At 41.0% G+C, this 144,179-nt stretch overlaps 1 protein-coding gene and 1 long non-coding RNA gene across 2 annotated transcripts in view; both read right to left on the reverse strand.

Annotated features, from left to right (window-relative positions):
• Positions 1 to 44,067: 44,067 nt before the first annotated feature.
• On the reverse strand, positions 44,068 to 118,060 carry LOC125920310 (uncharacterized). The gene is made up of 3 exons (XR_007457014.1): positions 117,962 to 118,060; positions 52,459 to 52,540; positions 44,068 to 45,888 (listed from the first exon to the last, which is right to left on the reverse strand). It is a non-coding gene; the product is annotated as an uncharacterized LOC125920310 (long non-coding RNA).
• A 24,274-nt stretch (positions 118,061 to 142,334) lies between these two features.
• PHLDA1 (pleckstrin homology like domain family A member 1) overlaps positions 142,335 to 144,179 on the reverse strand; it is a 2,221-nt gene continuing 376 nt past the window's right edge. Inside the window, exons 1-2 of the mRNA XM_049627450.1 lie at positions 143,339 to 144,179; positions 142,335 to 142,862 (exon numbers count right to left, since the gene is read on the reverse strand). The exon at positions 143,339 to 144,179 is cut by the window's right edge and continues 376 nt beyond it. Coding sequence (XP_049483407.1) covers positions 143,365 to 144,179 — 815 coding nt within the window. The 3' untranslated portion in view covers positions 142,335 to 142,862; positions 143,339 to 143,364. The remainder of the gene's footprint in view (positions 142,863 to 143,338) is intronic.

Here is a 144,179-nt window from a genome sequence, read left to right on the forward strand (position 1 = left end):
ATCATTTTTTAAGTATATATTATCTAGCAGGTACTATTCCATAGTTGTTATGAGCTGAATTATTTCCCACTAAAATTTATATGTTGAAGTCCTAACCCCCAGCACCTCAGAATGTGACTATATTTGGAGATGGGCTCTTTATTTTTATTTTTTTAATATAATTTATTGTCAAATTGGTTAACATACAGTGTGTACAGTGTGCTCTTAGTTTTGGAGGTAGATTCCCGTGGTTCATCGCTTACATACAACACCCAGTGCTCATCCCAACAAGTGGGAGATGGGCTCTTTGAAGATGTAATCAAGACTCAATGAGGTCATTAGGATTGGCTCTAATCTGATATGACTGGTGTCCTTATATGAAAGGGAGATTAGGACATAGACATGTACAGAGGGAAGACGATGTGAAGATGGCCATCTACAAACCAAACCTATTTGGCTTCAGAAGAAACCTACACTACTGACACCTTGATCTTGGACTTCTGACCTCCAGACCACAAGAAAATAAAATTTCTGTGTTTACACTACGAGACTGTGGTAATTTGTTATAGCAGCCTTAGCAACTAAAAGCTATTATCTCCCACCCTTCAGAAATAATCCACCACCTAAAACACGTATACAATTTAAAACAATAGATTTTATTCACTGGTTTTAAGCACAAACAGAAGAAATGACTTGATGGGTTTTTACTTTTCTTCTTACTCCAATCAACCAATTTCCTCATTTTTTCTCTTCCATAAGAAAATACCTTTTAAAATCATGAGTGATAAATTTATCATTTCTTGCTTGTATCAGTCAGGAAAGGCTAGGTTATGCTGCAAAAACAAATAATCCTGAAATTATAGAGGTTTTTAATTAGGTTTTATTTCTTATGCTAAATGAATATGGATTCTGTTCCATGTTTCCTCACTAGTCTTAGCAAGTTTACCAACCAAGGTTTAACAGACGCTGTGGCCAGTGGAGGAAAACACAGTGAATGTCTCATTGGCTCTTACATTCCTCTACCTAAAAGTGACACAAGTCATTTTCACTCATACTCCATTGCTCAAAATAAGTCACACGGCCAAAGCTATCTTCAAAGAAGGAGGCAGCACAAATCTATATGGCAGGAGAAGAACCAGAATATCAGTGAATAGGACTATTTGCTGCCACAGTGCTTCTTAGTAAAGATAACAAAATTCTTATCACAACTGAAGCAGCAGTAATAGAGAAGTCCTATGGATTTAGAGGGACAAGAGTTCTACCTACAGGTGACATACTTTCACTTGACTTTCCATGCATGAAACTAAAGACAGTACATGAACTTTGGAGTCAAATTAATCTCTTCCACTGAAGTTAATAGCCTTAGGCTTCTCAGAATCTCTGCTTATTCATCTGCAACTTTTCTTGTAATATTTCTTTGGTGACTAAGTAAAATTGTGTTTGTGAAGTACCCTCCACAGGGTCTAAAACATAGTAGATGCCTTTCCCCTATGTCTATTGCCTCTTTGAACCATATCCAGAGTGACTTTTTCATCCAATTTCTTGTGTTAATCAATGACACTCAGCTGTTCCCCCTCATTCTACATAAGGCTCAGCCTTGCCTAAACCACCAGGTACCTACCCTCCAGAGTCTTCTTACTTACTCTAAGACACCTTACATGCCTGAACACGTATGCTTCTTAGCATACTATATTCTCTATTATTATTATTCTGTCTTCTTTCTTCTCTCTCTCTCTCTCTCTCTCTCTCAAGTCCTATGCTGACATCAGAACTCTAAGCCATAGGCTAGAAAATGAAGCCAAACAAGTTTAATGCATGAGATGCTGATGACAGTTTGTCTTCTTCAGTATTCATGACATTGAAGTGGTCTCCTCCATGAACAGAGAAAGCCAGCCCGGAAGAAATCAAATGCCTGTAATTGATGACTCATGCTTCCTTCTGCTCTCTCCCTCCAATTTCCCTGGATTGGAGGAGGACGAGGAAGAGGAAGATTAGCAGCAGCAGATCTCCCACCTACTCACCTCTCCCTCCCACTGCAAAGTGAATCAGAGGCTCAGGGCAAACATCTGGGTAATTTGAGTAATTAACCTCTTTTAAATTGAGGCAACAGGCAAGGACTGGCCAGGACAGGCACCTAACCAACATCTCCTCTGGGTAAAACTGGTGCCATCCCTGGTCTCATTTTTAGCTTTTCACTATTAGCACTTGGCCCCAGGGCACTAATGGGGCAAACTGGCCCACAATCTTACCCACTGAAGATGCCACACCCACTTTTCCCCAGCTTAGGTCTGAGACTATTCAGTGTATTTGATGGGTGTCATAGACTTCTCTGTATGCAAAGCAAGTTCAAGAGCTCTCTTGCCTTATCAACATTTAAATGAGTGTCCTGGGGCCATTGAGCAAAGCTGAATTAAAGCAAAGAAATATCTTTAAACCTGGGGCAACTGTGTGGCTCAGTCAGTTGAGCATCCAACTTCAGCTCAGGTCATGATCTCACAGCTTGTGAGCCCTGCGTCGGGCTCTGTGCTGACAGTTCAGAGCCTGGAGCCTACTTCATAGTCTGGGTCTCCCTCCCTCTCTGCCCCTCCCCTGCTCATGCTGCCTCTCTCTGTCTCTCAAAAATAAACAGACATTAAAAATTTAAAAAAAAGAAATATCTTTAAACTTAACTTTTTATCACTTCCAATTGAAAGTTGCTGCAATTGTCACAACTGTTTACATAGCATTATACATCTGTGTCAACCTTTACAAATTTTAGAAAGTGCTCTTCATACATTTTCATTTGATCTCCCTAATAATGTGGCATAACTTTTCTTCATGTTATTGATGAAAAACTGAGGCTTAGGGAAATTAACGATGTATGTGATCAAAGTATCGCAGCTATTAAGTGACTGAGCTGGGACTCTACCACAAGTCTTCTAAAACACATGTTTGTGTCCATAACACATAGCAGACCTTGGAATTCAGTTACAGAGATCCAAAAAACACCTATGCTATGCCAGACCTGGTAGTAAGTGTTTTCACATATTCAGCCTGATACAAACTTCATAGCAAACCTGAAATGGTCACAGGACTGCAAAGTATTTCCATTTATCCAAATATGTGTATATGGTGTGAAGGAGACTGGGGGAGGGTGGGTGGTAGTAAGAAACAAGTCCTGAGAAACAAAGACAATAAAATTTATTATCCCATTTCTTACAAGAAAAAGAAGGTTGAAAGATGAGATGAAAATAGCTAATGGGAGGGGCACTTGAGTAACTTATTCAGTTAAGTATCTGACTCTTGATTTCAGCTCAGCTCATGATCTCATGGTTCATGGGATCAAGCCCCGAGTCAAGCTCTGCAATGATAGTGTGGAGCCTGCTTTAGATTCTCTCTCTCTCTCTGCCCCTCTCCAGCTTGTGCGCACGTGCCTGTGCACACACACACTCTCTTTTTTAAAGTTTACTTACTTATTTTGAGAGAGAGAATCCCAAGCCCGATGCAGGGCTTGATTCCATGAACTGTGAGATCATGACCCAAGCTGAAGTCAAGAGTTGGATGCTTAACTGAGTCACCCAGAGGCCCCTCTCTCTCACTCTCTCTCTTTCTCAAAATAAATAAACATTAAAAAAATAAAATAAAATAGCTAATAGGGGAATCTTAGGTAGAATCAAAAGTCAAATCTAGTATTATTTCACAATATTTCAGCAGATGGATGGAATGAGGATGGATGAAGGGCGAATCTGTCAACCTTGAGCCTGCTGGGGGAGTTTTCTCCTCCAAAAGCAATGGTTCCGATTCACCAACACCTGAATGAGTTCTTTTGAATCCTAACATCTATCCTTTTAGTAAAAGGATGTGACAAAAAATAACCCAAGGAAGATCTGAAAATGATTGAAAGCATGATGCAGAAGTACCATTGGGCACTGCCTCACACATGAACAATTACAGCAAAATCTCCCAAGTCTGAGGGGATTAACCTTGTGCCAACTAAGGCAGCAGTTTAATAGCTCCTCTTGTCAGAGATTTTTCCAGATGAAAGAACTAAAGACAAGCCCTAGTCAGAAGAACAATAAAGCAGGTAAAAACTTGCATTGAACAAAGACAGAGACCCATTCTTGTGATTGGCAAGCCATTGGTCACGGTTCAATAACGCAGAGATGGTCCCATCCCCTCCGTGACTCAAACAATCCCCCCTCCCCCGCCCCAGAAAGACTGTGCTGCCAGGATATGACTAGTTAGCTCAAATAATTGCAGGGTGCTCTTTGCCAAGGGGGCTCCTGTTTCCGTAGAGATCACATCTTCCCCTAATCAGAGCAGGATTTTCATATGACCCAGCCAAACTGCCCGTGCCTTTGACTTCTCGGGCAAATTAAGGGGGAATTCTGAGTAGTGAGAACAGGAAATTAAGATTTTAGCAGAGCTGGCTGGATTTTCCAAGGAGGATGACAAATATAATAGCTAAGTCACCATCATCAGAGTACTATGTCTTTGCCTGCCTCATCTCAATTAAGCCTTATAACAACTTCTTGAGTTATTATTCTTTCCATCTTAAAAGTGAGGAAACTGAGATACAGAGAGGTTAAGTAATTTTCCAAAGGCCACATAGCCAGTAACAGCAGAGCCAGAATTCAAACCCAGGAATGTCTGGCACCAGATCCTTTACTTCTCTTATTCACTATTCAATGAGGCCTGTCCTTAAAGGAAGAGCTGGGGAGATACTGGCATGAACATGCTTTTTAAAAATAATATTTTTAAATTTTTTTTCAACGTTTTTTATTTATTTTTGGGACAGAGAGAGACAGAGCATGAACGGGGGAGGGGCAGAGAGAGAGGGAGACACAGAATCGGAAACAGGCTCCAGGCTCCGAGCCATCAGCCCAGAGCCTGACGCGGGGCTCAAACTCACAGACCGCGAGATCGTGACCTGGCTGAAGTTGGACGCTTAACCGACTGCGCCACCCAGGCGCCCCAAAAATAATATTTTTATGTTATAATGTAAATCTGTCTAATTATAAAAGACTTTATTAATTTTTTTTTAATTTGAGAAAGAGAGCATGAGTGGGGAGAGAGGCAGAGGGAGAGAGAGAGAATCTTAAGAAGGCTCCATGCACAGCACAGAGCCCAATGCAGGCCTCAATCCTATAACCCTATGGATCATGACCTAAGCCAAAATCAAGAGTCAGATGTTCAACAGACTGAGCCACCTAGGCACCCCCAAATTTGCCTAATTATAAGTCATCTTATATCTTAGTGTATCCATCTTTCTCACAAACAATAAAGGTTCATCATTAATCAGACCTTCTTAAAAATATTTTCATCTCTTTTTAGAAGGAAAAAGGAGATAAATGTTCAGATTCATTTCTTGGCATTTAGATGTTAGCAAGGGCAGTTTTTTCATTCAACAAATACTGAAAGCCCACTATTCGTCAAACCCATGTAGGGTGATGTGAGTGCAAACATTTGCCTAAACCATGAATGATGACTGAATGACTTTATCTTCTTGAAACCAACAATATGACAGTTTGTAAGCAATTCATAACTTTCAGTTCCTACAAAGTGTTATAAAGCACATCAAAAGTCAATTCAGCTCTTGGCTTAATTTCGCTCAGTCTTCCATATACATCCACCAGCTAATGTGACTCTAGCTACAACAACACTTCATCCTGGATCAGATGCATGGTAAGGTAGTAAATACACTGACAATGGGGGCCAGATTATCTCTGTCACAATGATTCAACCTTGCCATTGTTGCACAAAAGTCGCCTTAGACAATATGTTAATGAACGTGTATGGCTGGGTTCCAATAAAATTTTATCAACAGAAACCGGTCGCAGGCTGGATTTGGCCTATAGATAGCTTGCCTCCCTCTCAACTCCTGTCCCTGACCAAAAAAAAAAAAAAAAAAATATTACATTCACACTCATCCCAGTCCCCAGTCTGCTGTCGTAATGCCCCACCCCAGAATCATGGAAGGCTTTTCTAAGTTGCAGATGATCTGTGAACAGTGCCTAATTACTGTAGAGCTGCTAATCACATCCAAAATTAACAGTAAGAGTGAGCTGTCAAAGAGACTAATTTGACCAACACAGTGACCACTGAATAGAAAACCCTACACTTAACTTTCTCCTTGTCACCCCTCCCTTTTATTTCCATGGCTCTTATCACAATAGGGAAAAGAGGTACCTGTTTGATTATTTTTGGTTTTAAGTTTTATACTCAAATTCTGCCTTTTAAAATAAAGGATATTTTATATTCTTCATTCATGGAGAAAAAAAAAAAACCTCTTAATGAAGATGTTTTGGTTTGACTTGGTTTTAGTTCCATACCTGGTCTGTTATAGCACCACCCACAATCTTCCCAGTTTCGGGGTCTCTGGGGAAGGACAGGGAAGAAACCTGTGCTATTCCCTTCCCTCACAGCACCTCGCCTTCCCCCTAGGCCCTGTGAGTCTTTTGGAAATACAGAACAGAGAGAGAAGAGACTAGAAGTAGCAGGGGAAACAGAATAGAGCAGTAGTATAACTGTAACTCTATAAACTCATTTTCATTTTTTTCTCTACCTTCCTGTTCACTCATCTTTCTTGAAGACAGAAAGAGGCCAGAAGTTTCTGCTAGGAATCCTTAGTGTAAGAAAGAGAAAACTAGAAACTGCAAACCAAGTGTGGTGACCTCCATGTCTGGACTGGCTACCTCCCTGATCTGTAGACAGCCTCCATTTCTTAGACTTCAGGGTATCCTATAAGTCAGACCACGCAGAGATACCTATTCTCAGGCTATTTCTATAGATTTCCTACTTCATTTGCATTTATTTTGTCTGTTTGTCAGTTTCAGTAAACACTTTAATTAATTATACATTTTCAAGTGCTTGATCATGTGCCGTATAGATAAAGGGTACACTTTTTTAAACCAATGGGGAAAAAAAATCACTTACAGGGCTCACCAGCTGGAACATCTGGTGTTTCACATATAAAAGGGGGATGGGAAAGAAATTCTCCAGATCAGGAACTCTATTACTTCAACTAGAAAGGGTTCTGCCTTGCAACAAGATTTGTTGTGAAAGCCCCCAAAGGTATAAGTATCAATCTGTCTTAAGGATGGAGACCTCAGGAGAATAGGAAGAAGTGATTGACTCTCAAAAAGAAGCAGAAACAAGGATAAGAATCAAATGTTAGCTCATCACAAGGGAAAAAAGGGAGGGGCCATTGTACTCCCAGGTTATTAAAAGAAGCAAACTAGACAAAACAAAAAAAGCAAAACATATGTGCCAAGGTCCCAGACAACTTGATCAGTCCTGATGTCATACGCACAGACAGGTCTGGGTATCTGGTGAGCTCCAGCTTATGCTCTGAGGCAGGGACAAGGAAAGATGTAGACATTCTCCAGCTGTAAAAGAAGCCTGTGGAAGAAAGAATGGACAAGCCATCCCACTCCTCAATCCAACACTCTGAATAAGGGTTTCTTGCCTAGTGATTGCACAGAAGCTAGAGCATAAATAGCAACCATAGCAGGTGGCAAACAGTACACAAATATCAATAGTAATAGTACCATTTATCAAAAACCTACTGCAGTGCCAAGTCTTCTAGGCATTTTTACCTGTATCATATTTATCCCTCATAACCTATGAGATAAATGGTGTTATCTTTATTGGATGGATGCAAACTTGTCAAGAATAAAAAAATCTAGCTCAGGGTCACATAGTTTTTTAAAAGGAGGAGTCAGGATTCAAAACCAGATCTTTGTAAATCTAAGGTTTAGGTGAAATATCACTAGTTGTCAAGTTTGCCATTACTTTCAGAGAATCAAGATGTTGCTTGAATCCCCAGTAACTACCACCAGATATTACAGCTGCCTGCCACACCACAACGGATGATTACCTGTTGTGCAAAATCTCATATCCATTTACCGCCCCTCCCCCCCTCCAACTGCTGGGTATAGTATGTATCACATCTGCCTCCAGATGTCTCACAAGTGCCTCCCACTGACCAAATGACCAGATCTAACTGGAAACGCTATTGGCAAGTGATTCTGGAAATGGAGTTCCCAGGCTTCTAGCTCTGCGGTAGGAGGAGATCATAGGATGGAGTAAGAATGATTCTGCTTTGGCAAAGAAACTCCCTCACAGTCAGGGATGGGCACCACAACAATCTAGAATTCGGGAAAATACGTGAGCATGGTTATAATCCAATAGAGGTAACTCTACAGAAGGGATGGGGAGAATGTAGAGTCAGGTCAGTAGAAGCAGGTCAGTAGAAGCAGCTGGTGGAGTAAAAAATAACAGTAATAAAAGAATAAATGTTTTGGCCACTACTTTGCCCGGACTGTATTCTCAAGTGTTCAGGATCTGTTAGGGTACTTTTTTACAGAACCAGCTTTTGAACAGCCTCTGGAAGAAAAGTAACATGTTACAAAAGTCACTTTCCAGGCCTTCTTATCCTTACTAGGGTCCATTTTGAGATGCTTGTGCACCAATAGCTTTAATTAATGACATCAGAACTCTGGCCTGTTTTCCACTTTCAACGAAAATTCTTACCTGTGGCTGTCCTACTTTTCCCTCACCCTAATTTCTTCAGGAAGGGCTCTAATTTTAATGGTTGAATTAGCTGAAATGACTTAAGAGAAATTTTGGTTAATTTTTAACTTAATTTCAATTATCAAAGTTACATTCTTATTCCCTACTTCCTGAGGGCAATTACTTTTAATTCTTATAGCTCTTTCTTACTTCCGTATTTCTCATAGTGGGTTTATACTGCTAGTTCTTGACTTCCAATTTAGTATTATCTGTTGACTCCATACTATCGAAAATGAGGAATTAGCTTTCATGCTATTCAACACGCTCATACGTGTGCGCACACACACACACGCGCGCGCGCGCACACACACACACACACACACACACACACAACTAAACAACTCCTAATTTTCCACTTATCTTTCCATTATAATTTTAGTTTAAATCAATATTCAGGATTACATTATTATGATTATATAATATTTATTCACAGCAGCATCATATAGTTTTCAATGTTTCTTTTCTTGTAAATTTTTTGTTTTTCTTAGAATTAGTCATCTTTTTCCTCCTTGCTGAGTTTTCAGTAATCACTGATTGGTCTGCTACCATTCTGAGATCACCTGTCACCACCAACCAGGGAATTGGGACACTGTGTCTCATAAGATTCTCCCAGGAAGCTCCCTTGAATATTCCCCTCTCCCCATGATATAAGGCCACAGTGGTGGTGGTGGTGGTGGTGATGGTGGTGGTTAGATTTTCCCTCAGTTGAGCCAAATAACTATATTTAGCTTCTCCTCTATATCATGACTCCCCCTCCCCTTTCCAGATGATCTCATGTGTGTCCCCAGCATGTGAAAGTAGGAGGCTAGTGCATTCCAGAGCCCTAGAATTCCCAGTGTCCCTGTGGTCAGTCTGGCTGAGTAGGAAATAATAAAGAGATACCAAAATACAAAAGCGTGGGAAGGGTTTCCAAGAAATTATCTAAACCATTTCTGGAAATAGATGATAACATTATTTCCTTAAACACAGGATGCCACAGACAGATTATAATAAACGTTGCAATGTAAAAATCAGTTTCAAAATGCCAGTGTTTTTCTCTTTTTTAATCCAACTACTTTGTGCTAAGTGTTGTTGCCAGGGGTCTATGAGTGAGCTCTGTGTAGGCCCAGTGCCCAAAGGCTTTTTCCAAATCCATTTTCCAAAATCACTTATAAGGCTGTTGCTCCATGGAGTATAGACTTTGGCTGTCTTCCTCGAATTCAGATACTAGATTAAAACTGAACTACTACAAGTTTGGTTAGCTGAGGTTTCCTGGGAAGCCAAATAACAATGGAGGAAAAAGTAATATTTTAGCATACATTCCATGGAGAATGCAAAAGGCAAGTGATTTAGACCTTGAGTGATCATCATCTCTCCCCATTGCACACAGAACACAGCAGTGTCCATCACTCTATAAACATCAGTGAGAGAGAGAGAGAGAAAGAAAGAGGGAGAGGGAAAGAGAGAGAGAGAGAAACGGAGAAGTACGTATTGTAATATTAGGCTTAGCTGGCATTTGAATTACTAAAACACTCTAATAAATCTATTTCTGCCCCCACTAAGACTAAATTAGCAATAAATTTCTATGATTATGACCCCTCTCCTGCTTTAAAAGACTTACAAATCAATACAAATGACTTTTATATTTGGAGTACTTTTTGAAATTGAAGATTAATTTGCATACAACAAAATACATAAACCCTAAGTACACAGTTTGGTGAATATTTACATATGTAAACCCCCATATTACCATCATCCAGATCAAAATAAAGAATATTTCTATTGGGGCACCTGGGTGGCTCAGTCGGTTAAGCGTTCGACTTCGGCTCAGGTCATGATCTCGCGGTATGTGAGTTCGAGTCCCGAGTCGGGCTCTGTGCTGACAGCTCAGAGCCTGGAGCCTGTTTCAGATTCTGTGTCTCCCTCTCTCTCTGACCCTCCCCTGTTCATGCTCTGTCTCTCTCTGTCTCAAAAATAAATAAACGTTAAAAAAAACATTAAAAAAAAAAAAAAGAATATTTCTATTACTCAGAAAGTTCCCTCATGTCTGCATGCGTATTTGGTACACTTTTCATGGTAAACCTTTATTATCAACATATTGATAACTCTCTGCTAATGAGATTATTTGATTAGGCAGAACGTGGACCATACCAGGGAGAAAAGAAAACTACCATTTATCAAGCAAATGCAATTTGCCAAGCACTTTGGCATCTCACACTAATCCTATTAGGCAGGTGTCATTATCTCCATTCAGGCAATGAAGGAGCTTGGGCTCAGAATTTAAGGAAAAGTTATCAGTAAGCAACTGCAAAGTCCTGTTTTTATGGCACTCAATCACACCACCAAACAATACAGCTTACTACACATTGCAACTAATGAAAGGTGAGGTTTTCTTCTTCAGCAATACTCATTTATTTATGTCCAATAACGAAAAGTGATTAAAAAAAAATAAATGAAATCCACAGAAAATTTAAAAAAAGACACTTCTCTACTAGGTAACCTTAAAAATAGATCTATTAACTTACCTTAAAAAATATTAAAATTTACTTTAAGAATAAGTAAAGAGGTATTGCCCATATTCTAACTATGCTTTAAAAACAAAAAGGCATAGTTCTTTAATCTCCTTGATGGGGCCACCTTTGTTATTGGTTTTCAGATCAATCAAGACCAGGAACAAAGGAGTTAAGTAGACTCCTTAAACTACCTGCCATTCACCTGACCACAGGGACCAGGAACAAAAAGGTCCAGGTCATGGGAACAGTGGTTCTGTGGTACCCTGGAGAATGGTCTTCAGGAGCCGAATCTTATGTCCTCATGGCTTTGTGGACAACTTTCCAGTTTGCCTGGGACTGCTGTAGTTTTAGCCCTGCAAGGCCGGTGTCCAGGAAATCCCTCAGTCCTAGATGAACTGAGCTGGTTGGTCACTCTACCACTCAGCCACTACTTGTCAAAGTACTTTATGAAAAGTGTTGTTTTGGGGCACCTGGGTGGCTCAGTCGGTTGAGCATCCAACTTCAGCTCAGGTCATGATCTCATACTTCCTGAGTTCAAGTCCCACATTGGGCTCACTGCTATCAGAGCAGAGCCTGCTTCAGATCCTCTGTCCCCTTCTCTCTTTGCCCCTCCCCCATTCATGCTCACTTGTTCTCCCTCTCTCTCTCTCTCTCAAAAATAAACATTAAAAAAAAAATGAAAATGTTGTTTTTGGTCTTTTGAACTCCAAAGGATGACTGGGAAAGTGAATAAGATCATAAATGCAAAATATATCAATTTGTTCACCAAAGAGTAAAAAAAAGACTGGATATTCACTTGCTCGTGTGCAGATAACGAAGCACCAGATGATGAACATGGGAGAATAGTTTCAGTCGCTTCCAGGAAAGGGACTCGGTGCTGGCTGACGGGATGGATGGTGATCTCTTACTACACACCTTTTTTGAGCCACTTGAATTAAATGGACAATATGTATGATAGCACTAATCCGGTGTTGTCAAACTGTGCCCTGCATCCGGCTTTCAAGGGCTGGAGGTAGGGGAGGCAGAAAAATAGTAGAGATGTTTGTAGACGCCCTCCACCTGTTTAGACCAGCTTTGTATTTGGCCATTTTATATTAGGATCTTCCTCAAAAGACTTCATTTAAATAACAGGTTTTATGATATTTTTGAAAACCTGAAAACCGTAGCACTAATCTATTTGCTCACAGTGTGCAAACAGCAATACCCTCTGAACAACTCTTTACGTCAAAGGGACACCAAGGTCTTCTGGGAAGCAGGAGATGCTGAGTCAAAGGTATCAGGTTCAGACCCACACTTGCTGTTTGTGGGACCATGGGCAAGTTTTTTTTTTTTTTTTTTTTTTTTTTTTTACCTTGTGAGCTTTAATATCTTCATCTGTTTGAAAAAAAAAGTCTGTGTACGTGTGTGTATGCGTGCGTGCGTTATGTGTAGTATTAGCTCAAAAGGTGGTTGTGAGGACTAAACGCCATAGCATTTATGAAAGTAACTAGTACTGTCCTCAGGTATATAGCAAACACTCAATTACTGGCTAACTTGAAGCTGAATCAAAGTGTTAAAAAGCACTGGGGTGCCTGGGTGGCTCAGTCGGTTGAGCGTCCGACTTTGGCTCAGGTCATGATCTCACGGTTCGTGGGTTCGAGCCCCGTGTCAGGCTCTGTGCTGACAGCTCAGAGCCTGGAGCCTGCTTCGGAATTCTGTGTCTCCCTCTCTCTCTGCCCCTCCCCTGCTCATGCTCTGTCTCTCTCTGTCTCAGAAATAAACACAAACATTAAAAAAACACGTGTTAAAAAGTATTAATGCAATAGCAGTCTTCGGGGCCCATGAATGCCTCTACATTGGCCCTCTGCCCCCAACTCCAAGCTCAGCACTCAATTACACAGAAGATTAGATCTTCCAGATGCCAGGACCTAGAGCCAACTCCAAGCTTAACCCATTCCAGGGACTATAGCTATGCTGCTGTCCTTCAAGCACAGAAACCAACACAGAGGTCACACAGCAGAAAAGGTCAGCGTGTGTGACAGGAGGGAGAGCGAAGGGGTGGTCTTCTGAAATGAGCATGGCTGCACTGAGCAGGGTTCGTTCTCCACAGAACAGGACACACAAGTTTTCAGCATCCTCTCAGGGATTCTGAACCAGATGAAGAAGAGGCAGTGCTGGGACAGAACAAGTGAAAGAGGGCCTGAGGAAGGGAGACTTCAGGAAAGTGCCTGCAGAAATGGAGAAAATGGGCGAAGCCAAGGAGACCCAGCCCCAGAAACACTACCAGAAAGTAAAGAGGGAAGCTTTTAATATCACTGTCAGTTAACCACATTTATCAATGCTTAAAACATGCACACACACACACACACACACACACCCCACAGGAAGATGGTATACTTGTGATTCCCACATCAATGAAATTTACCTTTGGTGCTGGAGATGATTGCTGTATCTCATACCTTTGTGTCTGAGTGAGGGATCCCACCCAACAGAAGCCCGGGAGCCCCACTGCAGTAGTGAAGCCCTCAATCACAGCCCCTCTACAGCCACGTGGGCTACTCGCTGGCTCTGACGCCATTCCCAATCTTACTCAAGAACTCTAGCTCCTCAACAACTCCAATTCTAGCAACCAGTTGGCAAGACTTGATGAGCATTGTCAAGTTAGCGATAATAAAACTTTAACCAAATTCAGTAGAAATTCTTAATCAACTTAACAAGACTAACTGGGTTAACCAACTCTAGGGGTGTTCCTATCATTTATTACCCAGGACCTTATTAAGTGACAATGGTGCACTTAATAATTAAGCCAGGACAACTGGCACAAACTGGGACATGTGGTTACACCTGACAATCTCTGTCCCTTTTTAAAACCTACAGTGACTGATGGCCAAAGAGGGACTGATCTCCAGCAGCCTCTGCACTTCTTTGTTCATCAGCTACATTATAAAGAGTCACTTGTCTTCACTCCCAGACATGTTTATGTCCACTGTATTTGTGATTAGAATTATGTAATTATATTCAATATTATATAAGCTGATAAAACATACGTGTAAAAAGGAAAGATTGTTTTTTGTAAAACTTTAGTTGAATGTCTTAACAAACTCAAAAGAGTGCCTTTAAAAATTATTGTCCATACAGGTGTGGGTAAGACAACTGTAAAAGTTTAGGAAAAAATACAGTATATTAAAATTGTAGTCTAGACAGAGAGCACACTCAGCCCACTTTACAAGGGGTTCTAAGGTCTTGCTCCATTTTAACGAAATTAAAACTGGATGTTGTAAATGATGCATGACAAGAGGGGTTTATGTACAAATAAAGACACAGACTCCAAACAATGAACTCACAGCAAGGAAAAGTCGGACCTGACAGTGAAGGAGAATCTGTGTATTTTAAGTTTAAACTAAAGTTTTTTAAAGTTTTTTTTTTTTTAATTCCCAGCTTTAGCAGACTTTATCAAATAACCAACCAACCTCTGGCCCCTACTTTGACTCTTGCCACAATTACATCATGTCCTCTGTCTTCATACTTAAGCCAAGTCCTACCGGAAAAGGTCTTTGGCCAACTCTGGATTTTCATATCATGCTCCAAAAATTATTTCAAGGCAAACTCCACTTGATCTTAGCCAAAAGGCTGAGAAGCGATTCAAGGCAAACTCATTGATCACACTTTATTTATGTGATGAACCTTAAGGGAGAAGTTTCTACACCAGAGTGAAAAAAGACCCAGGGAGAATGAAACTAAATCAACAATTAATAAAACATCTGCCATTCTATAAACCATGCTTCTGGGCAATGCAAATGTATGTATATGAGTTTATTGACCATAACTTCCTACCATAAACAAATGACGGCACAATCAGCAATTTTTATAGAAAATGAAAATGGGAAATACATCTGTATGCCTTATATCACAATTAAGTTACTGCCAAAATATACATAATTTACCAAGAGGAAAAAGTACTCGCCAGTGACAAAGGAGAAGAAGAATATGGAGGTCACTGTCATTGAAAACAAATTCAAAGTCAGCAGTCTAGCTGAGGTGCGTGAGGGTGAGGGTTCCAGGGGAGAGGGTGGAGGAGAGCAGAAGTCAGTATGTGAGTGCAATGCAGTAAAAGGGACATAACAGCAATCTTACCCCATCCTATTATTAGAGTAACCACTTATTAGATAAATAAGACCTCACAATACTAATATAAGTTCACAGTACTGTTAAAAGGATGTAAATAAAATAATGATAAAAATGTTTACTCTATATTAGGTACTGTTCAAAGTGCTTTATACTTACTAAGTCATTTAAGAAAAAGATGAAGATTTAGAGTTGAATGAAAGATATTATTAAAGGAATGGAAAATGGGTCCTGTGAAATCGATCATCAGAGAACCAGATAAGGAGATAATGGTTACATTATGGACAGAGATCTCAGCTGAACACAAGGAAAAAATTACTTGGCTATCAAGCTGACCAAATACTGGGAAAAAGTGTTGTTGTTTTTTTGTTTGTTTGTTTTGTACTGTCACTCCAAAAGGCCATTTGCTTAGGGAAGGAGCCAAGGTACAAGGAAGCCAGGAGAAGGCCAAGGAGGCTGATTGGCTAAATGCAAATTGGCAGAGTATGGCCCAGATGAGCCCAGTCCTACAAGGAAAGCCATCACCAAACTGCCAAACCAAGGGGCCACATTGAAAAGGTTGCCAGGTCTCAGAAGCTGAGTCATGAGTAATGGGCTAGGGCATAACACACTGAAAGAATACACCAGAGGCAAGAAGGTATGGTCTAAAAAAGCCAGCTGGACAATATGTTGGAAATCTGCTGAAAAGCAGATTGTCATATACTCTGCCCTACATCTCTTTCAACCATCTTGCATTCATTGTAACACATTCCTACTTGTGAATTGTTACCAACACTGAGTCTTCTAGAAAAATTTACTGGGCTAAATAAGTAAGGAACTGGGGCGCCCGGGTGGCTCAGTTGAGCGTCCGACTTCAGCTCAGGTCATGATCTTGGGGTCTGTGAGTTTCAGCCCTGCATCAGGCTCTGTGCTGGCACCTTGGAGCCTGGAGCCTGGAGCCTGCTTCGGACTCTGGGCCTTCTCCTCTCTCTCTGCCCCTCCCCCGCTCATGCTCTGTCTCTCGTGCTCTCAAAAACAAATAAAACATAAAAAAAGCTAAACAAAATAAGTAAGGAACTCCTCTAAATGGTTCAGTATTTATCCTCTCTTATCTCAAAGCATTGTGGTTGGACAATCACAATGTATCTACAAATTTTGGGATTCTATGAAAAATGTGGAAGAGATGAAAGAAAACAAGTGGGACAAAGGAAGGGAATAGAATATTAAATACTACTGATGTAAGTCTATTTTTAAAGTTTTAAAACGAGTGACCCACCTGAAAGCGAAAAGGAATGAGTAATCATACAGATAACCTGGAACGGTGGTTCTGAAGCAGCAATCCACGGCAGACCGGGCACATCAGAATAACCTGAGCAGGCTTCGTAAAATTATATTCCCACCTATTTCCCCAGACCTGCTAAATCAGCATCCCCCAAGATGGGACAGTTTCTTTCTCTTTTTCTTAAAGCTCCATGGGTGTTTCTGATGTACAAGTATACTTGGGAACCTCTGAATTTTCAGATACCCTTGTTCAGGGCCTTGTACCAAAACTTACAGAGGGCTTTTTACTCTGCCCAACCTTCTCAGGGTACTAGGACAGCAGTGCTGGTTGGTTCTGTCTGACTCAGATACTTACCAACAATAAGAGGAAAAAAAATTTAGCTAAGGACCTAATGAGGAAAATGAGACAATGTTTAAGGAAGTACAACTCCTATGATGAAATGAATTGAATACATGTAACTTACTAACGGTTATCTTAAGCAGAAATATGTACAGGAAAATATAAATAATTGCAAGTGTAAGTGCCCTCCTCTCTAGAAACACTTAGAATAGAAGTCCGGTCCTCATCTGAGTCCAAATCTACATCTTCTTTCATTATGCTGTCTGTATTCAGGTGGTCCTTTTTGGCTGCTTACCGTTGTCAGTGCTAATACATTCATATTAGCTAAGAGTCATAAAGAACTCTTAGCTTTTTGTGTCTGTGATTACTCATTGTCCGGTACCTAATATACAGATTTTCTTCCCCTTAGGACATCAACTATGTTAGTATGTTTGCTATTTCTATTTGTAGTCCTAATTGCTTTTGTATAAATTCATATAAACAAAGACTTCTAAAGACACAACCTGCTCCTATGACCTCTTTTGAATGAAACTGTTCTGCTCAGGGGTTCCACTCTTTGCAGTCTCATGGGAAAAAAAGAAGAGGAAGAAAGGGGGAAAAATAAATCACTTCTGAATTGATTTCTTTTATCTACTTTCTTTCCTTCATTTATCTACTTCCTCTCCTTACACTGCATGTATCACAATGTACTGTAAGTGGTTCCCATATCTTGCATTTAGTTCTTTGTGCTACAAATTTGTGTGTAATTATTTATCTCTACCAAGAGTTTTAACAGTTCTAAGAGGACAGGGAGCATCTATACTGTCCATTGTTGAATCACTTATACCTAGCTTTTTGCCCGGCTCATATAAATGCTTCACTATTACTTATTGAATTGATAGATGGATGGATATATGGATAAATGGTTGTTTCCTACTGTAATTGCCACATTTTTCTGACAAAGGTACTATGTGTTCTTGAGTCCTGGGAGAACAGAGATTATATCACATTCATTTATGTGTCCTCAGTATAAATGTTTGAAGAATGACTGAATAACCTAAGGCAGAATTGACCAAGCCACGTGATTCACTGCTTTGTTGTTCAATACATTTGGCAAGAGTTTCATAAGCATGTATATTATCTGAACCAAATCAGAGGATTCAGCAGACATTCTCTGAATATGAATAGTCTGTCTTATGAAACAGCTGAATATCTAAACGTTCCAAAGTTTCTAAACTGTATATAGACTAAATAATTTGTGATCAGGAATTGTCCTTATTAGGGAGATTAGTACTCAGAGAATTCCAACTCATACACTGTTAAACCCAAGAAACAAATTATATGTCCATTTACCAGAGCCATGGTTTCCTTATGGCATCATCTGGGATGAGTCAGGAGCAAAAAGGTCATCAGTATCACAAATGTAATCACTGATTTCCTGCACAGTTGAAAGCTGAGTGATTGGATTTGGGAATGGAATTTTACCACCCAAATACCCATTCCCTCACCTCACTCCCCTTAAATGCACCTAATCAAGTGAAGTTTGGTTACTCAGGCAGACTATGAAAAGCAAGATTTTCCTGTTTCTACTTTCAAATGTATAATAGTCACCTACAGAAAATAAAATATGATTCACAGTTAGGTAAACATTCTATTCTTAGTGAGTCAATAAACATAGATCAGCTATATACCTATAAAGACAACCTGAAAAATTTGAGGTGCAGAATAACAAAATAAAAAACTAGAGCTAACACCTATTGAGCATTTGATGTTTACCAAGCATTTCAATAGCCATATAAAATACCTTATTGGATCTTCATGGTATCCTAAAGGTAGATTCTATTCTTATCACTATTTTATAGATAAGGAAACTGACATCCATAAAAGTTAAGTAACTTTCCCAAGATTACATATTATGTAAAATATGGAGCCAAGATTCAATCCCAGACAGATGAAAAGGTAAAAATCCAAGCCAATCATTCAACAGCTGAGTTAAGAAGCAGAGAAATAAGTGAACACTTTTGGAGGTTCTTTTGGAAGTTGTGGAGTATAGAAAACATGTAGGACTTTCCATTCCCTGTAGTTCAGAGGAGTGGACTGTCCTATAGGGGTGAGTATGGGCGGCAATATAGCCAATCTGAAGCAAAATGAGGTTAAGAAAAGAAAGTCCAGAATGATAATACCTATCTCTCCCAAGGCCTATTCCCAGGCAAGTTGTTCAATTTTTCAGACTTTATGTCAAGGGTCACTTCTAGAAAACCAGACCTTGGAGGCCCAAAAGAGGTAGCCTTTTTAATATCCTATTAGCTCCTGAAAAGAGATAGCTCACTTACTAATCTTGTTATATTTGGGGACAACAAGAATCACTCAACAAAAGCAGGTATTTTCCTCATAATTCATTTACTACCTGGAAGCCACAAACTTAGAGTTTCCATTATTTCCATGATCACTGCTCTGTTCAGGAAACATGAGGTTGAATCATAATCTATTCTCTGGGTAGTGTCTAGCAAGTGAACTTGTGTTCCAACAGCCCTCTTCCTACAGTGAGGGCAATTCAGCTCTCACCTGGACATAGCCAGCATCTGTTATCTGTTCCATCAAGTTCACCTAAGGGGTGACATAAAATTATGTGCCTGCAATCTTTTCTTTGGACCTCACATGCTCTAAGGAACCAGTTTAGCCTTGATTTTCTCTGTGAGCTTTGTGCAGTGAGCACAGATTAAACAACTGCAGCAATATTTCTTGATATCTGTCTTAATAGCAGGTCCTTCCTAGCAAGCGCTCTTTGTACAGCTGGACCAAAACTCAGTCCCAATTCCTGGGTCTCAACCCCAGTCTCCACAGAAATTTCATATCACAGTTACAATGAACAGATTCAGTTTTTGTAGTCAATGGCCAAAGGCAGGAGCTGAAGTGGGAATTTGGAGCCAGAAGGCCAGAAAGACCAGACCAAAGACAAAATATATGGGATAAATAGATCACATCCTATGATAGTAAATTTTATGTGTCAACTTGATTGTGCCATTAGGTGCCCAGATACTTGGTCAAATATTACTCTGGGTGTTTCTGTGAGGATGTTTTTAGATGAGATGAACATTTAAATTAGTGAGTAAAGCAAAGATTGTCCTCCCTAATGTGCTTCATCCAATCAGTTGAAGGCCTGAATAAAACAAAAAGGTTGACCCTCCTCCTAGTAAGGGAGAATTCTCCTGCCTTCACATTTGAACTGAAACATCAGTTTTTCCTGGGATTCGAGCCTGTTGGCCTTAGGACTGGAAATATACCATCAATTCTCCAGTTCTTCACATTGGAACTAAACCATTGGCTCTCCTAGGTCCTCAGCTTACTGACTCATCCTGCAGATTTGGGGACTTGACCACCTCCATAATCACATGGGCTAATTCTTTTTAATATATCTTTCTCTTTCTCTCTTTCTCTCTCTCTTTACACTTACACACACACACACACACACACACACGAGTTTATATATATAAACTTCTATTGGTTTCATTTTTCTGAAGAACCCTAATACAAGTTCATTGCACTTCAGCCTCTCATACACGTGACCATGACTACACCTTCAGACCTGATCTAAAATTCAGCACCCCATTCAGTTCTGACCACAACTTCCCTTCAGCTCTCTGAGTCCTTTATGCCCACCACACCCTCTCTTTGACTCACTGAGTCCTCCCATCTTTGACCAATTTCTCTTAATTAAGCCCCTCCTACACTCGCTTCCTGCTGTTCCTATCTGTCCAACATGCCGCATCCCCTGTCACTAACGTCAACCCCCTCTCCTGTAGTCAGCCACAACTGCCTGGAAAAACCCAGATTCTAGATCAATCCCACTGCCTGCCTACCTTTTCCACATTTAGAGCAAGGCTACTCAGAAAAACACACATACTGATGCCCCTGCAAATTTTAACTGTCATGAAAACTCTCTCTGGTGTCTCCTCTGGCCACCCTTTCTCATTCTGTTTGGGACTCTTCTCTCACCTGCTCCAGGACTCCATTCTCTAGCCTCTCCTTGCTATATACATCCCTCAGATGATTTCATTTACCCCCATGCCTTTAATCTCCACCTGTATCCTGTCTACTCCCCAGTCTACCTCACCAGCGCTGGTCTGTGACTGGATTCCAAATCCAATAGCCTCCTCAACAACTGCAGATGCTCCAGTTCCACAGCTGCAAAAGCAGCTCACGATCCCTTATCCGCCTTCATCTTAACCACCTCTGAAACCTGTCCTTCTCCTTGTATTTCCTATCTCAGTGAATGAAAACACCACCTCCCTAGTTGTTCAAAACAGAAACCTGAGACTCGCCTCTCATATCTAAATAGTCTCTGTATTCTGTGTATTCTTACTTCTTTAATATCTTCCATTTGATGACCCACTTGTTCCGTACTTGTTCCAATTGGTTCTTTACTTCAAGTTTTTATTGTTTTCTCATCTATATTAATGCTTCAGTCTTACCTGCCCTTGTCAAATCTGCAATGAGTCCTCCGGTCACTTATTTAACAAGTGTTCTGGAATACCTACCGGGTGTCAGAAACAGTACTGAGGATCTGACAAGGAAAAAACACAGACACAGTTCCTACACTCTCTCATGTTCTTTTTCGTAAAGAATGAATTTGATATTCCCCATTTACAGACAGGTGGTATGGAGCCAGCCCCCTCTGGTGTGAAGCGTGGTTCCTCTGTTATCTACTGTGTGTGTTTGGGCAAGTTAACAACTCTGTACCTTAGCCTCCTCATCTATAACACAAGGATTATAAAAATGCCCACATCTATCACTGCTGGCCATTGATACACACAATGGTGGGTTAAGTGGTGCTTTATTGCTGGTCCGTCCCATTCTGATTTGATGGTCAGTAATCATGATCATGCCATATGAGTTGTCAAATATTTTTAAGTCACCCTTGCTTCCTCAGAGGGTTGATGTGAGGATTAGATGAGCTAACACATGTGAAAGGCAGAGAATGGCACTGGCATGGAGAAGTTCTCAGTAAATATTAGCTGATTTAAATTCAGTAGGTGACTTCCCATCCCATGGTGTACAATGTGATCATTTCTTACTATGTGATCAGCTTACCTTCTGCTCCAGCCACACCAAGCTCCTTAGTTCCCTGAATTCTCTTTTTTCCCTTTATGGGCTTTGTACCTTTATACACTGCTCCCTCTACTTAACTACCCTAATATCTCCTGTGTCTGCAAACAAATACACACATAAATAACTACAGAATGCCTACTTTTTTCCATTTTTAGCTCAGTTTTTAAAAACAACTCAGGTCAGACAATACCTCCTGGAAGAAATCATCCTTGACACCTGACTCCCTTCTTTGGTGTCCCACCTATGGTCACCTATTAGTTAACATCTATTGCTATTGTCTTCTCAGGCTCCTTTCCCTTAGTAATAGCCGTACCTGACCCTTCTTTCCTTTGGGAAATGGCTCCTCTCCCCCTACCCATTCTCTGTAAGTCTATAGTGTCTACAGTTGTGGTTTGCAGTCCTCCAGCCATATAACCCAGATCCAACAAGTCATGGCAACCCATGGCCAAGGTAACAACAGTTGTTGGTTCAAGGAGTAAGGATATGGCACAAACTCAGCCAATAAAAGTCCTTGCCTTGGATTGTTCTAACTGGGGCTGGCAGTGGAGGTTTCTTGTATCTCAGACCATGGAAGGCAAAGTATGTGGCACAAGTGTTTATAATCACATTGTCCACCAAATTCTAACTAAATAATCCTGATATATTCTTACCTTCGGATTACCTCTATCAAAGCCCATTGCTTCACTGATTAGATTTATCTGTTTAGCAGATGCTCAACAAATGTTTGTTAAATGACTCTCTCGTTTGCATATACATGATCTATCTCTAAAGGAAATACTGAAAACTGGATACAGATAAATACGATTTCTGGCCACAGTTGATATTACGTCATATCTTGCTATAATTTGACAATAGGAATGGGTTCACTTGGGTCATTTAAACCTTTGGAGCAAAGAACCATCCTTCACATGCATCTTGAGGGGAAAATGTATGTGTTTATCCTAAGCTTAAAACCTAGAGACTGAAAACTAAGCTACACTTTGCCAGAGCTCAAATCTCCCCTTTAATGTGAAAAATCTTTTTGTATGTGACCCTTTAGAACTAAAATGGTAGAAGCCATTACAGAAAGTAAAACAGGGATTTTTTTTTTCCATTTGTTTATTACACAAAAGAGAGAAAACAACTTAGCTAAGTTGGGAAATAACTTATCTGAAATGAAAAAAATGCAGGCTCCAAACCTTGTTTAGTCTTTGAGTCACCAAGAATATAGCAACTCTATTGTGCATCCTGTCTTCCTCCACGGCCAGATCTATAAATTAGAAATAATATTATGTGTCCTGGCTACTCTCACTACAGCTTAATGAGATTACTTCTAGGAAACCTTTTGACTTCAAAAAAGTCAGGAAAATTCAAAGAACTTTTATATAAAAGGTTTCAATTTGATTAAAAAGTCCTCAATGCCTCCTTTGTGAGTCATGCATACTTCCTACCGACTTTTTATGTGTCTCTATTATCAGCATTAAATATATATTTTAGGTCTATTAAAGTAAGAAATTATTCTCTCAGCTCTCAGCCCAAGGTGACTTCTAATGACTATTTAGTTTTTATGATGATTTTTAAATTCACATTAATAATAGAAGAATCTAATGTTAAATTGAAGGTTATTAAATTTGGCCTCCTTTCAAGTTGTCTGAATGTTAGAACGATCTTTTATCTTTTTTTAGCCATATCTTTCCTTAATTGCATAAGAATAAGGTTACACTTAATTATTATTTAGAATTTGTATAGCACATTTGTATAGTCAAAGACTTGAAGTTGTACCTTAGTTGAAATAGCCACGATTTGCTGCCTTATCACCAAATATAACATCCCAAAAATACTAATAATATTCACCCCTTCCCCCAAGCTCTTCTTTCAGTCTCCCCCACCTCCTTTGATGGCAATTCCATTCTTTCAATTACTTGCATCAAAACTTTGAGGTCATCCTTGACTCCTTTCTTCCTCTCACACTTCCCGTTCAATCCATCAACACATCTTGCCATCTCTACCCTCAAAATATATCCCAAAATATGCCCACCCTGGTCCTACTTGCTGTTATACCTCACTTGAATCATTGCAGCAGTCTCCTCACAGGTTTTCCTTCCCCCATGCCTGCCCCTTCAGTCTATTTTCTGCACAGCCATCAGAAAGATCCTGTTGAACAACTAAATTAGTTGTCTTCCTCTGTTTAACCACTTCCCTCCACCTACCATGGCTGCCCAACCACTCACAGCAAAAGCCAAAATCCAGACAAGGAGTACAAGGACCTTTATGAACTTTCTAATCCAACCACCAGACCCACTTCTACTTCTTTGCGGCTTTGTTTTTTGAATAGTCTCTGCATTCCCTTCCCCCAGACATCTGCAAGGTCCATTCCTTCACGCTCTGTCTTCAGGTCTTACTCAAATGTCACTTTCTGAACGTGGCCTTCTTTGACAACTTTATCTAAAACTGTAACTCCTCATCCCAATACATCCTTCCCTCTTTCTGCCTTATTCTCCTATCCCCCTCAACACTATACATAATCCCTTGCTATACTTAAGGTAATCTGACATGTTGTTTACCATCTGTCTCTCTCCCAGCATATAAAACATTTTAAAACATGGGAGTTGCAGGGAGGGGGAGAGATTTTTATCCCTTCTATTCATTACTCTGTTTTCAAGGTCTGGCACAGAGAAGGGGCTTGATAAATACTAGTTGTCTAAAAAAAATATATGAAAGGAATTTCCAGGTGTCTTGATCATAACACCAGGGACAATTCTGCTTCTAAACGCCCAACTTGCCAGGCATAGTATTTTTTGTTTTGTTTTCTTTAAGTAGGCTTCATTCCCAGTGCAGAGCCCAATGTGGGGCTTAAACTCATGACCTTGAGATCAAGACCTGAGCTGAGATCAAGAGTTGGATGCTTAACCAACTGAGCCACCCAGGTGCTCCCAGGTGTAGTAGTCTTTTCCTAGTGGACATTTCAGACTATGAGAAAAGAGTAGCAACTGTGGCCAAGGGGAGTTGGATGGCAAGGTGAGTGGCCCTCAGGCTTACACATGATCTCTCTCAATGACTTTGAGTCTCTGTTATCTCAAACAAACCACAGCAGATTTTTAAAGAGGTATGAGAACCCACTCAGAACCATGCATGCAACTGGCCAGTGAAAACTTCTCAGAGGAAACTGGTTCCAGGACCAACTAAATGTATCCAATGATTATTGACCCATCCCCTTCCCATAAAGGATGAGTCTGAAAAGTCTTTAGTCATCTTGAAGGTTATACAAATCAATGAGGCCCTGGTGGTAACAGAGAAAGACCCATAGTCCTTACACCAGGTGGCTGCTAACAGCTGACCCTTCCCATGCCAGATTACCAGATCTTCTGATTTTCTTCAAGAAAAGTCAGACTCTAGATTTTATATAAAATGCCTGAAATGTGAAAAGTTGGCCTCTCACTCAAATTTAAAACAACCACCACCATATACTGTGAGCCAAACAAAACAGCTTCTAACCACACTCAGCTGTGATTCAACTTCTGTGTTACAGGCTAATGAAAACTAAACCCAATTCTGAAAAGAGCAAACCCAAATAGCCAAACTTCTGCCTTCCTTAATCTTCTGTTAAATTCCCTTCTCATAGAAAACAGTCTCCATGATGTCCGTGCACAGGTCAGAAAGCTAGGCCAAAAGGAACTTGATACTCTTGTCTTAAAATTCATCATCTATGTGAGCATGTTCCACCTCTCAACTTGCGGGCAGAGCAAGTGAAGAACCCACCCTGCCCCCAGGTGAAATTCACTATCCCTTAGCAGGGCCTTAAACTGTCTTTGGCATCCACGGTGGAGATGGCAGTGAAGATGTAATGGAGAACACTGAGAATGGCAGAGAAATTCTCACCAAATAGGAGAAAAGGAATTCTGTAGGTGCCAGAAAAGGAGGGAGTGGGGCAGCCCATTTTGTGTGTAAGGAACACAGTGTGAACTAAGAACTGAAGAGAACCGTTACCCAAATCATTCAGTAGACGGTGAGTCTCTCAAATCTGGGACTATATCTAACCCACCTTTGTGTTCATAGAGTTGACCACAGAACCTGAAACACAGTAAGGCACTCCAGCAGTTGCTGGAAAAAAGCAACAGCATCTCTAGCATATGACAGAATAAGGGAAAGATCCTCGATCCGATCATAAATCAGTGGCCTTGAAACTTCTCCAGGAAACTTCAATGTGCAATTGAACACTTCACGGCAGCGGTGTGATTTGCAATTTCAGAATTGCAGACTTTCCGGTCTTTAAATTATCATAATAGAAGGAAGGGGAAATATGAAAAATTAAAACCTAGTGCCCATGCTTTATCAATTTTCAGAAGCACAAAAAGATCCAATCCCAATAGGAACAGGTAAAACAATGGAGAATCCACAGAGATATGGATAAAACTGTTTTACAGCACTGTTCCCCCAGACACATATTTTTTAAATGCAATGATTTTAGCAAGGATTGAAGAACTGTTATTTGTTAGATGAAGAATATGTAATTAAACCCACCATTGTGAAAGAAAAGCTTTGTGAGTACTTTTTTTCCAATCTTCTATGGCTGGACTGGTAATTTTTTCCTGTCTCACACCTACTCAAAACCCAGGGGATCTGTCCTTGATGCCTGGCATGAATATAATTACAGTACAGTTCTCTAGTGCATAGTTTAATCACAGCAGACAACTATTGATTTGTGTGTAAATCAAAATACACATAATTTTCTCTCGTCTGGGAATTGTTAAAATGCATGACCAGACTAGGGTTTCATGTTTCAGATATGGCAACAGTGGAGGTGATGCTTGTTTTGCTTTGTATTTTTTTATTTTCTTTTTTCCTTTCCCCCCAAGAACTGAGATAAGCCCTTTCTGAGCAGGAAAGCTCCACTGACTTGTTCCAACAAACTCTCATTCGATTTCACACTGGGGTCACACACAATCAGAAGAAAGATGTAACCATGACTGTGGGGAGAGCAGGGGCGTGGGGGCTGCCTGCAAGAAAGCTCCCCCCTCTCCCTTGTCTCGCTGTTCCAGGGACTGTGCTGAAGCTGTCTTTCTTTTCTTTTATGAGTGAGGTAACTTCCCAGTACAAAAATCTTTATGTAATGATCTCAAAAGATTTTTTTTTTCAGGTTTTTCTTTCAGTAGCAATAGTAATAGCACAAAGTGTTCATTCCCTTCTTCTCCACACAAAACACTCCCTGACTGCTAAGAGACCTTATTTTATTTTATTTTTAATGTTTATTTATTTATTTTGAGAGAGAGAGAGAGCACGGGAGGGGCAGAGAGAAAAGGGGAGAGCAGGAAACAGAGAATCCCAAGCAGGCTCCATGCTGTGAGCACAGAGCCCAACTTGGGGCTTGAACTCATGAACTGTGACATCATGACTTGAGCCGAAACAAAGAGTTGGATGCTTAACAGACCGAGCCACCCAGGTGCCCCTCAGAGACCACATTTTAATGGAAATGGACAAAGTAGGCAAACAAGAAGTACCCAGCCAGGTACTATCCTGGCTCTGCCACAACATTGAGGAAGTCACATATCTTCTCTGGGCTCCGGATTTCTGGCTACAAAAATGGGACTGGGCATCACAGTGGTTTCCAAATTCTGTATCATGGAAGTCTGGGGTATAGAGATTGGAGAAGAATACATGGGTCCTTAGGATGCCATTTCCATCCTCACATTTCAGTCACAGCAGGTCAGTCCATATCTGTTTATATACTGGATTTCCACATTAGATTTCCCTATACGGTAAGGGTTTCATAGCTATATCTGTCTTTTCCAGTTCTCACCTTCCATAATTCTGTGACTTCTGTCTCTGACAGGAGAAAGCCTCAATTTCTAGCAGTGCAAGTGTTCATTAAAGCGGACCACCATATAAAATGGGAAACTGGTCTAGGTATGATGGTTTTCTTCAATATAATCACCTGTATCATCAAAAACATGATTTTTTTAGGCATTCATTTATACAGTGCCACGTGGGTTAGTCAGTACCCAAAAAGTTGGTAAGTTTTGTTTTAAACCTGAGAGACTGAATAATTTTACAGATTTTGGAAAGGAAAATTTTTTTTAATTTTTTTTTTCAAGTATAACATACTGTGTTATATTAGTTCCAGGTGTACAATATAATGACTCAACAATTCTATACATTACTCAGTGCTTATCAAGATAAGCGTACTCTGGGGCCCTTGGGTGGCTCAGTCAGTTCAGCATACAACTTTGGCTCAACTCACGATCTCATGGTTTGCGAGTTCGAGCTCCACATCAGGCTCGCTGTTGTCAGCATGGAGCCCACTTCAGATCATCTATCCCCCTCTCTCTCTATTACCCCCTCCCCCCATTTACATGCTCTCTCAAAATAAATAAACATTAAAAAAATGATAATTGTACTCTTAATCTCCTTTATCTATTTTGCCCATACTTTCACCCACCTCTCCCTTCTGATAACCACCAGTTTATTCTCTATACTTAAGAGTCTGGACTTTTTTGTCTGTCTCTTTTTTTCTTTGCTTGCTCATTTCTTGGGTTTCTTAAATTCCACATGAGTGAAGTCATATGGTATTTGTCTCTGTATAACTTATTTCACTTAGCATTATACCCTCTAATTCCGTCCATGTTGTTGCAAATGGCAAGATGACATTCTTTCTTATGGCTGAGTAATATTCCATTGTGTATATACCACATCTTTATCCATTCATCTGCCAATGGACATGGGTTGCTTCCATATCTTGGCTATTGTAAATGCTGCAATAAACATAGGGATGCATATATTTTTTCAAATGAGTGGTTGTGTTTTCTTTGGGTAAAATGCCTAGTAGTGGAATTACTAGGTCATATGGTAATCTTTTTAATTTTTGAGGAACCTCCATACTGTTTTCCATAGTGGCTGCACCAATTTGCATTCTTACTAACAGTACATGAGAATTCTCTTTTTTAGAAAGGAGAAATATTGATAATTCTGTTAATGTGATATAGCTAATAAGTAGAGGCAGAAATGAAAATGGATGATTAATTTGAAAATGCTACTGTAACACAAACTATAATGATCAATAAACAAATGGTCTCATCTGGAACCATGGTTACTAGGGATGTTTGAGTGATCCCTGTAGAACCAAAGAGGGAAGTATCATAGCTGTATGAACATGAGTAACCATATTTCAGCATCCATTTCAAGTGGGAAGTGATTCTTCCCAGGAAAGGGGTCTAAATGCCAACCAGTACCACAGGCATAAGAAAGAACACTGAGCCCCCAGAACATAGAATATGAATTCCAAAAAGCAAGCAGCTCCTGGGGTAGGAGAGGAAATAAAGTTCAGGGTAGGAAAACAGAGGTGCAGCATTGCATAGCCACAGTCAGAATTTGCAATTCACACTGGAAGGGAGTAAAGGATTTCATAGAAATTAATTATGGAAGCCCAGTAATCAAAATGCACTTTTAGAATTATGTAAGCAAAGATTAAGAATTAGCAATAAAGATAATAAAGGTAAAAGAGGATCTCTTACACCTGACCAAAAGAATGAAAAGAAATGGACCATATTATCATAGCCATACTAGCTGACATAGGTCCTCTGTGAGAAGGAAAGTGAGATCAGTACTGGAATTAGCTCAAATCTTTTTTATATCCACCTACCTTGTTGAATAAACATTGTTACCAAGGCTAGAATGCAGTCCTTGAAAAACCAAGAAACTAGAGAATAAACGTTAGTCTACCCCTCCCTTTTCACTCAACTATTTTCCCCTAAATTTTTCTGTTTTTGAGCTGATTAGGCTAACAAACTAAGCAATTCAGTTTTCCTCTGACTCCCCAGATCAACACAATTCTTGATCTGCTGACATTTCCCAAAACAAAAAGCCTAAATGCCTTAAAACTAGAATAGAATGTGAAAAGATGACTCCTGCCAACATGAAACAGTCCGCTTGTTCCAGAGTTTAGATAATTGTAAATGCTTTGATGGAGGGCTTGAGAATTCTGACAATCGTATATACAACCACAAATGATAAAACTGGATTTCTTCTCACATGTCTTGGAAATTCCTAAGAAAGGGTCCTATAGTTATTTAAACTCTATCATCCATCATGGGAGTTAAAAAAAAAAATGTGTACCAGATAGCATTCAGTATCATAGTGTAGTTAGCCTACTGGAAGAATATGTGATGTAAGAAAAATCACCTAAAAAGCAAGCAGTACATGGGTACTAGTTTGACTACAGATAACAGTTCTGTGGCTCCTGGAACCAATTAAAGAGCATGCTATGAGGTCCATTTAAATCTAAAGTCACTTGGGATTGTTAGTGCTGTTTGCCAAACATTTCTAGTTAACCCTACTGCCAAACATAGAATAGAATTGATTACATTTTCTGGCCCCCTTATGGTGTGTTAAGCCATGTGACTACTTATAGCCAATGACTTATGAGCAGAGGGAAATAAGTCACTTCCAAAAAGGAGCATTTAGCTGTTAATACAAGACCTTTCTTGTCTGTCTGGCACAGTAACCAGAAATGTTTGTGATAGAGACTGCTACATCTATTTAGACCCAAGAGTGACTCTGGTAAACAGAGCTCCCACTCCCAGGTGTGGAACACAAAGAACATATAACACAGGAGAGAAGTAAATCTTTGTTGTCTTAGGCTGCTGAGATTTGGGCCTGTTTGTTACTGCAGCATCATTTAGTCTATTCTCACAGATACAATGCTTCATAGGTTTAGATCTCCTCGATTCAGGAGTATGCACAAGAATAGAACACAACAAGAAACTCCAAGAACTGAGCCAATCATCAAACTCCAAGAACCAAGCCAATCATCAAATCAAGGATTATGCTAGATTTTTCAGAGCATCTCAGGCTGACTACCCTCACTTCTTAACCCCATATCCCTAAGCAGTACTCTCAAGCCAAAGGGATATAAGCTTTGAATCCATTCATTGTTCCATCAACTAAACTGCTTTTATGGGTTGGATTTACTCCCTGTCTTCTTTTCCCAAAATGTTTCAGACAATTAAACTACCAGAATAAAACAACAAAGCCTGCAAAGGGCCTTGAGGAACTTTAACATAAAAGTTCTTTGTAGCTTCCATAGGATAGCAAGTTTGACAAGTTAATTCCCTTTTCAGTACTAAAAATTGGCATATCACGTGAGACTGTATTAGCACTGGGTATTTTTCCTCATAAAGCATTTATGTCAGGCTGTTCACAGCAGAATATTCAATAATCATTTGAGAAAATATTTCTTAAAGCAGGTGCACACATTTTGGTGGGGAGGGGAATTCCTTTCTTCTTCTGCTAATGGCACTGGGTTGTCACAAGATCCCACCTCAAACAGCAGTTCTCTTTGACGTTTCATCATGACCTTGGGGGGTTCAGGATTTTTTACCCACTCTTTCCCCAGATCTGTGATTTCAAGTTAGTTCAAAGAACTTTGCGTGCCTTTCAGAAAAAGAAAAAGAAAGAAAAGAAAAATTTCTTGGATCAAAACAACACAAAACCCATCAAAGTAGAAACAGTTTGACAGAGACCACCATTACTATAAGAAAAATAAAATCAGAAATGCTGAAATGCTATTTTTTTTATCTTTCCCTTTTTTTTTTTAGCTGACAGAGTAAATGGAAACAATTTTAGAAAGATATTCAGGTAAACCTCTTATCCTCAGCAACCATAAGCATCAAAAAATGCTCTTTAAATGTAGCTGTTGGGATAGGATTTTATGTTTAGCTATTTCCCTCTGGTCCCCTCTTATGGCAGTAATATGTGTTTTAAATGCCGAAAACCTTTCTTAGAACCTAAAAATTCCCCTAGATTTCATGAATTAATTCAAATGGTAATCACAAGTGCAAATGAGTAATTGGTAACACAAGTACCCATCTGTGCAGGCAATTAACTGCCTAGAGCAAGTAATTGCCTGTTTTTACAAGAGCCTACTTAGAAACCTCAACTTAAGCATATATTTTTTGAATAATTCTGCCATAACACACAGCAAAACTTTTACTCAGGACAAATACTGTTAAACAAGCGGCCAAACACTCTATAATTTTTAGTTTCATAAAGATCATTCCTAAGAAGACACCCCATAGTAACTGATTTCAAAAGAGTCTCACTTGAAGACGCGCTCAGGGCGCTTTCCAAGCAGAGAAGGCCATTTGTCTGGGACAGCCTAGCAAGCTAATTCTCAGGATTGCTCTCTAAGCACCTTTAGGAAGTTTCTGAAAGTGTGAATAATTTTCTAATTAATTCATCCAGCAAGTATTCGTTGAGCATCTACCATATACAAAGTCTTATATCCTAAGCTCCATGCAGAATATGAAAATCAATTAGAACATGGTTTTTTCTCTTAAGGAACTTTTAATCGATCAGGAAATAGAAGACTTGAAGTTTATTATCTAAAAAGCAAGTATGACTGGAATTCAAGGACTGTGAAAGTGTATCTGTTACTTTAACCAGGCCACCCTATCTGGCAAAACAGGCATGCGTTCTGGGTACAAATTACAATTGCAACAAGAAGTACCTTTGATCTGAGCCTTCACCAAGTTGTGTCACTGGCCCCTATCCCCACCCCCCAAATTGGCCAGCTCACCTTTCCTTTGCAAGGTCATCCACTCTCCTTCTTGGTCAATGCTTTTCTTCATCTGCTATTGACTTTGTTTCCCTCACATGCTGCCAAAAGCCTTGATTCATAGCTGGGTTTTGATCCTGTGCCAAGCTGCCGCTTCCTTACTATTGCCAAATGTCCTGTTCCCCTCATTACTGCCTCCTGCCTTTAAATACCACCTATATGCAAACAGCTCCCAAATTAAGGTTTTTAGCACCAACCTCTCCACTGAACGCCATAGTCAAGTCATCTATCCAACTGCCTTGTCAGCATCTCCACGTAGACACCCAATAGTCATGTCACATACACTGTTTCCTAAAACCGACCCAAACCTGCTCTTCATAACACTTCCCTGTCTCACTGATGGGCAGTTCCAAACTCGATGGTCATCCTCACCTCCTCTCTTCCTCTCACACCAGGCACACAACCCACCTGTTCATATTTTTGACTCAACCTTCAGATGGATCCAGATGCCTACCACTTCTCACATGCCTGCACTTACCACTCTGGTCCAAGCTGCCATCATTTTTTGTTGGATTATTGCAATCACCTCCCAACTAGGCCTCTTGCTTCCACCCAAATCCTTCTAGAGTAATTCTCCCACTCTGTCATCAGAGGGGCCCTTTTAAAAGTCAAATTATGTCACTCTTTTGATCAAAATCCTCAGTCAGCTTCCCATCTCAGCCAGAATCAAAGCAGAATTCCTTTCAAGAGTCTCCAAGATCCCTCATGATCGGCCCCACAACTCCATCTTTTATCATCTCCTGTACCAGTGCCACCCCTAGTCACCATGATTCAGCAGAACCGGCTTCCTGGTTGCTCGTTGCACACACCAAGTGCACGCCTGTTCTCACTCGCTGGGATGCCTTTCCCCGCCTGTCTGTGGAGCTCATTCCCACACTTCTTTCAGGTGACCTAATCAGAGGCGTCTGCCCTGAGCTCCTGCCCATTACACACTTCTGAGCCCGTTATCCTGTGTTCTGTCTATAACCCTTCTTCTTTATGACATACATTTATTTTCTGACTCTCCTATTAGAATGTAAGCTCCTCGAGGGCTCAAGTTTTGTGCTGCTAGGTTTTCTGGCATTCCAAACAGTGCCTGCCACATAGCTTCATGTGTGAATGAATGAATGAATGAATGAACGAATGAACAGATGAGCATTCCAAGGGTGGAGGAAGCTCCGGTCCCCATTAGAATTACAATTCTTATAAGGCTTTCAAAAGGGTGTCCTTGCTCTCTCAGTTCTTCCCCGTCCTATAAAAAAAAAAAAAAAAAAAATTGAACAATATCTCCCAGATGGCCACACGTTGGAGAGTTAACTCTCAAAGACAGTAAACCAACGTGCTAGGATGAAGCCGAGGTTCCTCATATCCCCTACCTCAGGTTGAATTCCTGGCCTTTGTAGGATACTCTCCAAGAAGCTGAGGGAGCTCATTATCTGTCTCTACCCCTCTGCTCTGGTGCCCACTCGACCACTCTCTTCCTTTCTCTCCTCAGCCAACCATCAGGTCTTTGTGGGAATAAGACCCCCGATCAACCCAAATCTCCTGCCTCAGGCCTCCCCTGGGAACCTCATCAAACACATGAGAAGACAGAATGAAAAACGGTAACCTCTTTCACTCACCCTCACAACTACCCATCAACAAATTCAGGAAGCAACAACCTCGATTAACGCTGAGCTCAATAGTTCAGGTACTCCGCTTCCTCACTGGAAAAATGAAGCACTATCTTCACCGTTAAGTAATTAAAAATGCTAAGAAAGAGTGACTAAGTGGATGGAAAAAACAGAAAGGGGTAAAAATCTTCAGAATCTAGCTGCTTAAAAAGAGTACAAATGAAAAGGAAACTCTCCCAGATGCTAAGAGGGTCTTTTTTTTAAATGTGTGTGAATATGTGTGTTAAATTGGCTATGCTTTGTCAAAATCAGGGTATCATTTTTAAAGATTTAATTTGATTTAGTCCATCATTTCTTTTTTTTTTTTAAGTTTATTTATTTATTTTGAGGGAGAGAGTGTGTGCACAAGCAAGGGAGGGGCAGAGAGAGAGGGAAAGAGAGAATCCCAAGCAGGCCCCACACTGTCAGAGTGGAGCCAGAAGCAGGCCTCGAACCCATAAACCATGAGATCATGACCTGAGCTGAAACCAAGAGTCAGATGCTCAATCAACTGAGCCACCCAGGTGCCCCTATTCCATCATTTCTAAGGTGGAAAAGTTTGAACCAACATCAAATCTTTCAGAAAATACTGAATGAATTCAGTGTATGACTTTCATGTCTCTTACATCCAACTTAATAAGCTTACTTTTAAAATTATGATTCAAAATTTTAATTAAATAGCCATGTCACTCTATACTTCCAAATCTATACCAATAAAATTGTTCTCTATATTTTTTTACAGTGTATTTACTTATTTTGAGAGAGAAAGAGTGTGAGTGGGGGAGGGGCAGAGAGAGAATCCCAAGGAAGAAGAGAATGATGGATGAGAGAAGGATGAATTGTTAAAATGGACAAAGTTCTATAGCACAAGTTTCTCTTTTATAGCTTAAATACTGGCCCTTCTGCATGAAAAAAAAAAAGAACATGAATTTTTTTTCCTTATCATAAAACTTTCTCAAAATGGAAAAACAATCCTATGGAGGAAGAAAAAGAAGGAGGAACCAACAGGAGGAGGTCCTTTTGCAATAAATAACCCTCTGCTTTCTGCTTCTAAGCTAGAAAATCAGATAGCTGCAATAAAAGCACAGTTACATGGGGAGCCCTGAGCAGTCAAAGCACAGATTTTCCCCTTGAGTTCTGGCTCCACAAAAAGGACATTAAATAAAGTGCCACATGCTCACATTTTCATTTTAATTACCTTTTTAAAGTGCTAGGATTTTTGAGCCACATGGGACTCATGTACATTTTCAATCACACAGGATTCAATATTTTAAATCATTAAATTCTCATTACACCCTCCTGCAGTTCCTACACTACCCTAGCTATATTTAATAACATGTGTTTAAGTAACTTGCCTAAGAACATTTAAGAAGTTTAGTAAAAGGGAAAAACTGAGACCTGCAACAGTATTTCTGCATACTAGCTGAGTGACCTTGGAATCCAAATCTCTGTGGGCTCTTCTAAAAGGAGAAAGTTGGTCCGGAACATCACAGCATCTCTTCTAACCCCTAATAGGTAATGGTTCCCTATTCTTGATGTTAGGCTTGAACTTTTTATCTCTCTATTGTATTTCAATTTAAGACTCTCAAAATCCAACATCATTAGTTCTCTCCAAAGGCATCTTGACGATAAGCCCCTGGAGTTTATATCCACCAAAACTCCCATCCATATAAGTGCTTATTTCTTTTACAATCTCTTAGAGGAAACTTTTGACCTCAATGGAAATGGACACCTTCTCGGCCCACACTATCCAATAACCCATTGCACAACCCCACTGTTGTAGATTTAATGTTTACGTCCCCCAACACACACACACACACACACACACACACACACAAATTCATATGCTAAAATCCTAATCCCAGTGTGACAGCATTAGGAGGTGGGCCTTTAAGGTCCTTAGGTCATGAGGGTAGAGCCCTCATGAATAGGATTGGTGCCCTTCAAAGAGAAGACGCAGAGCTTGCTCTCTCTCTGCTGTTGCCATGTGAGGACACAGCAAGAAGACGGCCATCTGTGATCCAGGAAGACAGCAGATCTGCCAGCACCTTGATCTTAATCTTCTCAGCCTCCAGAACCATAAGAAATAAAGGTTTGTTGTTTAAGCCACCCAGTCCATGATAATTGGTTAAAGCAGCCCTAAGACGCCTACCATTCTTTATATCACACAGCCTTCTTTCACCTCTCAGATTTCACTGAACTAAACAATATTGATTCTTTTGTCTTTTCTCCGTAGTTTGTTTTCCTACACTTTCATATGTCCTTCACCCTTCAAATTGTTCTTTTGTTTGCTTTTTATTTTATTTATTTTGAGAGAGAGAGAGAGAGAGAGAGCGAGCGAGCAGGAGAAGGGCAAGGGCAGAGAGAGAAGAAGAAAGAGAGAATCCCAAGCAGGCTCTGCACTGTCAGCGCTGAGCCTGATACAGGGCTTGAATCCACGAACCACAAGATCATGACCCAAGCTAAAAACAAGAGTCAGATGCTTAACTGACTAAGCCACCCTGGTGCCCCCAAATTGTTCATTTCTTTTTTTTTTAATTTTTTTAAGTTTATTTATTTGTTTTGAGAGAGACAGAGACAGCATGAGCGGGAGAGGGTCACTGAGAGAGGGAAAGTGAGAATCCCAAGCAGGCTCCACACTGTCAGCACAGAGCCTGATGTGGCGCTTGAACCCATAAAACCGTGAGATCATGACCCAAACTAAAACCGAGTCGAATGCCTAGCCAACTGAGCCACCCAGCCGCCCCCAAATTGTTCATTTCTTAAAAGCTTCCTCAAGTGGCACAATAATATGAAAGTCTGATTTATACTGTTTGAGTGAAAAATGCCCTTGTTCTTCCTGCATGCTAGGAATCTCTTTTTCAACCAATGTAAGTAAATGTGGTTGTTCTGTTCTAATTAGTCACACCCAGCTATATTATTGCCCCTTAGCCAGCTTATTTTAATATCTCTAACTCTCTGGTTACTCTTCCCTACAATCATTCGTTATCTATTCTCTATTTTTATGCCTTAATTTTCCTCCAGAAGTAAAATAACTTCTATCCAACAATGATGGAACAAGGATCTGGCTGCAACTGTCCTATTATGAACTGTGCCTCCCCAAAATTCATATGTGGAAGCCCTAATCCCCAGTATCACAGAATATATAGTTGGAAATAGGACCTTTAAAGAGATCATTTAATTCAATGAGGTCATTAGGATGAACCCTATCCAATATGTCCTTAACAAGGAGGAAACATGAACACAGGCATGTACAGAGGGAAAACCGTATGAAGACACAGGGAAACGGGAGCCATCTATATACCAAGGAGAGAGGCCTCAGAAGAAACCAACCCCACTAACACCTTGATCTTGGACTTCAAGCCTCCAGACTATAAAAAAAACCAACTTGTGTTGTTTAAGCCACACGGTGTGTGTCGTTTTGTTATAGCAGCCGTAGAGAATCAACACAGCCCCTTCTCCTAGTTGTGACCTTAGAAAAGAGAATGATGTTACTCTGCCCTGTCTACCCACTGCTGCTGGAAAGAAGGGTAACTAGGGACTATGCCTCTTTCCTGCACACAAACAATATTGGTGGCCAACACAGGATGCCACCGTCCTCACCCTCATGCCTGGCCCTATTGATAGAGATCAGATTTCAGACTGCCATGAGCACACTCTTCTGTGAATTAAACTCAACCTGCAATATTTTCCTTTATTTTCTTCTTCACAGTCAAACATTAACAGCCTCATAAGTCTGAGGCAGGCAGCTAAATCGTCAAAGATTTTCCTGAAGAGAAATGGAACAAATTTTTTTCTGACCACTTTTCCACTTATCCTACCCCCAGTGGCCATTGTATGGCTTGTTTTCCTGAAGCTTATGTTCCAAGGGTCCAGCTCAGTAATACCCCAAGGAAAATCAGCCTCTTTGACAGGAACTTACTATTTGAGCCCATTATCAAGACCAGAATATTTCTAAGGGGAGAGGCTTACTCATCAGGTTTTCACTAAACAGTTTAAGATTGACCTCTTCATTTTTCCATTCATTCACTTTTTCCAGAAACATTTATCAAGCACCCAGTGTGTGTAAGGCTACACATAGGGGCCAGGGCTACAAATGATAATAAATCACCAACATATCTAAGGAATCCACCAGGAAGTTAGATCTCGAAGATACCCAAGCAAAGGAACAAGGAATTATAGAAATAAAAATTTTAAGATTATGAGAGAAAAGGTTTCCAAAGACCAGATGTCTTATTTTTCCAGGAAATTTATAAGTTTAGAAAAATCAAAACAAACATATCACATTCCTTGGGCAGATATTCAGATGCGATGTGTAAACTAAAGTCATATGATGCCTCCCAAAATCCAAAGATTTATGGATTTATTTTCCTCTGCCTCCTTCCCTCCCTGACAAATATGCCCATCCATTCCTTTGCAACTCCCCCAAACAGACACCATGTACATTCAGATAATGTAGCCAAATTATTTTACAAAATGTATTTTCACTTTGTTGAGCCTTCTAACACCAGGCAGTCCTCGTTACTTTCTTTGAAACAAGTTTCCACTAGGCAGAGGGAGTAACTAAACACGCTGTGCTGTTAGCAGTTTCCGTCTGTCGTCTGGGCGAAGGGGAATGGAGGCGGCAGGGGCAGTTTCCATGGTGGGGGCACAGCCCAGAGGGAACAGTACTGCTTTTTCATGTCGCACTGTGAGAGAATCACGCAGACTGCTACAGGAAGAGGGAAGATCCTGAACCCACTCAAGAGAGCGCCTCAAGGGCAGTGGTGTTCTCTCTTCAGGCACGTGATCAGGAACAAAGGCATCTTTATTCATCTCTTTCTACTGCACTGCTTTGCTTTATATTCCTTATAAGCAGCTGAAAAAGACCATGAGCAGCCCTTTTAATCAGCTGTGGAAGAGATGAAAGGTTTCAGAAGAGAGAAGCTGTCATTTCTGAGAATGGTTTATTCACATTATAGAATCATCTTTAAAGAAAAGAACTGTACGGGACTGATCTTTTAATTATAGAGGGGTAAATGCATCTGTGAAATCCACCAATTTCACTTTGGATTAAATACTGTTTCCTTAAAGCCAGATATTTGGTAAACACAGATCTCAATTTCGAAATGGCTTCTCTCCTTAATATACAACTTCAAGCTCACCCTTGTCCCCCCCTCCACCCCACCCTCAAATCCCCACTGCTCTCTGAGAAACAGCAAGGAGAAAAATAACACAACTTTTTTGGAGATGGGATTTGGGGGCCTTGGATGTGTTCCATGTGCTCCCAAGCAAGCTCTGGATTCTCAGACATCAGGTCAGTTCTCAATTATCTGCAAACAATTTTATGCTCAGTGTTGTGCAGACTGCATTTTTTAATCTATCCAAAACTCCCATCGCATTTTCATCCAATTCATGAATCACAGCCCAGATATGACCAAAGAATACAAGTAAAAATCTTATCTTAGAGTTTTTGGTGTACCTCCATAGTGCTGACGGACACAGATATTCAATAAATATTTATCGAATTGCAGTGACACCATTCACAGCTCTGGGAACTCCACCACCCCAAAATTCCAGATCACAGTTTCTTCTGGTTCAGCATAAATAACAAGCATTAAAACAGTGCCTGGCCCCGAGCTAGTTGTATCTTTGTTGATTCATATTTTATATAGTTCCTCTTATGAAGACAGCCCAGAAGCAACTGTCCCATCCATGCACAGGTAGACCAAGGGTTTTCCCAGGACAGTTTTCCTTTCCCACTATTTCTGGATCTTGAGTCAACACTGTTACTTGGGGACTTCAGAGATTTTGCAAGTTCCCATCTCAGGAAATTCAATTTCCATTTGAAGGGAAAGGAAGGGGAGGGAAGGGGAAGGGAGGGGTGGGGAGGGGAGGGAAGGAAGCTAAGAGAAAAGACCCACCGTCTTGTCTTTTCTGTCAGTCTTTTGGTTACTTTTCATTGACATCCTACTCTAACAGGGGCATATTTACATAACACTTTAATATCCCTCCTTTGTGTCATTCCTTAACTTTGAAATCCATAGAGATACTTTAACAGTTAGACAGATGGCTTCCCAAAGGTAGGTTGAGTCTTCCTAGTATTTAGCAAATTTTTATCCTGAAGCATTTTCATTTTGAATCTCTTGGCATCAGTTAACCTGTGTTTCCAAAAGTTGGTGCCAAGTTTTGGTTCCTCCTATTTGCAAAATCTTCTCTTGGGTCAACTGCTCCTGCCAGGGAGGGTCCAGGCACTCAGAACAACACTTCTGGGTTGAGCTTCTCTTCTGTCCCAACGTTACTGTTCATTATTCTCAGGTACTTCCTTGAGCAATCAGGAGCTGGGCTCCAGGAACCATCATCTCTTCAAAATAATCTCCCAACTAGCTTCCGGACAGATTTTCATCCAGTTTCTTTTTAAATCCTCTTCCAAAAAATTTTTGAGACTAACTCACCCAATTTTAATCTAAATAAGGAGAGGAAGAAGTGCAGACAGTATTAAGAAATTTACTCTTTATGATGGGAAAGCATAATTATCTCACATATTGTACCTTTTGTTTCTTCTGCACTTCCATACAGAGGCCAACTCTGGGCTGACATAGTCCACTGTTCACTGAAAAGGTGGAATCATTTCACAGTCCCTGACTCATCCATTTCCATTCTCCCTGCTGCCAGGTAATGACCTACAAGGACCTCTCAGACAGGGAAAATTTCCCTAAGGTTGAATGGACTCCATTGGCATAAGGGGGTTCACATTCAGCATTGCACATATTCTTAACATTACATTCTTACACTGTATTATATGCAGTTTTGTTTTCCCCTCTTACAAAGTCGCCTCCATAAGAGGATATTAGCTCTTTAAGGAAGGGACTCTGTTTCATCGAGCATGGTTTTCTCAGTGCCTAACACATAGTAGGCACTGATTGCTCAATAAGCAATCACTCGTTTTCACTTACTGTTAGGTCACCAGGAACTCAGCAAGAGGATTGGAGATGAAGGGAAGGAGCTTAATAAACCTCATTCACAGGAATAACATTTAATAAGATAAAGTAATGTGAGAGTGTCCTCTGGAATCATCAAAGGCAGAAAATCCAAAAACGGGCTGGAGAGTAAGAGGTATAGTAGAAGAGAGGGGGACCATGAGCCAGCTGCCAGCAATAAGGGATAAACAGCTTAAAACAAACAAACAAACAAACAAACAAACATTGGTCTAAGACAAGATCAGACACTCAAATGTCATCCTAGAACATGGAGCGGCTAAAAAAGGTAAAGAACTGATTTAATCATTAAGGGTCACCTGTCCTTCCCATATTCCCCCACTCCACCCTACATCAAAAAGCTCCCTCCCCCCCAACCAGGATGGATGCATATTGGCTATTAGCCTCCTTCTTTTCCTTGTGTCTCTGTGAGCCTACCTGCCTTCCCCTCCCTTATAACTCCTTGGATATGCACTACTTGATTTTGATAGGGTTTTTCCTTATCTACCTCCATTCCCTTCTTTGAAAAACAAACCATTTGGAATGGCCTCTTTCTTACTCTCTTCATCAGCTGTACCATCACCACCTTTGTAGTGGAGACTTAGGTCCATGCCCACAGCCATTTAAGCAGGCTCGATCTTTTTTTTTTTTTTTTTAAGTTTATTTATTTATTTTGAGAGAGAGAGCAGGGGAGGGGAAAGACAGAGAGGGAGATAGAATCCCAAGCAGGTTCCACATTGTCAGCACAGAGCCTGACGCGGGCCTTGAATTCACAAGCTGAGATCCTGACCTGAGCCAGGCGTCCCGTTGCATTGCATTGCATTGATGTGTGCTAGGGGTCAGGCAAAATAAAAATATAACAAAAACCCTGCACAATCCTGAGGTTATCTTAAAATGAGAGCCATTATTGGAAGGACTGTAGCATAAAAATATGTTGCCCTAGTGACAGCCAATCTCAGATTTGGATCTCAGCTCTACCGTAAGACTTTCAGCAAGTCGCTGAACCTCTCTGAGCTCCAGTTTTCTTACCTATAAAAAGAAACAATAATACCACCTTCCTCACAGAGTTTCTGTGCGCTTTTAATCAGTCTGCTGTCTACATTACCTCCAATCACAAAATTGCCCTTGGTTCTTCCTTCACTACTCTCCAGCAGATCCACGAGATCCCTGGAACCATAGAGTGAATTCCACTAGCCTAAGGGAGATCCTAGCCCGGTTCTGTTGGTTAAACTATGTTTAAGTGTACTTGATTCTTAATCAATTCTTAACCTAATATCTTTTAGGAAAAAGATCTGCACTGATCTGTATGACTGATATATAGAGTGAGCATTTAGGTTAAGGAAGCCAATGGCTCCCAAACTGAGGACTGCACATATCATGGATCCCTCAAGGGCCACAAAGTCATATACTTACTGTGCTTCATGCAAAGACTGAATAAACAATGCCATACACACACATGCACACACAATGCCACAAACAAGTATATCCACATATATTCATAAATGTCCAGTACTGTTATGTTTCAAATGTATATATAAATGCCATTGATTAATAAAATACAAGTTTATTTAAAAGCATAATTTACAGGGGCAGCTGGGTGGCTCAGTTGGTTAAGCGCCAACTTCAACTCAGGTCATGATCTTGTGGTTTATGAATTAGAACCCCATGACAGCTCAGAGCCTGGAGCCTGCCTGGGATTCTGTGTCTCCCTCTCTCTCTGTCCCTCCCCCACTTCCGTGTGCATGCTCTCTCTCTCTCTCTCTCTCTCTTTCTCTCTCTCTCAAAAATAAACTTTAAAAAAATGTTTACAAATTAATAAAAAATAAAAGCATAATTTTTAAGAGCTTAAAAGCTTTTAATTAATTAATTGTGCATTTTCCTGGTCAATACTTGCTAATACTACAAAATGCAGTGGCTCTAAATTTTTTAATCTATTAATATTTTATTAAATCTTGATATTATCAGTAATGTTTGATTGTTAATAATAATAGTCAACACTTATAATAAGTCAGGCATTGTTCTAACAACTTAACATATATTAACTCATTAAATCCTCACAGGGACCCTGTGAGGCAGAGCTATCATCATTTCCAATTTATGCATTAGGAAACGGAGGCACAGAGAGGTTAAATAACTTGGCATGGAGCTAGTAAGAGGCAGAGATGAGATTCAAGCTCAGGCATTTTGGGCCAAGCTCTTCATGTTCACAATCCGTTTGGAGGTCGGCTATGCAAGAACACATTGATGCTACTATTTTCAAACAGAAAATTATTTGTAACCTTGACACTGATTTCATTTTCCATGAAAATGGGCATATTTCTCACTGGGTACAAACCAAAATGTGTGTGTGTGCGCTCTGGCTTATATACAGGGACATATCCAAGAAATCTACGGTAACTGTCTTACAAAACAAACAAACAAACAGACAAACAGATTCAAATAACGGGTTTTCCTCTGATGATCGTTTTGTCACTATCTTGTTGCTTGCATATTTCTCTGCCTCCATTAGGAAACTAGCTTTCCAATATTGCACTATTTGATTATTTGCTAAATTGGAAGGTAACAATACTGCAACAAGAAAAGCAACAACCACTCGGGAAGTTAAATGAAATAAAAATAGAATGATGCATTTCAACTTTTCACCTCTATGCTTGAGTTATATTCACACTCACACCCATGTTCCATTTCATTGATTGAACATTCAAGAACATTCATTGACTGTCTGCCATATACCAGGAATTATGTTTGGAGCTATAAATAGGTGAACAGAACTAAGAATGCACCAATCCTTTTAGACTACAGTCTAAAAGATGCCAGGCGGGCCATTCACTCAATTGATAACTACACTGCAAAGTAGAATGTTACAATACCATTAGAGGAAAAAATTCTATACGTATTTTGAGCAGGGACAGATGATTCCAAGAGAACCAGTCAACTGATGGGAAGCTTCCCTATCAGCTCCCTTCCACGGGCTTTCTCACCCTCCCAGAGCCACCTGGAATCCATATGCACATCAGAAGAGCAAGACCTCCTTGGGACCACCTTTACTTCTTAGGACCAAGTCATTTCGAAGTTCAAAGATGATCCTCTTAACTCCATGTTCTCTGCTTATCCCTTACTACTTTCTTTAGCTTCTTTTTTTCTTTGATTTATTCAATCTTTTTGGTTTTGTTTTCATCATTGTCCGTCTTAACATACGCTATTTCCTAGGAATATCTCCTCTAGATAACTAATGTCATGGTGTATTGATGCTTGGTAGTTACCATATCAGAAAGTGGTCTTTTCTAACCTTGTTTCCAAATGATGAGAATTTATGTTACTTCAACACTTCCAGGCTCTTGGGCATTAAATGCCCTATATTTATGCCTTAAAGCATGCTTTCTGTCCTTGTGAATCAGGATCTGAGTCAGAGATATTAGATAGGGCCAGGCACTTTAGAAAAAGTAAGGAATCTAAAGAAAGATTTGAAGAGAAGAAAGGCACAAATAACACAATCACAGGAAGTCCCATGACACAGAGAGATACAAAACATGGGCTCTTTGAGGCAATACAATACAGACAAATATCCACTTACAGTGAAAAGCTATTTCCTTCATAAATTCTAGAATTTTTGCTCTTCTCTAAGGACCCTAATACTCCTATTTATTCATTTGCAAACCTTCCATTTTGATGGAACCCCAGTCTTTTGAACTAAAAACATTTGGGCTAGCTTCATCCCCTAGGATATAAAAGTAAAGGTTACATTTAAAGTTGAGAGGAATTTTCCAGCTTAATTTTCTATGCCTTGTTTGAGAAGACAACGTTGATGCCAATTCTTTTACAGATTGAGGAAGGTGTTTTTAGGAGGTAATTCTCATTGTACTTGGTACTAAGGGACAATGTGATCAAGTGAGAAGGTCACTTAGATCACAGATTTCTGTGTGCTAGATTGAGCTTTCTCAGTAGCTAGTATGATGCATGTTAAGTCATTTCACCTCTGGCTTCAGTTTTCTCTACACACAGAAGGCATTTTATAAATATTTATTGAGTGAATGAATTCATAATATTTACCACCTCACAAAATGATCAGGAAGAGCTAGAGTAGAGTAGGCAAGAATCATGTCTGCTTTGTTTATCATTGCATTCCCTGACATACTGCCATGTACACAGAATCTCATCAAAAACATAGTGAATTAATGAATAAATGCACAAAACAATACATTTAATAAAAGTTGCCCTACTTTACAAAGTTACTGAGAATACCTTGTTTTTAGGTTCACAGGGAAGGCAAACTATGTTGAACATACTTACCACTGTATGTCCAAATGCCTACCCCTCCAGCATTTGTAGGTGTTCGATAATAGATATGTTAATGAATGTTCAATAAAAATAGATATAAAATGATTTCAAAAGGTACAAAGCACAATACCAACATGAAGTGTTAAGAATCTCTTTCCCTCACACACCTATACCAACAACTTCTATAGAGAAAGGACTCCAAAGAAAGTGAGGAGTAATGATTTAAAAGAGGATGATAGAGAACCTTCTGACTCACACCTGGCTCTCAGGTTGTAAATGGCCATGTGACAGAACTCAAAATATTCCAAGGATATGCAGTGACAGGGGTTACATTTCTTAGGAACATAATCAAAATGTTGTTCTGGGTGTAATGGCTATGGGATTTCCAGCTGCAAGCCAACAGGAAACTCTGACATAAAATGGATTAAATCACAAAGAATATGTATTATCTCATTTAGAAAGAAGTCAAAGGTAGATGTAGACTAGCTTCAGGGTGAGTAAAATTTGGGACTTAATGCCTTACCCATTATTCCATTCTTTCAGCTCTGCGATCCACTGGGATGTCCTCAAATAGTTCCTTGTTGTCTGTCACATACCCAGGCTTTACTGAATGACACATCTAGTAGAGAAAGAAAAGGAGGGAATCTTTTCCTATGACTTGTTTTTATCTGCAAGGAAACCATTCTCAGAAGCGCCTCAGGAGAACAGTCCTCGCATCTCGTGGCGGGAACTATGTCACATGTCCATTCCAAAATTAATCACCATCAACGAAAATGAAACCAGTAAAATTGGCTTAGAGCTGTCAGGATTTATCCCTGTAACTGAAGATAATGGCAGTCTTCCCTGAGTTTTATGAGAGTGCCCCCAAGATGGCAGTAAGGAAGAAAGAGATGTGGGACCTTAGCAATTAGGTGGGCAGCAGTGTCTGCTAAAGGCAGAAATACTGTGCTTTCAAAATTATCAGTTAATGTATCTGATTAAGATTCTGCGGGTCTAGGACTTCAAAATACTGATTTTTTTCTTCAGTAAGAATTCAGAGGAAGGGAGCTGGAAAACTAGTGGATAAAATTGCTCAAAATTTTATGTTTCCATCGATAACGTCTCCATTTTGAGACAAAATCCCAAACAGTAGCTCTCAAACATCAGTGCCCTTCGTGCACAATAAAAAATACATTAAAATCACAACATTATACATAAACTTTCACTTCAAAACCCTCAGTGAAAACACTTGTCCTTACTACCTGTGAGCATAATACTTATGTTTTCTATCCCACTCTACTTTGCTTTTTTTTTTAACTGGTCATCTCAACCTAGTAAATAAGTTTCAGGAGGCAGTAATGGGCTGCAACCCACTGTTTGAAAAATATTGCTTATGCAAGCTTTGGAGATTCTCATTATTATTTTTTATAAAGCACATGACATAGCATTATTTATTAAATACAGTATTGTGATACTATTTCATCTAACCCTGTGAGGATCATTATTAGTCCCATTATATAGCTGATAAAACAGACTTAGCATGAGTGATTTGTCAGGATCATACAACCAGTGAGTACTAGGGGTGAAGTGGGGCACAGGGGTGGAAGGGGTATAATGTGGCAGACCTCAAAAAAAGGTGTTCTGATTTTAAATAGGTGTTTTAAAAGAAAAGAAACACAGTATTTACTTCAGTAAAGTCTTTAGGCTTCTTCAAATGGTAGCTGTGAAAAATAAAAACATAATCGGCACACCAGCATAATAAAAAAAAAAAAAATGGCCAAGTACAATCATTCATGGCTAATTACCTCCGCCAGACCAGAGAGTCATATAGTTCATCAGACAATCCATTATATCTAATTAAGGAAAATTAGTCTGAGACAACTCTGAAGCCTATTAGAGAAGGTTTTGTGCTAAGATTCCTAAAATGTTTTAGAGCAGATACAGCTTATGAACCATAAGAGGGTTCACAAAACCAGAACTCTGATCTGGAAAGATTAAAAACACTTGACCTGACCCAACTCTTTTCTCCCTCTAACTTCAGGGATCAGGTTGGCCCTAAAGGTCTTCTTTCATCCATCAAGGTGTCCTTTCTATACATCATTAAAGTTATTATTTGCACTATTAAATCCTTTGTAATTTACTTTTCTAGCCTAAGGTCAAAACCAGCTAAAGAACTGTCAGCCCAAAGACACAAAAATGAATGATGAGCTCTAGACTTCTCAGATTAGACAACTGGGGCACTTCAGGCCAAACGTACACTTGACACAACACAGAGATGGCTTCTCCAATCTTCTTTTTTTGTTTATTTGTTTATTTGTTTATTTATTTGAGAGAGAGGGGGGGGAGAGAGAGAGAGAGAGAGAGAGAGCGCAACCTGGAGAGGGGCAGAGAGAAGGAGAGACAAAATCCCAAACAGGCATTGCACTGTCAGCGCAGAGCTGATGTGGGGCTCGAGCTCACTGTGAGATCATGACCTGAGCAGAGATGGAGTGAGATGCTTAACCAACCGCGCCACCCAGGAGCCCCTCCAATCTTCTTTAGAAGAAAAAAGAACAGAGCTTTGCAGAGTTTTCCTTTGACTAGGGACAGACACTCAGTAAGGACTTGAAGTTTCCCCAGGTGAGGAAGCTAACCAGTGGAGGAAGTGGAGCAGCCTTGGGAAATGGAGAGGAAGGAGGAGCTGGGGATAAACAATGGCAGGATCACTCAAACTTTGCTCTTGGTTGTCTGTGACAGATGGAAGAGCCAACAAGCCAACAATCGTGGTACAGAGGGCCCAGTGCACCACGATGAACGGTGCCAAAGGAGCCGTTCAATCCGAGATGCCCTGTATGAAAAGTAAAGCACTGTCTTCACCTCAGAGGAGACTGTCAGACTCCCAAACCATGTTGGCCTCTTTTTCTAAGTAGCAATTTTGAGAAACCTGTGAAACCAGAAGGGCTGTGGGTCCAAAAGGCCATATTTTCAGAACCAAATATCAGAACTTGGGGTCCATGAAAGGTGTGTTCTTGTTTTGGTTTTGATTTACATCAATGTGGAAGGCTAAATAGGTTGCTCTGGTTGTGGATTTAATAAATCACTTCTATTGAATAGAATAAAATACATAAAGCAGGTGCTGTTCCAGTAAATCCAGGATATACAACCTTCAGGAAATCAAAATGGTTAAAATATTTCAGACATATTTGAGAATATGGCAGAATCCTTACCCACCCCCAAAAAAGAACACTGCTCAAAGTTTATATTTGAGTTACAAAAATTTTATCTATATACAACTTTAGAAATTTTACTTCTGTGTGAAGGGAGGGATACCCATCCATGATTCTGTGAACTATCCTTGTCAACATCTCAATATAACCAGTTCCTCTAGCTCATCTAGAAAAGTCAGAAAGTCTGGGATTCCGAGAACACCCAAGAGGAATTCAGGCTGCCTACTGGAAGGCAGAGAGCACATTAAGAGATGATCACGACTAGATTCATGAGACAGTGAAGCCAAGGACCAGAAAAGACACTCTACACTTCCAAGACAATCTGTGGTTCTCAGACTGGAACTAAGATGAAACCTCTTTTTCAGGTATCTTTGGCAAATAAGTTAACTTAGGAATAAGTAGAAGGACTCCATTCCCATGGGTGCCCAAAGGTAGGAGAGCTCTACGTCATGAATCGCCTTTGGGTCATCCTGTCAACATGATAACCAAGCACCAGTCGAGACAATTGGGATCATATCTGCCCTACAGAAGCTAGTGTTAGGAAAGGTATGTAATATCCAAAGGAGATCTTGGTTTCTGTGGCCTTAGGAACAAGCAAGAATTTCATGACCTGGAACTGGGAGGGACAATAAATCAGAGAATTTCTCATAAACCTTCGGACACTCAGCAAGTGTTGATACTGCTAACAAACACGCACTGTAGTACAGGCAATATTATAATGTATTAATGCATTTAATCATCACCACTACCCTATCGGGAAGATAACCATTATTATACCCATTTTGATAAAGTTTACTAAGGTTAAATAAATTGCCCAAGTTCACAGAGCTGTGATAGAACAAGGAGCCCAACTCAGAAAGTCTGTCCACAGACCCCATGCTCCTATCCATAAACTTTATTGCATACTTCTACATCTATACATGTAGTATAAATATGTGTATATGTTTCTCTGTGTGTGTGCGTGTGTGCACGTGTGTGTGTGTGTGTGTGTGTGTTACAATGATATCCAGTTTGTGCATTCTGTTGTAGAAACTAAATTGCTATAAGGTATATACTTTTAGCAGAAGTACTCGGGACTCATAAAAAGAATGGTAAGCACGATAGGAAACAAGAAATAACAAGGTCAAATGATTGCCAAGCCTTTGGAGTGGATTAGAGAAATTCCCCTACAGATTCAGCAGGTCTCCAGAAGATTCTGGCCAAAAAACAGAGTGCTTTCCTCCAGAGAAGTTATTAATGTTAATAACCAGGAGCATGGAGGATAACTTTACTTGACCAGATTTTCCCCGCTGTATATTTCACTTAATGATGTGGATTAAGCTAAGGCATAAAAATGAACTTCAGCTTTGCTGAAATTAGATCACCAGTTTCCCTGCTGGCCCATATTTATTAATAGAGATCCAGCTGATGGCTGTGTGAGAAGGGGCCTCAATAAAGGATGTGGGGGTGGAGCAGACTGCTGAGTACCCGCGATGCTTCCCCCTCTTGTGTACTAGCATTCCCTGCTTCAAAAACATAGACAAATGGGGCAAAAGGGCTCTAGCTAAATCACCTGATTCTGTTTCATGCCTTCAGGGAGAGGGATTCTTAAACCAAAAAGATTGATAATTTTTTACTACACCTTTTGCATTTTCATGGACACAGGTCCCACTTGTCCTTTGGTGTCCCATCTAAGCATTTTACAGCACTGACAGAAAAAGAAATTCTATTTCCTGCCCAAGTATAAACTTTAGTTTAAATTATAACCATTTCCTTTAAATGTTCCAAGAGCACAGAGAACTGTTGTGTGCCTCCTCATAGGAGTACCTATTACCATAGGCAGCATAATATTATTCTTTTGCACTTTTCTTCATTTTTTTAATTTTTTCTACGTTTCTCAGGAACTTCTCCAAGCCTCCGATGTAGTTTTTACTCCATATTAAGATAACTTTAAAAATAATATTGAGATAATTCATTCTACCAGTGGAAAATCCAAGAAATACGGAAAAGCTCCAACATTTCTCAGAGCTAACAACTATATATATAAATAGTCTCGTGTGACTATGCACATATGTGCTTTTGCCACTATTTCCCCATATCACAAATTATTACTCTCTATTACAAAGTAGTAGTCTTCAACCCAAGTCTGCGCATGGACTTCAGAGAGTCCATGAATTCTATGAAATTACACACAAAATTTGGGTAGGTGCTTATGTGTCTTCTTCCCAAGAAGGGAGTTGATTGTTTCCACCATATTCTCAAAATGGTGCATGACCCAAAAACAGTTAAAAATTCTCATTTAACAACAGGATTTGTAAAGACCACATAATATTCTACCATATTAACCAATCTTGTTATAGATTATACTACAATAAACACTTGTGTAACTAGATCTTTTCGTCCAGCTCCAACAATTTCTGAAGGGCAGAAGAAATTCTGAAATTAGAATTGCTCCAAGAATATTCACAGTTGAAGACGTTTAATACATGTTGTCAAACTGCCCTTTAGAAAGGTGGTATCTTTAGGGGTGCCTGGGTGGCTCAGTCAGTTGAGTGTCTGACTCTTGATTTTTGGCTCAGGTCATGATCCCAGGGTCATGGGATCAAGCTCTGCATCAGGCTCTGTGCTGAGCATGACCTCTTCTTAACTTGATCGTCTGTAAAAATCCCATTTCCAAATAAGGTTACATCCATAAGTACCAGGGGTTAGGACTTCAGTGGTTTTGGCGAGACACAATTCAATCACAACAAGCAGATAGTGCAATACCCAGCACTCAGTCGGCACTCCATAGCCATGAATTCTTATTATATGCTCATGTTGTAGGATCATTATCTTACAGAGAAGACTAATTTGGTCTAGCACGAGAGGTTCTGGCAAGTCACTGTGATATAACCTCACTCTGAGGAAATATTAATCAGCCCCCTCATGCTTTTGACTCAGAATAATGACCCATGGGGAAGAAAGGCAGCTATGAAACCAAAACATTTGCCATCACTGCATACAAGTCATTTTATAGCCAAGAAAAGAGAGAAAAAGGCAAGGATTTATGTGAGGTCTTACAATTAGCTAAAGCCAAATCAGGACAAGAACCCCAAATTTCTCACTCCTGGCTCCTTTCCTCCTTCATACAAATCTATCTACATATATTCAAAATAAGTATGATTACAAACACATTTAAAAATATGTCTATTGGGGCACCTGGGTGGCTCAGCTGGTTAAGTGTCTGACTCGATCTCAGCTCAGATATTGATCTCAGGGTTGTGAGTTCAAGTCCCATGTTAGGCTCCATGCCCAGCTGAAAAAATAATAATAATAAAAATAGATTGCTTATAGAATATTTTGCTCCTAGATTAGTCTGAATGACTAAGACCAAATAGAAAAAAAAATGACTGAAAAACAAACTGCTACATAAATATAGTCAACTGATCTTAGACAAAGGAGCAAAGGCAATACCACGAAGCAAAGATAGTGTCTTCAACAAATAGTGCTAGAACAACTGGATGCAAAAAATGCAAAAAAAAAAAAATTGATATGCACACAGACCTTACACACTTCATAAAAATAAACTCAAAATATATTCTATTTCTAAATGTAAAATGCAAAGCTATAAAACTCCTAGAAGATAACACAGGAGCAAACCTAGATGGCCTTGGGTGTAGTGATGCCTTTTTGGATATAGCACCAAAGACACAAACCATAAAAGAAACAATTAATAAGCCAGACTTCATTAAAATTGAAACTTCTGTCTGCAAAAGACATTATCAAGAGAATTAGAAGACAAGCCACAGACTGGGAGAAAATGTTTGCAAAAGAAGCATCTGATAAAAGAGTGTTACCCAAAATATATAAAGAACTCTTAAAACTCAACAATAAAAATACAAATGCAATTTAAAAATGGGCCAAAGACCTTAATAGATACCTCATCAAAGAAAATAAACAGATGGCAAATAAGCATATGAAAAGATAGTCCACATCATTTGTCATCAGGGAAATGCAAATTAAAACAACGAGATACCAGTACCCACCTATTAGAATGGCCAAAATCTGCAACACTGACAACATCAAACACTGGCGAGTCTGTGGAACAACAGGAACTCTCATTGATTGCTGGTAAGAATGCAAAATGGTAACACTTCGTTAGAAGACAGTTTGGTGGTTTCTTAAAAACAACATACTCTTACCATTTGATACAGTAATCACACTTGCTGATATTTACCCAAAGGAGCTGAAAATCATGTCCACGCAAAAACCTGCACGTGGATGTTTATGGCAGCTTTATTCATAATTGCCCAAATGTGAAAGCAACCAAGAAGTCCTTCAGTAGGTGAATGGATAAACAAATGGCAGTACATCCAGACAATAGGATTTTATTCAGTGCTAAAACAAAATGAGCTATCAAGCCACAAAAAGACATGGAGGAAATGTAAATGCATACTACTAAGTGGAAGAAACCAATTCAAAAAGGCTATATACTCTATGATTCCAACTATATGATATTCTGGAAAAGGTATAACTATGAAGACAATAAAAAGATCACTGGTTGCCCCAGGAGGGGGAGATGAATAAGGCAGTAAAAAATATTCTGTGTATTATTATAATAATGGATATAGTCATTATACATTTGTCCAGACCCAAAGAATGTACAAAGCCAAGCGTGAACCCTAAGGTAAACATGGACTTTGAGCGATTATGATGTATCAATGTAGGTTCATCCTTGGTTAAAAAAAAAAAATGGTGAGTGATGTTGACAATGGGGGAGGCTATGCATGTATGGAGGCAGGGAGTATACGGGAAATCTCTATACCTCCCTTTTAATTTGTTATAAACCTAAAACTTCTCTTTAAAAAAGTCTTATAAAAAAACCTGAGACAATTCTGGCCAAAATTAACTGCCTAGTTTAATGAAATCTAGTACTCCATCAATTGTAAGAAACACCACTATTTTATCTACCACCAAAAAAGAAAAATAACACTGCCAATTAATGTGTGATGTGCATTATAAGAAAGATACCTCTTAAATTCTGAAATATTAAAGTGTGAAAGTGTCTGAGTGTCAAAAGCCATGAACCGTGGTAACATAACCCCTCAGTCATTGGGCTAAACATGTCATTTATATACATTATCTTTCCTAGACCGGTTCAGTATAATGCAGCTTGATGGAAGGACAGGTAAGGTGGATTTTAAGACACTCCAATTTATTAGTCTAGATCCCTCAAGTGACCTAATTCATCCTCCTGATGTTTCTGTAAAACCAAACTTGTCTTTTATACCTCTAGGAGCAAGAAGTAACCGGTGGGAGAGAACATTCTGAGTCAAAGAGATGAGAGTAGAAAAGGAAGGAAAGCAAAGCGATTCTCTGTTAAAGCAGACATGTACAGCTAGAGGGAAGTGGGAGAATGACATTTCCTTCATAGATTCTCCAAAGGAAAATCACAAGGGATTCATCAACCAAGATCCAGACCCCAGACAACAGCTATAGAGGTATGATGAGCCCCCTGTGAGGATTAAGAACCTGCAAGGTTTGCTCTTGCCGTCTCTCTAGCCTGGCACAAGACCAGAGCCGTCTCTAGCTGGTATTTGCAAAGAACTGGTGAGGGGCCAGTTGGCTGCCAGGGACATGTTCCTGTACCATTTATCACACACAAATTGCTCTGCAGCTGGAAAAAAGAGTCATGATAGCTGCAGCCAATCAAGCCCAGCAATAGGAGCAGGCTTCCCTCCCTTTCTAGTCTCAACCCCTTCCTCAAGAGCAAACTGGCAAAAGCCCAGCAGTCATTGTGAGAAAGGGACCAAGGAGACCATGCAGACTATGGTTAAGCTAGTAGATAACTTGCCATCATGGTCATTCATTAAGTATTTATTCAACACCCACTATGTTCTAGCTCTTGGGGAAACAGTGGTAAACAAGACAGCACATACATTCTGGTATTTCTGATTTGGAGTAATTCGTGCCCTAGGCTCTTCACATCTACTTCCAGTTGCAGGGAGGGAAACTGCCACATACTGTTCCTTTGTTCAGTCCCCTCAACTGGCTCACGTTCTCCCACCAGCTCACATTCTCCTACCCTCCCAGCCCCTTCCACAGGATCAGTCATGGGAATGCCAGCTCAGCAGAGTAGCCCAGGAAAACTAACGACCCAGCTAAGCGAAGAAGTCAGCATTTCATCATAACTTTGGAATATTTGGAAGTGACTCACAGAAGAAAAAGGAAGGAGGACAGATAAGAGGGGTATGGTTGAGGTTAACAAGAAACAGTACGGCCTCACAGCCCCCAACCATGCGCTGAATAAGTTTACTGCAATTTTCTTGGGAGGATAAACACTGCCGGCCATTCAAGCTGACAGTGGGAGCCGGACGGTTGACATTTACAACAATGCTCAATGCAAATCAAGGCACTTGGCCCCAGAAATGGAATTTCATAGATTTATCCTTTGAAAGGCCATTTCTCTGACTAGTCTGGGTCAGCAGTTAAGCTGAAAGAGAAATATTTCTATTATTTGGCAGATTTTTCCAAAGCATCTAGTTCATTAGGCAAGAGAGGCCTTTAAAAAGTCTGATTCTGGTGTGGTCGTCAGGCAAACAGAATGAGAAAACATCAAAGAAATCCCATTTCCAGAAATGATTCAAACAAATACTTCCTCTGCAGTCCCTAGTGTTCCAAGCACAGGGGTGGACCTTGCAGTCCAGGTGTCCTGGCACCTTTCCAGTCTGCAAATATCTGCAAATAACATGCTCTGATAACTCTTGTGGCTTCGCCTTGAATAAGCAAAACTTTCCATGCATGCCACTGTCACTTATTATTGCAGAAACGGATTAAAACCCAGAGCCATGCACTAGTTGGGTGACCTTGAAAAAAGCCATAATCAAAGTCTCAGTGCGTTGCACCTGCTGTTCCCTCCACCTATGTAAATGTAAGCCCCACAATAATCAGTAATTCCCAGATGTACTGTGTTTTATTTTCCTTAGAGCACTTAATATTTGAAATTATCTCACTTATTTTTGCTTGTTTATCACAGTTGGCTTCCTGAGATCAGAGACACTAACCGCCTTATTCATCTCTGAGTCCTTAGTACTTAAAAAGAATGCCTGGTACCTAGTAGATAATAAATACCAATTAATATTTGTTATGTAAATAAATAAAAGGTGTTCAAATTATTTGAATCAGAGTTCTATAATAATAATAATAACATATTATTATTATTATATAATAATAATAATTACCATATATTATATATTAATTAATATTATCTATATTACATATTAATATTATACATTATGTATCAATATATTAATTATATTTTATATTAATTATATAATATTTTAATATAATTAATATATTATATAATTAATATAATAATTATAATAATGTAACTATCAAGCAGGCTAGTTCTATTACTATTATTATTATTATTATTATAGAAAATACCTGCCTTGTAGGATTCTTTTAAAGATCAAGCAAGATTCGGTTAACAAAAGCAGAGCCTGGCACATTGTAAGATGATCCATAAATATTAACACAAAAAATATATTAGCATTCCTAATTCCACAAAGCCCTTTTCTCAGATAAATTTCAGAAATAAAAATTCTAAAATAATTCATACTTAGATACGATTAACTAATAATGGCTCAATATATGATATTTATAATATTCTAAGCTACCATCCACTGAAAATGCATTATAAATTCAATAAAACTTTGTTGGGGAAAAAGAACACTGTAATATATTCATCACTTGTGATGCATACCAATTTCAAAAATCAAGAAAAGTGAGAAAGTTTTTTTTTTTTTTTAAATCTGGTATCTAAAGCTAGGTTTTAGCCCAGATGAATAACTCTCTACTAGTACAGTTGCAGATAGTGAAATGGGTGGTGGGAGAGTTAGTGGGGAGGGAGTCTATCCCACCTTGAATTACACAGTACGATGCTAGGTCCTGGCCCAGGTTTGGAGTGTGAGCAATAGTTCTTGCGTTTAGACTAGGAAATAAGCAAAATAATGAGCACATGTACTGCCGACTCTCAATTTGCTCCAGTAACTAGGGTCAGGATACGCTTGACTAGTCAAATACCCTGAGAAATCAGATTACTAAAAGGCAGCGGCTGGAAAATAAAGGACAGACCGAGTGGACACCCTCCTTTCACCATGTGAGGACAAAGAGGAGCTAAATTCTCTTTCATTAAGTACAATCAGATTCATCTACTCTGTAATGGAAATATTGTGGGTTTTGTATTTTTTTATTTTTTATAGTTACCATGCTGTATATTACATCCAGGACTTATTTATCTTATAACTGGAAGTGTGTACCTTTGAACTTCGTTTACCTTCACTGGTTTTAATTTTATCCCCTGAGGGGTTAATGACCAAATACCAGGATGACAAGAAAACAAGAGACCTACATATTCCAGGAGCTTAACAGTCAAGACACAGCTGACCCATCCCCCTCTCCCTCACGAGTGTCCAGTTTCTTCTACTGAATGAAAAGTACTAGGGACCCATCCATAGCATTTAATGTGCCTCCTCTTTTCCCATTTTCTCACTAACCACAGTTAGCAACAGTGAGAGTTCAAAGGTCTCAGAATAAAGGCTGAGATCCTGGAGGGAGAAGACAGGAGGCATTTTCCCGCTAAAGCCCTATCTCTGATGTCCATACTTGAGGTGAATTGCTCCCATAACGATATGTTCATTTATTTTTCTTTTCAGACCTGAACATAAAATAGGAGTTAGACTGGCAGACAACATATTCAAGAGGTCCAGACCAAGTATACGGGGATGCCCTCTTGTTCGTTGGGAGCCGGCGTGATCACCAGCAAGTCAAGACCTTCCTCTTGCATTTCTTTGTCCTACTTTTCAAATAACAGATTGGGGGCAATTAGAGGAGGCAGAGGAGGGGCAAGAATAAGAACAAAATTAAAAGGTCTGTTTCCAAATGGAACATCAATATATTTTCTTAGGCCACCTGCCAGCTCCTGAGCCTGGGGAGCCATTACATTGTCTGAGAGGAAGAAGTGGGCTAGTTCTAGAATAGAAAAAAATAAAAACAGCTTCGATGAGCATTACTCACCGACCTGTCTAAAGACGGACCCCTCAAGGTCAGACAGAATTTCCAAAGCTGTGAATCCATACAAGAGGCACTATTTCCAGGAAAGGCAAAACCCAAGGTCAGATGGAAAAATAGCCTCAGCTACATTGGGGTTTCTTTTGTTTTGTTTTCCTTTGTTTTGTTCTCCCTAAAAGGAGTCTATAAATCAATTGGCTTCTTTGTGCCTTCCCCTGTACAATACGGGGCAGATTGCCCAAAGGGGAAAAAACCTCCATCCTTGTCAGACTAAAGAGCAGCTTGGGTCTGGGCAGGGCACACTAGAGAAGGGACAGCCATGTGTGGCACTCACAGCGTTTCCACCCATTCCAGTACCAGCTCTGTGCCCTCAGCAGCAACTTGAGATGAGCTTCCCCGCACAGCCAGCCTTGCCTCTGCCGCCCTCCTCTCCAGCTGTGAACACCAGCCCCAGATGCATTTCCTCTAACACAACCCCACTGTGGAGAACCCCATACAGATAACCAGATGATCAGATAAACACATCAGGGAGTCACCCATCCTGTTCCCTGCAAACAAGATGCCTGAGTGGCTGCAAAAGGAACAGAGGATGTCACCAGGGGGTTTACTCTTTAAGTTCTGCTCTGCCTTTGACCACACATACCCAACACAACTGAAAACCCTGACCCACATAAAGTCGTGTTTGTTCCAAGGCTCTTTGGAATGAGTAAAAGCCCCTCCCATCTCCACGGACAACCATTTCAGTACATTCCCACACCTTCCCAATACAATACAAAAGGATTTTTTTTTTTTTAAATAAGCCGATGACCTCTTTACAAATGTGATCAGCTAGCTGTTAATTTGGAGCAGTAGAGAGCTAACTGTATAAGCCACTGGCTCAGTGTTAATACAGTTGGTACAAATAGATATTTGAACTATTTATTTTAACCTTGTTATCAAATTTTTACTTCTGGTCAGGTAAAGGAGTTGCTCTAGAAACATAAGCTCAATGACTGATTTAAGATCTTACAAAGATCACATTTGCAACTTTAAATTAAACCAAGAAGGTATGAATACCTACAATCAATAGCTTCGAACTCCACAGACCTACTGTAAGAAAGCACTTCACTCTACACCCTGATGTGTGCACTCACAGCCATGTGTGGCTGAAATAGAAGTTCCACAAAACAGTACTCACTCTTGATATTCTCCATTCCATTTTTTCTTTCTAAAACAATGCTGCTGCAAGTTGAAAGCCACTCTATTGAGTTGACAAACCCCTCATGGGTTGAGGACAGCATTTTTTTTAAACTTGGCTTTAAATTATACCTAGAAAACAATACTAACAGCCCCTTCTCTATTTCTCCACTATCTAATGCTTTCTCACTAAAAGCACAAACATCCATATATTCTCAGAAATGCATCGTTCAGAGTGTTGGTAAGAGAAAGGGTAATGGATGGGGAAATTTTTGTTTTTAGATAGTACAAACCAGAAAGTATCAGATGAAAACTTTCAGGGGGACTGATGAAATGTCTCTAAAACTACCCCCACAGTTGCCTTATAATGTCACATTCAACCAGTAGGCCCTTAGTCCCTCCCATGGACCAGACCAGGTGCCATGGGAGGCTCATAGAGGGGAGACTAGAGGGGGCAGTAATGGAACTCTTTGCTGCTTGCATATTCCCCACCAGATAGACGCTGGGGGCAGAAGAATCAGCCCAGGCCAAGATGCCTCTCTACTCTCACCTCCAGGAAAGGCATGCTCAGGAATGCAAGCCCACGCTCCTGGTGACTGCTACAGGAACACCTGAGCTCTCTTCCCCTTCCCTGTATACAGCTAGGGAAGAAATACCCCTAGAATAGAGGAGCGTTATTCATCTGACAGAAAGCAGAGAAGGGAAGCTGTTTATATTCAAGAGTCTAAATTTTACTATTAATTGTTAAATATTCATATCTTGGCAGGGATAAAGAGTTATAAAGAGTTTCCAGCCCTACCTTTCTCCTTCCATTTCCTCTTTTCATGGGAAAGAAGGGAGAGTTGGAACAGTAAAGAGAAAAAGGAGGAGAAAGTAGGGGTGGGGGAGGAAGGAAGAGAGAAGGAAGGAAGGAAGGATGGAAGAAAGAAGGGATGGAGGGAGGGAGATCTCAATTCACTTAAACTCAGAAAATCTTTTCTTGTACCTTTACAGTGCATCTTTCAAGGAAGGCTACATGGGGCCAAAAGTATTTGTGGAGTCTTAGCTGGGTCTTTATGAAAGCACAAAAAAAAAAAAAAAAAAAAAAAAAATCACACATGTACCAGGGTGTGATGTGAAATGTGTGAAACTAACACAATTTATTCTAAAGTGTAAAATGCATCCTCAGTGCCTTTGTAGAAGTGATGCGAAGTAATCAGTAAAAGGTATAAAGGTCACTCAACCATTACTGTTTTGTCTCAAATAGGCCCTGTGGATCTCCTACTACTTGAGTCATTTTGATGGGTCACCCACCCCATTGGCTTAGTTTCTGCCTCTTCTTTCAGTCGATCCAAATGTCCTAAAGCAGCCACAGCTAACATTTAGAGTTAATCATTTCTTTTCCAAAACGACTCTGTGTTGTTTGGGGTGGGGGTAGGAGGCCCAGGAGGCATCGAGGAAAGCAGTAATTTAGCACGGATGGCAAGCAAAGACTACAACTATTTTTTAGAGACTGAAACATAAAGTGAACTCATCAGACTTTCTCTTAATGCCATCTTGATGCTCTCAAAGATCTCCCTTCAACTGACTGCTCTGTTTCCGTTGCCAGCTTACCTGTTAGCAGACTCTCACCACCCGGAAGGCCATGTTTTCAAGCCAATCATGAGGAAAGCGCTTAACTTGAGCTGAGTCTAAGATAAGTGCTGTACTCCAACACCCCACCCCCGTTTTGATCTTGAAGATACAACTTAATGTTTTATAGGTTATCAGCAGGGCCCACTTCATTGAATTTTCTTCTCTCAGCAGGAATCTAAATTTACATAAGGTCACATTCAGAATTCCCTGATGTCAGCAAGCTAAGTGAAAGTGTGTGTGTGTGTGTGTGTGTGTGTGTGAGAGAGAGAGAGAGAGAGAGAGAGAGAGAGAGAGAGACTCATTTAAAACTTCAGCCTGGGAAGAGGTTAGAGTGGGAGAGAGCCAAAGCATAAGAGACTCTTAAAAACTGAGAACAAACTGAGGGTTGATGGGGGGTGGGAGGGAGGGGAGCGTGGGTGATAGGTATTGAGGTGGGCACCTTTTGGGATGAGCACTGGGTGTTGTATGGAAACCAATTTGACAATAGATTTCATATATTGAAAAAAAATAAAATAAATTTAAAAAAAAAGAAAAAAAAAAAAGAAAACTTTAGCCTGGGGTAGAAATGAAGCTACACAGCCCTCCCTAGAAGTAAAACCATTCTCTGTAGTGGAAATTAGCTTGATGATAAGGAAAATATATAAGTGACATCCGCCTTGCCATAGAAGGAGGGCATCACCAGCATGGCATTCGTCATCTCCCAGAGGACCTTCCTAGGTTAGGTTTTCTCTGAGAATAGTCATGTCACAAATGTGTACTAGGAGTCAGAAGAACTGGGCTTCAGAACACCGGCTTTGCCCTTTACTAACTTTGTGACTTTGAACACGTAAGTAAACCTCTCTGCCCTCTTCCCTCAAACACACAGGAGCACACACACATGAAATCTTAAAATGCCAGTACTTGATTAGATGATCTCAAAACTGATTTCCACTTACAACATTCTATTCTAAAAACAGGAATCAGTTTAACCCCTGACAAATAATGTGTTGGCTAAAAATCTCCAGGGGCACCTGGGTGGCTCAGTTGGTTAAGCGTCCCAACTCTTGATTTCAGATCAGGTCATATCTCACAGTTTGTGAGTTCAAGCTCCGCATCGGGCTCTGCACTGATGCGGTGCAGCCTGCTTGGGATTCTCCTTCCCTCTCTCTCTTCCCCTCCCCCGATCTCAAAATAAACAAACTTTTAAAAAATAAAATGAAAATAAAAATCTCCAAATTGCCAGAGTCCCCCTAACACATAACAAATGCCCCCTGCATTTGGAATGGAGGTTAATTTCACCGCAAGGCTTCCAAGCCAGGGTGGTTCATTCCTTTTTTTCCAGTCAATAAAATGTTTTGAACATCTGCTGCATACCAAGCACTGTCCTGAGCATAAGTGAGCCTCAGACAGAGAGGGAAACAGATTTCAAAACCAGCAGCTCTAAAAAGAGGTGGGAAATAGCAAGAGGGAAAGAGAAAAGAGAAGGAAGAGAAAAGGAATATGTCAGCACACTCCTTCCAGCACAGGGTCCTGACGTTTTTCACATAAAGGTCTATGAAGTTATAGGACACTAAGTGCTGAAAGGGAACTAGATGAACAGGTACTTGTTGGGTTTTCTTTTAACAGACTTTATCCTTAAGAGCACTTTCAGGTTCACAACAGAACTGAGTGGAAAGCACAGATTTCCCACATACCTGCTGCCCCCAAACCCCCACGGCCTCCCACACTGTCAACATCAGCTGCACCCAACTGGTACATTTGTTACAATGAACTTACATTGACGCAGCGTTGTACTTATTTTTTCAACTGATGGAATTCACATAGAACACTGATAATCAAACCATAAAACCACCTTTTAAGCTTTAGCATGCTTGACTAATCTGTTTCTTTCTTTCTAACCCAACTCCTCAACCCTTAAGGAACCAGAAAGGACAGAAATAAGACCCAACCTGCTTCTGAAAGTCTGGTGATGATCTGGTGAACCTTGGAGGCTTACAGTCAGGGGAAGGAAATTCCCTTTGGCCACTGGAGCAACTGTTAGCAGTGGGGACTGCTCTTGGAGAGAATGGCTAACCTGGGCATTCTTCCCCCCAACTCCTCGCCCCTCTCCCTCGCAACACAATATTATTCTAGCTTATAATGCCTCCACAAACTCTCCTTTTGCCAAGGAGGCTGGGGAATATTTCTAAGTATCCTTTTAGACCCTTTATAATCCTAATTTAGGCCATGCCCCCAAGGCGGGAACAAATAGTGCAGAGACTCAGATTTAGGAGGTAACACAGCTCCCACTGAGGGATGTCATAAACTCTTTGAGGAATGCTTTTCCAGACTACACAGTACTTCTACCCAGACCACCACCATGAGTCAGATTCAGATACATCTCTTCCTCTCTTGTACCACCTTCTTGTCTTGAGAATCACTGCCCTTGGGAAGCCAAGAAGTTAGGCAGAGTGCACTGAGGTGGTGTGACAGGGTAAGTATTTCTGTGTTAGAAGATCACCGTCCATAATACAAATGTACAGAACTAAAACAAGTTAACATACCGTCCCAATTATTTTTCTACTTATCCTAACCAAAATGCTTTAATTAAAACTAGGTCTAGATAATAAACCACACACAGAAAATAACATAATAATCATGTTCTGATATGATAAATATGCTGTTTAGGCCTCTAAATGTATGGGAAATTAGCTCATATTTTAGGAGTCAAGAAACAATACGAGCTTATATGGTTAATAAAAAGATTTTTTTGTTAGATTCCACCTACATGTAAGAACTTTGCTTTATTCATCAGGGATAATTTCAGCCAGGAATTCTATCTATGGGCACCACCAAATTACAGAAGAGGAAAAGAAAGGCATACTAAATATGCCCAGTCTTCGTTCAAATTCTAGTTTACAATTCCACCTGTCCCTTCCCTGCTCTGCCTAACATTCCTGTCCACTGGGCAGGCAGACAGGGGGTCAGGGAGACAGACCCACTTGGGGGACAGCAACCGCTGTCATGATCTGAGCATAGAGATCAGATCTGAGTCCAAGACAGGAGAGTAGATTCTAGTCTCAGATGGATTATAAGCTTTGCGACACTAGTTAAGTCTTCATTCCTCTCAGTGCAGGATTCTCATCTATAAAAAAGAAGGTACTGTATGATCTCTGCGGTTCCTTTCAGTCTCATAACGCCACACCAGTTGGATTTGGTGAAACCAATCCAACTGATACAATCATTGGGGCTTTTCATAATAAGGAATCTTCTAGAAAAATACTTACAGTCAAGAACTATGTAGGTACACCATCTCAAGCAACTAGTTACAAGCATATTCTACCTACAGGTCTAGTTTTGAGCATCAATCCCTTCTTAGGAGCAAGTAAACGATCACTAGTCAATTTGGGGGTAATCAGCTTTTCAATCCTGTCCTGTTTCCTGGTTCACCGTCAGTCATGTCTCCGTGTATCCTGAAAGGACGTTCAGTGACTGCATTCTTCAATATCTTCCTGAAAGGGCTCCATTACACAGTTACAAAATTTTGACAGCTCTTTTCCTTTGTTCCCCGCTGTTCTTTTCCTGTCTGTTTTCTTATGTATGTTCCTCCTATACTTGTGCATCCTGTGCATAGCATTAAGTTCGCCGTGCCTACATATTTTCTCTTCTAGCAGACTTTCATGCAGTGGACTTGGGCTCAAGACATTGCAGTGACTGTCCCTAAAACTTCACTTCCCAGGGCGCCTAGGTGGCTCAGTCGGTTGAGCGTCTCACTTCGGCTCAGGCCATCTCATAGTTCATGGGTTCGAGCCCCACATCAGGCTCTGTGCTGACAGCTCAGAGCCTGGAGCCTGCTCTGGATTCTGCATCTCCCTGTCTCTCTGCTCCTCCCTTGCTCATTCTCATTCTCATTCCCTCTCTCCCTCTCTCTCTCAAAAATAAAATAACATTAAGATTTTTTTTAAAAAAAGACTTCACTTCTCTGCACTGCCTGCCCACTCCCATCCCCCCTCACACATATATGTCTCCAATCCCATAAGTAAGGATCTCAGACTACCTGATCTTCATATCATTGATCACTCCCTAACTTAGCTCAGATACCAGGAATTGAAGGACGTGAGCCTCAACCCAATCCACAGACATGTTATATCTGCCCCCACCATGCTTTAACATCCACAAACATATCCAGATATCTGCTCTTAAAACTCTGGGCCCCAAGTGCATTGCAACAATCAAGAGAGGCTGAACATAAATGAGCACGTGCACTCCAGCTCACACTGATGCCCAGTCCAGGAACAGTTACCATTTATTATCCCATTTGGACTACTGCCTTCCCATAGCTAGCCCCATCTACACTCCACCTGGTCACTAAAGGCATTTCAAGATGCCACCCCAGGTCTCCATGATGGCAGGAGTTTTAAATTTACCTCAGAAAACTAAATGTGGTCTAGGCAGAGCAAAGCTGCTTTTCTGTAAAATGTTACCAGAAAGACCCTAAAGAACTTGGGACCCAAAGTTTCCAGATCCTTGCACATTTCAGTAATCTTCACACATGAAATCTAGCCTTTACTTACAATATGGGCTTTACTGGATTGGAAGAGACATCTCCCTTTTCTACACACAGAAGTTAGGAAATGATAATAACAGCAAAGGAAGGGAAAGGAAAGGGGGAAGAAGTAGAAAAAGAAACAATACTAGAGAATTTATAATTTCAGAAACAAAGATTCATCATATTTGGGGAAAATGACATGAAACTCTGAAGTAAAGCCATTAAAACATGGTCTCTATCCTTTAGTTTTTAACATAAAACAAACCCGGGGTCAATACAGGCAAATTTATTTCCTTTTCCTCATTCTCAAATCAATTCAAATGAAAGTTTATATTCACTAGGCACAGGACTAGCATGTATTTCTACTCCTTCCTCATGGGCCTCGAAGACATCGCTAATGGACTAGGACCCCATTCTATGCTGAACCTGGTAAGTCTTCTAGTTCTTCTCAGTGTGAGGTGCTGGGCAATCCTGGATCTGGATGGCAGGATGAAGCTGCTTCTCCATCTGGCGCCATAAGCCTCTTCACACCTTCTGTACACTAAGGAGTAGCTCTCTAAGATGTGTCTGAGTAGGGATATGGTAGAGGGGAACGTTTGGGGGAAATTAGTAAGAAATGTCAAGTGAGGAAGACAAGATACGCTTTCCCTGCACCAAGTACAGAAGAAACAAACCTTTTCTCAGGGGATTTTATATAAATTATCTCACTAAACTCTCAAAACAATCCTATGGGCTGTATTCTTACAACCTATGTCTCGATGGAGACATCGAGGTTACCCAATTAATAAGCAGCACAAATCTCAGCATGTAGCTATGTCATTCTGAAATCAGCCTAGAATATAGGTGTCCATCTGGTCCTATCAGCCCATAGATATGGGCAGTTTGGCTCATACAATTTTTTTTAATGTTTATTTATTTATTTTGAGAGAGAGAGCATGACGCACGCATGCCCAGGGGAGAGGCAGAGAAAGAGGGAAGCAAGAGGATCCCAAGCCGGGCACTATCAGCATACAGGCTCTGCACTGACCGCGCATGGGAGCTTGATCTCACAAACCAAGAGATCGTGAGCTGAGCCGAAATCCAGAGTTGGCAGCTTAACCTACTGAGTCACCCAGGTGCCCCGGCTCTCACCATTTTTTTTATGTGGTGCTACCTTTAAATGTGACATATTTCCTCTAAGATGTCAGAGTTCCCATGTGGTTTGAAAACTGAGAAGACCACATGGCAACAATTAACTTGAGCTAAAGTAGAGCAGCTAGCTTCATTAGATGGAAACTGCTCCTTTTTCCAGTCTGCCTCAACCTCCAGCCCCCCAAGCGTGCATGTACATGAACACACATGTGCGCATGCACAGGCACACACACACACACACACACACACACACACACAATCACACACTGCACTCCATGAAATGCACGCACAGTAAGTACAATGGCTTCATTCACTATGCAAACAGCCTGTCCCTAGCCACAGAACACATCTTTGTTCTTTGCTTATCCTGGACGTTAATCCCACAGTGGCCACGCTTTCTACTTCATTGTCCACCAACCTCCTACCTGAAGTAACTCTTCTCACACATTCTCACTCCTTTTCAAAGTTCTCTTTTCTTAAACTAGCACTGTTGGCTTCTACAATAGTTGACTTTCCTCCCTGGTCCTTCATGATAATAGCAGGCCTTCAAGGGGCTGCATAAAGGCCAGAAGACTCACCATCAAATTCCTGTGAAACTAAAATCATGCATATTGACTGATAGGAATTTAACACTTTAATGGCACCATTAATTTCTATTTTTCCACAATCACGTTGCATTGCTATTTACCTATTTTATCATTTTGTATACTCCAGGCCCAGAAAACAGCAAGTGAAACAACCTACACAAAAGAAGAATCCAGAGAATATTTTTTCCTCCTAAATTAGCAGACATGGCATATTAAATACTAAAAACTATCTAAAAACAAAGCAGTGTTCAATAAAAATCTCTGTGTTTATGTTCACTCCTCTGCACTAATTCCTACCTTCATTATAGTATCCTATTCAGAAAGATGATCTGAAAAGTTAACAATAAAATGTATCATCCAAGACATTATCCTTGCATAAGCTTTGAAAGCACAGCTTGATATGCAAAGATACTTTACAAAGAGAAAAAAAAATGTGCTATATTAACTGACAAGAAAAATCTGGATTGCTGTGTATCAGGTGTTAGTAGGAAGGAAGGCTAGATGGAAAGGTCAATAGTGGGCAGAACTATTTATCGCTAAATTATCTGGGTAGCAGCCTTACGAATGATTGTTTGAGTAATCCATTAGTGACTGGTCTTGGTCTCAAGCTGCCTTACAAGGAATTCTGCTCATTGGCTAATAATGCTCTAGCAATGTCCTAACGTGTTTACTCAGATATGTTAATTCACTCAAAAGTAATTAGCAGGCCTAAAAGACTCAGTCCTGGGAGTCATACTAGTTACGTGATACAGCCATGCCATATTTTCCATGTTAACAAATTCTTTTCTATTGCATCCAGCTGAAGGTATGGCCTCCTTTAATGTTTGTGACTCATGTAGTAGAGGCAAGACTCTTGCTGAAACAAGTTCCGATGATCGAAATCTTAGACATCAAGCCCCTGGGCCTCCCAGAAGCTCCAAATTTTCTTACTGTGTGTGCCTCTGCCTTCGGATGTCACAAAACACTGCTGGCTCTCTTACCCCTTAACTACTATTGCTTTAAATGCATTTAAGGAAGCTGACTAAAATTAACTTGGTAACATTTTTTAAAAGTGAATTAAATGTTTTAAGTGAATGCATGAATCTGTCAATATTATCAGAAAAAGCAAAGAAAACTGGAACTCATTAGAAATTTTTAAAAGAATCCTTCCTAGAGACACTAATGAATGCTCACTTCATCTGGTCTCATGAATAAAACTTCAAGGTCACACAAGAGAAGTGTCTGATTATTAGACAACCACTTTACCACATTAGTGGAGTCAAACTAAATTCTCAGTATGAAAGCCCTTTTTCTACCTTTCGGAATACATACGATACCAATTTGTGACGGATTCTGCTGTGAGATGGTGCTCTAACATTGGGAGAATGAGTTCTCTTCTCCTGAGCGCACACTGACTGACTGAAGGATTGGGCTGAGGAGAGAGATGTTCAAAAGCACAGGAAATGATGAAAGTAATTCAGTCCAGGATTTGAGATATTCCAAAAGTAACCTACAATGGAGATAATCTACATAAAGAATAAATATGAACAAATTACTGAAAACAACTAACTTCAAACTCAGCAATCTCTATCAGATTCTGCTATGGCAAATGGTTGGCGGAAAGCTACGCTTTTGGCCACATTATCAGTGAAGGAAGTTGGTAGTACTAAAAACAAAATTCACAAAACTATTTTGGCTTCAGTTGGAACAAAAACAACATGCTCTTTTAAGGAACTGATATTGTAGAGACTTGATGATATTCTAGGAAATGAACATGAGATAATGTTTTCAAAATAGCCCCATGACAATGTCAATGAGTAATTTCAGTTCTTATCACCATATTATGTAGCTCATGAGCAGTACTGATACTGAGGCAAGGAAAGGTGTTAGAATGTTTAAAAAAAAAAAAATTAATGCCTTCCCCCTTCCTCCCTCTGAGGAAAACAGCTAATGAACAGCCACTGCTGATGGATAAAAGCCTAACACTGCTCAGTCATGGGGGAAAAAAAACATCTGAAAATGGGTTTCGCTATTTCTCAGCATACACTGAACCAAATATCTCAATCCAGTATCCATCAATATACATATGTCCAGCTTCATCATCAAAAGAAAAGTTATGGAAAACAGAGCCCTAGATCATTTAAGCTAGAAAAGGCTTTAAAAATCATCTGGCTTGCGCCCACTGACACCCAGAGATATTACATAACTTTCCTCAATTACACAGCACATGAATTACAGTCACATCTCCAGAACCAAGTCCTCTGCTTTCTCCTCCTCCTGGTTCTATGTCTCTTCTTCTTGTAAAAACAATATGGATCAAGAGATCAGGGAGATTTGCAGAAGCCCTATTGCAATTCTGCACAAGTACAAAACACTACACACTCTGGTTCCATTTTTCTCACCTTCCATTCACTTCTAACACAGTGTAACTCTCTCTGGGACACTTTTTCCACCCCCACCTGCTTCACATCTTCGCTGACAGTTTCTCCTACCCCCAAGCCAGATAGAGTTAGAAACTCCCTTTGGCTCAGCTCCTATAGCCAGAGTAATTTATTACCATGCTGTATTTTCACCAACTGATAACCTTTCTATCTCTTACCACGCCCACAACACTACGATTTCCTGGGAGCAGTGATTTCAGCTTACTTATCTTTGTGGATGCTATTATACCTAGTCTTAGAAAAGATCAATAATTGATTATTGAATAAACAAATGTTACCAAATTTTTGCCTCTGTGAACATTAGGAATAAGCAGACAAACTAACGTGATAATATAGAATATTACATGTATACTATATAAATATTTTTTCAAATTGCAGAAGATCCATGATTCAGTGTTCTACAATTTCTATAATTAAAAAAAGAAAAGAAAACATGGGCCACCTGGGTGGCTCAGTCAGTTAAGCATCTGACCCTTGATTTCAGCTTAGGTCATGATTTCACAGTTAGTGAGATCAAGCCCCGCGTGGGCTCTGTGCTGTCAGCATGGAGGCTGCTTGGAATTCTCTGTCTCCTCTCTCTCAAAGTAAATAAATAAATATTAAAAAAGAAAAGAAAAGAAAAGAAACAAAAGAAAAGGGCCTGCTAATTCTCAGATACATATATAGCAAATTGTGCCCATGGTTTAAAATTCAAATTAATATCTCTTCTCTCTCACTGGCCTCTCTGCCTCAAATATTCTCCCCCCCCCCCCACCGCCCCCGACCAGTTGTCCCCTCCCCATCTGTATTCAAGGCTCAGCTCAAATATTAGGCCCACACAGTTCTTTGCTCAAGCCCCTGGTGACACCAGGGCCCTTTATCACACCCTCTTCTGAAGTCCGTAAGCATTTTATCTGAACTTCTTTATTATTGTATTATACTTATTTAAATGGATATTTTATCTCCTCTGCCTCACTAAGCAACCTGAAGAAAGGATTCTATCTTTGTACTCTGAAGATGTCTAACATAGAACTTTGCCCTTGACAGATCCTTGGTAAACAGCTTCTGAATTGCTAAAACAGGGAGTTTGGATTCCCTTCTTAAAGATGGCAAGCTGTAAACAGAAAAAATTTACCTACAAAATGGGGGGGTGATCGTTTCCAACTGGAACCTACCACAACTTGGGAAGCCACCTGTGTGAGCACTGGCCAAGACTTGGTTTATCTCAGACAGATCAATAGGTGAAAGAGGACAAGGTGGAACAGTGAGTCTATCAAGATGCATTTTCTGGGGCACCTGGGTGGCTCAGTCTGTTAAGCACCTGGCTCTTGATTTCAGCTGAGGTCACGATCTCACCATTGTGAGATTGAGGCCCACGTGGGCTCTGCACTGATGGTGTGGAGCCTGCTTGGGATCCCCTCTCTCTGCCCCTCCTCCTCTCTCTCTCTCTCTTTCTCAAATAAATAAATCTTAAAAAAAAAAAAAAAGATGCATTTTCTGAAGCAGATGATAGAAAGGCTCCCTAACTTGGGCTAGAGGTCAAAGAAGACTTCCAAGAAGAGGTAACCCATGATCTGAGGCTCAAAGGTTAAGTTAAACAAAGAGAAGAAAGGGCATTCTAATAAAGGGGGCTGATTAGTTTTTAACTGTCCTTAACTTTTAGAATACATACAGTATTCACAGATGAAATGATATAATGCCAAGGGTTTGCTTCAAAATAATCTGGGGGTCAGTCAAGCATCTGGCTGTTGATTTTGGCTTTGGTCACAATCTCATGGTTCATGGGATCAAACCCTGCGTCGGGCTCTGTGCTGACAGCGTGATGCCTGCTTGGGATTGTCTCTCTCTCCCTCTCTCTCTGCCCCTCCCCCACTCATTCTCTTTCTTTCTCTCTGTCAAAAATAAACTTTTAAATAAATAAATAAATAAATAAATAAATAAAAATAAATCTGGGGTGAGAGAGGCCAGAGATGAAACAAGATTGATCACAAACTAAGTAATAGATATATGAAGGTTTATGATACTATGCTATTTTTATGTATATTTGAAATTTTCCATAATGAAAAAAATTTTTAAGCCTGAAGAAAAAACAAAGCAATTATGGAAAATGAAAGAGATAACCACAGACATATAGAAAGATTACTATTCAGCCATGCAAGCCTGCCTGAAGCTGAAGACAATACATTTGTTGTGACAAAGTTGCGTGACTATTTTCCCATCAGCACTCACGAGCTTGATAAAAAAGTGGAAGTAAAGAAAATGTACTAATACAGGGAAAGGATCTGGAAGGATATGCCAGCAGAAAGAGGTGCAAGGAATGTGACGGTATTCTCTAGAGAAAAATCGAAGCATTAAACCATCATCCTGTCCAGGCTGGACAGGAAGGGATGTGAACATATGGCAGAGACTGACAGACTGGGAGAAAAAAGGAACTACAGGAAATACATGGAAATACATGGCTGGAAAATGGGGGTAAAAAAGCTGGAAGGACAGGAGGCTGTAGTTAGCAAGCTAGTCTATGGGGTTTTAAGATTTCAGTACTGGGCGATGACAAGGTCAAGTGTAATTGTAAATGCCTATGAAGTGCCTATGTAAAATGATGACTGAAGTGGAATGGAGGTGAAAATCAAATCGAATTAAAGCAGTTATGAAATTGTGAGGCTTGGATGCTGGGTGGGTCCTAATGAAGCCCTAAGATCTCCCATAAAGATGAGGCTAGGTTATAAATTCCATTAAGAGACAAGGATTATGTCTCTCTCTCTCTCATTTTTTAGTTAATATACACACATCTAGTACACTGTTTGGCAAAGAACACATGTTCCCAAACGGTTGTTGAATGCATGAATGGAAGGACTGTGTCACTAATGCCTTAATGTCAAGCCCTCAAGTCTCCATTTACTGCTGGTTGGCTGAATCGTTGGGAGTGAGAAGAAGGGATGGGGGGAACAAATGAACGAATAGGCAGCAAAGCAGGATAGGCAACAGAGCAAAAGAAATATTAAAAAAAAAAAAAAAAGAATCCCTGAGAAACTCAAGAGTTTACTTTATTAGTCATTTATACCTGAACTAATGTATGAGCTACAACTGAATTAATAACTGCCTTTGAGTGAGAGAAGGGTTATTTTAAGGGAGGGGAAAACAAGAGAGGATTGTTTGGCTACTGCCCTGTCCAGAAGCCATTTTGGTGGGAAGACTGGGCCAGGCCTAAGTGGGAGTTGTTCTGGATTACACCTGCCTGAGGTCACCTCTGGTTCAGAAGCCAGTGGGCAGTGCAAGGAAACCTGGCTTCTAGGAACCCCTTTTAATGCTGTAAAAGAAAAGAATCAACTCTTCACCCTGAAGTGGACTGTCTGCCCAGAAACCTCAGGAACAAATTAGAACTTTTGAGACTATAGTAGGGTCTTATAATTGAGAACATAAACTACTACCATTCATTCACCAAATTCATTTGTTCAACAAATACTGAGAAATAAAATAATTAAACTTGAAGAAATTATTTATAAAATGCAAAAAAAAAATAAAAAAAGAAACTTAAAATTAAAAAGTAGAGACTGAGGCTCCTAGGTAGCTCAGTTGGTTAAGCATCCAATTCTTGATTTCAGCTCAGGTCATGATCCCAGGGTTGTAGGATTGAGTCCGTGCTAAGCTCAGAGCCTGCTTAAGATTCATATTCTCTCTCTCTCTCTCTCTCTCCCTCTCTCTCTCCCTCTCTCTCTCCCTCCCCCCTTCTTCTCTTCCTCTCTCCCTCTCCCCTGCTCATGATCTTTCTCTCTAAAACAAAGTTTAAGGGTGATGGGCATTGAGGAGGGCACCTGTTGGGATGAGCACTGGGTGTTGTATGGAAACCAATTTGACAATAAATTATATATTAATTAATTAATTAATTAAATTTTAAAAATAGAGACTAAGTTTATACATAAAATTTTTTTTATTTATTTATTTTGCGGGCAGGGGCAGAGACAGAGGGAGAGCAGGCTCTGTGCTGTCAGCATGAAGCCCAACACAGGGCTCAATCCCGCAAACTGTGAGATCATTACCTGGGTCGAAATCAAGAGTCAGACGCTTAACCGACTGAGCCACCCACGTGTCCCTACACATAAAATTCTCAATTAATGATAATCTCAAATATTGAATGAGTTTACGACCGGCCAGTTACCAGGCCATGTGATTTACATAAAGTTTCATGTCACCATCATAGCAGTCTTGACCCAGCTACTATTAGGATTCCTATTTATAGAAGAAATAAATGACTTGCCCAAGACCACACAGCTAGTCTGAAACCGAGCCAGGTCTAGCTGACACTAATGCACATGCCCCTAACCTGACTCTAAACCACTTTATTAAACCCTGGGAAAGACATTGTAGGGTGTAAATATAACTTCATCTAGACAGACAAGAAGGCATGAAATACTAGTGGTGGAAGGTCTGAGCCTTTCAGGAGTTAGGAATGTAAGATAGAGGAACTTATACTATCTCTCTGGTCTCTGCTCTTACCTTCCTGCAATTCCTAGGTCCAACAGAGAAAGGAAGGGGGGTGGGGGGTTGGGGAACGTGCTAAGGGTAGACAAAATCCTCCCAGAGATCATTTAGGCTATCAAAGAACAGGACTAAAAAGGGAGGAACTCCAAAGTCCTCGAGTCCCTATTTTCTTGTGAATGAAAGAGACTAGTATGTAAATAAGAGCTTTGCATAAGACAGACATTCTTTCAAGTCCAGTTTATCTACAGTATGAGTCACTTCCTTTTTAAAGCAGGAATTAAAAGAGATAGAGGCACATAATCATTACCCAGCACAAACCTTCTTAATGGACCTTTTCTTCTCATGCAAATGGCAAAAAGGTAAAGGGCTCCTCCTTGGTGACACAACAGCAACCTCATTTTGCATATAGTATACAGACACTTTGACCAGTTAACATCCTCATTCAGCAGAAAGATATGAACAAGTGAGATGAACAGGCAGATGAGATGACAGAAGGGAAGCCACAGATCCAGCTGGGTTAACCCACACCACAAAGGATTCTGAATAATAAGAATTCTTTGAATGACTCGGGTAAGATTTATCTCCTCCAAAAGGAAGTTTAACCCCCAAGTTATCTAGCAAAGATACTCATAAACCTTTGGAGGAAGTCTCAGAGCAGCCCAAGGCCAGAAAATGGAAACGGAAACAAGCTATCTGCACATCCACTGAGGGCTCTGCACAGGGACTTGACCTTTCAGTTGAAAAACAAATAGAGCTGTATCCTGGGATGGCCCAAAAGTGAACAGGTAAGTGACTGGCCTCTTCCCCATCCCAATGCCCACTGCAGGTCTTGTCTAGCCCCAGCCCCAGCCTCTACAATAGGTTTATCAGGGGCCATTCAATATTCAGGAGTTAAAGATTGTATTTGAAGAGCAAAGCACAGAGTAAGAAAACAGGTAAGTAGAAACTGAAGCACATTCTCATTGCCAGGGGAATTCCAGGGGCCTAATTCATTCTTCCTATATACCCTGCATGTGAAAATAATGCCCAGCAAGCCTCAGGCTCACCCAGCCCCTCCAGGGTCCACATTTACTAATGCTCAAAACCAACGGCCCCCAGCACCAAAGTTTAAAGGTCTTAAACAGAACGAAATTTTATTGAGCATCTATTATGCACTAAGCACTGTGCTAGGGGCCAAGTTTACAACAACAAACAAAATAGATAATTTCTCTGTTCTCATGAATCTGTGATCTAATGGGAGAGACTAACAGGTTGACTGTTGTTCCCATATAACACGCTAAGTGCTATAAAAGGTGGGAAAGTTTCTTATGGAAACTCAAGGAGGGAAGGGAGTCTTCTCAGAGGACGTAATGTCCAAGCTGAGACCTAAAAGATGAGTGACAGTAAAGGACATATGCAAGAAAGAGTTAGCTTTCACTGGGTACACAAAGGAGTCAGAAAGCCATAAAAGATACAAACCCATTTCACTTAAGAAAAGGGTATTTTCTTGTTCAGTGTCCTGTCAATCAATCCCCCTTGTGCATTACAAGGAAAATCCCAGCCTTTGACTCTAAACAGGAATTGTCCTTTACTTTGCTCATCTGGTTATTTGCAAGCCTGCAGTAAACAGTACTTAGGTGATTACATTTCTGAGTATTGGAAAGGTTTCTCCATCCCTAGAATTCTTTCTGACTTACTCATTAATGTCTTCTTAATGTACTGTTAAAACTAGATATGTGATTATTTCTTATACAAAATAAATAAACGCAAGTATATAGGAACAACAAATAGTGAGTCCTAGGATACCAGAGGCAGAATTATGAAAAATAGCAGCTAACACTTACTAAATGCTTACAGTGCACTGGGCGGTTTTGCTAAGTTCCTTATGCATGCTAAATCAATATACTCACATGACAGTGAGTTCCACTGATATCTGTATTTGATACATGGGTTTACTGAGGCACAGAGAGTTTAAGCACCTTTGCCAAGGTCATACAGCTAGCAGTGCAGAGTCAGCATTTGAACTCAGGCAGTCAGACTCCAAAGCCCATGAGATTATCTGCAATGCTACCCAGTCAGAACAAAGTGGGAACAAGATTTGCCTCACAATTTTGCCTCTGGCCAATTGTGGATTATGGGCTGGAGTTGAACTGCAAATCTTTCTACTAGATAGAAAGACCAAGCAACACAAACTATTCTGTGTTCCACCTGTTAAATCCGGAAGGCTGAAAATTCCTTAAATGTCCCTACCCCTCCACAAATGCTTTGAGCTATTGTTATTTACTTTGAGACCCACTCTATTCTTTTACAGTTTGAGCAACTTCTGGTCACTGGGGCTGTCACTGCAGGATGAATACGATTACATTAGATTCACCAGGTTCCAGACACAAGAGCTTGCTTAACCTGCTTTTCTGAGGAAAACTAAAAACACTCTTCAGTCATTCCTATGTCTTGGAGGAATTAAGTTGGCCAGTTGTACTGTGGGAAAGTCATCTTCAAATAATACGTGTACCATGTGAAACAATGACTTCAAGGAAAAGCTAAAAAAAATTTTTTTTTTTCATTTAGTACAAAGTGCTCTAACTTCATCTGCCTACCCACAGGAAAATGGAGCCAGTTGATTTATTTTCTAAAGGTACCAGTTACAGGCCATATGCCATTACATGAACAAAATGCTATTCAGCTATTTCATTGAAGGAATGGGAACTATATAATTCATCTCTATCATTATTCTTCTCTTTAAAATTGAGTATCATTTTGGGGTGGCTCAGTTGTTTAAGCGTCTGACTTCAGCTCAGGTCATGACCTCATGGCTCGTGAGTTCAAGCCCCACGTCGGGCTCTGTGCTGACAGCTCAGAGCCTGAAGCCTGCTTCAGATTCTCTCTCTCCCTCTCTCCCTGCCCCTCCCCCATTCACTCTCTGTCTCTCTGCTCTTCAAAACTAAATAAACATTAAAAAAATTTTAGGGGCATCTGGGTGGCTCAGTCGGTTGAACATCCGACTTTGGCTTGGGTCATAATCTCACGTTCACGGGTTCAAGCCCCATGTCAGGTTCTGTGCTGACAGCTCAGAGCCTGGAGCTTGCTTTGGATTCTGTGTCTCCCTCTCTCTCTGCCCCTCCCCTGCTTGCATTCTGTCTCTCTCTTACTCTCAAAAAATAAAACATCAAAAAAAATTTTTTAACTTAAAAAAATTGAATATCATTTTATTTTGTTTTTTTGTAAGTGTATTCTTTAATCCCTATCACCTACTTCACCCATCCGAGTTTCATTTTATTAATTAAAAAAAAGGAATTTGGGGGGAAAGATTTTAAGAATACTTATCAGTTTGTTTTTGACTGCAACAGATACCCCCTCTTTTTTGTTCAGAAAGTTGCTGAACAAGGGACACCTGGTGGCTCAGTCAGGTGGGCGTCCGACTTCGGCTCAGGTCATGATCTTACAGTTCATGGGTTCAAGCCCCCTGTCAGGCTCTGCACTGACAGCTCAGAGCCTGGAGCCTGCTTCCCATTCTGTGTCTCCTTCTCTCTCTGCCCCTCCCCCACTCACACTCTGTCTCTCTCTATTGCTCAAAAATAAGTAAATGTAAAAAAAAAAAATTTTTTTTAAAGAAGGTTGCTGACAACAAAACAAAAAGGCAACCAACGGAATGGGAAAAGATATTTGCAAATGACACATCGGACAAAGGGCTGGTATCCAAAATCTATAAAGAGCTCATCAAACTCCACACCCGAAAAACAAATAACCCAGTGAAGAAATGGGCAGAAAACATGAATAGACACTTCTCTAAAGAAGACATCCGGATGGCCAACAGGCACATGAAAAGATGTTCAACGTCGCTCCTTATCAGGGAAATACAAATCAAAACCACACTCAGATACCACCTCACGCCAGTCAGAGTGGCCAAAATGAAGAAATCAGGAGACTATAGATGCTGGAGAGGATGTGGAGAAACAGGAACCCTCTTGCACTGTTGGTGGGAATGCAAATTGGTGCAGCCGCTCTGGAAAGCAGTGTGGAGGTTGCTCAGAAAATTAAAAATAGACCTACCCTATGACCCAGCAATAGCACTGCTAGGAATTTATCCAAGGGATACAGGAGTACTGATGCATAGGGGCACCTGTACCCCAATGTTTATAGCAGCACTCTCAACAATAGCCAAATTATGGAAAGAGCCTAAATGTCCATCAACTGATGAATGGATAAAGAAATTGTGGTTTATATACACAATGGAATACTACGTGGCAATGAGAAAAAATGAAATATGGCCTTTTGTAGCAACATGGATGGAACTGGAGAGTGTGATGCTAAGTGAAATAAGCCATACAGAGAAAGACAGATACCATATGGTTTCACTCTTATGTGGATCCTGAGAAACATAACAGAAACCCATGGGGGAGGGGAAGGAAAAAAAAAAAAAAAAGAGGTTAGAGTGGGAGAGAGCCAAAGCATAAGAGACTGTTAAAAACTGAGAACAAACTGAGGGTTGATGGGGGGTGGGAGGGAGGGCAGGGTGGGTGATGGGTATTGAGGAGGGCACCTTTTGGGATGAGCACTGGGTGTTGTATGGAAACCAATTTGACAGTAAATTTCATATATTAAAAAAAAAAAATAAATAAAAATAAAGAAGGTTGCTGAACAAAAGAGAAACAGAGCCTTCCCTGGCTGATCTAGCTTTGTGGATTAACTTTGGGCCCCTATGAGTCTTTATTCTTTTCTGCTTATTCAGTTAGGAGTATCTATTGCTGTCATAATCGTGCTTTTTAAAATAGTAGTTATCAAAAGAAACCAAAAACAGCCTGACCAACTCTTTTGTGTCGAGGGGTCAATGGTTCCCAGAACATCATTTCTATTTTCCCCAAATTAATCAAAGCTGGATGAGAAGCCTGAGTGAAGAATTACATAAACAGTGCTTGTTTAAGATAAGCTAACCTGAAATAACTTCTGGAGAACTTCACAGTAGAGATAAGCAGCTCTGAAGGCTGGTAGGGAAGACGGCAGTCACCCATTATCAATTGGTTTGATAACTGATAGACAAAAAAAAAAAAAAAACAAAAAACCACACACACACACACACACACACAAAACACTGAACAGGAAGAAAACATTAATAACCTGGGGGGTAGGGGTGGTTCTAGAAATTGATTTCAACAATTTCAAAACGCAGTTTTTTTGTTGTTAATTTGAAGACATTTTATTAAGATCAAAGCTTCTCATTACATTTATTTATAATGCCTTACTAGTCAAAAAGGAACCAAATAATAAACATCTGTATCTTTAGGGATCTTTTAACAACAGTTAAAAACAGTTTTGTGAATCTGAGAAGTTTAGGTGTGTCCACTTTTAATTATTGTAATTTAGATGCCTGCAAATATACAATACCAAGAATATCATCCTTAAAAATATGAATAACTGGGGGCACCTGGGTGGCTCAGTCGGTTGAGCATCCGACTTCGGCTCAGGTGATGATCTCACGGTTGGTGAGTTCCAGTCCTGCGTCGGGCTCTGTGCTGACAGCTCAGAGCCTGGAGCCTGCTTTGGATTCTGTGTCTCCCTCTCCCTCTCTCTCTGCCCCTCCCCTGCTCATGCTGTCTCTCTCTGTCTCAAAATAAATAAAACATTAAAAAAAATTTTTTTTACTATGAATAACTGTCACACTGGTTAGTACAATCCTGTTTAAAAATTCGCCTCTCAATTCTTTTTATTTTTTAACTAATTCTAATTTACAAATCCTAGGAGTGTAGAACTTCCTTCTTGCTCTTAGATTTTTTTAATATATTGACCTACGAAAATTAAGCATTCCCTCCTGTGAAATGTTGACTGATACTCCATCTTGGAAATAAGATGCTAATGGAATAGTACAATGAGGAGCAGATACCCCAATTTTAAACAAAGACCACACCATATTTATGAATGAACACCGCTTTCTAAAAGAAACAACCCACATGTTATTTTCTATCGTTCCCCAACGCCCACAATAAGAAAAAAAAAATTCCTGGCAGTCCATTTACACAGACCTGATAGCAAGAATTTAAGTATTTAACTACAGAATGAGTATTCTAAAGAAAGAAATAATCTATGTGTATAAAGATCACTGGTGCTTGTATTCTGATTTTAAATATTGGACATTAAGCTAAACATTTGGAGTTCGTTTGTCAGGAGTTTTATTTCCAGCTACCAGATAGGTTCATATAACGAGTATTTCCTTTCTGAGTATCAGGTATTTATTTCTATAAAGGGATCTTACCTGCTTGAATGGAAGACACAGATAGAATTGCTACAGTCCCAGATATGTGTATCTATTTGCTTTTAAAGTGGCACAGTTTCTCTTGCCTATTTTTCTTTGCAAGCAATTAAACCTATTTGAGATCATTCTACAGCTCCAAAATTTCAAAGATGCAACTGTATCACACCAAAAAGCAGTTGAATTTAAGTGCCTCATTATTCAGGGACAAGGGGTCAAATTCATTCAGGCAATGAACAACTAATTCTGACTGGATTTAACTGTTTATGGCTCAGTATATTTTCTTTTTTAAAGAACTGGCTTTCTTTGAAACCAGTTCGGTCTTTTTCTCCCCCAAACCATTTTCATGGGTAGACATAATTTTCAACACAAAAGCCAGCAAAAACTGTATACATACAAGACCTCTTCATTTCAAGTTAGTACTGACCTACATTAAACATTGATTCTCCTATTTAGGTAAAATTCCTGGATTGCTCTGAAGAAATCTCATTCACCGTAACCTCCTTTAAGAACAAGGACAGGTTCAGGGGTGCCTGGGTGGCTCAGCTGGTTAGGCGTCCAACTGTGGCTCAGGTCATGATCTCACAGTTTGTGAGTTTGAGCCCCGCATCCGGCCCTGTGCTGACAGCTCAGAGCCTGGAGCCTGCTTTGGATTCTGTGTCTCCCTCTCTCTCTCTGCCCCTCCCCGACTTGTGCTCTGTCTCTCAAAAATAAAATAAATATAAAACATTTTTTTAAATAAAAAAAGAATGAGGACAGATTTTGCACACTGATTTAAATCAGGAAATAATTTTGTTGGAGGTTTAAAGATGCTTTTGAAGAATACAGGTGGAATTGCACATGAGGCTCGTACAAAAATAAATGTTGGTAAAATCTTGACTCTATTCCTTAGTAATCAAAGAGCAGAAGAGAAGTTATTATGGGAAATCTTATTCAGAAAACAATCAGAGATCAAACTCCACTGTCAAAGAGTGATTTTTTTAATAGTTAAAACATGACTCACACAAATATAGAACAAACACATGTTAACTCATATTCAACTCGTGGATGAGGGAGCCAACACAATGGAAGCATTTGGGGACCTGGTATATATACAAATTTGTAAAAGAGAATGCAGGAATAAAACTGCTAGGTTAAATACAATATTGGCTGATGTCCTACAGGACAATGAAAACCATCTTTGGGGTTATTTTTTCTACCAGACATAACACTACAAATCAACATGTAACCTCACAGAGTCTGGGCCTTGTTGGTGGTAAATAGTATACCAAACAAAAGGTATTTTTCCTTGAATGATTATATAATCCTTGGTGGCCTTTTAAACATTTCCCCAAATGTGATATCGATAGAACATCCTGTCCTCTTTTGCCCTTATTTTCAAGTTTGGGATTGTTTTTCTTGACACCTCTAAAATTGTGCTTAAAACAAATAAAAATGTACTACACAAAGCGGTGCCTGGGTGGCCCAGTCAGTTAAGCGTCCAACTTCAGCTCAAGTCATGGATTTCACGGTTCCTGAGTTCAAGCCCCACATCGGGCTCTTTGCTGTCAGCATACAGCCCGCTTTGGATCCACCACTCCCCCCCCCCCCCAGTCTCTCTCTCAAAAATAAATAAACATTTTTTTTAAATGTACTATATGAAGAGCCATTACTGAAAAAGCAATTCCCAAATCTGGGAACCTGAAATTTCTGGAAGTTAACTTTGTACCTTCTCACCCCTGATTTGCAACAATGATTCTTTAACTCAGGAGCCCCTGTGATTGCCTCCCTTTGTTCTCTCCCTCTCCTAGAAAAAAACCTGCAAGGTTACCCACAAAGCCATCAAGGTTCTCTTCTCTGCACACTGGCACAACAGCTTTCCTATTTTTGGAAAAAGTACCACACTTTGCCATACTAACATCCAACAACCTTTACCTGAGAGAAAAACACTTCTTTTTAAGCTAACTTAAACATAAGAGCTGGTCAACCCTCTTGGCTTTTTCATCTGCTAGTGACTGCTGGAAAGACAAGACTATTCTCCAAACAAAATGATCACTGTACCTTCAACTTCCTCCTAGCGCTTATTTCCCAATTCCCAATTCTCTTCTAGGTGCCTTTGAAATATTCCTGGGCCTGATAGGTTAAAATGCTCTCCTAAAACTCCAACAAACATTGACCCTGGGGCCAAGTGTTCCCACAGATACTGAAAGAAATGAGGTTACATTTTTCCTTTGCCTATTCTGGCCTCCCGTCAGGGTAAAAGATTAGATTTTAGCAGTAAACAGACATGCAAGACGCAAAGGCTCAGGAGAGAATGTAAATGAAAAATAAGTAGTTGCAAAAAACAAGTGCTCTGGGCTAAGGATTTGTCATTTGTTAAATGTGTTGGATTTGTTTGTGTGTTTTCATGATGCTTCTGCTCCCCGGCAGGAACCCATCACACCACACTAGGAAGCTAGAGGCCCCTGCCTGCGGCACAAACTCACAAATGCATCCCACAAAGACCAAACTCGAAGGGAAGGTCTAGAATGTAAATGTCTCATTAGCCTGGGCCTGGGCTCACTGCCCAGCTCCGAATGGGTTCCCAGTGACTTCTTTTAGGCACCGGGCCAGGACTTATTTTTATGTTAGATCTTGAAGGAATTTATTCAGTTCCCACAAACCCTGTGGTACTGTGAAAACTTGAGATTCATCAGTGCAGACTCCAAAAGAAGTATGAGCAGGAGAGTGGCCAGAAAGAGAGAGAAAGACAAAATGCCAAAAACACACTTAATGAGGTAGAGAGTGGTGCTCCTTTTGGTCAGAACAATCCAAGTTTTGATCTGCCAGTCAATCTCTGGAGCTAATTCCCACACCAGCTTGAAATAATTAGCTACCCCAGCCCTCCAGAGGAAAACCTCCAGTATAGAAAGAGGGCTTTGAAGGGGCAGAGGGCCATGGACAGGGAACTTTCATTGGCTGATAGCTCATCACGTTCCCAGCCCCATACCTGGTGCTTCAGTTAATTTAGTCTCCAAAACACCCCCATGAAGAAGGACAAGAAACAAGAATGCTGTCGCTAATGTGCCATCTCTTTTCAACTTCCGGCCAGACTTGAGTTGAACACCAAGGACCAAGTTCATGGTCATACTACCCCCCAGGGGAAGGCTGACGGGTTAGCTGGAGTGCAGTAGCCAGACCTCTTGGGTCAGCAGGCAGGAAGCCTCTGCACAGGAGGAAAGAGCACACGACAGGGAGCCCAGAGCCATGGGTGATTTTAAAGCAGAAAGGAAGTTATGTTTTTCCACACATGCTAACAAAACTCTCACCTGTGAACCTAACAAGCCAGGGCTATTGACAGAAGCAATGCATTTAGAGCCCTTTTTACTGCTCTCCATTCCCGATGGAAGTGATGACCTTCAACATTTACCCATTCATTCATCTATCCAAGATGTTTCTTGAGAGGCTGCTTAGCTATTCCTAAACTTGGTAAGCGTCCCTTATACGCTCACAAAGTGAGGATATTAACCCTTTGCACGTATCTGCTTTGCACTAGATATCATTGTAGGACCCAAGCGTCAGTGAACAAGACAGCACCAATGACAAAAAGATTCACTTGTCTTCATTATTAAAGTAGTATTTGCTTATTAGAGAAAAATTACAAAAGGGAGAGAAACTGAAGGGAGGTATCACCTGAATCCTCCCAACCAATCCCAATTTTATGGGCTACATATATAATATTACATATAAAATATATAGTATATTAATATGTATTACCAATGTTATATTCTCCCTTTCTATCTATTTTCAGTGTATATGAATTCATACTATTCGTCCTAAAATGATACTATACTGTACATAATACTGTGTCATAACCGTTTTCACTTGCCATATTATTGGCCATATTTCTATATGTTACAGTCTGATTAGAGGCTAATTTCTACATTTCAAAAGTAGGACTAGGAGTGGGGTTTTTGGGGTTTGTTTGTTTGTTTTACAAACTATAACCAGTGGTCTAGACTCAATACATTATGAGGAAAACAAAAAGGACACTAGATGGACACCCAAGTCATCCTCACCCACAGTTGCTACCTGGGGGGAGGAAGTGCTCCCAGTGACCATAGGGAGGCAGGTGGGCAGTGTCCTGGTAGCTGCACGGCACCGGCAGCCCTAGTTCATAGCCCTGGGTTCTGCTGGGCCAGGCAGGGGAGGGACAGCAGTTCCATCAGTGGGTGTAACAACAACACACATTCCAGAATGCTTGACCCTTGCATCAGGCTCCCCGGGGAGGGAGACCAAAGCTGACCTGGGTGTGGTCAGGGCTTTTGTGGAGAACAGCAGGGCCAGTGAGGGCCACCTGGCCCATGCATAAGTAACCTACAATTTCTTCCTCATTATGTATTACTAAGCGCCAATCATGTTCTTATTATTCAACTTAGCATTTGCCTAAATTCAACCTGTTGCACTTTGGAAAAACTGTAAAACTTAAGGTCTAAGTCTTTAATAGTTTAAGAGAAGTCTGATGTCCAAGGAAAGAAAAGCTCCTTTCAAGATGGGATTTGCCTGTGAGCACCAGGCCCCACACAAAGGGGAATTATTCCTCCTGGTGCCAAACATGCATCATTTTTAATGTCTATCTTTTATTCCACTGTATCAGCATATCAAAGTTTATTTTATCAATCATCTTTTTCTGAAGAAAATGTTTTATCTTCCAGTGTTTTACTATAACATTCCTGCAATGAACATCTGCTTGCTAAATTTTTGTTCACTTGCTTTATTATGGCCTTATGAGAAATTCTTCTAAGTAGAATTGTCAACTCAAAAGGTAGATACAATTTTGACTTTTGCACTGAAATCACAAAATTTTTCCCTCAGAGAAGTTTTGCCAATCTTTATTCTCACTAGCCTTGTGTGGAGGTATTTACTTCCCAATAACGTTTTCCACATTTAGTAATACCATAAAATAAAATTGTTAATTTGATATATGAAAAATAATTTTACTGTTTTCCTTTGTATTCCTTTATTACTAATGAGGTTGAATGCTTGTTTGCTATTCACTTCTTTTGTGGATTAGCTATTCATACACTTTGTAAGTGTTCTTTATACAGTAAGGATATTAACCCTTTGCATGAATCTACTTTACAAAGAATGAGTTTTCATAACTTACATACTGCATATGTATGGTTTTTGTCCTGCCATGTAAGTCATTTAAGTGATTCCTTTCTTCCCTCATTGGCTGCATTTATGACTTTCCTAAACAGATTTCTAAAAGACCCTATCATTTTCAAAAAGCTGAGTATATAATCCACAATACAGAGGAGTCACAAGGTGGCAACAAGCAATCCTTTTCAATTTTTCATATTTTAGTCTCATGTTTTTCACTTGTTTGACTACAGTGGAAATAAGATATTTTATAGTGTATTCAGTATTCCTCCTGTGGGTATATTTACAAATATACATAAGTATGTAAGTAAACATATATAATATACAATATATATATAATAGAAACCAAACTTTTATAAAACAATACTATTCTTAACACCACCTTGTTTACTGCTCTTTTTTCCTTTTTTCTTGGGCTAGCTGAGACCTAATTAAATTGAGTCCATGAACCATTAATAAGATCCAAGCCACAACTGGAGAAACACTATAATTGAAGATGCTCTGGTTCTAGGAAGAGATATAGGCATGAGTCTTCCCCTATAAGACTCATTCTTATATTTTTGGAGTCCAATTAATTAACAGTAATGATTATTATTATCAAAGCATTCTTGAGTGCTTACTATGTGCTTATTAAGTGTTTTACATACAAACCCTCCCAACTTTTCAATAAGGTAAGGATTGTTATTGTACCCATTTGACAGATACGGAAACTGAGGAAGAGAGATTAAGAAATTTGTGCAAGTTCATATGGCTAGTACATGATAGAACCAAATTTTGAAATAAGCAGCCCAATTCTAGAAACTCTTGTTTTCAATTCCTGTGGACTTCCGCTCACTCTCCTTCAGCTGGATGTGAGAAGGTAGATTCTTAAAGGTAGAAGAAAACTACTTGCAAAGTTTAGCAGCAAAACTTCAGAATCTTTTGATGGTTCTCATAAGACACTGGGAGAGAGAAACTTGATGGTTCTAATTGGCCCAAAGACACTGACAGAAGGAGACTGGGGAGAAGTGAGAGGACAGCCAGTTTCCACGAACAGAGTAGCTGTGGACAGTGTGTAGAAAGCCTGTTGTGTTTCCAAATCTTTTCTCTCCCTGCCCAAGAAAGAGCAGGTAGAAGAAACGCGAAGCCCATATAAACCAAGTGCGGAGGGACTATTAGAACATCAGGGCTGGTTTATCTGTCAGACACTAGACAGAAATCTGAACTGAAACTCCATCCTAAACACACATATGCAGATTCTGTCTATGCTCTTTCTTAAAAACACAGAGTCTATAATCTTTATTGGAATGTGTAGGCCAGGGTAGAGGGAAAGGGAGTTCAAGTCTGAATTCGCAAATAGGAACAGCAACAAAATCTACTCCGTGAAAAACGTGTTCCTTCCGATGCTAATTGAGGCATCAACACCTTGCTGCCCTAGCCTTCACGGAGTCCAGAATTTGGGTTTTCCTAGGTCCCCCACCACAATCCTCTTTTTCTTTCCTTTGACCCTTTACTATTTGTGCTTAAGTCCAAGACTGAGCTTGTTCTACTGAGAAGGGGGATTTGGTTTGGTGGCAAAAGAGCATCGAGGAAGTGGCAGGGAGCCCTCATCATGCAAGTCTTTAAAAACGGACTCCGTGATTCAAGCCAGCATTTAATAACAGCACAACCAGGAAGTCCTTTTTTTAGATCTAATCTGCACTCATCTTGCTGCAATTTCTAAATAAGCTTTGGCCTCCCACTTCAGCCCCAGAGTGCTGGATGCCCAGGGAACATTCAAAACAGTAATTGAGTGCACACCAAGCCCAAGAGAGTTCGTTAATTTGCATACAATGCATCGAGATCCTCAGATAAAAGATGCCCTGTTTGTAGGAAGCCTCGCTAATTTTTTTCTCATAGATTAGTCCCATAAGCAAACTCCTGCTAATAGTAATTGGAGAGACTTCATTACGAAAGAATTCCTATTCAGAAAAGAAAAAATCCAGCTCATTTACTTATTTTATTGTCGGACAGACGTGTACAATGGATTTTTATCTAAAAACTCAGGGCACTGAGCTCCTGCTGAGATAAAGTAGGAACAATGCTGAGATAAATTAGGAGCAACGCTTTCAAATCCTCTGCACCGGAGGAAAATGTGCCCCAGCTTCCCAGGTGCTGGTCAGAGGTGGGCGGACTGGGTTTGTAGTTGCATATTAACTCCCTGACCTCCGCTAGATAGCCAGGTGACAGCTGCAGTGAGGTTTCTTTGAAGTGTGACATTCTTTCGGCACTTCAAAGGGCCCTGGCCTCTGAGGTAGGTATGTTTGCCTACCACACCTGGTACCTGCCAACCCACCGTAGCAGCTGGCCCACAGGAAGCTCCTAAGAACTAGCCCGGGAGCTCTCTAATCAAGTACATCTAAAAGGGCACCAGATAGAACTGGGCCCTGAGACCAATCAAAAGCTTTGAGCCCTGTCCTTTCCCCAGGAGAAAAAAAAAAAAAAAAAGTATCTCCTCCACCCAGGTCAGGTCTTCACAGCTCAGAAAACAGCCAAGTATGGAATTCTGACTGGAAAATGCTCTTTGTGGAAAGCGAACCTTATTCACCCAGAGAAGAGGTCTGAGCAGGGAGGCTTAAGTTAAAAATGAAAAGTGAGCAGAATGTTAAGGCTGTAAACCACTGGGAAAGGTAGGTGTGAAACAACCACAGCGACGGAAGACGACTGGCCAAAAGGAGGACACAGAGGTCAGATCTAGAAGAGAAAAATAACCCTGGCTTCAATACAGGTGGATTAAAAGGCACCGAGCACATACAGTATGCCTCCCTCCCCTGCCAGTCACCTGAAGCGGTCACCGCTCTGTGGCCCTGCTGACTAACAGGAATTACCGGGTCCCTACTCTGAACGGACCGGTGTTATGAAGGTGACGGAACACAATAGTCCTCAAAGAATTTACAGTCTGGTGGAGATCAGCAGCTGTAGACATCCTTGCCAGGCATTCAGCCTCTAAGAACAGACACGTTGGGCTTGAATCGGAGCCGTTCTATTTGCTCAACTGAGAGACACTGGCCAAATGGCCTTGACTTCCTGTCTCAGTTCCACCCTCGGAGAGTAGTTGTGAGGATCAAAGGAGCAAAGGCACTACAAAGACTGGCATTCAGCAACAGCTTGACATGTAATAGTCGATATTATTTCCGCTATTGCAGGGGAGAAGGTAAGAAGGCGGGCTGTGGTCCCACAAAAGCTGCCCTATCCAGCTTACAGTTCACATCGATTGGTAAAGGGCGGTACACTAATATCTCCTCATCCACAGGGAATACGTTCCCAGATTCCCTGTTCCCTGCTGGATGGCTGAAACCACAGATGGTACCGAACCCTACACACTATGTTTATCCTAGATGTACTCTAAATTAGGCACAGTAAGAGATTAAGAGCAATAATTAATAAATAAAACAATTATAATATAGTGTAATAAAAGGTATCTGAATAAGGTCCCTCCCTCTCTTTTCCTCTCTCTGTCTCAATATCTTATTATACTGTACTTCCCTTTCTTCTCAAAATATGAGATGCTAAAATGCCCATATGAGAGGAGCCTGGGTGGCTCAGTCATTGAGAATCCGACTTTGGCTCAGGTCATGATCTCGTGGTTCCTGGGTTTGAGCCCCGCGTTGGGCTCTGTGCTGACAGCTCAAAGCCTGCAGCCTGCTTTGGATTCTGTGACCCCCCCCCCCACCCCGCCCCGCTCTCTCTGCCCCTCCCCTGCTCACGCTCTGTCTCTCTCACTCAAAAATGAATAAAACATTTAAAAAAAAATTTTTTTAATAAATAAAATGCCCATATGATGAGGTACAGCCGGTGAACGACCGAGGCATTGCGACATAGCGTTAGGCTGCTATTGAGCTTCTGATGATTCGTCAGAAGGACCATCAGCTTCCAGCCTGTAGGTAATGGACACGTTGGAAAGCGAAACTGCGGATAAGGGAGAACTACTAGATCTGCACTCACGACTCCCTTGTTTATTGGCGGGGGAAGGGGGAAGGGCCTACACCAACCAGCTGCTTGTGGTCAAGCCGAAAATGCTGCGAACGTGCGTTAACAGGAGTCCCCCATGTAATTTTCCTACTGCATCCGGCCTAGAGGCCGGTGCTGCAGACCCCACCCTGGCGAGGCGCAGCAGAGGGTTAGGGAGGAGTGCGCGTACTAATCCCAGCCCACTACATACACAGTGCTCAGCCCCTGGGCTCGTGACAATTCGAGGAGATCGTAAATGTGACGCTGTTAGCAGACAGAGTAATTGGCATATATTAAGGCCTCCATGTCTGTAGCTCTTATTAAGATACAGGCATGGCCCCTGGAACAGCAAATGCTTATTTTTCATCAACGTATCTATGCCTAACACTGAACTAGCCCATCCACATAATGAAAGATAACTTGTGGATGAGAGAAGACAAAAGCAGACAGGGCCATGCTTAGCTTTGCACCCTTACGTGTATTACTGAGTACTAGAAAGAGCATTGCTTTGGAATTCAAATATACTGAGTTTGAATCCTGACTTGACAACATGCTAACCAAGTTACTTAGCCTCTGTCTCAGTTTTCCCACCTATAAAATGTAAAGAAGGATTGTAAAAATCAGACATAATGTATATGAAATATCCGGCCCAATGCCTGGCGTACCCTGGCTAATAACATACATTGATGGCACCAACTTTCTCTATTGGTTCTTGTTTATACTTTTATAGATTCCGTTTTAGCAAGTGCTTTGTAAATTGCAAAGTCCATGAATATTGGCTGTAAAAGTAGCATAGGATCACTTGCCAGCAAACATCATAGTTTTTTGCCAGAAAGAGTGAGTGCATATAAGTGTTAAAAAACCCAATGTGTCAGCTTATCAGTCATGCTTCCCATAAGTAATGTCACAAGTAAGTCCCATCCCTGCCAGAATGGAAAAATAGAAGGAATTTAATTAACACACATGCTTCCCTTTTTCCCACTATCTTACCCCATGACTTTCTTTGTCTCCATTACCAACCAGGCAATGCCTTCCAGGCCTTTCACACACACACACACACACACACGCACGCACGCACGTACACACACACACACCTGCATTCTTGGATCTAGTCCCCCTCTTCTATACATAGATGGTCATATTAGGCCCACTGTGGTGGAAATGGCCTGAACTTTGAGGCTAGACACATCACTGACTTCCTAAAGACCAGTCTCCCTTTCAAACTGAGCCAGTTTTACTAAGACCCACTCCGGCCCATTCTACCTTCTTTCCCAAGACCAAAGCATGCACGGTCTCTCACCTAAACCTCTTAAAACACTCCAGACTCCACAGCACTGCAGTTTTCCTCTGTCCATTCTCTCGGTGGCTGCCACAGGAATCTATACCTGGTATTTAACTGCCTCCCCCGTGGAAAAACAACCCCATGCTGGGACTATGAATGCAATTAATATTATTGCTTCTGCTACCACTGTAATGAAAGCTCGTCTTTATTAAAGCACCGTGCTAAGGGTCATTGATACAATAGATTTCTATTACTTTCAACTGTACAGTAAGTGTTATTTTTCCAATTTTGCAAATAAGAAAACTGACACGGAGTTTGGGTAGCCTGCCCAAGGCCATAAAGCTAAAATATAACAGCTCTGGCATTTCAAGCAGATTATTCATTCATATATCCATCTATTCGTTCCCTCAACATTAGACAAATAGTTATTGAGTATGTACTCTGTGCCAGGAATAGAGCCAGGTGTATCACCAAGGGTGATGCCATCCCTGCCCTATAGGTATTTGTCTTCTGTCTGACACCAAATCCTGTTCCTTAACCACTAAATGTATTGCCTCCCAAAGAAGAGACTAAATAATTGTCCTGTTATCGTATAGTTTACCCTAATCTGACTAACCTGGAGACTATAGCCTGATGTTCCAAATCACCACTCTTCACAAGCAAAAGGAAGAACTTCTACCTAGTTCTGGGATATTTACACCATATTCTTGATGTGCCTCCCTAGAAGGCTGAGACCTCTACATTCAAGCTCTGCACAATTTGAATACAGCACTAGAAGTGAACATCGATAAATGTGGTCATTCACAGTTGACTACCCTCCTTTTCCAGCACAAGGGTCCATCCTGCCTGATGGAAGGCATTTCTAACAGATACTTCATTTCTTTGTCAGGCTGGTTTGCCTCACTTCTGGGATTGTTTCTATATGTGCCTCCCATGTCCAGCCAGGCCAGACAGGGAGGCTCCTAGTTAGTATTTTAGCGTGATTTTAGAAACACTGAGAAGCTAACTACAGTCTCCTCCTCCAGGGCCTCTGCACTGTACATCATTAGGAAATAGAGAATATAACACAACAGGTGCCCCTAGGATGGGAAACTCCCCCACAAAACACTATTAATTCCTTACATACCTCGGATGTATCAGCTTTTCCTTTCATGCTTAGTAAAGATATTTTAAATGAAAATACTCTGCTAACAGGTCCTATTCACACTAAGAGTCCATTTTTTCCTGGCAACACTTGGGGATGGGGTGGGAGTGGTAGGGAAATGGGGGTGGAATTCCTTGGGGCAGCCAGGATTGAAGGAGAATTTGGAACATAGGGAAAAAGTACTAAGGACACGGAGGACAGATACTGGCCACATCTTACTCTCTATACCAAATTTGGGCCTCATTTTCAAAATCACAAGAACGTCAAACCAAGGGTAAAGCAAGTTGAAATATAAGACCCTGCTTTCTATCTCTACTCTTCACTCAAAACATGTGCCTGTAGATAAAAGTATGACACATTTTAGAGGAAAAACATATAATTTCCGTGGTACCAAACCATCATTTATTTTTTCGTTTTCAGAAGATTTACTGTAATGTTCTGACATGCGTATCATTTTAAGAAGACAACTCAAGTTTCAGAAAGAGGCATCCCACATAAATGTCCATAAGAAGATATAGCCTGTCTTCCACAAATAAGAAGGGTTTCACTTAATATTCATTAGAGTCTGGCTTCCTTTCAGCCCATAAATCTTGAAAACCAATTCTGGCCCCCTGTGTACTGTTTTCATTGGTTAACTCGCTTTTTCTTTCCCTTGACACTTTATAGTTTGTGTTTAAATGGGAAGTGAGCTGGTTTTGCCAGTGGGGGTTTCTGGTTTGGTTTTACAAGAAAACACAGAACAAAATCCTCAAAGAGTTACAACAGGTGTTCCATTTTCTCCTCATAGTGAAAGAGTACATTGTGTAGCAATGACAAGGGAATGAAAAAGGTAAGACAATGAAGTACCCCACCTAGCAGGATGGGAAATCTGAGATGTGGCTGACTGGCAGCTTCTCAACAGCTGCCATGTTTTACATCATTATGGATGCCCTCGGTCTGTCGGTCCCCCCTTTAAACAAATCGCCAATGCTAAGGACACAAACTTGAAAATAAATGTCCAAATTCTCAAACTGGAGTGTGTGTGTGTGTGTATGTGTGAGAGAGAGAGAGAGAGAGAGACAGAGTTTGGGGCGGGGGCAGGTGGTGGCAAAGGAATTCTTAACAGATAAGCTATTTTGAGAATATATATCATATTTCACTTTTTGCTCACATGACAGGTAGGGACTAAGAATACTCTATGTAGCCTAATAACCAACCAAATCAAGTTCCCATCAAACAAGAGAGGGGGAACAGCCAAAGATTTGAGCATAAAGGACACGATATGTTAGAACCAACCTTGACAATATGTGAGTGATACCCTCTCTTGTGCTTAATTTTCAGATAGTTCTTTAACTAAGGGAAATAATAAAAAGAGAAATGATAATGACAGCTAAGATTTATCAGTTGTTTAATACAAATCAGGCACTGTTCTAAACACTTTACTTACAGTAATTCATTGAATCCTGATAACAACCCTATTACATTTGTGAGGAAACTGAGGTCTGGGAGTGAAGTGACTGGTTCATGGTCACACCATGAAAAAGGAATGAGCCAGGATGAAATAACTAAAGAGGAAAGTCTTTGCACAAGACCAAAGACTAGGTATAAACTAGGTATCATGGTTAATATTGGCTACCCTCTTGGTCAGTGTTCTCTGCCGTTAGGTGGTGGGAAACACAGGTGATTTGGTCATCCAGCAAATCTTAAAAGGTCTTCGGAAATGTTTCATCTAGTCCAATACTTCCAGCTACTCTGACCACACTAACCACTAATTATAGAAAGTGCCCAATAAACTTGTTCTATGTTCCTGTTAGCACTTCAGTGCTCTAAATGTGTTACTCATGTAAGCTTCTCATAAACCCACTGGGAGGTAGGTACCATTATGATCTCATTTACAGATGTGGAAACTGAGGAATGATGAAGCTTAAAACTATCCCACATTTAGACAAGGGTGTCTGGTTTTCCCAGGATTCTAACCTGGGCTCTTCTGGGTTCAGAACTCAGGGAAAGAACACACCTGTTTTGTTCACCATTCGTTCACATACCTAGAACACATGTATGTTGAATGACAATCAACGATTGATGTCCAGTAATGTTTGTTGAACTGAATTGATATTATCAGACATGAACCTGGATACTCAAAGACCCTCTCATTTCCTGAGTACACATAAATTGTCATTCCTTTTGCAGCCACAATGTCTCAAACTAAGAAATAATGACAAGGAAAGAAATTCTATGCTCCTACCTATCAGGCTCTTATATACTCTTTTCTCGCTGGTTGTTGGAACCCCGCTTGTTTTTTCAAAGCCTAGCATTCCTTTCTCTGGAAGACATCCCTGGTCACTGCAACAAACACACTTACTTGTTCCCTCCTGCGTGCTCTACAGCCAGGACTCTTCAAACATTCAGGTGCATCCAAACCACCTGGGAATCCTGTTATTAGACAAATCCCAGTTGGGCTGGGATGAGGGATGGGATTCTATATTTTTAACAAGCCAGTGATGCAATTCTTGCCCATGGACCACACTGAGTATAGCAAAGCTCTACATCAGTGCATTGGTTATAAGGGTTGGTGATAGCCTTGCTCATCCTTGGTAGACTGTGAGTTCCAGGTGGGCAACAGCTCCTTCTTATTTGTCTTTATGTCTTGCACAACATTCTACTTTAATTGTTTTGAAGCAATCCTGAAATTAGAGGTTCCTCATCACAATCCTATGAGATCTGGAGAACCAATATTATTATCCTGATGAGGAAAACTGGGGCTTGGGGAACTTGAAAAGCTTGCCCAGAGTCACCAAGTTATCCCAAGCTCTTGCCCATAGTCAGATTTTCAGGTTTAATTAGCTCAGGTCCTGCCTTGTGAGCCTGCCATCATTCTTAGCAGTACGGCATGGGGAAGTGGATGTGGGCAGGCACAATGACTGAGAAACACTTGGCAGTTGGGGAGCAAGACTCATAGGTACTACTGCACAGGACAGTCCAGCACAGTAAAGAATCGTCTCACCCAAAATGCCATGAAGGGAAACTCCTGGAAAACATTTAGTGTACATTCAATCACTAAGATTATGCTCATATCTTGGCTTGAATCTTCCAGCAGCAGAGAGGCAGCACAGCTAGTAGTTAGGAGGCTGCTCTGGGATTTAGGATCCACCCCTGTTGGCTCTATGACCATGGCCAGCTTAGTTCACCCCTTCTCTGTCTCTTCCTCTGCAAAGTGAAGATGCCAATGATAGTATCTACTTTACCAGATGGCAGGAAGTTTGAAATGAGAAATTGCATATAAAGTACACAATGAGTTCTCAATAACCATTAGCCATTTCATTGTTACTATCACATTTTTTGTTCGACATGTTGTTCATTTCAAACACAGTAATGGTTTGAATGGTTAGTCATGTCCCATCTAAACACAGGAACCGCCATTTTGTCAAAGCCAGCATGGCTCATGAGGGAACATTTATCTTCAGAGCCTGATTTGGATCCTGTCCCCCTCCACACACACACTCCCTTTGTCAAGCACCACTGTTCTCTATCCCCCTGGATGCCCAGGACCCCATTTCAGCCCAAAATAGGGTTAGATATACGGATGGCACCTGACCTCCCAGAGCTGAGCGCCTTGTTTTTCTTTCTCTTCCTTTAGCAAAACTCATGTGGTATATTCCTCTGAAACTGCTGTTACATGATCATAATACACTCCCAGGAAACTTACCTGTATTTTGGCAGGAGCCCTATACAGATACAATATCTCACTGAAAGAAAAAATTTTAAAGGTGCTAGGAGGTGGTACTGTTGTTCACTAATGTATGAGCCCTCTTTCTGGAAAGCTCTTTTCTCTTCCAACATTTAATGAACTCTTACTCATATTTTAATCTCATATATCATGTACTCTATGAGGTTTTCCTGTCTCCAGCCCCCGACCCATTAAAGGGCCAGATCCTCTCCTCTGTGGTTCTATTACAATCAGCACATGACTCCACTGTATTGTATTGTTCTTATCCCACTTTTCCACTTCCATACTCAGCATAAGTGTCTGCCCACCCCACCACTTCCAAGCTCATCCTTCCTCTGACTTATCTGGGGAAATCGGGGGGCACAGACCGCACCCCACTTCCACATTCCTGCTTGTTTTTAGTTGCCTCTGAGGCACTGGGTAACAGTCCCCAATTCCTGCAACTTGATTACGCACAGCAGAAAGCTCTTTAAATTTCCAGACCACAGCCCCACTCTTGGAGGAGAGGAGATCCACTATACAAAGGAGGAGCGCAAGCACAATTTCTAAGAATAGAGCCATCACATCTGGGTAAATTATGTCAATGTCCCAGTGTGTGAAAACGATGATGGTCATATTTGTTCCAAATGCAATGTTTACCTTCCTCTTGCCCTTTCTTGTCCAGTCCCCAGTCCGAACCACGCATGGGTCCCCATCCAAACTAGGCCAGGAGTTACTTGAAGGCAGGGACTGCACCACATTCATCTTTATATGGTGCCTCGTGCAAAAGGTAGTGAGGAGGAAGAGGACTTGGACTCCAAGCCCTTCGACAACCTCCCTGCCACACCTCTTTGGCAACCATCCCCCAAGTGTGGGAAATTCTGGCCTCCTGGAAACTTCTACTTGCCAGACCCTGAAGCAACCTGAAAGATGAGCTGTGCCAAAAAGAAAAGAAGACACATTAAAAACGCCTTACATTTAAACTTCGATTTACCTCTTTTTATGCAGTCCCAAGTGTGTGTGTGTGTGTGTGTGTGTGTGTGTGTGTGTGTATCATGCAATTCCTATGACATGCCCATACTTTACAATGGTGACGTTTACAGTCACAGTTTTGAGTTCCTCTTTAACAATGGAGCAAGCACTGCATTACAGCTTGCAACGTACAGTATTTGGTTGGAATAACTATGGTGCTTATTTGAAACAAATGGAGATGATTTGGGAATTAAGGTCAGGAAGAATAGTCTTTAGTTCTATTCAATCATGAATCACATATTGCTGTGTATTTAAAAGAACAGGATATAAAAAGCAGTATTTTGCACTGAGCATTTTTATCTCAAATATCACTGATATTTTCAGTCTGAATCTCCATGAAGTTCAAGTCTCTACTAGACAGCCTGCGGGGGTAAAGGGATGTGGCTTTCAAATCAGGCAGACCTGGGTTCAAATACTGACTGTACTACTTTCTTTATGTATGGCTTTGTACACAGGGCTTCCCTGGTACAGAATTCTGGGTCATACCAACCTGAAATATTCTAATTTTGTAAGTCTGAGGTGTGGCCTGACAACCTACTCTATAATCCACTTCCCAACTTTCCATTTTGAAATAATTTTAGACTCACCAAAAAGTTGCAAAAAAAATGGTAGAGTTTCCGAATATCCTTTACTCAGCTTCCCCTAATCTTAATATCTTACATAACCATAATACAATGATCAACATTAAGAAATGAACTGATATAATGCTGTACTTACTTGGAGTGACGCTTATTTGGTTTTCACCAATATTTCCACCAATATCCTTTTTCCCCAGGATTCTGTCTTGCATTGGGTTGCCATGTCCCCTCAGCCTCCTCCAAGCTAGGACAAATCCTCTGTCTGTCCTAGATTTTCATGACTTTGACACTTTTGAAGAGTAAAGGTAGATAATTTATACAAGGTTGCTCAATTTGTGTTTGTCTGGTATTTTCTCATAAGGAGACTGATGTTATACCTTTTCAATAAGAATATCACAGAAATGAAGTTCCCTTCTCAGTGCATCATATCAGAGGTGCAAGATATCATTAGATATTATTACTGGTGATGTTAACCCTGATCACTCAGTTGAAATGGTGCCTGCTAGGCTACTATTAATTCTATTAATAGGAAAGTTGTTATTTTTCCATTTTTAATTAATAAATATCTTGAGGGAGATACTTTGAAACTACAAATATTGTGTTTGCCCTCAAACTTCCATGTACTGAAACCTGCAACAATTATTACCGTGGTGTTCTAATCGTGATTTTCTATTTCCCTCACCCCTTTTACATTTGTTAATTGGAATCCTCTATAAGGAAGATTTGTTCCTTCTCCTCAATTTATTTATTCAATTATTTATTGATGTCATGATGGAATCAGGGATATTTTATTCCGAGTTTTAATCTAAGACTAACACTACTTATTTTGCTTTTCAAGATAACCTCATTGTTTAAAAAACTGGTAAGGGAACCACAGACTTGGTCTAACTCTGTTTTCTCATCAGTAAAATGAAAGTAATAATAATGCTCCCCTTAAAACGTTGTTGTAAAGATTAATAACGTCATGCACATAAGGCCCTCAGCTTATTTTTTAGCATATACAGTAAACTCTTAATGTATATTAGCTATATGGTCACTATAGTCAGTACATAAATATATTTGTCAGATACAGAGGGGAGCCAGTGACATAGTAAAGTATCTATCATCAGCTGTGGAACGGATGTCAGGAAGACAAATCAGACAAATTCCATTTTGAAGTCAGAGGCACAGGACCAGCTGCTACTAACCAGGCACTGATATTGGGAAAGTCACTTCCCCATCTGGAATACAATTCCTCATGGATAAACATCAGAGGGGTGTCCAATTCTAACACTGTGTGATACTAAACTGTGTCAAAAATGTGGAAAGATGTGATAACTCCCACTAAGTCAGGAAACAAATCAGTAATGCTCCTACAATGACTTAGAGAAGGGACTAATTCACAAAAACAGAATTCAAGAATTTTCTGCCAGAGTAGAAACAGAAACGAGAAAAAGCGAAGAAAAGGACACATGCGACTCTTTTCTTGTCAGGCCGGTATTTCAGTGTCCTAGTAAAATTCTCATGATTTCTCTGTGTCTGAGTGTTACACATGGCATTGTGGGTTTTTTTTGGTCATTCCTACGGATCACAAACATAAGCAACTCTTTTCTTGTAATTATACTTGTAATAACATAATTGTGAGGTTTTTTAATATTTATTTTTCAGAGAGAGAGAGAGAGAGAGAGAGAGAGAGAGAGAGCATGAGCAGGGAAGGGGCAGAGAGAGAGGGAGAAAGAGGGAGAGAGAATTCCAAGTAGGCTCCACACGGTCAGCGCAGAGCCCAATGCGAGGCTCAAACTCAAGAACCATGAGATCGTGACCTGAGCCAACACCAAGAGTCAGACGCCTAACCGACTGAGCCACCCAGGTGTCCCACGTGTTTTAAAAGTTTACTGAACGCTGAAAACTTTTAAAGATGAAATAAATTGTGCCTGTTCATTTGTGTATCACCAGAGCCTGAGACCGTGCCTGTCACTAAGTGTGAGCTCAAAAATGTTTGTTGTTTGTTGATTAAATGAATAAAATCAAGAAGGAACAAAGTATTCAACACACATATTACAAAAGAAGGATAAACATTTCGTAAAATGATGACAACAATACGATCAATTCAAAGGAGTTGCAGAGTAGAGCCAGGGCAGGGGGAGGGTGAAAACCCATCCCTCATCTCACACAGGTTAAAAATTCCCAGAGACGTGTTGAAAGGGGAGCTGCCACCACTGCTCTCTCTCCAACTTCCTCTTCTGAAAAAAATGCCCTTTAACACTGGGCACCAAACCTCATGGGATGAATGAAAGCCAATGGCCCAAGGTCATGGTGTCTGTGACAGGCTCTGAGCCTTGTTCACGTTCCACATTTAGTGTGACTCAGATGTTACTCCCTCCCAAAGTTAAGGACATGGATTTGAACAATTCGTAAGCACCTCTGAAAATAACTTCAACATGCTCTGTTAATGCCACCTCCAGACATACTCCAAAATTAAATCCCTGCCTTGTTTGTTTTCCCAACACCTGCTCCTTGACTGACCAAACTGTTTCACACAAGCATTTAACCTGCCCTCCACTCGTGGGGAAACACTGGCTACAGGAATCACAATGGAGAACAACTGCCTTATAGGCAAGACATAAAGTCCTGCTGGTGCTTCTGGGACCACCTCCTAGATAAGGTCAAGGATGGACAGGGAGCGAGTAGCATTAGACAGTGAGTAGCACCATAGCACATTCCATGTTGTCTTCACTGTCTTTCAGTTAGATTCTCTCACGTTACACTTACGATGCCTACCGCAACCTACTGGCCACTATCTGTGCTTCCTGACATCACTGGTCTGGCCACCTCTGTCACCCGGTACCTGCTACCCATAGGTGAAGGGGGTAAAAGGTTAAAAAATAAACAATAATCACCATCATTATTATTATCCCATAGTGTTATTCACATTTAATAAGATAATGGACTCAAAATTAGGGGTACAATAAGCGGTGATTTTCCTTCCCTCATCCACAAACCTGCCTGAGCCGATGGGGGAAGTGAAAGAAGACAGGAAGTGAAAATGGTTACAAATCAGGTTTTAGGTCCCATTCCCACTTCTCTTTTTTTCTAGTTCAGCAGAGAATATGACAGACCAACGAAGGCCAAGGAATCCTTGTCAGGAATGGCAATTAAGAGTGTGATGCAATATTCCCACAACAGGAAGCAAACTGGGGGAGAATCCAGGACCAGTAAATGGGCCCTTTTCAAGCCCAAGTTCTGCAGATTTTAGACCTTGCCAGACTACTTCTCAGGGAAGTGAAAGAGGGGGACCATGTATGAGGAGAAGAGGAGTGTTCCTATTCCCATCACAAAGTTGTTTAATTCTACTTGTAGCTCAGGAACCAGAGCACAGGACAGAGACCACTGAAAGTTTCATGTTTGTTTCACCTCTCCACTGTCATTATTGTAAAAACGTGTGGTGGTACGAACATTGTTTGCTCACGGCACAGTGAACAGGGATAAGCAGTCCTGCAGAATCTGGGGGTGAGGGAGAGAAGAGTATGTGTGCACAACTGCAGCTGGTGTCATCCCACGGTCATTGCTTAAACAAGTGAATAATACAGTGCCACCAGTAGACGATAGGAGAGATATTACCTTAGAAAATAACCACCTTGCATACATAGGTGGTAAGAAAACCAAGGAAGTGATTACTGCAGAAGTCAGGATAGTGGTTACCTCTGAAAAGGAGGGAGGGGGTGTGGTCTAGAAGGTAAACAAAGGAGGGGCTTATGGGCTGGCGACTTCCATTTCTTGATTGAGGGCTGTTCATTTTATAATTATTCATTGTACTATACATTTATGCTTTCTGTTTGCATCTTCTATTTCATAATTTTTAAAAGGTTAAAAAAAAGAGAGAAAATAACATCCCTCCCATCATTGAGAAAGAAAAACAAAACTGTTTACTGAGGAGCTTAGCTCTAGGTAATTTAAACATCTTCCTCAGTGGACATACATGTTCCTCCCATAGATTATTTTCAGGGAGAGAAAGAAGAGGGTATATTTTTAAGGAGTCACAGGTAGACTGCTGTAAGCACTCCGGTATAGGTGACTTACCAGAGACTGTTTTAATACTGGGGTATGTTTGGGATATATTTTTAAAAGTCCAATTATTCTAGAGTTAGAATTCAGTGGGACTCCACAAGATACCAGGAAGTTCTCCAAGGGGTAGGCAGCATGCATAAGTCAGAGTCATCAGAAACAAAGAAAGGGGATACAAATGGGCTTATGAAATCATCAGAAAAAAATACAAAAATTTTAAGGAGATATTAAGAACTCAGTTCCTCCAATTCAGGGCTTGGCGGAGCCTGGGGGCCTGCATGTGAAGAAAATCCCTCCTGTGTTTGGCATCTGAGTGACTCACCCAGAAAACCATCCACTGCGTACAGCAAAGAGGAAATGAATCATGGAAGCTTCTGACCTTTGCCCTTGTCATCTTGGTACAGGGAAACCACCCACAGACAGTCTCAACAGAGCTGGAGACAGGGCAGTCAAACAAGGCACATGAAAAATGATGCAAATCAATTGGCAGAAGAGACCAAGATAACCAAGTTAGGAGAATGCAGCTCAGGGGTTGAGAATACAGGGCAAGCACTGAGTTTCTGAGAAAACTTAGCGCTTCAACTGGCATCTGGAACAGTCTGGCAGTATCCACCGGTGTGTCTTAAGCAGTTATCTGAACACCTTCCACCATTAGCTGGGTGTGGGTGGAGGAGCTGCATAGAGGGGGGCGATGACCCAGTGCCCCTTGGAATCTGCAACCTATGTTTGGTATTTGGAGAATCTGCTTGGCTTGCTTCAAGGAAGTGGACCAAACTCATACAAGTATGAAAGTTGGGATGAATTTGACAGAATCATTTACATTTAAGCAGATGGGAGCCCAGTGTCTGCTTCAGAGAGGCAGAGTACAATAACCGGTAGAGGAGTCCCAACACAATCTGAAGGGTTCTCTACAGCCATAGTCCAACATTCAGGTTGTGATTTTAATTTTAAACAAAATCAGAATGGCTTCAAAATGCTAACCTGAAAGCTAAATATAGTTCAGCCAAAAGCATCTACAGAGTAGAAAGCTAACATCCAGGAGGAGAAGGAAAATCTCTAATTGCCTACATCACTGAACACAAGTGGTTTTGCAACAGCCTCTCCGCTCACCATCAATGGCCAGGAAATTGGTAAGCACTTGCTGGGCTGCAGAGTTCCAAGGCATTTCTCTCCACTCCAAGGTGAGCTTTCTAAATGCAATTTCTCTCCTTACATGGGTCTACAAATAGTACAGTGCCCTATATACCTTATTACAAAATAGTATACCATCCCTCAAAGAAATTACCCAGGCCTTTGCCCTCGTAATGAACTTGGCTAAGAAACCTTGCCCTTGCTGATTAGGAGAGTGGGAATTAGGTGTTCGTATGCCACACAGCTTAATTCAGAGCTCTGATCTGTGTTTGGTAACTCAAGTTGCAGAGGACGTTAAAAACAGATGATGTTCTAGTCATAGCTCAAGAACGCAGGTTGGAGCTGACCTTAGAACCTTTCCTTTCCCTTCCATCCCCACTTCCCTCTCTTTTATAGTCTCTAACATTATCCTACTTTGTTAAATTAGAGAAAGGGGTTTAGTCATTTCCAGGTAGACAGGCAGGATTTATTGGTCCGCACCCGATTATTGCCCTCAGCATTTACGGATGAAATGGAGGTGATTCAGTCTTCCCTCACAAGCACAGAATTACAGTACGATCCTTGGAGCACTGCTAAATGATTTACATACAATTGGTATCAGGGTGTCCTGGTAATATCTTCCCACCCCCTTTACGAACTTCCACGTCCATCCCTAGCCATATTTTCAGCTAATGAACTAGTCTATTTTCTGTGACTATAGCAATCATTTTTTTTAAACGGCTATCATCCATTCAATACTTACTGTATGCTAGGTACTCTGCTAAAGGTTTCACAGACATTAATCCTTTTAATCTTCATAGTAACCACAGCATATAGGTGCTACTTTTATCCCTACTTTATAGATGGGAAACTATAAGTTAGAGCAATTGTGTCACTTGCCCCAAATCAAGCCGGTTGGTGAAGGAACCAAGCTTTAAGTCTAGAGCTTCCCCCACTTCATAATCTGAGATCTTCTTCACTAACACACTGTATGAGCCCTATGAGGCTAGGGAAAGAAGAAACGAGTGAATTGTATTTGTTACCACATTGATTATGGTCACCTTTCCCTTACATTCAGGTATGCAATCATACTAGGCAGTAGAGGGAAAACATAATGAAGTCTCATTCCCATGTGGACATCCCACCTGTCATCTGCACATTTTCTATATTTCTTTCTTATGTGTAAGAAATGAGAAAGGACGAAATCCAGCATCAGAATTGCTGGCAGTCTGATTTCCCTATTCCTTGACAATGGGGAATTTGACCTTTCTGAAAAGATGTTCTTTCAAGCTTGACCAATAAAAGCCTATCAGAAACACCTCATCAAGCACACGTTGAAAGAGACCAATTGAGATCAGCCTGTCATTTGGAATTCATCTTCTGACCTTCTGCTGGGAACAACAGTAAAGATAATACAAATCACTCTCTCATCTTCTACCTTCATTCCTGACTTGAACTAACCTATCAACAATGTACTGAGCGTCTGTCAGATGGGTTAGGATTATAACAGTCATTGTGTAGCAATCATGGAAGAATTAAACAGTCTGTCTTTAATGAGTACATGTTCCCCATAGCTTGGCATTTCATAGCTATTTAGTCTGGTGCTGATGTACAGTTCAGAATGGTTGGTTTCTGATTCAGAAACTCACTATGCTCAAAACAATATATTTTTTAAACGTAGTAGATTAAAGTTTCAGGATTTCTCTTGGTGAATCAGGGTTCTGACTCCAGGAATAGAGGAAGGACATTGCAAAGACAACTCAACTTTTAGATTTCAAATGAGTATCACAGAAGTTGGACATTTTCCAGGGAAACTAAACTCTTTGGGAGAGGGAAAAGGAATCATCTTGATTCTCATCTGCTGATTTAATTTAAACCCCATATCATCCCAGGAAGTTTTGTCCTTAGGAACAAATGTTGTAGAATCAGACAGATCTGGTACATGCCCTGATTTCCCATACTTACTGTCTCTAACTTGGGCCAGGCATTTAACCTTTCCTAGGATCTGGGCTGTGAGAACTAAATGCATCTTCTATGTAAAAGACCGGCACAGAATAAGAGCTCAGTACACGACAGCTTTACAAAAATGAAATTCACTGGGGCCCCTGGGTGGCTCAGCCGGTTAAGCGTCCGACTCAGTTCAGGTCATGGTCTCACAGCTCGTGGGTTGGAGCCCCGCATCTGGCTCTGTGCTGACAGCTCAGAGCCTGGAGCCTGCTTCCGATTCCGTCTCTCCCTCTCTCTGCCCCTCCCCCACTTGCAGTCTGCCTCTCTCTCTCTCTCAAAAATTAAATAAACATTTAAAAAAATTTTTTAAGTGAAATTCACATTGCATTTTTCCAGTCAACCAATTTGAAAACTGTAGATGCCAGAGACAGGATGGTCTGTGCAAGATAAGGCCTTGCAGCACAAGAAACACTCACCACAAAAATACTGGCCAAAGAGCAGATTTTGTTAAAGAATTTCCAAGAATTTCACCCATATTACACTCCCCGTGGACCTGAAAGGGGGAACCCATTGGAGATACCAGTGGATGAAGATTGAAAACGTGCCCTTAACTGAGCAGCAGAGTGAGAATTTGTCCAGATAAGCAACAATAACTGGCATCAGAGAAAAAAGCTTTTGAATTCAAACCCAGCTAATTGGCAGAAAGAGAGGGTCAGACAAAGGGGGCCCAGTACCATGTGGAACTGGAGTCTGAGTTCCAGTTAACCCAGAGTCATTAAACAACTTAAGCCAAATGACTCGAACCATATAGATCTCTTATATTTAGATTTCTGGATCAAATAACTTCTTCGCAAAATAAAACCAGTGGGAAACTTTCAAGTGGAGTTTGATGATCTTGAAATGAAATATTAATGGCAATTGTTACCTATTTTATCTCAGCTGGCAATTGTATCATGGACTTGGCATGGGGAGAATCACCAAAACTTGCCCAAATTAAGTTTCATTATTGGGATGTATAATTGATTTCTGGATGAAACTGAGAAAACCACAAGTAACATAATGAGGGTTAAAAAAAAAACAACACACCTCCATTCTGAGCCTTATTGATTAGAGTCAGATAGAACAAAAATGCAAACCAAATCTCCGTATATAACAAGTCAAGAGAAATAAAATGGGGGAGGAGGAAGGGAGAGAATAAGTAACAAAAAACGAGCCAAAGAGGCAATTGCCAAGTATCTCACAGCATCTACAGAGAAGGGGAGGAGCAAACGTAGAAGCTGACAGGAAAAGATTGAAGAAGGAAAGTATGGGAAAATGTGAAAGTGCCTCGAGGAGGAGCCAAGTTTTAGTGGGTGGGCAAGATGAAATGATAACATCTGCTGCCGCCTAAGCTCTGAAAGGAAGAATCAGGAGTCTCCTGAAGACCTTGAAGAAAGGAGAGGGCTCTCGGAGGCGGGGTGGAGGACATGCCATGTGAGCTCCTCACTCGTCACAGCAATGGGCGAAAGACTGTGGCTGTGAACAACAAAAACATAATAAAGGCTTGTCTCACCCCTCCACAGAGAGTTTTTTTTTTTTCTCTCCTCAGGTGATCTATACGGAGACTGAATCCCACATATTTCTTTCACAGCTACTCTATGCGGAGGGCAAGCGGCAAGAACAGCCTGACCTGGCCATACTACAGAACACTGAGGCAGGGTAACCGAGAGGTGGTGGCATGGAGTGACTCAGCTAGGTCTTGGCAGCTGGAAGCGCGGAGATGTGATATTCAGCTCAGCTCTTCCATCTGTCGTCTGAGGGCTCTGGTGGCCTGTCTTCCCCTGGGATTCAAGAGAATGTCACATACTAGCAGCTGCCTGTCGCTCTCAGCTCCCTAAGACAGCCACAACCCCCGGTGAAGTCCCCAACAGCAGGGCTATGAACTTCATCTTATTCTAAACAGCCTTCCTTGTTTTCCTTTCCCTATTCACTTGGGTCAAAGGATCCAATTCCAGATTTCGCTGTTTGAAAAGACACCTCTAACTGCCGACTTGACATTTTGGATCTCTCATAGACATCTCCCAGTGAACACATCAATAATGCACTCGTGATCCTCCCCTCCCCTGCTCCAGAACAATCCTGCTCCACCTGAAATCATCCCAGTGATTTGAATGGCAGTGGCGTCTTCCCCAGTTCCCTGTCTTTCGCTTGCACCCCGCACCTAGTCCATCAGCCAACACTATTGATTTACCATCAGAATATACCCAGACTCGCACCCCTTCTCAGCACCTCCATTATCCCCCACCGGGAGTTTTGAGATAGCCTCCTAACTGGTTTCCGTGCTCCTGCCATTGTTCTCCTTCATATAACACAGCAGATACACTGGGTCTTTTAAACTTTAAGAAAGGTGACAACATCTCTCTACCCAGACTCTCCAGTGATGACCAGTGTCAGCTGCACTGAAAGCTAACATTCTTACAGTGACCAAAAAGGCCCTGCACACTCTGGCCCCCGGTGCCTTTCCTCCTTCGTCTATTTCTACTATCTGCAGTCCTCACGCCAGGCCATCCCCTGGCCCCCTTTCACACCTCCAAATATGCTAAGTATACCTAGAGTTGTCAGATTTAATACATAAAAACACTACAATGTCATTCTTAATAGAAGTATGCCCCAAATATTTCATGGCACATACTTATATTTAAAAATTATGTGTTATTTAACTGAAATTCACACTTCATGTATTTTCTCTGGCAAACCCAGGCGTACCCCCACCTCAAGCCCTTTATACTACCTGTCACCACTGCCTGGAATACCCTTCCTCTGATATTTGTGTGGCTGGCTCCTTCATCTACTTCAATCTTTTACTCAGATGTAAAAGATTGGAGAGGCTGGCCCTAGTCACATGAAAAGCCATAATCTGGTTCTTCCCAGAACTTCTTTATTTTTTTCCTCTAAAACATAATTTATATGATTTACTCGGTCTCCCCCCAACTAGAATCTAAACTCTATGAAGGTAAGGTGGGTTTTTCATTGCTTTTCTGCTTTGTTCACTGCCATGTCTCTAACACCTAGAACATTACCTGAAACCCAGTAGACCATCAATGAATGTTTGTTGAAAGAATGAACAAACCTCTTAAAGCTGTCAATAACAAAACAGCCAACAACAAATTGCCACTGATTCAAGAACTTTTATAGTCTACCCTCCATCCATTTTGAGATTACTGAAGAAGCCCACCTCATCCTTTCCCAACAGTGCCACCCCAGAATAAATCACCCTTCTTGGCTACCCACAATCGGGACTGTCTCCTTTGATGTCGGTGTTAGATATGAAAACTCCAACCTTCACAATATATAATGTATTAGCTTACTTTGCTTAGTGCTTTAGAGCTTACAAAACACCTTCACTACATGAACTCCTTTTGAAGTCTTAAATGAAGTAGAATCACACTCATGAGGACCAAATAGTTTCACAAGGGGAAAATTTAGTTTTCATCATAATAATTACATTTGCAAAGACAGTAATACCCAACCAAACCCAAAAGAATTCAGCACGATTTCTGCTATATTCACTCTGCTGAATATGTTCTCTTTAGAATCTGGTTGAAACTGTTAATGCTGTGATAAATAATTTATGAAAGGGGCACCTGCATGGCTCAGTCAGTTGAGCATCGGGCTCTTGATTTGGGCTCAGGTCATGATCTCATGGTTCATGGGTTCAAGCCCTGCATCAGGCTCTGCACTGACAGTGTGGAGCCTGCTTGAGATTCTCTCTCTCCCTCTCTCTGCCTCTCCCCGGCTCGTGCACTTTCTCTCCCTCTCTAAATAAATAAACATTAAAAATAACTTATGAAAATATATTTGCAGTAGATAACACCTTGACTTTGTATGTGTGTGTGTTGCATGTGTGGTTTTAAGAAACTAATAACCTGCATCACCCATCCTGAATAATGCAAGTCCCATTAATCATTAAGCTTGTGAAGGTTTTATAATCATCAAAGTCTCTTCAGCGTTTACGTTAGAGCATGAGAAAAATATACATTGCCATGTGCTTCAGGGTGAGCAATGCACAGCCCCTCTAATTTTCAACTGGAGGCAGAAAAGCTATTTAGAAACTTCACACACTGAAAACCAGTCTCCTTGAGTCTTTCTGGAAAAGGCTGATGAACACACGTGCTCAGCTGCATTAAGGTAGCCTTAATAAAGCCGTGGTCCCCAGCCTCAGCTACACATTCAAATTGCGTGGGGAGTGTTCAAAATCACTTACTAATCCCTTGATCCTATCCCAGAGTATCTAATACAATTGATCCAGAGGGTAGCCTGAAGCCTGGATCCTGGGAGTTTTAAAAGCTCTGCAGGAGAGCCTAAGAAACAGCTAAGGTTGAGAACTTCTATTTAGAGTTTCCCAAAAATGCAGAGTGGAAGTAAGCCCCTTTTGGTTTCCAGGAAGAAGCCACATTTCCAGGTTTTAAAAGCTCATCTCCAGATTAGAGTGAAGTAGATGAGTTTGAAGGGGGGTGGGAAAACCGCTCAGATTTTATCTAAAATCAATGTGTACTGTTTGAGGGGAAAAAAATTATCTAAGCTTTAATATAAACAAGGGAAGTTTCAGTTCAGCAACCCTGGGAAACTCCCCAATTTAACGTAGCCTTTCAACGACTCTCACGTGCCATAACTGTGGCAGCAGAAATAATAACTGACAATGTGCTCTTTATTCACACCAAACACGCCAGTGGACTTCAAAAGAAAATCAACATTTACAGTTTAATTACTGTTTATTCCCTATATTCAAATCAGCTTTCTTTGGCTGCCCCCTTCTAAATACTCAGAAGGGGATTTAATCATCTGATCTAATTCTTCCAAAGAATAGAAAGTTATCATTATGACAGCACAATGAAAAAAATCATTAAACAAATAAATGCAAAAGAAACTGGCTGAGGGATAACCACACTGGGTATTTTTTAAAGCCTCCGTAAGATAAAACAGTTCATGTTTTGAAAAACAATAATTTAGGGGTTAAAAAGCCCAATTCCTCTTTCTTAACTGAGTTTCAACTTATCATGTCTATGCTAACAGAATGAAATACATCAATGAAAAACATTAGCTCTTAAAGTCAATGCGGTACCATCTACACCTGTGTTATCCAATAGAAATAGAATGCAAGCCACTTAATGTAATTCAAGTTTCCTTGCAGGTGTATTAGAACTACACGGGAAGGGGGTGCCTGAGTGGCTCAGTCGGTTGAGCGTCCGACTTCGGCTCAGGTCATGACCTCACGGTTCGTGGGTTCAAGCCCTTTGTCAGGTTCTGTGCCGCCAGCGTGGAGCCTGGAGCCTGCTTCGGATTCTGTGTCTCCCTCTCTCACTGCCTCTCCCCCTCTTGCGCTCTGTCTCTCTCAAATATAAACATTAAAAATATATATAGAGAATCCCGTATGTATTTTATATTCATGGCATGTCTCAATGCAGACTAGCCACATCTCAAATGCTCAGTAGCCACATGTGAGTAGGTACTAGAGAGGGTAGGTCTCCATCAACACATAGCCTGAAAATTAGAGTGAGTATTTTCCCTTCCAGTCTTCCCTTTTTGGCAAAGCACCTTTAGCTGTGCTAAACAGAAAGCTGGGCTTCATGACAAATGACCCATGCTGAGCACTTTCTACCCTTTAAACTTTTTGTGTGGCTTTGCTGGAAATGGAAACTATAACTTGGTCCTTTTCTGCACTGTTATAGTTCCCGTTAGCTTTTCATTCACCAAAAAGAATGAATCTGACTAAGCCTGGTTCTCAGTTACCCCTGAAAATTAATAGCAATTCTCTCCAACATATGACCTATCCATGTAGACACAGTTGTTTTAACACCTTCTTTCCCTTTGTTAGTAATATTTGTTGATTAGGCTAGAATGACTCACTCTACCTTTATTAACTGCAGTATACCGGGATTTTGCAATTTTATTACAAGATCCTGACAATAGAGCCTCTTAAATAGTCCAAGGGACTATCATTGTAGACAATGTTTTTACAACTTAATGTTTTTACAATAAGTTAAGCTTATTCTTAACTTTCAATGACCTATCCAACTTGTTCAAATTTAACCGAAGTCAACTTCCCATAATATCTAGAAGAGATCCAGGCAATCTTTACCTAGGCCTCTCTCCACACACTCTTTGAAGTTACATTATTTCTTAATCACCCTTCAGCCATTGGTAAATACGCTGCCTTCTCCAAATCAAACAAAAGGTCTCCGTGTTCTCCAGCTAGTAGATGATGTCAGAAGAAAAAAGTGAAGGAAACATTTATATTTATGCCACGAGTCAATACATTGTGACCCTCGTCTCAGCCTTCAAGAAAAGCAAGTCAGATAACTAGCTACGGCACAGTTTGTCACAGGAGTGGATTTCAAGAATTGTTATCAGTTTTGTCATTTACTGAGATCACCGGAGTATAGTCATTGTGCACTGTGCAAATATAATTTGCCTTCTTTGCAATGGCTTCAATTTTGCATGCACAAAGCTTTGCATTTTAAAGAATCTTTGCACATAGCAGAGCCCTTTAAGAGGGATAAAGAATTCTGAAGCCTCAAGGACATATTTTTTTTTCTCATCTTTTCTCAAGAATACAATCTCAGCACTGGAAAGGATTTACATTTTGACATATGCAATGCACGTACAACCAGAACGAGAATCTGCCATGGATGCCTATTACTTATACACCCAACCTGAACTCCCTCCATAGCCTGACCTCACACAACCCGTCATTTGGTCACACAATTTGCTTTTATATAATCTTCCCTCTAATCAGGATGGTTTCTCTCCTACCCCTCACCCAATCCCTTTACTCCATTCAGCCCCACCACCACATACTTATTCCTGCCTGCATGCCATTACCCATTGTTTTCCATACACCTAGAATCCCCTCAATGCCCAGGTGAACTCATAAATACGTACCAGTGAAGGTACTAACTTTAGACCTTATCACTTCTAGACTTGGGCATTCGAGGCTAAAATTCACAAGACTCCTTAATCCCCTATTGTAGTAATCATTGCCTGGCTTGACAAATATAATCTAATTAGCTAGGATTCACACAGGAATGCTTCACTGAAATGAAAGAGACACATTTTATTCTCAACCACACTTTATAAGGAAAGGAGATACTTAATCAAGAAAAAACTGGTTGCATACACATGTAATTTTTTATGAAATGTCTGGAGTTTTTTAATTGCAATAAGGCACACCAGCATGAAATTTACTCTCTTAACTATTTCTAAGTGTTCAGTTCAGTGGCATAAGGTACAATCATATCGCAACCATTGCCACCATCCATCTCCAGAACTTTTTCTTCTTCTCAAACTGAAACTCTATACCCATTAAATAATAACTCCCCATTTCTCCCATTCTACTTTCTGTCTCTATGAATGTGACTACTCTGGGTACCTCATATAGGTAGACCATGCAATACTGTCCTTCCATGTCTGGCATTTTTCATTTGGCATAATGTCTTCAAGTTTTACCATGTTGTAGCATGTATCAGAATTTCCTTCCTTAAGGCTGAATAATATTCCATTGTCTGTATACACCACGTTTTCTTTATCTGTCGATGGACAAACTATCCATCGGATAAGTGGGTATGGTATTTAATCTAAACAGCCTCACTTGTAACATAAATATCATAATACCTGAGTCGCAAGGGGGTTATGAAAAAGTGACTTAGCACATTGCTTGGTGCGAGGCCAAAGGAAAAGGCTTATTTGCTCTTTGAAGCTTCCTCTTAACCTCTGCTTCCCATCTCATCTCATTTCATGGCAAAGTAGAAGTCCCCTAATTTATTCACACACACACACACACACACACGCACGCACGCACACACACACAGAAGTTTCTGTAGCAACTTGGTACTAAAAGTTCACAAAGGGGACCTGGGTGGCTCAGTTGGTTGAGCATCTGGCTTCAGCTCAGGTCATGATCTCGCGGTTCGTGAGTTTGAGACCCACATCGGGCTTGCTGCTGTCAGTACAGAGCCCACTTCGGATCCCCCCCTCCCCCTCCCCCAGGTGCTCGCTCTCTTTCTCTCAAAAATAAATAAAAACATTTTTTAAAAAGTTCACAAACAGGCCTTTTGAACATTTGGAGAATATTTCCTTTCCCAGCCCCAGCTATCTCCTACCCCGATCAATCTTGCATCTGCTAACAATGAACTGAGTTTTGTTTTCAATCTTAGCCACACTGACTGCTTCTCACTCAGTTCGGATATAGGACTAGGATTTTCTGAAATCCTTATTGGTGACAGAAATTAATTTAAGTCTCATGTAAAAAGTCACTAAAGTCCTATAAAGGGAGCTCTTAAATACCTGTCCTGACCACTTCTCATTTACAGTCATCTCTCCTTTAACTCACATCTTTGTAGTAGTATTATTATTAATAGCAATATTTTAGGGTTTTCCATGGCATGCGGTGCTTAATTCTATTCCATATTATCATCCTCTTGATTTGTGCCTTTTCATTTTGTCTTCCCGGCTATAGCATAAATGCCTTCAAAGCAGGTTCTGGATCTTCCATTTCTTTTTATTCCCTGTCTATGCCTTAACAGAGCACTCATTTGTTGGTCCAAAGAAAATATTGTGTGACCCTCTAATTGCCTGAGGTTCACGGTGGCTCACACTGTGGTTCTCAAGAACACATTGAGCAAGAATCTCTTTCTACATAGGTTCAAATGAATCACAGTTGAATTTCACACTTTCTTCAAATATTCTGACTCACTAACTCAGATATCTAACCATTGATCTGACCACACTCGGCGACAAAGCAAGGGCGCCAGTGAGGCGTGCTTCTTGCTGTCTTACACCTTGGGTGTGCTGCGTTCCTGAAATTACTTAAATACATTTCACCCTGTCTTGGAAACACCAGACAACAAGCAACCAGTAAGTGGGCAACCGTGGAGAGGGGAGGTACTTGAAGGCACTACAAGTAATTCTTCTGGGAGGGACCAAGTTTCAAGTGAGTAGCAAGTTTTCAATAAGTCCACTTCATGAGCAAGAAAAGAGGCCGCGGATGCCAAAACACATAATGGCTTAAGTGTACACCTTCCTTGGCATAATCTACTTGCCCTCCGTGTGGTGAGGCAGCCCATCATAAATGGAAACAGAGGAGGAGGAGGACGACAATGAAAACAGGTGACAACAGTGATTATAGCAACTACTGACCTCGCACCAAGCAATGTGCTAAGTCACTTTTTCATAACCCCCCTGTGACTCAGGTATTATGATATTTATGTTACAAGTGAGGCTGTTTAGATTAAATACCATACCCACTTACCTAGCTGCTGTCCTAGTATTTAATTCTGAATCTACTGGACTTCAAACTCCGTGTCACATATTTTATCAGTCAGACTAGGCCAGAGGGGGCGGCAGGAATGTGCTCTAACTTATACTTTTCCTTGGAAGAAAAGTTAGTGCTGATCTAATATCCTTGACCACTCCATCTAATGGCCTGGTATCTCAAAAGTTTGCCTGGGTGCCTGGGTGGCTCAGTCGGTTAGGCGTCCGACTTCAGCTCAGGTCACGATCTCACGGTCCGTGAGTGCGAGCCCCGCGTCAGGCTCTGGGCTGATGGCTCGGAGCCTGGAGCCTGCTTCCGATTCTGTGTCTCCCTCTCTCTCTGCCCCTCCCCAGTTCGTGCTCTGTCTCTCTCTGTCCCAAAAATAAATAAAACGTTAAAAAAAAAAATTAAAAAAAAAAAAGTTTGCCTGAAGTACAGTGAGAATATCGCCTCACCCTACCATTACTACATGTCATCCAAACCAGGTTTCTATTATCCACGACAAATGTTAAACCGATTGGGTCACCAAGTAAATGAGCACTAACTGGGACTATCCAGGGAAAACTAAGATCTATCTACGTATTACGTGCTGATAACAGTATGGTATATTAAGTGCTAACTACTGGAAGTATCAGATATCTGAAGTATTTTTACAGCCAGGTCAACTGAACTATCATTTACATCAGAGTAAAAATTGACTTTATGTAGGCATACAGTTCTATATACTTGGGCAGTCACGTTGTTTTAACTGCCATCACAGTCAAGATTTAGAACAGTTTGGGGTGACTGGGTGGCTCAGTCGGTTAAGCATCAGACTCCTGATTTCAGCTCAGGTCATGATCTCATGGTTTGTGGGTTCAAGCCTCATCTCAGGCTCCGTACTGCCAGCGCGGAGCCTGCTTGGGATTCTCTCTCTCTCACTCTCTCTGCCCCTCCCCTGCTCTTTGTATCTCTCAAAATAAATAAGTAAACTTAAAAAAAAAAAAATAGAATACTTGACACAAAATGTATATAGTTAATCCTATCCTTGACCCTAGTCTGGCCCTACAGTTTTGCTTTCCCCAAGTGTTATGTTGAAGGAATTATATACTGTTGTTTTTGAATTTGGCTTCTGTCACATAATACATTCAAGATTCATCCATGTTGTTGTGTGGACCAGTAGTCGATCCTCTTTACTTGAGTGGGCTGCATAGAACAGGGGTACTCGGATTTGTTCACTAACCATCAATGGACAGACATTTGGTTGTCTCCAGTTTGGGGCAATTATGAGTAAAGCTGCCTGGTAAACATTCACGTACAGGTCTTTGTGTGCATGTATGCCATCACTTCTCTTGTGTAAATACCTAGGAGCAGGAATGCTGGATCATATGGTAAATGTAAGGTTAACTTATAAGAAACTGCCAACCCGTGTTTCAAAATACAAAATGCTTTTTGTATTCCCACCAGCAATGGATGATGTTCCATGAACTCCACGTTCTTGACAGCCCCTGGAATCTTCAGCATTTTTGAAGCCATTCAGAAAGTATCTCAGTGATGTTTTAATTTTCATTTCCCTGATTACTAATGATGTTGAATATCTTTTCACGTGCTTACCTGTCATTGGTGAAATGTCAGTTTAAATCTTTAGCCCATTTTTTCTTGAAAGACTTTATTGTTTGTTCTTATTGTTAAGTAGCGAGTGTCTGTCATATATTCTAGACAACTGAAGTATTTTTAGGGGTTAAAAACTGTATAAGTGTGATCTTCTTCACAACAGTGTGAATATGCTTAACACCCCGGAATTGTACGCTTATAAAAATGGTTACCTACCATAGAGGGTTCTTAGAAAGGCTTAAGGGCATGCAAAGTTCTCTACGGCTGGCACCTAATAAATGCCCTCAGAAGTGACCTGTTATTTTATCGCTTCTTACAACCTTGTAATATATATCTTACTATTTCAACTTCTTTAACTTGTTATTTTAAACAAATTTTAGACTTATAAAAGTCACTAAAATAGTATAGAGAATCTTCTTATATCCCTCACCCTGCTTCCCCTAATGTTAATACCTTATATAACTATGGTAAAGTTATCAAAAATGGGAAATTATCATTGGCACAATGCTATTCACTGAAAAATAAGCCTTATTTAAATGTCACCAATTTCCCTACTAATGTCCTTTTTCTGGGCCAGCATCAATCCGGAATCCCACATCGCATTTCATCATCATGTCTCCTTGGTCTCCTGTGACTGTTCCTCAGTCTTCCCTATCTTTCATGACCTTGACACTTTCGAAGGGTACTTGTCAATCATTTTGTAGAAGGTCCCTCATGTCTCCAGCACACAGGAGACATGGTGCTGTGTCCCTTCTCAGTGCAGCCTATTAATTATGGTCTCAGTTTTCAGGGTGAAGATTCTAAGGCTCATAGGAGGGTACACAGATGATGAGTGGTAAAACTCAGATGTAAAAACAGGAATTTGTTTTTGACTCTTTCTGCGTCTGTACAGGGCGGGGGCAGGAGACATTTGGAAGTGGATTTTGTGGAAGCCAGTGAGGAAGGCCAGTGCTAAACCCATGAATTAGGGCTCTGTTTTGCAGAGATTGGGTCACTATGAAAAGATCTCTAGCAAGGCAGGAAGATTGTTTTGGGGGGAGATTAACCTGACCACAGTATAAAATATGGATTGGAAAAGTACGGGGCTAGTGGCAGGTGAATCAGTAAGCCTTTATCCAATGAGATAGCCAAAATACGGGTGAGAAAGGGCGAGAGGCCCATGGGATTTCTCCAGGTATGGTCCAAGAAGCAGTGACAGCAGAACCATCACTGGGCTTTTTTTTTTTTTTTCCTGAGAGAGAAAGAGTGTGGGAGTGGGGGAGAGGGGCAGAGGGAGAGAGAGACAGAGACAGAGAAAATCTCAAGCAAGCCCTATGCTCAGTGTGGAGCCCAACATGGAGCTCAATCCCACAACCCTGGGGTCATTACCTAAGCTGAAATCAAGAGTCAGACGCTCAACTGATTGAGCCACCCAGGCATCCCCATCACTGGGCTTCTTAATTTTATTTGATCATTTAAAAAAAAAAAAAACTTGGGGCTCCTGGGTGGCTCAGTCGGTTAAGCGTCCGACTTCAGCTCAGGTCATGATCTCACAGTTTCTGAGATGGAGCCCCGCATCGAGCTCTGCACTGACAGCACAGGGCCCGCTTGAGATTCTCTCTCTCTCCCTCTCTAAGCCCCTCCCCTACTCTCTCTCAGAATAAATAAACTTAAAAATAATTAATTAATTAATTAAAAAACAAAACTCAGTTATTAGCTCACAGTTCTGGATGTCCTAAGTCTGGTTTAGCTGGGTTCATTGCTTAGGGTCCCAGAAGGCTAACACCAAGAGGTTAGCCAGGCTGAGTTCTAACCTGGAGGTTCTGAAGAAGAATCCACTCCCAAACCTCACTCAGATTGTTGGAAGAATTCAATTCCTTATGGTACTAGGGCTGAGTCCCCGTTTCATTGCTGGCTGTTGGTTAAGGAATACGGGGCTTTTTAAAAATGTAGATACTGGGGCCACACAAGAGACCTCTGTTGAACCAGAATCTCTGAGCATGGGGCCCTAGTAATTACCTTTTAAACATGTTCTCCAGGTAATTCTTATGCACATTAAATGATTTAAATTACGAATATAAGAAAACAGAAGATTAGCTAAATCAAGAAGCAGTAAAGTTTTCTGTAGAAGGCCAGACAATGATTATTTTAAGCTTTTCGGGCCATACGGTCCCTGTCACCTAAACCAGACACATAATTTGGGGGGCCCAGCGAAAACGGGAAATGCAGAGGCCCTCATTCAAAAATTCTTAATGACTTCAAGATGGCCACCACAGAGCATTAAACCAAGCACCGGACGCTGGGAAGCCCAGGGCCCGGTGTGACTGCGCACCCCGCACGCCCACGAAGCTAGCCCTCTCTGTAGCAGCTCCTACTCCCCAGCTCTTCGTCGCTGCCCTTGGAATGCAGACGCAGCTGTAGACAAGAAGATGAAAGGGCAGGTGGCGGCAGGGTTGACTCAAGGGCTGTACCTGAGCAAGTCTGCCCGCCACGGAGCTAGATTGTTAGTACGACCGAGGTGAAATGTTCAGAACGCTAGTGTTCAGAACGCTAGTGAAAAGCTGATAAAGAGAATACAGAATAAAATAAAATTGCATATGTGCTGAATAAGTACAATTTCACACAGGGGTTAGTTTAGCTAGGTCACTCTTGAAGTGAATTTTATTTATATTGATAGCCTTACTTAATGCAAGAGAAGGAACAGGTTGCACTGAATGGGGAAAGAAACAGGGGAGCTTAGACACCAAATAGAAAACACCCTGTAGTTCTGGATTTTTCTGACGCAAGCCTTGTTCCTGGCTGATCTATCAGCTGCACACCATAATGCAGTTAAAATCTATTTCAAAGGAATCCGTGATCTGTTAAATTCTACACGAGTATCCAAAAAAGTGAGGACACTGTGTGTTTGAGTCAGAAATCAGATTACAGCAATAACCTAAAGACGATTTAGAATTCCATTGAAATTGGAAAAAGAAATGGCAACTTCCACCTGGAAATACCTAATCAGCTTTTTTCCTGATGTAACAGCCCGACTACAGTGTTATGGGTGTTGTACTGTGTCTCGCTTCTTATGTCTCCTACCATGTAGCCCCTCAGGCCTTAGCCTCTCTCTCCACTAATAAAATATGAACCATGCTTAAAAATCAAGATAGTACATCTAAAAGTGATAACATTTACAAAAAGCCTATAGCTCAGATACATGGTAGGTGCTCAAAAAAATGTTTGCTATACTCGATTGATAAAATTATACAAAACCAAGAATTAAAAGAAAAACCCTATTAGTTCATCAGAGGAGGGGAAACAAATGCTGGCATGTTTTCCAGTCTTAATTGTTCTGGTGCCCATGGCCATGACTGTTGGAGGAAAACATATGCAGCACAGCTGCAAATGCAAACCTGATTACCTCTAAATTAATAACATGTAACAGGCAACACTTGCAGCTGTGAGAGAGAGGAAGCCAAAGAGAACCCCAGTGCAATACAATCTTCCTAACATTTGTAACTGTTTGTTTTATTATAAATATCTTTAAATAACTATAATAAAAATCTCTGAAGAGGGGGGAAGCACAACAAAAGCAGTAAAACTCACCGCTGCCATTTCCTTGCTCTTGACCAGCCACTTGGGATAATCATCATCTGAGGCCTGGCTGGTTTTCTTTCTTGAGCTGCTGGCTCTGAGGACCTTCCATTACCTAAAGGGATCACAAAAGGAAAGACTGCAAGGACCTGTTGGTGGTCAAGGAGCTAGCATTTCCAGTCTTTACACATCAAACACAGGAAGTTGGACAAGAAAAATCACAGCTGTGAGTTTCTGCTTAAAGTTTATTTTTCAAGAGCAAAACTAATGTACCATGTAATGGGGAGACTCAGGGAGCGGGGATGGGAAAACTTTGGGCAAAGCACACGTATACTTCAGCAAGAGACAGCAGTTTTTTCAACGTGCACTAAGAGGAAGAAAAAGAAAGAAGTTTGTAGGTAACTTAGAGTCTGAACCATCTTGGGTTTGGCCTGAATGAAGGCTAACACCTAAGTTATGAAGATCCATTAGTACATTCATCAATAAGACTTTTGTTACATTCAGGTTCAAGTAATCCTGATGTTCACCACTCTGTGTAAGAACCTTTTAGGGATCTGAAAAACATCTAGAGTCCCCATGCTTGACCTAGAAGCTTTAACTCCATTTTTGTTGGGGAAGCAAGACCTGTTCTTATAAAATCAGGGAGGATTGAATACTAACTGATTTGGTAGAGACTCTAAATGCTATGGGATTGAGAAAGAGAAGAGGAGTGGGCAAAATATGACTGTAAGTAAATTATTTCACCTCTCTGGGTTCAGATCGCTCATCCAGAAAATGGATATAATAATGCTTACCTCATTGGGTTGTTGTACATGTACGTGAATGAAAAAGTGTCTGGCATCTAATAGGCCTATAAGTGTTAGTTGAATCTGAATCTGCAGCAAATGTAGGGAGAGTCTGGTAGGGAGGATCATGGGTCTGTGAACATGGCAGCGAGTACCCCGGGCCAACATGAGCAGAGAATTTGTATTGGGTTATACCACAAAATTCAAGGGCAGTGGCAATTGTACAGCCGGCAAGAGTGGTCTTTAGTTGATCATGAAGTCAGGAGAACTCACAGAGGCTGCTGGGTCTTCTTCTAACTCCTCATCTCCCTGGGGGCAGGTAAACCACATTCCCAGACTCCCTTGTAGCTAGGTGTGGCCACGTGACTGAGAACCAGCCAACAAAAACTGGGTAGAAATAATGTGTTCCACTTCAAGACCCAGACCATAAAAACCTGTTACACATCTCCTTCCTTACCCTTTGCCTCTTCCCGCTGACTTGAATGGCACCCCCAGAGTAACTTGAAATGGATGTGTTCGAGACGCCAGAACCCCTGTCTACCTAAGTCCCTCCGCCCTCATTGCATCCAAGACCATTACAGGAAAAAAAAAAAAAAAAAGTCATTATGCTGACACTTTTAGGTCTTTTTGTTACCACGGTTAGAATAATAATCCTAATTAATCTAGTTAGCTGTATGATAAAAGCAGTGCTTTAACAAAATGGCATGCCTGGGACTAAAGAAGAAACAATAAAATAAGAACTATCACTTACTGATACCAGCAAATGCTTTACACGATCATCATCATCATCACTTACATAGTGCTTATTGTGTGTATCTCAGCACTTGATGTATATTGTGTATATTAACTAACTTTAACTCTCTGAACTCTGTTAGGTGGATACTATTATTATCCACATTATCCACACTTCACAGATGGATAAAACTGAGGCATACAGTATTTACATAATTTGCCCAAGATCCCGTAACTGTAGATAAGATCTCATTTGGCCCTTCCAACAGCTAACTCTATGAGATAGGTATTATCACCCTCGTTTTGCAGATGAGAAACCGACACTGGAAAGGCCAGAGTATGTCTGAGGACACCGTCAGGAAGGTGGAGATGCTGTGCTCAGCACCCAAGAACTTTCGGAGCCTGTCCATTCACCCTCTCCCCCCAGAGAGTCAGGGAATCAGCTCGGAGTCTTCTTGAGAACTGAAGAGGCTAGAGGGAAGACTTTATTTACACCTTCCTGCCAGAGCTAATTATTCAGTGGATTAATCTACCTCTCCTCTATCTTTCATTAGAGTTAGTCGTTACTGCTTTTCAGTTAAATAAATAACAAGCTTGAATTGCTGGGCAAATCCCATACATGTTACACTGTCTGCGGGGTCCTAAAACTTCTTTTTAGCTTTCTCCTAGGAAAAGGGCTATAACTGAGACCACAGGCAACAGATTAATAGAGTGATGGTTTGATTAACAAATCCTTAAAAGCTACTTTATAGTAAATTGCAAGTTTTTTTTTTTTTATTTGCCAGAAGATTGGTGCCAACACCACAAAAGGATGTTGCAGCCAGGCAGGATGAAAATGCCCCCCACCCCCAGCTGCCCTTCCAGGGGTGAACTGAGACCGTACGAGGCCAAGTGGGAAGTTTGTCTACCACTCCTGTCTTTTTCTATACCTGCCCCTCCTCCTCAGCTGTCACTCTCTACCCCTATCCATGCCCCTTGTTCTGCATTGAAATCAGATGGACTCAGTCAGTCATTTTCAGTCACCCTGATTACACATGCAGTAACCTGTTACACAGAGTAACTGAATGCATTTCAACCCATTATTTCAATGGCATTTGTATTTTATAAGGCATTTATCTATGTCTAATTTAAGGGCAAAATCCATGGTTTGCTATGAACTGAATGTCATGTTTTCTCCTGATGGGTGAAGAAATAATTACCTGAAAAGCCTTTGCCAGACTCTCCTAGTGACATTCATTCACTCATTCATTCATTCATTCATTTATCTATCAGTGAGTTCACTTGGGGCAGAGACTTGTGTCTTACTCAAGTTTTTAACACAGACCTTATCAAAGTTCCTTGCAAGTAGGAAATATTCAATTAATGTTTATTGAATAAATGAAATCATGAAATGTTGATTCATTCAAGGATTATTCAATATTTATTTCATATGCATTGAATGAATAAATTAAAGGACAGATGACACAGTGGAATCCCACAATAGTGGTTTCTTGTTTCCCAAGTATTCTCAAACACACACATGCACACACACATGTTCAAATATACACAAATACCACAAGCAGATACACACAGCATCACCACCATCATCTGCACCCAGTTTCCCAACGATTGGCTCAGAAATAGCTACCAGGGACCACTGTTTGGGGCAAATGGTGACAAAAGCCACTAGTCCTTGTCACTAAATCCTTCAGAGGCAACCAAAATAGGACCCTCCCCCCCCCCACCATTGCCCCCTTTACTGGTAGCAGAGAGGAGCTCATTCCTGTATCCCGCCAGGACTCACGTCAGGCCAACCCAACTGCTGCTCAAGATTCTCAGGCGCAGATTCTGTGTTTTCACTGCTCTAGTTAGTATAGAAAGTCTTGCTAACCCTTACTTCTGTCATCCTAAATTACATACTATTTATTACCGTCTCTTTTACCCTACCTCTGGTAATGGAGTCTCTAAAAAGATGCTGTGAAACCCCACTGCTGTAGTATCCTTCACAGGAAAACTAATGATATCCTTCATCAATAAAAATAACGTGAGTAACAGATGGTACTTGTTGGCTTTACTAGGTGGTAAGTCTTCATGTGCACCTCCTCGTTTAATCCTTCAGATCGTTCTTTGAGGTAGGCATTACTACTACACACCTGTTACTATTATTTTCCCTTTTGCATACATGAGAAACTGAGTCATAGATGCATGAAATTGCCCGGGATCACACAATGGAGGAGTTGGGACTGAAACCCGTGAACTCTAACGACAAAGTAAATGTTCTTACCAATATGGCAGTTATTCTAAACGTGCCAATCATCTGGATACCCGTGTGAATATTGGAAAGACCCTAGTTTGAATCCTGATGGTGCTACTATGTGTTTTGGGTAAATTCCTTGACCCCTCTGTTTCCTCATCTATAAAGTTCAGATAACAATAACTAATTTACAGTTTACTGGCACACTCAGAAGAGATATGGGACATGAGGCATCTTACCATGGAGTCTGGCACTAGGAATGGATCAATAACTGTTTCTTTTGTTTTTCACATCCCACAGTTTGTAGCCTTCATCCAATGACTATATGTCAGAGAAAAATATGTTCAATCCTCCATGTGTGTCCCAAAAGTAGGAAAGTAGATCACCTCGACCTGCTGGACACATCGGTTGACTTAAAAAATAAAAACAGGGCACCTAGGTGGCTCAATTAGTTGAGTGTCTGACTTTGGCTCAGGTCATGATCTCACAGTTCGGCTCATGAGTTCAAGCCCCACATCAGGCTCACTGCTCTCAGCACAGAGCGTGCTTGGGATCCTCTGTCCCCCTCTCTCTGCCGCTCCCCCACTCATACTCTCTCAAAAATAATTAAAACATTAAAAAAATAAACAGAGCTAGAACAAATAATCCTAAAATTTGTATGGAACCAGAAAAGACCCCAAATAGCCAAAGCAATCTTGAAAAAGAAAACCAAAGCAGGAGGCATCACAATCCCGGACTTCAAGCTATACTACAAAGCTGTAATCATCAAGACAGTATGGTACTGGCACAAAAACAGACACTCAGATCAATGGAACAGAATAGAGAACCCAGAAATGGACCCAAAAATGTATGAACAACTAATCTTTGACAAAGCAGGAAAGAATATCCAGTGGAATAAAGACAGTCTCTTCAGCAAGCGGTGCTGGGAAAACTGGACAGTGACATGCAGAAGAATGAACTTGGACCACTTTCTTACACCATACACAAAAATAAATTCAAAATGGATGAAAGACCTCAATGTAAGACAGGAAGCCATCAAAATCCTAGAGGAGAAAGCAGGCAAAACCTCTTTGATCTTGGCTGCAGCAACGTCTTACTCAACACGTCTCCGGAGGCAAGGGAAACAAAAGCGAAAATGAACTACTGGGACTTCATCAAAATAAAAAGCTTCTGCACAGTGAAGGAAACAATCAGCAAAACTAAAAGGCAACCGACAGGATGGGAGAAGATATTTGCAAATGACATATCAGATAAAGGATTAGTATCCAAAATCTATAAAGAATTTATCAAACCCAACACCCAAAAAACAATCCAGTGAAGAAATGGGCAAAAGACATGAATAGACACATCTCCAAAGAAGACATCCAGATGGCCAACCAACACATAAAAAAATGCTCAACATCACTCATCATCAGGAAAATACAAATCAAAACCACAATGAGATACCACCTTACACCTGTCAGAATGGCTAACATTAACAACTTGGGCAACAACAGATGTTGGCGAGGATGCAGAGAAAGAGGATCTCTTTTGCATTGCTGGTGGGAATGCAAACTGGTGCAGCCACTCTGGAAAACAGTATGGAGGTTCCTCAGAAAACTAAAAATAGAACTACCCTACGATCCAGCAATTACACTACTAGGCATTTATCCACAGGATACAGGTGTGCTGTTTCGAAGGGACACATGCACCCCCATGTTTATAGCAGCACTATCAACAATAGCCAAAGTATGGAAAGAGCCCAAATGTCCAGTGATGGATGAATGGATAAAGAAGATGTGGTATATATATACACTGGAGTATTACTTGGCAATCAAAAAGTATGAAATCTTGCCATTTGCAACTACGTGGATGGAACTGGAGGGTATTATGCTAAGCGAAATTAGTCAGTCAGGAAAAGACAAATATCATATGACTCCACTTATATGAGGACTTTAAGAGACAAAACAGATGAACATAAGGGAAGGGAAACAAAAATAATGTAAAAACAGGGAGGGGCACAAAACATAAGAGACTCTTAAATATGGAGAACAAACAGAGGGTGGCTGGAGGGGTTGTGGGAGGGGGAATGGTCTAAATGGGTAAGGAGCGTTAAGGAATCTACTCCTGAAATCATTATTGCACTATATGCTAATTTGGATGTAAATTTAAAAAAAAATAAAATTAAAAAAAAACACTAAAAAATAAAATAAATAAAAACAAAAACAAATTTTTCTATCACGTTGGAAGCACAGGGCAAATAGTCGTTACCAGACACCTGCAGAAAAGCAGGGATGGAGCTGTGTGTTTGCCCTTCACAGAGAGCCCACCATGCTGGTTAACCACACCCCACTTGGAGGTTTTTATTCAACTGGGCACTCTTGTGCTTCTCAGCTAGAGTGAAGCACTCAGTGTGAGAATCATCAAAGCTATGGACTCCCCCAACAAGATGTATTGGCACATTATGTATCACAAGCTAATGATTTCAGACTCTTCACACACATGGTCTAGAACAGTAAATGTTTCCTGTCCACTTATTAAAGAGCCCAGAAAGTTTGGATAAGTGTGAAGTAACATAAAAGAGTTGTATCTATATAGAAGCAGAGTCGAGAAAGATTATATTAGATAGTAAAATAATTAAAACAGTTGATACTTCATTCTTAGCTTTCATTAATTGTTTACCTACAAGTAGGGGTTTTGTGTGTGTGTTGGGGGGGGGGGGATTGTTTTGCTTACCCTGTTACCTCTAGGTTTTTAATCTAGCCTACACAGCCAACGGACCCAATTCTCAACATCATGTAGAAGTTTAGAAACAGTCAGGACTAACACTTGCTGAAATACAATATAGTTTCTTGGCTGAAATACAGATCACTTGTGAAACAGGAGTGAATTTCAAGTAAACAAATGCAAACAAAAATATCAGTCTATTCAAACCTCCCTTCCCTGACTGAGATTCTCATTTCACTAAATTGATATATAGCAGCACTCAACTGCATTAAGAACCATGGTTTGAAAAAAAAAATTCTATGATAGAAGGGTGATCACAAAATGTGTGTATTCACAATGTTTAATCCAATACTCAGCATATGGTAAGCACTCACTGACCAGTCACTACTTTATAATACTTGTGAAAGTAGTAGAAAGGTAATATTAATAATAATAGCAGGATTTATTCCTGTCTGCCAAGCACTAAAATACATTCATTTATATATATTTATAATTTCAAAATGAGCCCTATCTATGGATCAGGAATGATTTATCCCATTGTACAGATGAGAAAATAGGTCCAGTAAGCTCTCAAGGCTGCTGAATGATAGAGCAGAGTTTTGGCTCAAGGCTTATCTAATCCCAAAGCTCCTGTATGCCTTGCTTTGTGAGGCCAGGTGGTGCTGAGCAGGATTAACTGAGAGATCAGCAAGGTCAGGTGTGTCAAGACCATGACCACCAGAAACTCACCCTGTGTGGACATCGAATGAGATCCAGTAACCATCTTGGCCTCCTTGTCCTCTTTTCTCATGCCTCCGCCATCACTCTTCTTTCTAGCTCCAGAAAAATCTGGCTGAAAGATGGAATACACTGGGTGGTGTGTTTGGGGGGCTGGAGGCAGGGCTTAAACGTGGCCACGGGTAATAGACATGTATATTTGCTTGGTTAAAGTCAGAATGTCCTGGCAGAAGGGGTGTATGAGTTGGCAAAACCAGGAGGGCATTTCTCTGTCTGCTGAGTAGCATATGTTCACTTATACAAATTGCTATTCTTTGAAGTTCTTCTGCTGTGTTTACAGTTATGCCCCAGTCATTAGCCAACAGGGACTTGGGGAGTAGAGTGTTCTGGGAATACTTCCTGTCAGGTTTTTCCCAGCCTCTCTTTGGAATGCCTCTGCAATCCACTTTGTAACTCTGGGGGTGGTCCAATGTGCCCAAAGGGATTCTGCCTTGTATTACTCAAAAGGATTCCCAGCACTCAACCTCAAAAATAGCTCAGGGCCTAATAAGACCTCATTGAAATAGTCTCTGTTTTTGCGTAAAAACACAAGTCTGGCCTGGTCTCTACAAGTCATCCATAAAGAATTATTTTGCTACTTTTTAAATTGTATGTCACTGTCGGGTACTAATTTGTACGCTTATTTTGGAAACTGCAAAATGAGACAGGCTACCAAGAGTCCTCTATCTGTGTGGGGAAGCCCTTAGCCACCCAGAAGAAACAGCAAAGGGACTTCGGTCTTGACAGTCAGACACTTGGTAGACTGGGATTAACACTCCTGAGCAAATGCTGCCCTGATTTCCTGGAAGAGCAGGAGGGACATAAGAAAGATAAACTGATTTTCCAGGGCCACCCAGGAGGAAGCAACTAAGGGCAGGTCCTGTGTGGGGACCTCTGCTGAGGGCACTTTGCAATTATCACACGTGCTGGGGTCACAAATGACATCTGGCCTAGGCCAGGCAGGCCTCTCAAAGCTCCTCGGTGGACAAGGGTATAAAATGAAAAAGCCAGACTCAACTCCAGGATCTCAAAGGCCCTGTGGTCACTGGAGGGACAAACCGAGACGGCCTTCACAGAGGACATGCCAGCAGTCACACTGATAATAGCTTTGACTAAACAGTTAACACCAAGCATTCAGCAAACTGTCCAGACCTTCTAGGGAAAAAAGGTGAGGAGGCAAAGGTGAGTGGGTCATACCAAATGCCACTGTCAGTCCTGTCCACGCATTTATCTCCATGGTCAGGGGGCCTGGGGACATTTGGATTTCTTAACCATACCATAATACTCATGGAGACTGGATCAGCCCCTTTCCTATTTGTGCCACCCATGCTTGCCTCCCACCCGCAGGTTTTCACACAACCCCATTCTTTTCTCTGTCATTTGCGATTCTGATGCTCCATTGAACCCCATTTCCATCTCCAGCTACTTTCCTTCACTGGTGATATGCTATTACACACTTTGACTGCACATGCTCACCACCATGGAGACTGGAGCTGCTCCATTCCTGGAATCCTTAGCTTCTCAGGACCAGGTATTCCATGAAAGAGGCTTTCTAGAAAGTACCCTCATGTTAAGTGGTTTGATGTGCACTGATCATGTGGAAAGGAGTGGGCAGGAGTCAAAAAGGAACGTCCCCATCCACATAGTAGGCAGATTGTTTAGATGTCAAGTGCAGGGACCTTGGAGAGATGAGATTGCAGGCAGACCAATGTGGGGGCGGAGAGGGGAGTACAGAATGCAACTCTTGGAAAGATGCTCACTTCTGGGCAACGTAACCACCTGCCATAAAGGGCACGGATGGAATCAGGTAAAAATGTGAGAGCCTCATTACTCTTCTAGGCTATTCACCCTTAATCTTCTCTCTGTAAGAGCTGGAATTTGCATCTGTGCTCAAAATCTTTCCCCTTTCTGCTTCCTGGCAAAGCCTGTCTTGCTGTTTACATCTCTGCCCTTTCTGTAACTTGCACATTCCCTGGAAAACTAGTCATCCTAAGAACATGTCTTCCACACACTCACACTTCCTCCCAATGGGAGATAGAGGGGGCCTCTTATGACAAGGAGGTGCCTCTCACACCTGAAGAGCAACATGGATTCCAAAGCCTTTGATCAGCAGACTGAGGGAGGCAGCTCCGCTCTGGGGCTCTGCAGAGTCTCTAAAAGCAAATGAGACACAAAGCTGGGAGGAGAAGTTCAGGGTAGCTCCTCCTTCTGTGCTCCCACACTGAGCCTCAGCTCCATCCTGCCTTCACTTCCCGGGGCCCTGAAGATTTGGATGGGGCCCAGTAATCCCCCAGAAATGAGGCAGGAGCTGGAAGAAACCAACATAAGGGGTCTCATAGTAGTATCATTATTTCCAGAGCACCCACAGAGGTGGGATGCAGTCAGATGGGAGAAGCAGAGAAGGACAGGCTGCAGGCAGACCTTAGAAGAGCATCATTTCTGTGATATGGCAGAGACCCCCAAAATGCTTATTTAAAAAAACAGAGTGGGGGGAGAAGCAAGAGGGCCAGAAGAGGCTTTGATAAATTACTAAAAACTCAAATGAAAGCAAGGGATGGCGAGAACAGGGTGAAGGCAGAGTGCTGAATGGGTCAGGTCTTGAGTCCTCATAACCTTCTCTAGATTTTAGCTCTTTCCACTTGTGCTCAATGCAGGTGCCCTCACCCCACTGGCTGGACAGACAGTCCTCCTAAGCCTTTGCTTGACACATGAATTATGTGTCTTCCTCAGATAAGGCCAAAGGTTCAATCCTGACAAGGATTGGGTTATGGGATGACAAGATGTTCTCCTTAATTCCCCAGGAAGTCATGCCTGTCATTGCAGTTGGGAGACAAGGCTTCCATTCCATTCCTTATAAAGACATGTTTTTTTCTTTAATAAATGCTACATGAAACTAGTCTTCATGTTTTTTCCCCTTGATCCACAACCCCATCATTCCATAAATAAAGTGATAACTCCAAAGCACACAGACTGCTTAGCAGGGTGGTCTGGGAAGAGAATCCGCAGACTGTGTGATGACCTCTGACACCACACTCTTCTCTGGAAAGCCATACTTGTCACACTGCTGCCCTCTGCCAAGCTCTTCTTTGCCCAGAAAAAGGTGTGCCCAGCTGTGCTTGGTCACCCCAATTCCTGATAAGTCTGAAGGGCTGGAAGTCGGCCTCCCACTGTGGAAGGAACAGGACTTCTGAGGTCTCCCAGATCTGTGTAATTGCCTTCTGATCTTGGGAACTTATTTAACTTCTATAAGCTTCTATTTTCTTATCAGAAAAGGGGAGATAACAATACCTACCTAGTAGCACTGTTAAGATAAAGGACCTGTCATAAAGTAAATGCAGGGAAAAAATAGAAACTACTATTGTTAGATTTTTATTATTTCCTCAATCATTACTCTGTCTGGTTACATTGTTGAAGGTAAACACTTCTCACTAGAGTGTTCAGGTAATAGAGTATTTAGCTCAAATTAATTTCCTGCCTGAATCAAACCTTTCAGAAGTACCCATTTTCATTTCAGGCCATTGTGTAGAAAATCATTCTAGATCATGGTAGGTGCATTCTTGCTCTAGGGAATAATTGGGCACTTGGGTCACAGAGCATCTTTCATCATTCTGGTCAGCAGGTCTCATTATACAGCTGGGTTTTCATCAGATAGGCATTGAAGAAGGTTGAGCTGAAGGATTGGGCTGTCAAAACAACAACAACAAAACCCTACAAAGTAGCATGTCTTTTGTAGATTCCTTCTCTTTCCTAAAGGAAGGAGGAGGGAAAAGCACAGAATAAAGACAGATGGTTTTGAAAGTTGATGGAGGTTTTTGCTGTCTGTGCCTCCAGTGGATTGAAATAAAGAGGGGGGCGCCTGGGTGGCGCAGTCGGTTAAGCGTCCGACTTCAGCCAGGTCACTATCTCGCGGTCCATGAGTTCGAGCCCCGCGTCAGGCTCTGGGCTGATGGCTCGGAGCCTGGAGCCTGTTTCCGATTCTGTGTCTCCCTCTCTCTCTGCCCCTCCCCCGTTCATGCTCTGTCTCTCTCTGTCCCAAAAATAAATTAAAAAAACGTTGAAAAAAAAATAAAAAAAAAAAAAGAAATAAAGAGGTCATGAGCTGGGGATGCTCTTTGGCATACGCTGGAGACAAGCTCTTCTTAGATGTTTTGCCTGAATAGACACAGGCTTCCCAGCAGGGAAAGAGATATTTGGCATTGTATCTAAACATACTAGATGAACAGAAGAGACTGTATTTTGAACTATAGGTATAAGCTATAAACACTTTCCTTTCCTGTCTCTCCCAATGCACAGAATTGACATAAAATCTCTCTCTTTTATTTGGGTATAAAATAGGTATAATGCATTAAGTACTAAAAAAGAAGCGCTAGGTTGGGTTAGTAACATACTTATTGATTGCTTTTACTAATCATGTACTGCTATACAAAGCAGTTTCACATATATTTTTTTAATCTTCATAACAGCCTTATAGAACAGGTTTCATTATTCCCATTTTACAGGTAGGAAACTGAAGTTCAAGAACATTAGGTGATTTGTGCAAAGTCACACAGCTTATGAGAGGCAGAGCTAGGAGTAGAACCCAGGTCCTCCAAATTCAAAGCTTTGCCTTTTCATAAAAAGGAAATCGAGTCTAGAAGTAACTAATAATTGTAAAATATTATCATTGAAAGGGAGCAACTGAAGACAAATCTTTAGGCAAAATCATTTGCTTAGTATCACACAGCTCATTAGCAGCAAAGCCAAGTCTAGAATCCAGGGTTCTTTGTACTACTCTGCTGACCCTTGAAGGAACTCCTTAAAGAATAAGAAATTCTCGGGGCTTCTGGGTGGCTCAGTCAGTTGGGCATCTGACTTCAGTTTGGGTCATGATCTCACAGTTCATGGGTTCAAGCCTCACGTTGGGCTTTGCTCTGACAGCACGGAGCCTGCTTGGGATTCTGTTTCTCTTTCTGTCTCTGCTCATTCCCCACTCATGTTCTCCCTTTCTCTCTCTTAAAACTAAATAAAATTTTAAAAAAGAATAAGAAGTTCTCAAGATATAATAAACTCTTGTTGAGCATGAATGAAAACCATTCATGTCTTCTCCTGTTTCCCTGATTAGGATCTTGTCATGGAAACTATAAATGGTGGTGGACATGAGGTCTCTAAACGGGCTGGCTGCTGTAAAATCACCAAGCACCATTTTTTTTTTTTTCTGTTTTTTAATTTTCTTTTTTTTAACGTTTATTTATTTTTGAGACAGAGAGAGACAGAGCATGAACGGGGGAGGGTCAGAGAGAGGGAGACACAGAATCTGAAACAGGCTCCAGGCACTCAGCTGTCAGCACAGAGCCCGACGCGGGGCTTGAACCCACGGACTGCAAGATCATGACCTGAGCCGAAGTCAGCTGCTTAACCGACTGAGCCACCCAGGCGCCCCAACCAAGCACCATTCTTTAGAGCTCCAGACTCCTCTGAGAAACTTAGATCTTTCTTGTATCTCTCTTATGTCTCTAGGACTCTGACACGAAGGCATGGAAAGTGACTACATTTGTTTTAAAAATCAAATGTAAAAAAGAACCAATTAAACATCATTACAACCCTACCATATTTGAAAGAAAAATGTAAGATCTTAGAAGGAATTGTAGCAATACATGAAAGACTACATGTTGATGTCTCTAAGCAACACCCTTCCCACCCACCCCTGTCTGCCAGAGATCTGGCTTATATTTTCATGGCAGTATAGCACATGAGCGTGGTTTTCATAGGGCTTAAACACAAAGACAATAGAGTTAGATGCTTGAATGACAATCTTGGTCCCACTCTTTGCTGGCAAATGTCTTCAACTCTTAATCCTCAGTTTCTCAACTACTAACTGGAGGGTGATAAGAACCATGGCTGAGAAGGCATCTGGGTGACTCAATTGGGTAAGTGTCCGACTCTTGATTTCGGCTCAGGTCATGATTTCACAATTCGTGGCACTGAGCCCCCCATCGGGCTTCAAGGTAGTGCAGAGCCTGCTTAGGATTCTCTTTCTAACTCTCTCTCTGCCCCTCCCTGGCTCTCTCTCTCTCTCTCTCTTTCTCTCTTTCAAAGTAAATAAATAAACTTAAAAAAAAAAAAAAAGAAGAACCATGGTTGAAACTGCTAGTTCTCCTCCCCAAAATCATTCTTTACCCTCTTCTTTGCTGAAAGAACTTTAGTGGGGATGGCAGTGTGCCTTGAATGAATACATTTGTGGCCTTCCTTGCAACTTTGGATGGAAAATAAGATGTAAGTGAAAGTCGTCATATGGGGACTCCAAAATTTCTCTAAAAAGAAATACTTATCTGGAAGGTGTTCCTTTTGATCTGCTCCCCATTTCTCTTCTTGCCTAGAACTCAAATAATGTGTCTGGAACTTCAGCAACCGTCTTGGATCATGAGGATTTAAGCCCTCTACCAACTGGGTGGTGGAAGAGAAAGAAAAAGGAGCCTGGTTCCATGATGGTCAAGAAATCACTATACCAGCCCCAACCACCCACCTCCAGATTTCTTTTATATAAAGGAGAAGTGAATCTTTAAATCTTAATGTGCTTATTTAGAGACACTTGTATACAGTCAAATCTAATGTTGATCGAAGTATCTACATCAAAGACCTTTATGCTAAATAAATAAGATAATTCATATAAAGCATGTAGTGTCGGGCCTGACATTTAGTAATTACCCAGTAAATGTTAGTTGCTGCTACTGCTATTACTAATGCTCCATTAACTATGATTAGTACTAGACCACCAATCGAATTGTCTTATCTTCCCCATGCTTCAGATGCAGTTTTCTTGAGAGCAAACCTTATATTATATTTCCGTTTGTATCCCCCATAGGCCTGCCAGCTAGGCCCTGCACGCAAATTTTCTTAAAGCCATCTTCTACTTCAGTTTATTTTTTAGCTAAATCAGCTGAGGAGAATCCAGCTTATCAATCATTGATAACAAAACCTGGAGCAAAAGGTCCAATTTTTATATAGGTGTCTGTATTTCCTAATTCTCGTTTTAAAGTATGTATTGTTTTCTTTACATGTGAATTAGCTACCGGTTTCGTTGAGGTGTGTTGTTAACAAAACATTATCTTTATTTACCAAAAAAATGTGCAAAAAATCATGGCAAGTCTGCCTGTTGGACCCCAAAACCATCTGCCACGCCCCTTCACCATGTCTAGCAATCTCACTGTTATTGTAGCTCTTGTTTATTGAGCACTATGAACTTGGCATGAGGCTAAGCCTTTTATGTACCTTGTCTGAATCAACTGCTGATATCAGTCCTGTGGGAGAAAGTATGATTGCCTTCACCCCTTCCTGTAGTTTAGTATAATGAATGTCAGCTTTCCAAACTCAAGCCTAATTACAGAAGATGTTTCTTAAAAGATTTGAGCCTATAGAAAACTCACAGAAGTTTCCCTTTCTTCTGTATTTACGTCCGTTTTCGGAGACTTATGTAGAGAAGAAACAGTTTTCAAAAGAGAGAAGGAGGCTTAATTCATTTCCTTTTTCCTCCAAAATAAACTCTATTTTTTAAAAATGAGGTTCATAATCACTTGTTAGAAACAAACCAAACCCTTAAGGGTCCGTAGGAACTTTACATCCTGAGTAAAAGGGAAATATTCATGATACTTGAGGAAAGCATGAATTGAGGAAGGCTTTAGAAAAATATCTTCCTTCCCCGTCCATTTTCTTGCAAGATCTCCTCGCTCCCCAGGCATGCCTGCGTTCACCCTTACAATTCACAGCCCTCCATTCCACACCTGGCTCTTTCCATATTTCTAATTCAGACACACTCTTTGTCTCTTGTGCCTTTTCTGCATGTTAGCTTCCATGCAATAACTTTGAAGTAAGAATACTGATTTTCTGTGTCAAGTTAAACGCATACAAATAAGCCAATACCCTGATTATGACACTGGCATCACCATAAATTTGTTTGGGGGCACCAAGGACCAGCTGATCCTGCAAAAACTACTCTGCGGACCGATTTGACACAGACACGCTGTTCAACTCGATACTGTTTTGAAAAGCCACGTTGAAATCAAAGTGTTTTCCCAGGCTCTTGAAGTGCCCGGGTCAAGAATGCTGACAATCTGCTGTCAGAGAGCGGCTGTCAGCATCCTCCTATCAAGCCCTTCCAGTCATCACTTGCAGAAGGACAAGCAGGCAGCCCGCTGCCTTGTGACAAGCTCTGTGACTCCGGGAGGGAGCCAAGTGCTATGAATGAAGCCCTCTAAAAGGTCATTTTATGTAAGAGGAAATAACGGCGTCACCCAGGGCGCATACACAACTTTTTAATCAAAAACCTTTTTACTGGATGCTGAAGTAGTATACTTGTTAACGATCCCTCTTCTTTTCTCTCCCCAATCCTCTCACTAAAAGGTAGGATTCTGAAATCTCTAAGTTATCTGGTTTGGGTATTGAATGTCCTATGTTAGGTCAGACACTCTTACTTATGATTGAACTTGGGGCTATGTGGATTACACTCACCTAGTTCCCTAAAAGGGCAGCGACAAGTCTTGCCATTCTACCTATTAGGATTTCACGGATGCCCAAGGATCCATCACCCTCAGCAAACTTTTCAGGGAGTACTGCTTCTGACACCTACACGGCCAGGCTAGAAAAACCAGTCAGCTACCTCCTCAAGTAACTGTATAAACATTCAAATCACTTCAACATTCTCAGCTTCGCAGATAATTTCAAGACCTCAGGGGTGACTAGTAATACTGGAAACATTCCATGAATAGTTCAGAAGTCGTATGATAAAATAAATTCCAAATAGCTTTTTAACCCAATGTCTAAATAAATGATTTTCAATAAATTAAATATATACATAAAAATATATTATGTAGATATACCTTTTGTGAATTTTCCTCTTGCTTAAGGTTTCTGTTAACCCATATGGATTATCTTTGAAAGGTTTAAGTCACAACTCATTTTTTAAAATTGTGGAATTAAATTAAGTGTTTATTTTCAATATCTATAAACTTCTTAAGATGGTCTATGTAATTTAAACAAAAATGTGTACTTTTGGGGGGAAAAGATATGACGTCTGAATTCTTCAAGTGACGATCCACAAGAAGGACAACACCTTGAATTTACATAAATTATCTTCCATACCTCACAAAGTAGTGGTACAGTGGGAAAAGCATTAATTAAGAATCAGGGAAGTTGGGTGCCTGGGTGGCTCAGTGGTTAAACTCAGGTCATGATCTCACAGTTGGTGAGCTCGAGCCTGGCATCTCTCTGTTCCCTTTCCCCTCTCTCTCTCATTGCCCCTCAAAAAAAAAAAAAAAAAAAAAAAACACATCAGGGAACTGGATTCTAATCTGACATTGACTTTAACTGGCTGTGTGACCGTGGGCAGGCCATTGACCCCTCTTAGCTTCATTTTTTCATCTGCAAAAAAGGGAAAGATTAAGGAGACTCTGTCTAAACTCCTAAAATTCCATTTTCCCCCTGGTGTCAAACTCACCTCTCCTCTAGGAGAGGTATTATTGCCTACCACTGTATAGAAGGCAAATACAAAGGAGGGTCCACTAGCTATTGAGACAGCCATGCAGCTTCCCGTAGCTGCCGGGCACTTTTTCTAGGCATCAGGATCGAACTAGAACTTCTGGCAATATTTACAATTATTGAATAGTGAGCCTCTGCCTTGTAGAAGGATCACATTCACTCTCACACAACTCATATATTGATATCGACCTTAAGAGTCTCCTTTGTTGGGGCGCCTGGGTGGTTCAGTCAGTTAAGCAGCCAACTTCTGCTCAGGTCATGATCTCGCAGTTGGTGAGTTCGAGCCCGGCATCGGGCTCTGTGCTGACAGCTCACAGCTTGGAGCCTGCTTCAGATTCTGTGTCTCCCTCTCTTTCTCTGCCCCACCCCAACTCACACCCAGTCTCTCTCTGTCTCCCTCCCTCTCTCTCTCTCTCTCAAAAATAATCATTAAAAAAAAAAAAAGAGTCTCCTTTGTTGTCACAAACTAAGGGTACAGTTACTGAGACCTAGCCATTCCCTCCAGTGGTGGTGTTAGAACAGGGCAACAGGAAATTGCAGAGGGATCTGTCTCTACCACAGACCACTGCTTTGTAATACGAGTTCAGGCAGGGTGAGGCTAAACCTCAAAGCTTGGAGGAAGTTAAGTCTGCCCAGTACTGTTTCAGATGTCACATTCCACAACAAAAAACTGACCGACCTGCCTTCATTAGCCATGAAAGTTACCAGCAAGAAAAGTGAACCACATACACACACAGACACACCCACACACACACATGCACATAAATAATGGGAATTACTTAGAAGGATCATTAAAGGTAGGTATGCGTTGACAACTGCAGCCAAGCTTTGTAGAAATGAGCATTTCTTCAACAGTGAAAAACTAGAAAGAGAATATACCTAAAACTGTTACAAGTTTGGCTTCCTTGACTGTGATTAGTCACAAAGCCGGTCTGCTCTTTTGAGGTGATGAGTCAGCCCTGACGGAGTCAAGCTGCACTACTTGGTAGAATTTGCTACAGCAACGTTCAAAATAATTGCAAAATAACTGACCTGTGTGAACTATGAGCGTCGGGCGAGAGCCAGCGGAGGACAATGACATAATTAAAACGTTGAGCCTCCTCAAGAGTCATTTCCTGTTTCTTTCTGCACAACAGTCGAATACTCATTCATCGGGCTGTGTGGCCCTACGGGATGGCAGTCCGTGTTTGCTCACTCTCTTATAAATGACTCTGGCAGGGTTTTGAGAGTATGCAACATAACCACATGGACTATTTTTCAAGTTTTCATTTCTGGAGTCTAAGCAAACATCAAATGCTTCAGGTAAATGCCCTGGCAGGGAATAAGCCACTTCCACATCTACTCTATCTCGGAGCAGTTAATTGTGACCTATCAGGTAACAAAGTGGACCTCCCTCTGTCCTCAGGTGCTAACGATCTCTTCAAACTAAAGTCAGATTCGAAACAACCCTTCTCAGACCAAGAAGACCTGCCTACATCCCCAATCCACCCACATCCCTGAAATCTCCAAAGTCCTCTGGCCCCCACCTATGCCATCTTTGAGACCCAGACTCACTTTGTAGGCAATCAGGACCCAGGATCTAGAACACTCACACCATGACACTTGTTTGCCTTTCTATGTGGCAAGAGTTTCCAACAAGGTTCCGAAAAAGAAGCAAAGCAAGTAATAACACCTGTTCAATGGCCAGTGAGTTCATTCCTCAGGTTTTCCTCTGTCAATAATTCTGGATAGTCTCAGTATTATGTTCACATGATTCTTTTGACTCTAATGTAAGTATAAATTTGGCTCAAATTCTACAAAAAGAAACCTAAGAATTACTTGATGCTATTTTTTTTTAGTTGCAATAACCTTCTACTTCTTAAATCCAAATTATTTGGATTGGAAAACACATATGTGTAATATATATATATATATATATATATATATATATATATATTTAATATCTATAGGTATAGCAGATTTATAGATATAGTATCTAATCTCTCTTAAAATGGTATCCAGATAGTAACAATGTTTTCATTTGCATAAAACTTTCCTGTAAGTAAAGTGGTTAAGTGATGGCTCTGGGACTCGAACTCATGCAGATTTCACTTACACTTCATAGTGTGTCCATAATATCTCCTCAAGGGCAGGGCTACTATTCCGACTTAAAATGAGCAGACTAGGGCTCAGAGAGATGAAATGAGCTGCCTAATGTCACATGACTGAGCAGAGTCAGAACTAGAATCCACGTCCTTGCTCTTTTCAATATGATGAACACGTGAAGATATTTATTGCAGCAATATTGATAATAGCAAACAAACAGGAACTAATGGGGCACCTGGGTGGCTCAATCGGTTGAGCATCTGACTCTTGATTATGGCTCAGGTCATGATCTCATGGTTCGTGGGTTGAGGCCCAAGTTGGGCTCCGCACTGACAGCATGGAACCTGCTTGGGATTCTTTCTCCCTTTCTCTCTGCTCCTCCCCCTCTCATGCAAGTGCTCTCTCTCTCTCTCTCTCTTTCTCAAAATAAATAAATAAACTTTAAAAAGGAAAACAGGAACTCACTAGATGACAGTAGGAAAATTGATGAAATAATATATCAAAACAATGGGATACTATGTTGCCATATGACTTTAAATAATAATAATTAGGATGACAGTTACCATGCTTATTTGTTGAATGCTTACTTTGTGACAGGAATAGCAATAGCCCTTTATGTGAACCACCTAGTATTGGGTTCACAACTCTGCGAGACAGGTACTATCATTGTCTGCATTTTACACATGAAAACTGAAGCTAAAATAAATTACTTGTCAAAGGGGACTCAACTAATAAGAACGAGACGACCTGATTCTAAAGCATGGTTTCTCAACTTTGGCACTATTGACATTTTGAGCTAAATAATTCTTTGTTGTGAAGGTCTGTCCTGAGCACTGTGAACACTGATACCCAACCAGTTGTGAAAACCAAAGCGTTTTGAAAACAGTTCTGGAAAACCACCAGTTGTGAAAACCAAAAATGTCTCCAAATATTGTCAAATGTCTCCCGGGGAATGAAATCTCCCCAGGTTGAGAGCTTCCACTCTAAAGTATAGGCCTAACCATTATGTTATGTATATACATTTATAAATACACACATATATATATATATATATATACATATATAAATATGTGTATTCATACATTCTTCCTATATATCTTCATGCACAGACATAGTCATAGATGGGGTTCCCTGAGAAATAGGTTCTGAGACTCTCAGATTTGATTGCAGGAGATTTTGGGGGGAAGAAGGGGAGGGGGGTCAGTAGTGTTCCTGGGAACCTCAGCTGTGAGGGAACAAAGGAAACAAGATTGGGCAGAGGGAGAGTTGAACTGCAGTGCAAATTCACTGTTGAGACAGGCCCCAACAATTCTATAGGGGTGCACCCAGGTGGCTCAGTTGGCTGAGTGTCCAACTTTTGATTTCAGTTCAGGTCATGATCCCAGGGTCTCGGGATAGAGTCCCATGCTGAGAATGGAGCCTGCTTAACATTCCCTCTCTTTCCTCTCTCACTCTCTCTCTCTCTCTCCCTCTGCCCCTCCCACCCTGTTCCTGCACACTCTCTCTCAAGAAAAAATTTTAAACATTAAAAGAATAAACACCAAAAACCAATTCTATAGGGAGCTATAGAATTTTCAGAGAAAATTGCCTTCAAGCTAATCACTAGGTACCATTTCTCATCCTCCGGGGGGCTATGGAAAATCCAACACATATTCATTAGCATTCTGGAAGCTAGTTGTTTCATCAAAAGATCTTAGGGAATTACTATCTTCTTTATTAAAAACTCCCAGGTAATTTTTCAAAAAGAATTCCCAACCTTGAAAACGGTCCTTTCCTTCCCAGAATGGCCATGGCCTTCATAACAGCCAAGGCCTTTAGAACTTTTCTCCTAGGGGGACCACACTGTATGCACCACGTAAGGCCGCCAAAAGATGCACAGATTGGTCATCTCCATAGATACTTTATTTGAAATGGAATGCATTTTGAAAATATGAAAAATAAATCACATCTCTCCAAAATCATTTGAGACATATTTATACAAACTATGACCACACTATTGAGTTCACAAATGGGATACTTTCTAAAGCATTTGGTACCTGGTGATGCTTGGTTTTCAGAAGCTGACATCTGCATATTCTAAGACTTTAAGATCGACAGCGGCATGTAACGGACCATCGCGTCCTCTTCTCAAAATAAATACAGTGATCTCGAAGAACCACCTATTATTAAAATCTTCCTCAAAGCCTAACTGATCACCGACAGGTCGGCTGAAGAGCAGGCTGGGGAAGGTCTCACAGCTTTTCTGCTTTTCTGCGGATGTTTCCAGAGCCCTTCCGCTGCCCTCACTGGACAATAATGTCCTGGCAGGAAAACCCTGTTGGCTCCTATCCTCCATTCGGCAAATGTCCTGCCAACAAAGTCACAGACCACTTTGTCATCCAATCTCCTGTAAATCTAGATTGGCTGTTCAACACCGCAGATGAAAAAGTCACCCTTCGAATTGTGTCAAGAATTTAGAAAACAGTTCTCTAAAACCCATTCACCAGAATTCCACAATTAATACATCTTAGGTTGCTTTAAGTGAACAGGTATATTTCTCTCGGGAGAATCGCTGATATACTCAATATCAAGCTCTGTAATCCCCAAATTTAAATATGATTCTGCTGCTGAAGGCAGTTTATTGGTAAAGCAAAAGCAAATTAGTTTGACCCAACGAAGAGAGAAGGGATGTTCACAGGCCTGGTTTCACCTACAGAGCTCTGGGATCCATGGGATTGCTGGCTCCAGCTTCACTCAAGCCTCAGACCCTCTTCTCAGCCTGCAAATGATTGGAGCCAAGCTAAAACCAAGTCGCTTTCCCCGGGGAACAGAAAACAAGCAGTGTGCTCCCACCCACACACTGGCAACACGCTCGCGGAGCGTCAGATTTAAAGTGAGGGGTCTGTAAGAGAAATACAGCATTAGTACACCAGAGCAGGAAGGAGTTAAAGCGGGCCTTTGGGTTTAAGCCAGATTTCCTCACGGTGTTTACGTGGAAAGGGATCTCCTTTAAGCAATGAGTTGAGGTTGAGTTTTTTGTTGTTGTTTAAACCTCCATTGGAAAAAAAACATGTGAAGTGAAATTATACAGTTAGTTTGGTTTCTGCCATGATGAGAGAATCCCAACTTCCTCTATGACGAAAATGTTCATTTTGAAAGGGTCCTTTATAACCGTTTACTCCCTGACCTCAGCACTCCCTGTAGGGCATACGCAGATAGATCTACGTGCATTTCTGCTAAGAAAGTATGTCTAAGGAGCTTCGTCATGAGGCTTAGCCTGCCTGGTATTACTTGTTCTTGGGGAACGACAAGAAAGCAAGTGAAGGAAGCACTGTGTGAGGCAAGAGAAACCACCTCCTGGATACTGGGAGTTACATATTTTTTCCTTCTTTCATTAATTTGTCTCCACAAATAGTTACTGAGCTCGCTGTGTACAAGGCCTCGGTGTCAACCCAAGTTCAAGGACAAAAGTTCAGTTTCCAGATGGGGACATTCCTTTTAGTTTTTCCAACTTTTTACATTGTGTTTATTTAAGGGGTGCGTCTTCTATGGACCTGCCCCTTCCCCTTTCCTTGTCTTGGATTGAAAGAATCATTTTTACCTTTTCCCATGAAGGTGATTTGTCAGGCCTCAGAATACCTTAAGTGGTTTGTATCATTTTCTTAGAGAATATGGTAGAATTCTGCCACTGCAAATCACATTAGGTGATTTGCATTTGTGTTTTGTTTTGGTAAGCGTGCTTTTTTTGTTGTTGTTATTCTGAAAAAATTATTCAGCCACAATCATTTCAAAGTGTCAAACAACAAAAAACATCCTATTCCTCTCCTTCCTAATTTCTGAGGTTTCACAGGTAAATGCTAAGAGGGGTTCAGACGAGAGAGCCACTAAGAGGGCCAACTCAATGTAAATATCACAGCAGACCAAGGAATAAGGGCTGTGGAAAGACAAGATAAAGAACCATGATTCTGGTGGCCCCATTAACAACCATAGCCATTGTGGTGGGGGAGGGGAGGGAGTGCCAGAGGATTCCAGCAGCTGGGAGGGAGCCCAGGCAGATTTTTTTTCAACAATACTACCTGGCCTATATGTAATCTAACAACATAACAAATGTCTTTTAAAAGCCCACGTGAATCTCAATTTTAAAAATATTTGGTATGGACTTTACTATTTTTATAGCACAAAACTTGACATAAAAAACTGCGGTTTAATTGGGGGTTATATGATCTGCATGTATTAAAATGACAGTAAAAAGAGGCATTCTCTAAAATGCACAGCAGTAGTTTCTCAGAAGCCAAATCACACTTAAGAACTCTTCAGATTTGCTGTCTGAGTTGCCTGTATCCTGTATATATAAAATCTTTACAGCGTATTTTCACAACTGTGCCTTAGCCACTGAAAGCGAGAGCCCAATTCAGTTCTGCTTGCCATTTGCCTGACTTGTAGTCTTGCCCCACAACTTTTCAGATTCGGGTTGTGATCTCAAAGTTTCATCATTTCAATATTGCGCTAAACAGGAATCTGATCTTGAGACTCCTTTCTAGATGGAAGGAGAATAAAGACATCTCTAGCATAAAATTCTGTTTTCATTTCTTGACCACATAACATAGCAATCGCCTAATCCTGACCATTCCAATTTGAGTGCTGGAAAAATACTGATCAAGACTTTGCGGAAAAGGTAATGGGAAACAGAGACTGTCAGTAAAGCCATGCAGATAGGAAGTGATTTTCAGCCCCAGGAAGATTTGGTATCAACTATGCTCTTTTTAAGCTTAAGTAGCATCTGCCCTTGTGGATTCTGACCATCCTTTTGATTTGACACAGAGGAGGGCTTGTTCTACCTTTAAAAGCACATCCTCCCCCCTCCACCCCGCCCCTCAGACTCCTGAACAAGTGGCTGCTAAAACAAGACTGGGTTGTTTTCTCACTGAAAATCCAGTGTTTATCCTGTCCTTCCTTTTTCAATTTCTGAGTTTAGCTAACCTAACTACAAAACATAGAACCCTCAAATTTCTCACAGAGCCATGAAAAGTAAAACAGTGGGTTTCTCTGATCAACGTTATTTTCAGTATGAATACCTAAAAGCAATGACCCCTGGTCCTTTGAAATATTTACAAACTGTATTTTAAGCTATGAGATTCTAGGGTGTATTTCTAGACCCTAGGGTAAAAGGGTCAGAAAACGTGGTTCGAGCGGAGCATGCGAAGATCTTGGAGAAGGGAAATCTCTCGTGTGGATAAGAGCACAAATGTTCTCTTAAGCAAGCTGAATGGTTTTCTTTCCCCCGCACTGTGTTTTTTGAAAGGAAACACCTAAGGCAGTCATACTCAGAAACCATGGAAATCTCCTTACTAAGCCCTTCAAACGGATGATACAAGCAAAGCTTTTCCTACATTACACCCAGCCCTACCGTACATTCAAGATATGCTCATCCTGCTGTCACCTTGGGTTATGGTTTAAATATTTGGAATTAGATATCACTACTATGAATTTCCTTTTAGAAAAGCGGTTAGATTTTCATAATTACACAATTTTGAACACTTAGCTTTCTTAAACTTCTACAGAAAATATATGTCTAAAGAAAAAATCTCAAAAAAAAAAATGAAGTAATATCAGAGTTTAATTTCAACCACCTGGCATAACAATGAAAGTGTCAGACCTTCTGAAAATGCCTAGGAATAACGAATGAGTTCTTAATGGTTTTCCCCTCCACCGCCCTTCTACTTTTTTCTTTTCCAGGATCAGAACTTACTAGGGAATAGGTTTTTGAAAATAAAAGTTTCTCTTTTGGAAAACGGCCTACATTCAGAAATGTCTTAAAACAAGCATTAAAAAAAAACTAATAAATAATCATAAATCAAAATACATTAAAATAAAATTACAGTACATCATCGCTCCTAGAAGGTCCACCATACTGGAAGAGCCTTTCAAAGGTTCATAAATAAAGCCTTCTGGACTGAAACCGTCTCCTGCATTGTGATGAAGAGTATGCAGAAAACTAAGAGGAATCTCAAGTTATCAGTCGGGTGAGGTCCAAACTACTCGATCTCGTGCAGGGCGGGGAGACTTTTGTTTTCGATTCAAGTGAAGACAATAGACAGGTGTTCGTCCCACTTCAAGTCCTCAAAACCTGGAAAGAAATGACAGGCAATGAAGTAAGTGGCTCAGAATCCTCCACGACCCAGTTCTCTTCGGGCCAGTCCGGTGCACAGAGCGTGCTCGGAAAGACATCGGGGTCTCTCCCTCGAGTGCCCAGACACAGCGAAGCGGCGCACGTGGGAAGCGACGGAGGGAGCCCGCGGCGTGGCTGGGGAGCGCACCACGGACCCCCGCGCGGGCCAGGGTCGGGAGGAGGCCGGTCCGCGAGGCCTCCCAGCCTGGCCCGAGTTCCCCATCCTCCCCTCTCTGCCCGGCCTTTCCAGGCTCCAGCTTGCTTCCCTTCTTTCCACATCTGCAGAAACTTGTAATAATTTCTCATTTTCCTCTTCAAGCGCCAAACCCGTGACTTAGGCTTCCTACTCCTCCGCATAAGACCTACTCCCCCCGCCCGCCCCGAGACCTACTCCTCGGAAAGGCCCTGAGTAGCCCGCGTTGCCGGGACCTTACCTTGTCTGGCCCGGGTGCTGCCCCCTTCAGGCAGAGTTGGAGGTGCTGCGGAGGAGCCGGTGGCCGTGCGGCTGCGAGAGCGGTTGTGAGAGCGGTTGTTGGTGCGAGTGCGGTAGTTGGTGCGGGTGCGGGTGAGGGTGCGGATGCGGATATGGGTGGAGCGGCTGGGGCTTGGGTTGGGGCTGCGGCTGAGATTGTGTCTGGGGCTGAGGCTGGGGCTGAGGCTGAGGCTGGGGCTGGGGCTGGGGCTGGGGTTGGGGTTGGGGCTGCGGCTGCGGGGGCTGCTGCTGGACCAGGTGCTGCTGCTTCTGCCGCGTGGACTTGACCGCCAGGATAGCCTGACGGTTCTTGTACTGCACCATCTGCAGCGTGATCTCGGCGTTCCAGCCCTGGTCCTGCGGGCACCGAAAGTCGATCTCCTTGCCCTCGGCCATCACCACAGTGAAGTACATATACTTGCCCTTGCGCTCCACGCAGTCCACGGTCTTCATGTTGGAAAAGTGCAATTCCTTGAGCTTGACCGGCGGCTCGAGGCTGGCCACGGCGGGCCCTCCGGGTTGGGACGGTTCGGCCGGCCCCTGCCCGGGCTGTTGCTGCTGCTGCTGCTGCTGCTGCTGCTGCTGCTGCTGGTGTTGGAGCTGCTTGGGCGGGATGAGCAGCAGCCCCTCCTCAGTGAGGATGCAGCACTTTTTCTTCCAGAGCTGCAGCAACCCGTCGCTGCGCTTCTCCAACACACCCTCCTTCAGCGCTTTGCAGCCGCTGCTCTCCAACATCCTCCCGGCATAGGGAGGGGCGCCGATCGGCTCGGCCTCTCTACTTCCAGCCGCCCGGGCCGGGGGCA

This window comes from Panthera uncia, chromosome B4 (assembly GCF_023721935.1).
Source record: "Panthera uncia isolate 11264 chromosome B4, Puncia_PCG_1.0, whole genome shotgun sequence".
In the NCBI taxonomy this organism is placed as follows: domain Eukaryota; kingdom Metazoa; phylum Chordata; class Mammalia; order Carnivora; family Felidae; genus Panthera; species Panthera uncia.